Source organism: Rhinopithecus roxellana, chromosome 19 (genome assembly GCF_007565055.1).
Source record: "Rhinopithecus roxellana isolate Shanxi Qingling chromosome 19, ASM756505v1, whole genome shotgun sequence".
In the NCBI taxonomy this organism is placed as follows: domain Eukaryota; kingdom Metazoa; phylum Chordata; class Mammalia; order Primates; family Cercopithecidae; genus Rhinopithecus; species Rhinopithecus roxellana.
The window spans coordinates 12,631,109-12,775,287 of NC_044567.1; the positions used below are offsets into that span (position 1 = coordinate 12,631,109).

Below are 144,179 nucleotides of genomic sequence, written 5' to 3' on the forward strand. Positions count from 1 at the left end.
GTGAGATCTCATCTCTACTAAAAATATTTTTAAAATGTAGCAAGGTGTGATGGCATGTTCCTGTAGTATTAGCTACTTTAGAAGCTGAGGCAAGAGGGTTGCTTGAGCCTGGGAGATCAAGGCTGCAGTGAACAGTGATCATGCCACTGCAATCCAGCCTTGGCAACACAACGAGATGCCATCTCAAAATTAAAATAAAATAAAATAAAATAAAATAAAATAAAAAGGGATTTAGTGATTATTGAGGTTAAATACTTATCAGAACTCTATGGACAAGTTAATTCATTTATCTTATCCTGATTTTATTCTCCAAACAAAAGAGGGAGTTGAACAAGACCTTCCTTAAGATTCCCTTGTTACTTTTCTCTGTGATATTTTTGGTATAACTAAAATGGCAGAAATGTTGCCTTATGTCATTTGGCCATCTTAATAATTTGATTTACTAGAAATATAATTGTTAGTATCAATTTTAAACACTTCTGCATGAATATAAGTCCCCTGGGGGTCATACAATGTAAATGATTATGATATGAACACAGTTAAATATAAGTTATTAACTTAATTTTCCCTGACCTGGTGTTTTCAGTCATATAACAACGGCCCCCAACATTTGGGCACCAGGGACTGGTTTCATGGAAGACCATTTTTCCACAGAGAGGAGAGGGGTGGTTGTGGGTGATGGTTTCAGGATGATTCAAGCACATTACACTTATCCCTAGAGTCTCATAAGGAGCACGTAACCTAGATCCCTCGCCTGCACAGTTCACAATGGAGTTTACACTCCTATGAGAATTGAATGCTGCCCCAATCTGACAGGAAGCAGAGCTCAGGTGACAATACTCGCTCACCTGCCACTCACATTCTGCTGTATGGCCCAGTTCATAATAGGCCACAGGTCATGGACCAGTACTGGGGGTTGGAGACCCCTGTCCTATAACATTCAACATGACATCACTGTATTATTTCTTCCGTTTGTTTTTTACATAGTGACTTTAATCTGATATCTCTTAGGGTCCACCCAAAGACGCTATTACTATTGTTAGTATCATTATAGTTTTCAGTAGAGTATGCCAAACTAAAGACAACTACTTACTTTCTTCATGGCCAGTAATTGCATATGAATTTAAAAACCAGTGTTTCTCTGTATCTTTTCAATACAGTGTTCTTAACATAGATATGGATTTCCTTCATTCAGGCTCCTGGAAAAACTTAGTAGACTGGCAGCTTTCACTGCAAATAAGCAGGAAATAAGAAGATGGTGCATTTGATATTTTCAAAAGTGTTTCCTCTGTAAGTATTTGTAAACAAGCATGCCAACAAGTTTTTGCGAGCCTCTGTCTTGCTTATATGCTATGACAGCTAACAAAAATCAATGATTTGCTGTAGCCACCTGATAAACATCAACTTTACTGAAAACTAAATATCCCTCATTCACATATTGTATCAAATATCCCTCATTCACATACAGCAATTAAGTTTATGGCAGTCACAAAAAGTATATTAAGGTAGAGATTTGTTTCCACTATAAATGTCTTTTTTTCAATACTTTAAAAATATATTGAACATTGTTCATTGGGGCAGTAGCTACAACGCCTGCTCTAACATACACCCACACTCCCCTTTATGAATACTTCATTTATTCACTAAAAAGCTATTGTCAGACTGGAATCCATTCCATCCCTTTCTCTCATTCTCACTTTTTTTTTAGAACACTAAAAATGTTCTAGAGGGATATCAAAGAATATATCCCAGAGGAAGGCAGCACTAAATCCATTAAGGAGGCCTGGCATAGTATCTCATGCCTGTGATCCCAGCACTTTGGGAGACCAAGGTAGGATAATTGCTTGAGCTCATGAATCTGACAACACAGGGAGACCTTGTCTCTACTTTAAAAAGAAAAGGAAGAAAAATTGCTTCTACTCTTACTCCCAAAAGTGGGGAGCTGGCTTTAAGGGAAAGAACCAGTTTTGACATTGTACACGAGTGTGTAAGAAAAAAACAGCAAATCCATGGATGGAAAAAGTAAGTGAAATTATTATGAAGATGAAGAAATATTTGACTGAAATCTTCATTTCTCAATTGATTGCTATTTAGCTCCAGCATCAACCCACATAGCCAGGTGGTTGCTGTTCTAGGACAATTTTAGTTTAAACAGCTCTTGGTTCTCTAGCTCATGTATTCAGCACTTAGTACCTTCTATTATGTCTTAATATATAGATATACCAGAATGTTTGTGAAACAGTACACAGACCTATGGGCTAGGATAAGGGTTTCTGATAGAGTCCCAACCACTTTTCCTATTTCCCTTCAACAGTTTTTGTAATATGTGACCAAATAGATAAAAGGATGAAGAGCTGGCACATCACAGAGACAGTGGATCCTGCTCTGTGTTATACTTAAGTAGCAAGAGGTTCTTCTTGAGCTGTAATGGTGATCTTGCCATGTATTTCCAGATCCTCACAATTAATGTTTCAATAGCAGATAAAATTAGTCATCTATTTTATTGAATTGTGAGTGCATGTGTCATTCACAAAAATGAAACATGTTATATTGGAAAGCTGGATTTTTTTCAACGGATTTAGTTTCTTGGAAACTAAAGTTTATAACAAATGTTATAGATGAAGAAAAACATACAGCCATGCTCAGTCTTATGTTACTTTAAAAGTACAGTCTTGGCCGGTGGCTCACACCTGTAGTCCCAGCAGTTTGGGAGGCTGAGGCAGGCAGATCACTTGAGCCCAGAAGATCAAGACCAGTCTGGGCATCATAGTGGACCCTGTCTCTACAAAAATTAGCTAGGCATGGTGGTGCATACCTGAAGTCATAGCACTCTGGGAGGTTGAGGTGGGTGGATCGCTTGAGCTCAGGAGTTAGAGACCAGTCTGGGCAATATGGCAAAACACTGTCTCTAAAAAATATATAAAAATTAGCTGGGCATGGTGGCACACACCTGTAGTCCCAGCTACTTGGGAGGCTGAGGTAGGAGATCACTTGAGCCTGGGAGGTCGAGGCTGCAGTGAGCCAAGATTATGCCACTGCACTCTACCCTGGGTGACAGAGTGATATCCTGTTTCAATTTAAAAAAATTAAAAATACAATCCTGTTGTATTGTCTGACAATCCTATTTAATTGTCCTAATCTATTTAATCTCCTAGTCTCTGACATGAGTATTTGAACCTTTCCTGCTTGCATTGAAACCTCTAACAATATCCTTCACTCTGATCTGATTACCTTGCTTCTCATTGCACTGAAAAAAATGGAAGCAGAGAGAACAACTTCAGCCTTTAGTTCTCTCTCACCCAACGTGAAATCCACCTCTGCGTCTCTACCTGTGCGTGCTTTTCCCTTTCTGTGTCTGTAGCTTAGATGAGCTCTCACCACTCCCTCTACTTGTAGACGAGATCCCTTCTCATGTATTCAAGGACTCTGCATCTTTAATTATCCTTTCTCTCCTACATTATCTATTTTTTCCTTAGAGAGGGATCATTCCCATCTGTTCATAAACATACTGAACTACCTCCCACTAACAAAAGAAAGCAAAATACAAAGAAAGAAAGAAAAAAAGAAAGCTTCTAATGACCCTATATCTCCCTCCAGCTATTACTTCATTTGTCTTCCCTCCTTAGCATCAAGACTTTTCAAACGTTTTCTCTGCTTTCTCACCTCTCATTCTCATTCTCTATTGAACCGTCTTCAGTTAAGCATTTACCCCAGATATTCTTTCCAAAGTATTTGATGCTTGGTTCTGTCACTGACAATCCATCACCTCTCTCTTCCTTGGATCACATTCTTTATTTAGCTTTTAAGTAACCATTCTTCTCTCCCTTTTCCCTTATGTCTTGCAATCATTTGAATATTGTCCCCTCCAAGTCTTACGTTGACATTTGATCACCAATGTTGGTAGCGGGGCCTAATGCCTGGTATTTGGGTGATGGGGGCAGATTGCTCATGAAGAAAATAATGCCTTTCTATTTACCTATTCATGAGGAATCAGCCCCATGGGGAGTGAGTTCTCACTAAGTTCCCATGAGAGCTGGTTGTTAAAAAGAGCCTGGCACCTCCCTCTTGCTCTCTTGCTTTCTCTCTCACCGTGCGATCTCTGCATACGCCAACTCTCTTCCACCTTCTGCTATGAGTGGAAACAACCTGGGGTTCTCACCGAATGCAGATGGCAGCACTATGCTTCTTGCACAGCCTGCAGAACTGTGAGTCAAATGAACCTCTTTTCTTTGTAAATTGCTTAGCCTCAGGTATTTCTTTATAGCAGCACTAAATGAGCCAGGACATGCCTTAACCTCACAGTGTTACAGTGATTCTAGCTCTACCTCACAACCTAATTCCCTATCTCCATTTGATTCCTAGGAGGTGTCATTCAAGCCTATGTCATTATCTATCTATCTATCTGTCTGTCTATCTATCTATCTATCTATCTATCTATCTATCTATCTATCTATCTGTCTGTCTGTCTGTCTGTCTGTCTGTCTGTCTGTCTGTCTATCTGTCTGTCTATCTATCTATCTATCTTTCTATCTATCTATCTATCTATCTATCTATCTGTCTATCATCTACCTATCTACCTACCTACCTATACAGATGGTTTCCAAATGTGCATCTTATGGATCTTTCTTTCACAACTCTAAATTCACATATACAACTTTCTAGTCTTTGTCACCCTTTGAGTATAAAATGGATATCTGACACACAACCTGGCCAAAACTGAATCTTAATTTTTACTGTCCCCCGTCCCCTGCCCCCAGATTCTCAAATTCTTCTTCAGGACCTTTGCACTAGTTTAGAATTCTGTTTCTTCAGGCATCCACATGGCTTGCTTTCTCTATTCTGGTTATCTGGGTAAACGTTACTGAGAGGTCTCTATTGACTACCCTACCTAAAATGGCAACTTATCTTTGCACCGGTATGTTTCTTTATTTTTTATTTCATTCCCCTTAATGGTACCTGACATTAATTGCAGTCATGCATTGCTGAGCAATGGAGATATGTTCTCAGAAATCCATCATCAGGTGATTTTTGTCATTGTGAGAACCTCATAGAGTGTACTCGCTCAGAGCTATTAATAGATGATATAGCCTGCTACATACTCTGTGATATGGCCTGTTGCTCCTAGGTTACACACCTGTACAGCATGTTACTGTACTGAATACTGTAGGAGTTTGCAACACAATGATAAGTATTTGTGCATCTCAATATAGAAAAAAGCACATTAAAAATATGGTTTTATAACTGTATAGGACTACCATTGTATATGTGGTCCATTGGTAATGAAGCATCATTAGACTTAGCATGAGTAAATATATTTGTTTCTTTACTTTCTGACTCTTCCACTATGTATATATAAACATATGTATATTTATATTTTATACAATTATATATCATACATATATATATTTGAGATGGAGTCTCAAATGGCTGGAGGGCAGTGGCGCAGTCTCAGCTCATTGCAACCTCCGCCTCCCAGGTTCAAGAGATTCTCCTGTCTCAACCTCCTGAGTAGTTGGGATTACAGGCGTGCACCACCACGCCAAGCTAATTTTTTTGTACTTTTTAGTAGAGATGGGTTTCACCATGTTGGCCAGGTTGGTCTCAAACTCCTGACCTCAGGTGATCTACCCACCTTGGCCTCCCAAAGTGCTGGGATTACAGGTGTGAGCCAATGCACCCAGCTGCTCTCCCACTGTATTTTAAGTTTTGTGAGGGAAATACTTTTTTTTTTATTTAGTTCATTATTACCTCCAAAATGTCTATAAATGATCTGACACATGATATATATGAATGCACGAATTAACGAATTTTATAAAAATCGAGTACTTGTTGAAAATTGTTATCTCACTGACTGCATTAATTTAAGAAAGAAAGAAATATATAAAAAAGGAAGGAAGACAAAGAAAAAAGAAAGAAAGGAATAAAGAAGGAAGGAAAGAAAGAAGAGAAAGAAAAGAAAGACTACTAAAAGAGGCGTGATTTACATTGGGAATTATTGTTCATTGCAATGAACTGTATGTAAGAATATAGAAGATATGAATTCTTGTATCAGATCTACTACTTAATAATTATGTGATTGTAAGTAAGACACCTTCTTCTGAGCCTTTCATTGATAAAGTGGTTAGAAGAAGTACATGGGAGATTCATTTTTAAAATTCTGTGAGTTACATCTGTCACTTATTATACCTATAAATAAGACAGTATTAGAGCATCTTATGATGGTACAGATTGGAATACTAAAAATGTATACATTTCACAGACAACAAAAATAAAAATAAGCACCATATATTGGCCATTTACTCTGTGCTAGATTTTGTCTTAAGGGCTTTTACAACATGTCATGTTTCATTTCATTGTCAGAACAATTTTATAAGGTAAGTACTTTAACCCCTACGTACTTTAACCCCTATTTAACAAGAAACGGAGGCTTAGATGTTTGAGTTTTCCTAAAGCCACACCATTAGTAATCTATTAGTAATTAGATTACTTGACCTCCTAGATTTCAATGTGAATTAAATGAGAGAGTGAAATGGACACAGAAACGGACAGAGAACGAGAGACTAATATGTAGAGAGTAAGAATAAGAAGTAGAAAAAAATCAGAGAAAAGAGAGAAATCGATACATATAAGGTCAAGAAACAAAGAAACAGACAAAGACACAGAGAGATGGATGGAGAGACTTAAAACCAACACTAGCATGGCAGTATATTTGTGAGAGTGCATTAAGTTATCTTATACACTACTTCTTTCTTTCTCTTTCTCCCCTCCTCCTCCACCCAAATTCTACACACACACCCCAATGTACACCCACAGCCACTACTTATAATGACAGAATTATGGAGACTTTGTTGTTTCTAATATTTTTATCTTTAATTAAAAAGAAAAATCACAGCCTTAATCAAATAAGCACTGATGGTATAAGATGGTGGCCATTAAATGTCTGAGTTTGTTACAAAATATATTATTTAGTTCCTAGCAGACAGTACTCTATGGGAAGGTGGCCAATCCTACCTTTCTCTGTTCATCACATCTGGATACTGACATAAGTAGGATTTAGAAAACAGAAAAATCCTTTAAACAAATATCACAATTCTTTGAAATGCATACAAATTATGAGATTATAATATACATATGTATAAAGCAAATATTCACTCATGCCATTAAAATCATATTTATTAAGCTATACCTATATATCCATTAGCGTGATTACTTTAACACAATATTGCTAATCGATGCCCAAATTTTGGCTGCCTTCCCTTGCAGTAAATAGAGTGTTGAATTATCTATTAGATGCTCAATGGATGCCATCCAGATTTTCATGTCTATATTTGTAGATTGAGAATGGCAGTCTAAAGAAACTACAATTTTATCTTCTAAATATATAATCCATGTTGAAGTAACTGGGGGAAATCCAGTACATGGAATCTATACTTAGAACAATGTTGTTAGTTGCTTTTCAGTGTCTGCTATTTTCTGACTTGAATGGTGCCCATTATATTTTGTTTATCGGTATGATTAACCCCAAGCATTCTAAGTTATTTTTCCAAATATCATTCCATAGCAGTGGGGGATAAATTAAAACTTAATGGATTTACTTCATGGAAAAAACATGTGTTCTCTTGTGACCACAAGGTGGCACAATAGTGACCAAAAATACTCAGCCTCCTAATAGAATTGCAATTACCAGAGGTATTTACATAATTGTTATTATTAATATTGTTATCACTACAATTATGACATTTCATAATTAAATATCACCCCAACCTTTGGGGAAAAGGCAGAGTGCTTTTGTTTATTTTTTGTCTTCTTTCTGCCTGCAACATCATTAATATTTGTTTTTCCTCCGATCTCCAGTCCCACTAGGACAAGCAGGTCCGCAGAGTTATCATTTTACTTATTGTTCAAAGGTTTAAAACAAAGAGTAATAACTTAAATAATAAGTTACACTTTTGAAGAAGGATAAACACAACTTAATATTGTTCAATGGATCTAATGCTGCTCTCCATTCAGTCTTAGTTATTTCATGACCATGCTAACATTTATTTATAATATAAGAATAAAAATACCATTCCAGAAACTTCGGCTTACACTACAGATTCAGATTTCTCCATTGAAAATTGCTGCTTTTCTGCATCTCATGCCAGGCACAATATTGGAAGAGATCCCAGAATATCCCAGTGTGGCCCTGAATTTATTTCGTGATGGCTTTGTATTGAGGACAGGCCATCTCTCATCATGTTCAGGAGACTGGGAGACCACTGATGCCTGGGAATCTAGGTGTTGCAATGATGGTGAGCTATGCTCACTTGAAAGGTATACAAGAGAAACTACCTTTTCCCCAAGTTAAAATGAAATACAGGCTAGCCAGGTACAGGTTGCCATTCATCAAACAAATCACCCACGTGAAGATGCACTCCTTTTTATTATTACTATTATTGTTATTACTGTTATTATTGAGACAGAAACTCTCGCTGTTGGCCAGGCTGGAGTGCAGTGGCACAATCTCAGCTCACTGCAAGCTCTGCCTCCTGGGTTCATGCCACTCTCCTGCCTCAGCCTCCCTAGTAGCTAGGAATACAGTTGCCTGCCACCACGCCCGGCTAACCTTTTGTATTTTTAGTAGAGACGGGGTTTCACCGTGTTAGCCAGGATGGTCTCGATCTCCTGACCTCGTGATCCACCCACCTTGGCCTCCCAGAGTGCTGGGATTACAGGCGTGAGCCACCACGCCCGGCTAACCTTTTGTATTTTTAGTAGAGACGGGGTTTCACCGTGTTAGCCAGGATGGTCTCGATCTCCTGACCTCGTGATCCACCCGCCTCGGCCTCCCAGAGTGCTGCGATTACAGGCGTGAGCCACCACGCCGGACCCTGATGCACTCCTTTATAATAACATGAAGGGTTAGTAGCATCCATAAATGAGCATTTTCCCCCAACTTCCCTAGATTAAGAGTTCTGGGATTTTACAAAATAACATGTATGAGGATGCCTTTTATTAGTTTATGTCATGAGTGTAAGGTGTCCCCATTGGAACTTTAGTGTTCTACCACAGTTATTACATTTTTCATGATGCTACTTTCTTCCTGCTATTACAATTGTAAAAGCAATGTTTCATCTTTTTTTAAATCAATTTTTGTGGTGTTTTTAAACAGCTTCAATTTTCCTGTTTAAAATAGACTCAATTTTAGAAGAGGGCAGTAATAGCCGAACTGAAAACTAAATTCAACAAATATTACTTCAACTGACTTGTCAAATTATTATCATGGGATGTGTAAAATGTACATCACAGTGAGTTGTACATTAAAGATTTTTAAAGTTGCACAAAGTATTGTAAAATTGGAACTTTCCAGCTGAATTCAGATGATACAGTAATTATGAGAATAGAAAAGACTGCACTAAAATATGTATGTACCTAACCCTGTTCAGTCTGCTGTAACAGAATGCCATAAACTGGATGGCTTATCAACAACAGAAATTTAATTCTTAGAGTTCTGGAGACTTGACAGTCCAAGATCAAGGCAGATTCATGGTCTCGTGAGAGTCTGCTTTCTGGGTCAGAGGCAGCACCTTCTCACTGTGTTTCCACAGGGTAGAAGGGGTGAGCGGCCTCTCTCAGGCCTCTTCTAAAAGGGCACTAATTTTACTCATGAGGCCTCCACCCCCATGAGTTAATCACTTTCCGAAGGCCACACCTCTGGATACCATCGCCTTGGGGGCTTAGGATTTCAACATGAGAATTTGGAGGGGACAGAAACATTTAGACCATAGTAATATGCCAATGAAATAAAAGCATTGTAAGTCAACAACAAAAAAATTAGGGCTACAAGTAGAGCGAGGAAAAATCAGCACATTTTGTGGCTGTAAAGAACCACAAAGTAATTTAAAGAACATCCATGTCGTTAATGTTCAGAAACAGTGGAACAAGGAGGTTATTTTCCCCCAAACCCACAGCTCATGAATGGCAGCCCTGAGATGGAAATCAATTTCCCTTGGGTGCAGGAGAAGAATATGATCTCATACATCAACCTTCATATCAAGATGAAAACATAAGATATTTTTTACAATTGTGATAATCAGTAGAGCATTACTATCCTACTGCTAATAATGCTTTTGCTTTCAAATTCCTCTAAAATACCTTGATATTACTAATATATATGGAAGAAAACAGAGAATATTCATTTACTGAATAACTCCTATCTGCCAGATAGTTGGATGTGTCTGTCTATACATACATATATATATGTGTATATTAGCATACTCACATATATTTATAGGTATGCTCATATATATGTGTTTGTGTGTAAGGGTATCCTAATATACTCTTTGCAATTAGCCCATAATATAGTTTGAATGTTTATTTCCTCCAAAATGCATGTAGGAATTGAATTGCCATTGTAACAGTATTACGAGGTGAAACCTTAGAGAGGTGATGAGGCCATGGAGGCTCTGCCTTCATGAGTGGACTAACGCCTTTATCACAGGAGTGGATTTGTTGTAAAAGGGAGATTTTGTCACCTTTCCTCTCTCTCTATTGCCCTTTCTTGTGTTTCCACCTTCTCCCATGGGATGACACAACTAGGAGGCTATCCCTCAATCATAGACTTCCCAGCCGCCAGAACTGTGAGTCAATAAATTTCTGTTCATTACAAGTTAATCGGTTGGTGGTATTTTGTTATAAGCAGCACAACATGGACGGAGAAAGCCCACAGGTAAATATGATTAACTCCATTTACACTCACGAAGAAACTAAGGTTCAATGACAATTAGAAAACTACCCAAGTTCATACAGCTGCCAAGGGGCATGCCTTTAAAAAAGGAATCTGAATCCACTTCTGCCTGATTTAACCATGATCTTCCTACAAACGTATGTCATACTTTAGAGAAAAAAATGAATTGTTCTTCTCCCATCTCAAATGTGCTCAACACACCTCTTCGTTCCCATCATGAGGTGTGGTTCTGTCTTCTGAGCAGTTTTTAAAAAGCTCTCTGGGATCCACCAGCACATCACAGGCCAGTGAGGTTTTTCAAGTTCAGTGAGCAGCAGCTTAGTTGAGTAGTGATGTGTTATTTTGGGATGATAAGCCTGCTCCTCTCAGGACCCCTCCAATTTAACTGGAACATGTTGAACAGTTTGAGAATAACACATGTTATTATGATATGAAGCAGTTAAGTACTTTTAGAAATGGCTTTAATTTAATGCCCAGTAAGTAGATAATGCGGGAGGATTATCCTGTATTATATGCAGTTTGATTTTTCCTCTGTTTGGTGCTATTCACTAAGCCTTAGGTGTATCTGAGTAGAGTAGTATTTTATTCTCAAAACTGTATTTTACTGAATGCTCATGCCTCCCACAATGGAAAGGATGTATGATATAAATCATCCAAAGTAATTTTGGTCAGATAGTACAGAAACCATTTACACTTGGATTGGGAATAATTTATATTTCTTCTACTAAATCGTTGCATGATTTTTCCTTTTTAATTTTTTTTTTTTTTTGATTAGGTCAATGTTAAAAGTTAAGGAATGTAAATTATGAAACACCAAAAGAGATGAGTTTGCTGCTGGCAGTATTAATTGCCTACAGTGTATTAGCATTCATTATGTGCTAGGCATTCTTCTAAGGACTATATAAATATTTTCTCACTAACCCTTTTAACAATTGTAAGGTGGTACTGTTACTTTCTTTACTTCACAGTTGAGAAAACTTGGGCCCAGAGAGGTTAAGTAAATTGCCGAAAGTGACACAGTGAGAAAGTAGTAGAACTAGGCCGGGCGTGGTGGCTCACGCCTGTAATCTCAGCACTTTGGGAGGCCGTGGCAGGTGGATCACCCGAGGTCAGGAGTTCAAGACCACTCTGACCAACATGGCAAAACTCCATCTGTACCAAAAATACAAAAAAATTAGCTGGGTGTGGTGGCGCGCACCTGTAATCTCAGCTACTTGGGAGGCTGAGGCAGTAGAATTGCTTGAACCTGGGAGGTTGAGGTTGCAGTGAGCCAAGATCGCACCACTGCACTCTAGACTGGGTGACAGAGTGAGACTCCATCTCAAAAAAAAAAAAAAAAAAAAAGTAATAATAATTAATTTTTGAAAAAGAAAGTAGTAGAACTAGAATTCAAACTTAAGGCATTTGATCCTTAATTCTGCACCCTTAAATTTGTAGCTTAATACAGAAAGGAAATCTATAGCTAAGGAAACTGAGAATCAGAGATAGCAGCTTAGTTGCTCCAGGTGGCACAGTTAATAAGCAGCTATACTCAGCCCAAGTCTGTGTGATTCCCTCAGGTTGGGCTATTTTCTTCATAGCACTTGTTTCAAGAAGGGAGTACGTCCATTTAATGATAAAAATGAAAACAACAACAACAAAAAAAAACTCTGTTGTTCCAAAAAATAAAAATAAAAATAAAACAAACAAACAAACAAAAAACCCTGTTGCTCCTTGTGTTTGCTTATTCTTTTAGGCTGGCCCTGCCAAAAGACTAAATATTTCTGCTTCCAAGGTAAAAGGCTTGGTGGCAATAAATCAGTGCACATAGGTGTGCCTCACTGTACATTAGCATTTCCCTGAAACGGTGCAAGCTTTTTTTTTTTTTAATTCAATCATTGTTGTTTGTGCACATTTTGAAGAAGTTTATCTTCCTTTATCAAGGCTCTTAGCAGCTGCCTCCCACACTTGTTTCTTTTTTTTTTTTTTTTTTTTTTTTTTTTGAGATGGAGTCTCACCCAGGCTGGAGTGCAGTGGCGTAGTCTCGGCTCACTGCAGCCTCCGCTTCCTGGGTTCCAGCAATTCTCCTGCCTTAGCCTCCTGGGTGGCTGGAATTACAGGCGCATGCCACCACATCCACCTAATTTTGTATATTTTAGTAGAGATGGGGTTTCACAACCATGTTGGCCAGGCTGGTCTCAAACTCCTGACTTCAGGTAATCCATCTACCTCGGCCTCCCGAAGTGTTAGGATTATAGGCGTGAGCCGCTGTGCCTGGCCACTTCTTTAAATACTTAATGATCAATAGTACTTCTAGAAAATACTGGCTTGAAATGATCATTTGTACTGATTAAAAAATAGCAATATTTCCACCTTGGGCAGCATCAGGTCTGCTTGTTGCCCCAGGTTGGTCACTGGTAATTGTGTTTTCTTCCTCTGTCCCTCCATGTCTGTCACTCTTTAGGCAGATAACTCCCGCGTTGGAGGTTTCCTCCTACATAAAAAGGGATCTGATTAAATGAGCTGATGTCCTCCCGATACCCTAAAAATCTTTGGTTCTGGAATTAGCGGCTAGCAGAGGTTAGCTCTGTCCTTCCCCCGGCCCCTATGACTGGCCTCCCTTCCCTAGGCCAACTAGTGTCAGAAAGAATCAACCAGCAGCACACTAAATAATTGATCTTCAACATGTGCTTCTAATTCAAATAAAGAGCATTTAACCACAGTGAGTATCGCATGTGACTGAAGTATTTTATGTGGAAATTTGAAGATTTCTGATAACTTGCTGTAAAGAAGTTTTCACAGTGACTAAATCTCCAGCAGCCCTTTCTATCTCAAGTTCAAGTTACTTAGACAGTGATTAAAGACCTTTTATAGGCCCCTGTGGTAAATGATAGCATAGAGGAAAAAAAAAAAAAGCATTCGTTGGCTATGTAATTTAGCAAGACTTAATCTATCTGTTTGAGTTTTCATCCATCGGGCTTGCTGAAATACTTAAAATAATTAACCTGTTTCTCTGCAGCCTGAAGTGTCCCCAGAGTTTCCATTCCAGGCCTGAGATGAGTGATTATCCAGCACAGATTGCCTTATTTATTTGGAAGACTCTCCATCTCAGTCCAGCTGCTTTTTCTTGGGACAGCAGACAGACCCTGGACACGGTATCCTTTTACGTTACAGTATTTACAAAGTAGAATAAATCAGTGAGATCCAAGAGCAAAAGGCTATAGTTTATTGTATTCACTTTATTTTTGTTTTTTTCTACTGTCCCTGCTAGGTGCTCAGCAACTGAATCTATCGAATTTCAAAACATGTAGAGGTGTCGACGTAAGTCTCCAAACTCCGCACAGAGAATCCCAAACCACAAGTTTGGACATTTCCAAGGAAAGCAGCACAGGGTGGCAGGATGAGGCAAGAGGCTGCTTACTCCAAGCCAAATCTCATGACCCAACCGCATAGTCATAAGAGGAGTGCGTTCAGTTGCTTTAGGAAACCAAGAGCAGTGAAAGAAACACTTGGGAATTTACTGGTAGATAAGGTTTTTCTGATCAAAGAAAAGCTACAAAGTAATGCAGACCAAGGATGGTTTCTGGGCAGCATTATGATTATGTATTTTTAGGAAAATGCCCCTTCTAAGAGACCTTACTTGCTGTCTGCCCACAGATTTATCTGAACTGAATCTCGGTTACTAGTTTTTGCTTTCAAAGACCTCCTATCTAGGGGAACATTTGAAAAGAATTTACCAAGCACTTCCCTGCTGCATAATCTGTCAGTGTGTTCTGTGTTGACGCCAACTTGCATTTTACATGTGAAGCCAAAAGCTCTCTTCTCGGGAGCCTGGGTCATACTGCTCCTTTAAAAATGAAAGTGAGAGAGAGAGAGGCCACGCTGATTTTAGAATTGAGTCAGGGCTTTGTGATTTATAGAATACTGAGGGTGAATAGGCGTGGTTTCTAGATATCCACAGGCAAATCTTACCCTAAAAGACACAGGACTTTGCACACGCCTTGCAGAACATTCAGAACAGAAGAATCAAGGCTTGTAACCGACGAGACTCATAGATAGAATATATTAAACTGAGTAGAATCTGGTGCCTAATAATTTACATAAAAGTGGCCCAGAGAATCTACTCAGCACATGTCCTGGCCAACTCAGAAATTAGGAAATACAAATATTTAAAGAAAAATCTGGATTCCTCTGTGTGTATTTGAAATCCTCTCAAATATTCTAAATGGATGCAGTTTGGTCTTGGTAAGGGATAGAGGGCCTGAGATAGTATTAGCGGAGTTTTATTTTTTTGCCCAAGTTGTGCAGTGCCTGCTTCATCGAGGTTTCTGTGGATTTTAGACCATTCACCCTTAGTGAAAGTCCCAATAAAACACGGAATGTAATTATGTTGGGGGGAAGAAAGAAGCAAAAGAGCAGGAGGCCTGGTTAATCCTTTTATCAAGGTAGGAAAGAAAGAAAAGGAAAGAAAGAAAGAGAGAGAAAGAAAGGAAAGAAAGAAAGAGAAAGAAAGAAAAGAAAGAAAGAAAAAGAAAGGAAAGAGAAAGAAAGGGAGAGAGAGAAAGGAAAGAAAGAAAGAGAAAGAAAGAAAGAGAACGAAAGAAAAGAAAGCAAGCAAGCTATTTCCACAGTGATTGACTTCATCAACTGTCATGGACAAGCACAAGTTGGACCTAAGTTGTGCATCATTTTTTTTTCCTACCAGCCTTGTTTCCTGGATAATTTCCCTTAGATATATTGCTCACTGTGTCAATTATAAATCATATTTATTTTCACTCGTGAAAAAGACGTCTGGAGATATGCAATCTAAGGCTGCAGTCTTTCCTACTTTTCTAGTTTCCCTTGTGGGGGTGTCCTTGATTTGCATTCTTACAAGGTGGCTTCAAGAACATAAGCTACCAAGTTAGAAGTCCAGATGGAGAGAAGGGTGAGCAGGAAGAGGAACAGGGCATCTGCCAGCCAAGTCAGCTTAAAAGCTTTCATAAAAGCCGCACCCAAAGATTCCTGCTAACATCTCATGTGCCAGAACTATGCCAGTTAACCCTACCCTCCAGCAACCTGCATCGGGACTGGAAATACAGCTGTAATTTTTTTTTTTTTTTAACCTGAACACATTGTTTTCCAATTAGGAATTTGTCAGGGAAAAGAAGATGATTGGAGAGTCAATGAAATGGAAGTTTAAAATATCCAGCTTACTATGTTATTGTGGGGATTAAATCTATGCGTAAATCACTTGATAATACTCACTAATCTGGTGGCACATGAAAATAGTATTTCCTTCTCTCTCCCTAGTCTTACTTCTTCAGGGCCCTGTTCAGAAACCAGAGCACACAGTGGAGCAACACCTTGATGCCACAATTTGTTTTTTATCTAATTAGCTTCACTGAATAATTTCATTTTGGGGGAAAAAGTAGATGGCATAAGAAAAAATACTCACCCAACTTCTCGCTATTGGTAGGGCATTTGAAACTAGAATTGCCATTTTACATAGAACCTGCTTGTGATACTTACAGAAACAACCAACTTTTACTTCAGATATACCTGTTCTACAAGCTTTAAAAAAAAACAACACAAAAATGCTTTACAATGCTGCCTATGTTCTATTTATACGAAGCAGCATTCTTATTTTTGGTGCACTATACCCAGTGCTGACCGCATCAGCAAAGATAACTTATACCATTGAAAATATAGGTATATACACACTTTTTGCATTAAGATCTTTATTATTAAGTAACTCACTGGGGTTGTCAAGTATGTTATAAAATTACACAGATAATTAGAGATAAATATCACATAGAAATGCTGATTTTACATTCTCTTCTGAGTACAAGCATTTGATTATAGAGGCTCAGAGCACAACAAAATGTATTTCACGGGACATTGATGCCCCATTCTGATATTGACAAGGCAAACATTAGCAGTAGCGGACTCAACAAAGCAAAGCAAGGTGACATGAAACTAGATGTAGGTCAAAGGTAAAACAAGCTAAAAAATTTTTAAGTGTTTTTGTCTATTGTCATGGTGACTGTTTTCTACTTACAAGATTGCAGTACTCTAATTTAGCCAAGTAATTGCTGCTGTACAATCCAAATCTACAGCGTGCATAATTTTTTAAATGGAGTGTGCATTCCTCAAGCAGGACTAAAAATCATCTTACTTGGGTCTCTAATATTAAGCTTCAGAACTGTTTCGCAACTTTTGACCTGAACAAATCTCTTATCCATAAAACAACAGGAATAAAAGATTGCACATGTGCATTTAAAAAGTAACTGTATTACTCCCAGGCCAAAAAAAAAAAAAAAAAAAAAAAACGAGGGAAAAGGAAGGAGAAAGGGAAGGATGGGGGAGGAGGGAAGAAAAACAAAAAAAGAAAAAAAAAAAGAAAAGAAACAGAAAGGCACTCTATCTACCTATACCTATATATTTTACTTTTATTTATAATCTTGGACTATGTGATTTGGTTCATTCACTTGTGTGTTTTAATTTAAATTGAGAGAGAGAGAGAAAGAAAGATTTTCCAGAAAAAGCAAAAACTGGGTGTGTGTGTCTGTGTGTGTGTATTTAAATGAAATAAATAATAAAAACTGTGTCACATACTTATTGCCAGTGCAGCAACAATGTAAAACAGACACAAAACACAAAAAATTCTGAATGTACCTAATATTTCTTTGATTTATAAAGTTTAAAGTGACTCTACTCATAGGCCAGTGGGTGTGGGCTTAAAGTAATCATGATTAACATCTTTTAATATGAGAGTATACAACTTTATCTCATGTTATAAAATTTAAGAAATTTCATTGTACTCAGATTATCCACTTACTGTGCATTAAAATCACTTTAATTGAATTCTATCTCACAAAATCCTTCATTTAAATGGTTGTTCCAAGTTCAATAAAAGAGTTTCTTGCAATCCACAACTTGAGTAATTTGTGTCTTCTACGGTAACCAAGATAAGAAGCATACATAAAGGCTTCTGGGCACAAATAAGTATCTCCCTCCCCTCCCCACAAAAAGGTTCTATCCTTTATGTAGCAGCCAAAGTTGCAATCTTTCGGCACTAGCAAGCTAGCAACAGTTTCTCTCCAAGGCTCTGAGAATGTTTCTCGCTGCTAACCATCCCCTCACCTCATCTATATGATCCTGTCCTTTGGTCACATCCTGGAAGAAGGGGGAACATGAACATAGAACCTCCCCTTCTCAGAGAACCTAGCAAGGTCATGGTTGCCTTATTTCTGGTCTCCATTTGTTGGAGTCAACCAGAGACTTTAAGAGAGAAATGCTGCTCTAAATACTGTTAACTTTTCTTCTGCCTCATCAGTTAGAGAAAAAATCGCTTCTAGCTCTCATTGATCACTACCTGGACAAGTGGCAGTGGAATTGGTGGTGTGGACAATTTCTTACAGCCACTAGCTATGCTCGCTGAAACGAAGACTATCCAAGTGGCAAACCTAGTGACTTGAACTGGTGAGCTGATTTCACAGTTATATTTCTCAACATTACAGCTTACTGAATGCATCTTTTGCATATCTTGGTTAGATATCATACTTTTTATAGCAAATCTTCATTGTATTATCAATGTTGACATATTTAAAAATATATTATTTATGCTGCCTTACTTGTCTTTTCATTTTTATTTATTCTAGCCTCCTTCCTGCCTTCATATCCCCATATTTGAATACTACACCTCCAACTGAAGATACAAGTATATAAGATAATAAAAAAGATACATTTTAATCAATTAGGCTTCTTAATAGCATTCTTAATTCAAAATTGGCTAACAAGAAAAATTTTAATAATCGAGAACTATGGAATTTTTAGATTATCTTTTATCAAGTTTGACTTACTCTACTTACCCAGCATCATCATAAAACATAGCTAAAACACTTTCAAAAAAGCCATGTTTACAACGACTTGCCTACGGTGATTGGCTGGAAGATAAAATGATTAAGTGGTAGCCCTCATAATCACAATTTAGGACTACATTTGGGATTCTACAGAGATTCTGTTTAAAGTCAGGAGAGCTTTCTGATAAGGTGTTTCTCTATACTCATGTGTGGCAGAAGTGGTGGTTTCCTCAGGATTTTCACAGCTGCTGACAATGGCAACGGCACTAAATGACCTTCGTCTCGCCTTGGTGTCTGATGTGCAGGATCCTCGAACTGGTGGTGCCTTTTCTATGTGGAGCTGCTGGTCTTTCCAGTCCAATTGCTTGGCACTGCAAAACGGGGCATATACTTCCACACTTCCTTCAAACTGTAAGCAGTTCACTTTGTAATACTTCCTCTTAACTTCCAAGACATCATTAAACCTATGGCCCCAGAGAATTTCTCGGGGAACATAGGAGCTTCTAGATTGGTGGGATGTTCCAGTGGAATCACCAGTATAGATAAATGTCACCAAAATCTCAAAGTTATCTTTGGCTACTGCTTTGCGGTCAAGGGCATACAGAGGGCTCTCGTGGTCAATTTCATGGACAATAGTTACTGGGGTGACCAGGATGATTTGGTCATTGACTAATTTGAGGTCTTTAAATGCCATTGTCATCCTCCCTTCACTGTCTTCTGTGTAGCGGAGAAGTTGGGCTCTAACCGTTCCTTCTATCACGTGGTTTGGCCGAAAATCACCAATGCGCCACATGAGGCAAAGCTTCCCATCTCTCATGCCTATAAGTGCAAAGTAGCTGAAACGAATGGTTTGGGCTCTCTTTCGAGCAGTTGCCATTTTGGCCAAGGCGGCTCCAATGATAAAGGTATTTATGATGCAACTTAAGATGGACTGGAGGATCACCATGAGCACGGCCACAGAGCATTCTTCAGTAACACAGCGATAACCATATCCTATGGTGGTTTGGGTCTCAAGGGAGAACAAAAAGGCCCCTGTGAAAGAATGGACGTTGTCCACACAAGGTGTGATGTCTGGATCATTTAATAGATCGCCATGATGAAGGGCTATGAGCCAAAAGACAGAGCCAAATATCAACCATGAGAGAATGTAAGATAAAGAAAATATCACAAACATATGGCGCCACTTAGTGTCCACAAGAGTGGTGAAGATGTCAACCACATAGCTTCCCCATTCTCCAAAAATGTGCTTGAAGTAGACATTACAGCTGCCATCTTTGTGAAGCAATCGTCGTCTGGCTCTTCTCTTCTCAGCTATAATGTGCTCTGGTGGGTAGCCTGGGTATTTTGTGTCCACATTGACAATATGATACCTGCTGCCGTAATAGCTCATTCTTTGCTGTGCCCTTAGGGATCCAGGTGAATTTTGTGGTAGTAAGAATTCTAGATGTGTTGCTATTTCTTGGTTTGGGTTTTCAGTTAGAACCTAAACAACAACAGCAACAAAAACACACTTTTTAGCTTTTGATGTCCACCTTTATAGAAATTTGCCAAATTTGGAGCAGTGTCATACCATCTAAAATAGCTACTACTTCATCTGAACATTAGCGGTACAGTATTGATTACTCATTTCAGTTTAGAATTCAACCAGTCATTATAGAGGCAAAATATGCAATTAGAGAAAATAACATTTTTATATATGAATAAGGCTTGAGTAAACACTATGATTATCCCAAATGATGCCTCACTAACTTTTCTGACCTGATATAAAAAAAAAAAATCTGCTTTATTTTTGTAAACTCTTCTTGCATGAGGGTATTTAGAAAACAAAGTAATTGCTGATATGAAAAGGCAAAATACCATTCAGATATGTGTCTAGCAGTCATAAACTTCCTAACTGTTTAAATCAGGTTTTTCCTTAAGAGTTTCTACTTTCATATCATAATGTAACTTTCATAATCGCTACTGTTGTAATAGGTAATCCCTCACCTTCAGCACCTGGCGCGTCCTCTCTCTTCCACGGAGGCTCTTCTTCCTTGTGTACTTCCCAGGACAAACAGAACTGACAGGAGCACTACTTCACATTAAACCCATTTCCCCCTAGCTCCAGCTTTAGTCTTGAAAGAAAAGAAAAAAAAAATCCATCTTTCTTAACCTCAGTAGCTAAAACTACTCCCAGGTAAGCTTTCAGAAAGGTGTAAAATTGCCTCTGCCTTTGTCTCATAACATCCATCCTTTTTTTTTTTTCTTTTTTTTTTTTTTTTTTTTTTTTTGACACTGGCAGCTCTTCTCTTTCCTTCTGAATAGAGTCCCAAAAATTTGCCAAAGTTGCTAATCTCATTTCTCTCTTAAAGGGAGCACACTACAACTGAACCCTTCTCTCTGGCTTTTCAGTGTTTTCCTGATACTTTCACAGATGTCCTTAGGCAAAATAATTTTTCTCCTTCCAAATTCAGTCTTGAAAAGATCAAGGCAGAACATGCAGCTCTTAACATTTTTAGCATCCATGGTATAATAGGCCAATAGATGTCCCAGCTCAAGTCAAAGTGAAATTTAAAACTGCAACATCAAAATCATCTTGAGTTACTCCTATGCAAAACAAAAGAAATAGAAGTATTGTAGCCAATTTTAATAGCTTAGTAACTATTAGAATATGGGTTTTACAGTCTACCTGTGCTAGATGGGATGAAGGGAGTACAATGGGGAGACTTTAGGGAATCTTGCCTCTCTATTGCATAGAAAATGCACTATGAATAAATACTATTCCTGACATAAAGACCCCTTGGAACGAACCAGGGAAATTCATCACTAAATACGTGTTCAGCACCTTCTCTGCTGCAAAAGGACAGAAAGAGTTAACTTCCCTCCAGTGAAAAAGAATCAATTTTCTTTTCCTCCAGGGATCAGGCCCACTTTACAATAAACTCTTTGTTTAATGCACCACTTACAAGGATGGACTCCGCTTAAAGCCAGAAACTCCTGTAAGGCATGTATGGGTTTATCTCTGTCCTCTACCTGCCTGTCGGCCACTTCACTCAACCATCATCCAGATCAGTTTTGATCTGTTACATCCTCTCCTTTCTCAGCACTTCAACCAGGTTCGGGGGGAACCAATTGCATAATTCCCGGATGTGACCTAGGGCTGCGAAAATGCTTACTGGACAGTTCAATGTAAAATATTTCCACAACTTTTGTCCACAATAACAACCATGCTTTGGAGGTTTCCATCTGTCTGACTTGTCATTGAACAATATTTTACAAACAGAAGAAGCTGATGTATGGTTCTCAGTGTCCACTCTCTCAACTGGTCATAGGAGGCATGAAAATGGGATGAAGTATAATCAAAGGCCCATATGATTTCAAATTAAAAAGCAGATATGGAGATAGAATTATTTTCTTGTTAAATGTGTCCAACCTAGTTCCTTCAAGCGAACTACACACATGGTGGAAGTCTGAGAGTTAGAAAACACCGTTTCATAAATCAAGAGCTACTGTGTGACTCTGCTCTTTCCTGCTGCCAAAAAAATAAATAAATAAATAAATAAATAAATAAGTAAAAGGTTTTATTTGAAATGGCATTCAGTTGGCATCATTTTGAATTCCAGGGGTACCAGCAACTGTTATAAACAAGCCTCTTTCAAAACACCTTCCAAAGTGAATGAATTTTCAATTAATACAAGTTACAAGTGAACAAATTTGTGTGTGTGGAAAATGTACCATTGAATAATGTAACAATTTGAGAGATACAAGTTACAACTGAAAATTTGGCCCCAAACTCGTGTTTCCTGATGTGGTTTCATTACTGTGATCATTAACTTCAACTTAGCCAAAGACAAGCATTCAGATTCTGTTTAGGTCTATACACTTATCCTTTTCTTGAATCTCCAACTATATAAATAACACATTTTTAAAAAGACAGTTGTCTTTAGGCCAAATGATCAATTGTAACCAAATAAATCATATATAATCTGACCCATTTCTCAGCCTACCCAATGAGCAAAGAAGTCTATGGAGGCCTTTTGGTCATACTGACTAGATGAAATATTTATTAGTTTCCTATTTAGTATTTCATGTTAATTTGAGCTTTTTGCCAACTGTTTACCATTAAACAATAGAGGCTAGCATTTGTTGATTGACTGGAATTTTGTATTTACCATTTGTGTTTCTTAGGATTAAAACTCAGCCTTAAAAGTGCTTCGATGCTTGCGTAATTTTCTTGTCGCCATCAATGCCACCATGAGAAAGCATTTGCAGTGTTCCTACTTTTGTAATTTTTTGCATGCTGCTCCCTAGAAACCTATGGTGGCTATTGAAAGACTTTACCCTGGGCCTGGAAGCTGCCAGGTGGGTGGTGAATAACTCCTCCCTTCTTAGGCCCAGTCCCAAGGCTGAAGACCACTTGCACCACCAGCCTGCATCAGCAAGATAGCAGAAACAGGAAGAGAGGAGCCGGAAGACACGTACCTGCTGAAGATCGAGAGAGAGGCCGTCCTGGTACCGCATAGCAGTTATATCAGACTAAGACACTTCCTGTTTACAGGAGACTATATAAACCCCTGCTCCGTGCTTATTTGGTGCGGACGCCATTTTAGGCCTCAGCCCGTGTGCGCCCAGGCGCTCATTAAAACAGCGTGTGGCTCCATACCGCCTTGTGGTGTTTGTTGGCGCGCTCTTGGGGTTCGAACTGATACAACAGCCTTGCAGCTATTTCATTGGTTTAAAGGTTTTTTTTTTTTTAATTGCAAATGAAAATTACTATCAACTATCATTACAAAGCTGTAGAATATAAAGTTCAAAAGAAAACGCTGAATCAGGTAAGGTCTATTCTGCCATGTAATAATGACAAAGGTAGTAAAAGCATAGCCATTTCTTTGCTTAGAAATGACTTAGAGTTCTTTTATAGATGAGGCTAGAGAAGAGGCAGTGCCCTTAGGATGGTGAAGGGTTTCCTCAGAATACCATCAACGTTTATTAAATGCGCACAGACACTGAGGAAAGCAGCGAGTGACTCCCTGATTTACTTCATCCCATGGGGAGGACTGAGAGAGGGGAAGGTAGAAGGGACAGTAACCCCAACCCTGATAACCACTTTTCTCGTATCTTACTCCTTGTCTTAAGCTCAGATACAGAAACATTTCTTAAGCTACTGTGACTAGCAGGATCTGCTTTTAGGCCTCAGCTTTCTAAATCTTTGTGTGTATTTAAGGAGAAACTTAATAATTTAGCACATTTCAAGTAAGCTAAACACAACAAGGAACATTCTCAACATAACATGCACATCCTGCTTATTTGTCCCAGTTTCCAGTACACAAACGCGTCTCAATTAGACTCATCAATTTTGAAACAATTCCTCTGCCATTTTGCCACCTCCTCTCAAAGTCAGCAACCTACCAGGTAAACTCCTCCTGTAGATTGCTCTTCAAAGGTAAGCTCAGACCGAGGGTACCATACAGTGATTAAGACACTGGTGATAAAACTAGATCTTTCCTCTAGCATCTACTTAACATAATATATTAATAAGACTTATGTGCTTTGTATACTTGGAGATGCACCACAAAAAAGGTCTAAAATTTCTTCAAAAAATCCAGTTCTGAATGGCTGTGGTCTTTGAGGTAACAAGTGCCTTCTTTACCATGTAAAGGACCTGAGGTAGCTAACACATGAAGTCCTCAGTATTCAAGTTACTTTCCTGACAACTATAAGATGAGATAAGTTTTGGTGGAAATTTGAGAGCTGATGGGGTGGAGAATAGAAGAGATGGCCTAATTCTGTATGCAGGTCATTGCCTTTGAAGACAGGCTTAGGTGGAGCTCTGAGGGAGGGGGAGGAGACAGGGGAGGATGGGACCCAGGGTAGGTGAAGAGTAGGCCAGTAGAGGAAGGTGCAGTTGGATGGTACATTTGGGTGCTGAGAAGCAAAGAGAGAGAGAGGTATTAAGAGTTAGGACAATGCTGGGCCAAATTAGGCTATGTGGCTATTTTGCTCAAAACCTGTTTTACAACTTTTTGCCTTTGCCCTAGAATTATGCAGGAGCCTGAGACCTGGAATCCTCCTAAGATATTCAGACCTGCTTAAGTGGAGCTCTTCATTTGGCTACTGAACTCTTGCTTTACCCAGAACCTACCAGATAACTGTCCATACTTCTCCAAATACTCCCTGACTCTCTAACTTAAGTTCCTCCTTTGGTGACAAGTCAATGGCATTCTCAGGTTTCCTTCTCATCCCCAGAGCAAGTTGTCCTACACCTTTTCTTCCCTTTCTGTTCTCTTCTCCCTCTCAACTCTAACCTCTAATCCTAATCCACCATTTTGGTGAATGTGGATTTTACCCCTCTCCTGATATAACTCTACAGTTTCTCCTCCTGAATCAGTATAAGAAAACCTTGTGCCAGTTTGCTATAGAAAGGGGTTATAATATGTTATGAGCAAACAACTAAACTGAAAGCAGGAGCTGGGAAGAAATCCAGTGTAACAGCATCACTAGTAACATCTGGAGATCCTGTTTCTAGCCCAGTTTTTCCTTAAGTAGTATCTACATCCTGATTTTAAATCGTACCTCTCCCCAAATGTTGCTCTGTTTTATAAAGAAGTAGAAGAAATGTGGAATCTGGGATTACGTTTCTCCATGGTTCTGGATCTCAAGATTGCACCAAAACAATATAAATTGTAATTTAAAGTTATCTAGTTTAGAAATCAAATTCCCTTAATATTAGTTTGGTGCAAAACTTAAAACCACGATTATTTTGCACCAATCTAATGAATAGTCTAAAATAAAATGGTTTTCGGTATTGCAGAGAGGGCCTGAATTAGGAGGCAGACCCCAGTTCCAGGTCTGCCCTCAACTTCCTGAGCATCTTGTAGAAGTAACTTCTCTGAGCCTCATGGTACTCATTCATGAAATAAGGTTATGATACCTCTGTCACCACATTACTGTGAAGTTTGAATGAGATAATGAATGGGAAGCCACCTTTTAATGGGTCAGATGCACAGGAGTCATTCAATAATTATTGCTTGAATCTGAACCCTGTTGTCAAAGGTATTCAAACGAGGGGGCCTCCATCTTGGAATAGGAGCTGGGTAAAATGAAGCTGAGACCTACTGTGTTGCATCCCCAGGAGGTTAGGCATTCTTAGTCAACAGGATATTTACAGTTTAAAGAATCAGTTAATCATGTTTACTGAACAGACCTACTACCTAACAGACCCAGGAAATGTCCTGATGTCCTGATATCTTAAGAACAAAAGCATTCTTAAACTAAGAATCAGTTTCGCTTTAAAGATAATAATATAGATTCTTGCAGAAGACTGTAGTTACACAAAAATTAATAATCCTTTGTCAAAAGCTCTTGTAGTAAATCACATCTCCCCCATGAATTTTTTCCTTTGTTATCTTATATATATAAAAGCATTGCGCCCAAAGTGGGCATGTTCCTCTATCTGGTTTTTTGAATGCTCTGCCCTGTCTATACAGTACCTATTCTTTATTCTTTCATTCCTCTGTTTTCTATTTTTCTTTTCTTTGAGACGGAGTCTTGCTCTGTCTCCAGGCTGGAGCGCAGTGGCGTGATCTCGGCTCACTGCAACCTCCACCTCCCGGGTTCAAGTGATTCTCCTGCCTCAGCCTCCCGAGTAGCTGGGACTACAGGTGTGCACCACCACGCCCAGCTAAATTTTTTTTGGATTTTTAGTACAGACGGGGTTTCACCATGTTGGCCAGGATGGTCTTGATCTCTTGACCTCGTGATCCACCCTCCTTGGCCTCCCAAAGTGCTGGGATTACAGGCGTGAGCCACGACACCCAGCCCATTCCTTTGTTTTCTTAATAAACTTTTTTTCACTTTACTCTGTGGACTGGCCCCGAATTCTTTCCCGTACAAGATCCAAGAACCCTCACTTGGGGTCTGGATCAGGACCCTTTTCCAGTAACACCATGAGAGCTGAGTTTCATCCTCTGTAGAATATCAGAACACTTGCTTTCACTCTCTCAAAGGGTGCTCCACTGGCAGAACACTGGCAGAGAGCATGTGGTTCCCAGTATATATTTCTATCTAAGCTGAGAAATGGTGCCATTGTTTCCTACCACAAAGCAACCTGGGTTACTTTTCTGTCCTTCCACTAGTTCCTCAAAGCCCCAGAGATAAGGTGACTTTTATTTCTTTCCTCTCTCTTTTTTTTTTTTTTTTCTTTGAGATGGAGTCTTGCTCTGTCACCCAGGCACAGTGGTGCGATCTCGGCTCACTGAAAGCTCTGCCTCTGAGGTTCACGCCATTCTCCTGCCTCGTCCTCCCAAGTAGCTGGAACTACAGGTGCCCACCACCATGCCCAGCTAATTTTTTTTTCTTTTTTAGTAGAGACGGGGTTTCACGATGTTAGCCATGATGGTCTCTATCTCCTGACCTCATGATTCGCCCTCCTTGGCGTCCCAGAGTGCTGGGATTACAGGCATGAGCCACTGTGCCCGGCCTTTTTTTTGAAACAGGGTCTTACTCTGTCACCCAAGTTGGAGTGCAGTGGTGTGATCAGAGCTCACTGCAGCCTCAATCTCATGGGTTCAAGCCATCTTCCCACCTCAGCCTCCCAAGTAAATGGGACTGTAGATGTGTGCCACTATGCCTGGCTAATTTTTAATTTATTTTTAGAGACAGGGTCCCACTGTGTTGCCCAGGCTGGTCTTAAACTCCTGACCTCAAACAGTCCTCCAGCCTCAGCCTCCCAAAGTGTTGGATTACAGATGTGAGCCACTGTGCCCAGCCAACTTTCCTTTTTTTTTACAACCATCACTACATGGGAGATCCCCTGCTCCTTGTTGTCAACACACGTATCTGAACAGACACACAAACACACACCCATCTATCCAACTCAGTTTAAACATTTTATTACTATTTACTCCTTTGCTCTGTATTACTTTAGGAACGAGCCTAAAGGAGACAGGATTGACAAGATTGGCAAAGTTGACAGGTTAAAGAAATCCACAAGGTGTTTATCATGCTTATTTGTCTTAAATTGTGTGTACATGTTTTACTAAGAGGGTTCTGAAACTTTCTCTTATTCTTATCTTGAAAATCACCCTGCCCATCCCTGTCTTGGGTGGATGTTAACCCAAGTTGCTTAGATTTTTTACCTTGAGCTGGATCTGGGTTGGCAAGGAAGTCAGATAACATGGGATCTGATGTTCCTTTAAAAGACCACAGCTCAGTCTCTTTTCGTTGTGTAAGGAAAGCACTTCCCCCAACAGCCTCTACGTTCCCCATAGGAGTATTTGCTACTAATTATTTTCATTCTTGTTTTCTTTCCATTCATTAAAAAAAAAAAAAAAAAAAAAAAAAAAAAAAAAAAAAAAAAACTCGAGTTCCTACTATGTTCCGTCCACTTTTAGGCACTGGAAAACAGAATTGCAGCATCTTGGAGTTTATATTGGAGAAGCGGGTATCAACAAACATGAAAGCAATACAAAGGAAAAATTTCCGATAGTAATGACTATCATGGAGGACACAAAATAAAGTGCTACTATATGGAGAAGGGCCTGGAGCAAGGAGGGAGGTTATGATTGAACCGGGCCATCGGAGAAGGTTTGGTCCAGGGCCTGACATTCAAGTTCAGAGTGAGCTCTTCATTCCTAGCCTGAGGTTAAAATGCTCTCAACTCAGACCTTGCTCCCTATCTTGTTTTGTTTGTTTGAGGTACAGTCACTATCTGGTTGTTAAGGCTCTCACTATTTATAGGTATAATTTGGCTGCAGCCTCCCTCTTTCTAATCTAACTTTAAGACCTGGTTCTCGTAAGAAGTTATCATTACAGGAACGCATCTGCATTTTATCATTGCATGCAGGCTTTCCAGATCTCTCACCTGGCTTCACCTGGTTTACATAACAGCCTTTCAACTCATTTATTGCCTCTTTCATCCAGAGTGATCATTTCTAAACCTGAAATGTAAGTGTCTCTCCTCCTGCTACCATGGGTACAGTCCAAGCTCCAGAATGTGGTCTAACAGCAGAATAGTCAAAGGGCAGGAATATGAAGATCAAAGACTTGGATTCTCTTTTTTTTTTTTTTTTTTTTTGCCACATCTTAGCTGCATGGAATCACCATCTGTAAGCCTCATTGTATTTATTTAAATCAAGGGGACAATAGTCGATTTATCTCAAAATGTTTTTTTGAGGATTAAATGACATAAAATGAAAGTGCATAATAGCTAACACCTGGGAAGCTGTCTTTTATTTATAGTCATCCTTATCCCTTAACTTTAATAAATCTCTCTCCTCTGATAGCTTATCATACAGGCCTTATCTAGTCTGGGAGAGATGCATATCCAAGCTATAATCTGAAAGAGGAAGAGGAATTAACTCCGTAAGAAGAGGAAGCAAAAATGTTTTCCAGGCAGAGAAAATAGTATCTGCAAAGGCTCCATGACTCAAAGGTGCCTAGGACATGCTTTCCAAAGACCTAAATGTGGGCATGGGTTGAAATGGGGGAGAACTGAGGCTAGAAAGAGAAATAGAGCCAGAGCATAAAATACCTCATAGGTAAAGATTTGGGTCTTTCTCCCAAGTACAGTGAAAGCTATTGAAGTATTTGAACCAAGGGCACTGCATGATAACTTTTTTATTTGAAAAAAATCATGCTGGCTGTCCATTGGAAAATCAGTTGGGGAAATTTAAGAGCAGAAGGAGGGAGGTAAACCAGAAAGCTATTTCAACAATGAGGTAAGAGATGATCATGACTGGGATGAGGATGAGGCCAGGGAAGATATCAGAAGCCACCTCTCACACGGTGCTTTCTCACCCTTCATGTGCAGAAGTGCCACATGACCTAGGAGTGGCCAATCAGAACTTCACAAACTAGGCTGAATCTTGAGGAAATGACGCAAGAGTTGCTGACTCCTATTATTTAAGGAATGGCAGGCAATCAAGAGGCCAGTGGTGAAAGGGAGAGGCAAGTCACAGCTCCCTAAGAGGCAGTCTCTGAGACAAGATTTTTATTTTGCCTTGCCTCTTGTTTCTGCTCAAATCAGATTCTATCTTCTTATATTTGATGCTATAAGCTAAACTGTTATCTTTTCAATAATATTTTCTTCTGCTGGTGTTAACCAAGGATAATTTTTGTTGCTTGAAAAATAACAACAACAAAAATCAGTTAAAATTTAACTAAATGTACCTTTTGAAAAAGTATCCTGGCTGGGCGTGGTGGCTCACACCTGTAATCCCAGCACTTTGGGAGGCCAAGGTGGGTGGATCATCTGAGGTCAGGAGTATGAGACCAACCTGGCCAACATGGTGAAACCCTGTCTCTACTAAAAAAAAATACAAAAATTAGCCAGACATGGTGGCGGATGCTTGTAGTCCCAGCTGTTTGGAGAATGGCGTGAGACTGGGAGGCGGAGTTTGCAGTGAGCCAAGATCATGCCACTGCACTCCAGCCTGGGTGACAGAGCGAGACTCCGTCACACACAAAAGAAAAAAAAAAAGTATCCTGTATGCAAGCAAGCATATGGTCTCATGACTCTCCCTTAAATCATCATGCCAACTACCAGCAAGCCCTTTAGTTCACTTCTAAGTAGATATTAAATCTACTCAGTTCTCCTTGTTGTTGAAACCACTATGTCTTCAGTGGGCCACGGCAACAGTTACCTAAGAGATCTCTTATTTTTGCCCTTCCTACATGTCAATCTATTCTCTATTTTCTTTTGAGACAGTCTGCCCAGGCTGGAGTGCAGTGGCATAATCTTGGCTCACTGCAACCTCTGCCTAACAGATTCAAGGAATTCTCATATCTCAGCCTCCTGGGTAGCTGGGACAACAGGCACGTGCCACCACACTCAGTTAATTTTTTTGTATTTTTTTTTTTCAGTAGAGAAATGTCTAAGTAGCACAATGTTCACTAGGGGTTTCACTGTGTTGGCCAAGCTGGTCTTGAACTCGTGGCCTCAAGTGATCTACTGGTCTCAGCCTCCCAAAGTGCTGGGATTACAGGTGTGACCCACTACACCCAGCCCTCTTTTAAAACAAAGTCAAAACATGTCACTCTTTGCTTAAAACTCTCCAGTTTCATTCCATTGCAATTAATTTGCATAATCTGTATGGTAAGCAGATTGCTACATCTAAAATCTGGCCACCTCTCTAAAGTATTTCCTACTACTCTTCTCACCATTCTGTGACAGGTAGAGATCTTCACCGTATCTTCTACTTTCACTAACAAACACGGGTCAGAAAACTGCAGCCTGAGGGCCAAATCTGAGTATTGAGTTGTTTCTGTAAATGAAGTTTCATTGGAATACAGCCAGACCATTGTTTAAGGTCTCTGGCTACATATTGTTCCTGAAAATGTTCAGGAAATGCCACCCCAAAATATGCCACTTTGGTAGCTGATTACATTAAATTGGGGTTTCTGTGGGACAACAGATGCAGGCAGTCTTTCTCTGGGATCCCCTTATCTGCCTAGGGACAGATCCTCCAAAAAGAACTTCTCAGTTGTCATTGATACCCCTGCCATCCCCCAGTTTTATCAACCAGAGATTAATTCATATCCAGAAGGGGTAACTGGAAGTTCATGCCACACCCAGACAAACTTTGTCACAGACTGTCACCTCTTCGTCTATGGACCCCATCATCTTTCCCCCAAATCATTTATACCCCCCAATTTGTCTGCATCCCCACTCTCTTCTCTCTTATAAAGAGGGTATAATAAGCGTTTAAGTCTAACTGGTTTCTTGAGTATTCACTTTTCTTTCCTAGAAAATGCACTTGATAAATGCATATACACTTTCTCCTGTTAATCTATGATATAGTTTGGATATCTATCCCTGCCCAAATCTCATGAATCTCATGTTGAATTGTAATCCCTAATGCTGAAGGTGGGGATGCCATGGGGTGGGGTGGTTTGGATCATGCAGACAGATCTCTCATGGCTTGGTGCTGTCTTCATGACAGTGAGTGAGTTCTTGCAAAGTCTGGTGATACAAAAGTGTGTGGCATCTCTCTTCTCCCCAGACACTTCTCTCTCTCTTGCTTGCTTCTGCTTTCACCATGTGGAGTGCTTGCTCTCCCTTCACCTTCCTCCATGATTGTAAACTTTCTGAGGCAACCCCAGAAGCAGATGCAGGCACTATGCTTACTGTCCAGTCTGCATAACTGTGAGCCAATTAAACCTCTTTTCTTTATAAATTATGCAGTCTCAGGTATTTATAGCAATGCAAGAACAGCCTAACATAGAAAATTGGTACTGAGAGTGAGGCATTGCTACAAAGACACCTGAAAATGTGAAAGCAGCTTTGAAACTGAGTGACAGGCAGAGGTTGCAAGAGTTTGGAGGACTCGGAAGAAGGCAGAAAGATGAGGGAAAGTTTGGAATTGCTTAGTGTTACATGGTTGTGACTAAAATGCCAATGGTGATATGGAAAATGTCCAGGCTGACAAGGTCTCAGATGGAAATGAGAAACTTACTGGGAACTTTAGCAAAGGTGACTCATGCATATTATGCCTTAGCAAATAACTTGGCTGCATTGTGCCTCTACCCTAGGGATCTGTGGAAGTGTGAACTTTATAGCGATAATTTAGGTATCTGGTAGAAGAAATTTCTAAGCAGTAAATTGTTCAAGATGCAGCATGGCTGCTTCTAACTGCCTATTTTCAGATGCAAGAGCAAAGAAATGACCTAAATTTGGAACTTATATTTAAAAGGGAAGCAGAGTGTAAAAGTTTGGAAAATTTGCAGCCTGGCCACATGGCAGAAAAGAAAAGACTTTTTGGGGGAGACAAATTCAAGCAGGCTGTGGAGCAACCACTTGCTAGAGATATGTGCATAACTAAAAGGGAGCCAAGTGCTAATATTCAATGCAATGGGGAAAAGTCCTCAAAGGAATTTTAGAAATCTTCTAGAAAACCCCTCCCATCACAGGCCCAAAGGACTAGGAGAAAATAATGGTTTTGTGGACTGGGCCTAGGGCCCTGCTGCTTTGTGCAGACTTGGAATACTGCTGCCTGCATCCAGGTCACTCCAGCTCCAGCCTTAGCTCAAAGGGCCCCAGATACAGCTTGCTTGAGTTACTGCTTCAGAGAGTGCAAGTCATAAGTCTTGGTGGCTTCTATGTAGTGTTAAGACTGCAGGTTCACAGAATGCAAGAGTTATGAGGCTTGGTAGCCTCTTACTTGATTTCAGAGGATGTATGGGAAAGCTTGGGTGTCCAGACAGAAGCCTGCTGCAGGGGTGGAGCCTCCACAGAGAACCTATACTAGGGAAGTGCAGAGGGGAAACATGGGTTGGAGCCCCCACACACAGTCCCCACTGCGGCACTGCCTAGTGGAGATGTGAGAAAGGGTCACCATCCTCCAGACACCAGAAGAGTAGATCCACCAGCAACTTCCACCTTGTGCATGGAAAGGCTACATGCATTCAGCAACCTGTGACAGTAGTCTCAGGAACTAAACCCTGCAAAGCCACAGATGTGGAGCTGCCCGAGGCCTTATGAATCTACCCCTTGCACCAGTGTGCTCTGGATGTGGGCCATGGAGTCAAAGGGGATTATTTTGGAGCATTAAGATTTTATGACTGCCCTGCTAAGTTTTAAACTTGTGTGGGGCCTGTAGAGCCTTTATTTTGACTAATTTATTCCTTTTTGAATGGGAATGTTTATCCAGTGCCTGTTTGTACAATGCCCCTATTGTGTCTTGGAAGTAACTAACTTGTTTTTGATTTTACAGGGTCATAGGTGGAAGGGATTTGCCTCATCTCAAATAAGACTGTAAACTTTTGAGTTAATGCTAGAATAAGTTAAGACTTTTGGGAATTTTGGGGAAGGAATGATTGTATTTTGCAATGGGAGAAGGAAATAAAATTTGGGGTGGGCTAGGACAGAAGTATATAGTTTGGGTATTTGTCCCCACCCAAATCTCATGTTGAAATGTAGGGGGGACCTGGTGGGAGGTGTTTTGATCATGGGGTAGAATCTCTCATAGTGTGGTGCTGTCTTTACGATAGTGAGTTTTCATGAGATCTGGTCATTTAAAAGTCGTGGCACGTCCGTCCTCCACTCTATCTATCACTTGCTCCTGCTTTCACCATGTGATATGCCTGTTCCCCCTTCAATTTCCATCATTTTGTAAGCTTCCTGAAGCCTCCCCAGAAGCAGGTGCTGGCATTGTGCTTCCTGTAGAACCTGTAGAACTATGACCCAATTAAACCTCTTTTCTTTTTTTTCAGCATTTATTTGTTTATGTATTTTTATTTTTTTCTTTTTTAAAATTATACATTAAGTTCTGGGATACATGTACAGAACATGGAGGTTTGTTATGTAGGTATATACGTGTCATGGTGGTTTGCTGCACTCATGAAACCGTTATCTACATTAGGTATTTCTCCTAGTGCTAAACCTCCCCTAGCCTAGCCTCCAACCCCCGACAGGCCCTGGTGTGTGATGTTCTCCTCCCTGTGTTCATGTGTTCTCATTGTTTTCTTTAAAACAGGTTTAAATTACCTAGGTTTTAAATTACCCAGTCTCAGATATTTATAGCAATGTATGAATGGACTGATACAATCTGCCTCTTGTCAGCTTATTTTGTAGACTCAAGTTCTGAACAATCATAAGTTCTACTGAATTACTGAACTTGAGGCTAGAGGGAAAGTTTTGCCTCTGCTACATCACACAAACTTACAAAGTTGAGTAGCTGCATCAGAGGCCATGTGGTCCACAAAGCCTAAAATATTTACTACCTTAAATATTATCCTAGTTTATTTGAGTCTTTGCAGAAGAGTTTGCTATATCCTGCTCTAAAGCCCAAGGATGTTACTGCCACGGATTAACTTTTTTGTTGATTAGATTGTTCTGTGAAATAAGTTGTAAACTCCACGAGGGCCATGCTTGTCTATGTACCACTATATCCCTAACAGCTAAAGCAATATGTGATGTATAGGCACTTACTAATTATATTTTGAAGAAATAAATGAATAAATAATTGAATAATACAAAGATGATATTTATCCTCAAGGAAATTTCACCCCTCATAAGATAATTAGTACTCCTAAAACTACAAAAACATCAGTGCTGACAGTTCTCCAAACACCAATTGTCAATTCCTCCCATTTATCCTACGTGTTCCCTGTTGCAGATACCAGCTCATAAACAGAAAACAGAAAAGTTATACTATTGGTTTTCACTTATCATCTTCCTCAGGACTGATGATAGCTCTCAGTAAGAAATTTTATATTATTATTATTTTTTCAACTTTTAGATTTGGGGGTACATGTGGAAGTTTGTTATTCCGGTATATTGCGTGATGCTGAGGTTTGGGGTATGAATGATCCTTTCACCCAGGTACTGAGTATAGTGCCCAACAGTTTGTTTTCCAAACCTTGATGCCCTCCCCACTCTCCCCTCTAGCAGTCCTCTGTGTCTGTTGTTGCCATGTTTATGTTCATGAGTATCCAATGTTTAGCTTCCACGAAGTGGAAGTGAGAACATGCAGTATTTGGTTTTCTGCTCCTGTGTTAATTCACTTAGGATAATGGCCTTCAACTGCATAAACGTGGCTGCAAAGGACATGATTTTGTTCTTTTTTATGGCTGTGTAGTATTCCATAGCATATATTGACCACATTTTCTTTATCCAGTCCACAATTGATGGGCCCTTAGGTTGATTCTATGTCTTTACTATTGTGAATGGTGCCTTTATCAACATGTGAGTGCCTGAAACTTTTGGTGAATGATTTGTTTTCTTTTGAATATATACCCAGTAATAGGATTGCTGGGTTGAATAGTAGTTCTGTTTTAGGTTACTTGAGAAATCTCCAAACTGCTTTCCACAGTGGCTGAACTAATTTACATTCCCACCAACCATGTGTAAGCATTCCCTTTTCTCTGCAGCCTCACTAACATCTGTTGTTTTTAAACTCATTAATAATGGCTATTCTCACTGGTGTGAGATGGCATCTCATTGTGGTTTAGGTTTGCATTTCTCTGATGCTTAGTGATATTGAGGATTTTTTCATGTTTGTTGACTGCTTGTATGTCTTTTGAAAAGTGTCTGTTCATGTAAAAGCATTTAATTAAATTTGTTAAGTCTACAATTGAATTACTAGACATGTGACTCCCCTAATATTAATGCGTGTTGTCATATTGTCCCTTTAAAGATGTATTCAAATGTATACTTTTAAACTATTTCTGGAGGTAAGCTAGCCCTATGTGATAGTAGTCTATGAATCTGGTACGCCCTCCAATGCAGCAATTCCTTTCTCAGCAATTTTTTCTAAAGAAATTATTATGGATGAATACAAAGACATGACTACATTGGAGGGCTATTTGTAGTGACAAAATCTGGATGTGAATTAGCTGTTTTATAAATGAGAGGTTGATTTCATAGGTAACGGTACAATCGTATGATTATATATAGCCATTAAAAGTAATGGAGTAGAAGAATGACAGGAAAAAAATGTGGGCTTTTTAAATGAGAATAAAAACAAGGCTACAAAAAATCTCATACAATAAATTTTTTAAGTTTAAATATATTTTAAAATGGAGAAAAAACAATGATATACAACAAAATGTTAATTTTGATGTGATTATCTTTTTCTTCTTCTGTTGACATATTTAAATTTTCTAAAATTTAACAGTAAACATGCATGAATTTTGCTGAAAGAAAAACAGGTATTTTCAGTTAATACTTCAAAAAATATTAATTCTGCGGCTTTGTAAAGGGGAAACAAATCAATAGCAATCTAAACGCATTTATTGACTGTTTTAAAGGCAGCTATAAATAGCCCAGCGAGGCAGACAGTCATACAGACATTTAAAGTCAGACATTGATGCTGTAATTTTTGCTGGAACAATTTACAGAAACAAATATAGTGACATTTAATTCATCTAAGTAAAACCAGATCTCATTTAAAACAAGGAGGTGGGGGGAAGAGGGAATCAGATCACATTTGGCCACTGGAGACCAATTGGGGAAATCATGAAAACAGTGGATAACAAATCGGGGATGAAGCAGAGTTAGCATTAAATGGGCATCAAATGCATTTCCCCTTTTTGGTGCCTCCTTTTGTCTCTTTCCCATTCCAAACCATATTAAACTGTTAATACCTTTATTTCTTGGCTTTTATAACAATGTCTGTTTTAAGAATCTTTCTTTTATCTTAGTATTTTCAATAACTTTGGAAAGAAAATGTTAAAAATTGTGCTGTTTTGCAACTTTCCTACTTTAAGGTCTGTATTGCTAGATGTGCAAAACTCAAGTAAATGATCCTTTAAATGACTGAGTTCTGAGGAGGGCAATTACATATTCATGATGCAGGTTTGCCTAAATAGCTGTCCCTAGCTAGATATTCATAACCTCAAACTACATATTCATAACCTCCAACACCTCATGTAGATACCCCTACAAGCAGTATAGTATAGCAGTGTTTTTTCAAGTGTAGTCAACTATTTGCTTTCAAATTCTAGGGGAGCGTCTTAACACTTGTAGATTCTCGAGTTTCACCCCAATCCTGATTTGGTTGGTCCTTTATTGATTCTTACATGTTTTCGAGATTGAGACCTTAAGTTTCAAGAATTGAGACCTAGATTCCGACACATAAGAATTTGAGTTTAAATACCTGTTTGATTGCTAGTAAGACTGTGCACTTTTGTACCAACTAATCAACCTCTGAGCCTCTGTTTGCCCATCTGAAAATGCAGATCAGTGGATTGCTATGAGGATGAAAAGAAGCTGTGCTTCCAAACCTCCTTTCATACTAGGTAGTATTGTTTAGTTTTTAATCACAGTGCGTGTAGCTATGACTACAGTCTTAGCCAAACCAAATAACGAATGGAAAGTGGAATTATCTTATGCAGATTAATATCATCGTTCAAGTGTAGATCCAAATGGGGAAGAGAGTTAACTGGCATTTTTCCACGACCATTAATTATAAGATTGGCAATTTCCCAGACTTGTTTCAGAATTCTGTTTAGCATCTAATTGCCTTGACCTTCAGGGAGACATGACAGAACTGCCCAGAAGAACTACAAGTATTGCTAAGAATAGAAGTCATTTTGTACTAGTTACCTGCTTTGTGTTTTTCGAGAGAATGACAACACTCTTCATGGTGTTTCTAAATGCCAGGTTACCTATGACTAATCTTGAATAGCTCCCATATAGTTTTATATGGGAGCTGCTTTGGTTGAACCTAACTGTTCATTTCAAAACAAATGTAATTTATGGAAGGCATATGTGTCATGACTTTTGACCTTCTCAAAATTTGGTATTTATGGTATGCCAACAGAAATTCAACTCCTATCTCTCTGTTGCTCTTTTCCCATTTGTGAGAACTGCCTGCAAACTGTCCTCTTTGGCAATTTACAGGGAGTCTATTTATTAGTCTATTCAATCTGCTGGGAATCACTGAACTCACAGATGTGATTTACTCGTAGACCAGAAACTCCCTGGATAGTGTCTACAATTTCTTTGACCTTTAAGTGATTGAGTTTCTGTTTTAAGCTGTTGCAATGAAAACTCAGGACATCTTTATTGGAAAGAAAAATAAAGTAAGTGTTATTGGCTGATGGCTCAATTCCCATTTTCCCTGTGGATATAGATAAATTAAGAAGGCCTTAATATATAAGACAGAAGATCTTCCTAGGAAGATCCAGATAGATAGCGTCTTGAGATAATACCTTAAGCTTTATGTTGCTTGTCACATGAGATTAACTTTCTATTAGTGTGTGCCTTCTCAAGGCCTCTTAGCAGGGAAGCACTACCACTTACTACAGATAATAGAAGATTTAGAGAGCTGACAGCAGTTAGTGTATTTGATAGAATCTTGAATTTCCATGTATCTTTTTTTTTTTTGATACTTTCTCTTCCAATCACATTTTTTATTTCCATGATACTGCTACAGAAGAATAATGAATCATCCTGTCCTGATTTGGAAGGCTGGAATTTTATTATCTACGAATGCCTATACACATAGCAGCAACCCAAGTTAGTAATATTTTCCTTAAAAAGAGAAGAAAATACAGCTCTTTGAGAATATAGTCTTCTATGGTGGAATAATATCAAAGTGAGAAAGTTGCTGCTAGATCCAAAAGACAGGTCTAGGGTTGAGACTTTTCCCAGCATTTAAGGAACAAAGATGCTTCCCTGGTATTTGGGTTGGGTGGTTAATTCTTGATTTTCTAGGCAAATGAAGGAAGTTGGTGCCATAGATAAGCCATAAAAGGAAAGTAGTGATAAATCAATTTGCATTTGACTTGGAATAAATGATATGCTTTGAAAAGAATGCCCCATTAAAACTGAATTTTTGTTCCCTTGAAATCAAGCTATCAGATGAGAAAGATGTAACCAAGGAGAACATTCTGGGTTCTTGAGCAGAAGGAAGTTTAGGAATTTTAATTTTAATTCCTTGGGCTAATTCTTCCAGCAGATAATCTGCCTAAGAAAATTTGAGTGGTGCTTGCCTTGAACAAATAGGTTTCCTGCATCCACAACATAATTATTTCTTAGCCAAGAACGTGTACAGTATAGCTACATAGAGAAAGATTTCCAATATGTATTTAAAAATTAGTAATTTTCAAAAAACTAGCCAGGCGAGGTGGCAGGCGCCTGTAGTCCCAGCTACTCGGGAGGCTGAGGCAGGAGAATGGTGTAAAGCCAGGAGGCAGAGCTTGCAGTGAGCTGAGATCTGGCCACTGCACTCCAGCCTGGGCGACAGAGTGAGACTCCATCTCAAAAAAAAAAAAAAAAAAAATTCAGTAGTTTTAAATACTGATTTAATTAAATATTATTTATAACAATTTTACCTGTAGACCACATGGCCTTGTTTTATTTGAGGTTGATTAGAGAAGGGGACAGGAATGAGATGAATATTTTCTCTGATAATAAAATTACCTTTTGCTTCAACTTAACCAAAATGCTATTTGTACTCATAAATGATAAATAATATTTATGAAAAGATCATTCAACTGATGGGTTTGGGAGTACTGCAGAACTTTCAAACACAACTGGAAGGATTATACTATAAACCAACACTATTTTTTTTTCATTCATAGAGTTCAAGACAGGAGAAAGAAATACTGGCACTTTAGCTGAGAGTTATAAACATCATTGGCATTTGAACTCCCAAATCTCATGTAATTTTCCCCTGGAAACATAGACTGGATGCCCTCATTTAAAAAATTAGAAACTAGTCCTCAAAGACAGATTGTCAATAACTTGTGAATGTGCCCCTGCCAGCTCCCTTATCCAGAAACATTTATGAGAGAAGACATAATAGGCTGAAGGAATATTTGTCCTGTTATTCATATTTGGCTAAATATCACTAAAACTTTGTGAAAACCAAAAGAAGTACAAGGCCCTGCCCATCAACCGCTAGCCCTCCAGGATTCACACTTGGTTCTTGGGTGGTCCCAGAGGCACCTGGGTGTGGCAAGACACCATCTATGCTGTGTCATCAAGCAAAGCAGGTCTCCACTCCCTGTCCTGAGCAGGACCACTCTGATTTCTATTTTTCTCATTTGAATCAAAGAATGTTCTTTACATGAAAGCAACACATTGGGATTGGTGACCGTATTAGTTTTCACGCTGCTGATAAAGACATACCTGAGACTGGGTAACCTGTACATAGAAAAAGAGGTTTAATGGGCTCACAGTTCCACGTGGCTCTGGGGAGGACGTACAATCATGGTGGAAGGCGAAAGGCATTTCTTAGTTGGCAGCAGCAAGAGAGAGAATGAGAGCCAAGCAAAAAAGGGTTTCCCCTTATAAAACCATCAGATCTTGTGAGACTTATTCACTACCATGAGAACAGTATGGGGTAAACTGCCCCATGATTCAGTCTCCCATCTGGTCCCTCCCACACACATGGGAATTATGGGAGCTGCAACTGAAGATGAGATTTGGGTGGGGACACAGCCAAACCATATCAGTGACCTTGCCTGTCTGCGTACATACGTACCCCATTCCTTTCCCCAAAGAGATTTTACTACTAGTTTAATAGAACAACGCTAATCAAATCTCAGCTATCCAAGCAGTAATGGTCAAGAAGTCTAATAGTACAACCAAGCGTTCAGTGTGGTACAACTTTGAAGGTCCAGGCCGCAGGCAATCTATGATGCTAATCAAGGTTTTTCTGTGTGCTCCCAGCTTCTGCTTTTAGTGATACCTTCCCCGTAGCCCAGCCCCATCTCCTCTTTTTTGGGCTCAGTGCTGTGTCACTCTCCGATAATCCTAATAGCCATCTTAAAAAGCAGGTTGTATTACATCTTTTGTGTTTTGCAATTTAACAAGCTAAGTCTTAGGGAAACGAAGCCGTTTGCTAAATGTCATTGAGCTGGAAAGCAAAAAAACTAGCAATGCAACCCAGGTCTCTATAACTAGTGTGAGTGGTGCATAATGGCTAATGTCACACTCGGGCTCTCAGGTGTGCATATCTTTTGTATATACAGCTTGAACCATGTTTTCTAGAATTAAGGAGGTTATATCCTATTCCCTGCAACTCCAGACACCAGGGTTGTAGTGAACTATTTCAGCATCTGAGGTCATTTTTAATTTTTCCTGAGATACATCTACTCACTCTCCTTACAATATCAGCCCTTGATATACACACTGGGGGACACAAATACAAGTAGCAACTGACTGTAACAGACCTCCACCAGATCAAACCATTAAGAATCTAAAACATCAGCAAGGAAAGAGGTCAAAGGAAGCCGAGACTTGGGAGGGGTGCTCTGCGTGAGAGCTAATTGAGTGATGCCTTTTCATGCAGAAGAATGTTTCCAGTTGTGGGATTATGTGGCCACTGGGTAGACTGGAAGGAAGGCTTGTTGTCTTCAGACACCCTTTGGAATGAAGCCAAAGTGTTTTAACACAAAAGGAAAAACAATCCAGTGTGGGTGATGTCACAGGGCATCCTGAGGAAAGCAGCAAGCATAAGCTTCCTACTGCGTGGATCCAAAGTACACAGAATTATCTTGGTATTAATTCCTTCTGCAGCCAGAAGCTAGACTCTTATGGAAGAACTAGCTCTCATCATAAAGACTCGATGCTGAAAATGAGTGTGTGTGTGCGCGCGCATGCGTGCAAAGTGTGTAGGTGTGTAAGTCTAGGTCCTGATCAGAGAGTTAGAGATCAACATTCTAGTCTCCTCGCAGGCTCTAGGTTGTCTGTGAAATCACTGTGAAGAACCAAAGGTTGTTTTCACTGGGTAGACAGAAAATCGTCCTGTTCGCCTCAAGGACACTATCAAGCTGTGATCAGAAATTTGCCTTCTAATATAATAATGGTGATTATTAGATATGGGAAGGATGGGGGTACAGAAGAGTGACCCAAAACAAAAAGCACTGTATGTCAGTGGCAGCCCTGCATTAATGAAATGAAGAGACATTCACACTGTAACAGGTGATGATGGAGAGTCTATTTGTCATGTCAAATTTATGAAAAAAGAATGCCTGAGACTGGGAAGCGGAAAAGCACATTTCCATCTTCCTGTCTGGAGAAACATTACAGGATTGAAGTATGTATTGTCATCACAATGGAGAACTGTTTTAAGTAGAAGCAGTGCCTTCCCCTTTGAAGAGGTTATGTCTCCTAATAGTGTAGGTCTGGAGAGCCAGGTTTCCGGGTCCTTCAGCCTTGGGAGATCTTTGCTGATGGAATACAGCTGTCCCAGCTCCCTGCTAGCAGATTGTGGGGCTGGGGAGCCGAGAGGATCATCCCAGTGACTGGCAGCAGTTATTTAGGGAGAAGATAGTCAATCTTCAACTAAGTATTACTAGATCTGACACATGTGGATTAAAAAGCAATGTAATGGCCAGACTTCTAAGGTCGAAAGCCAAGAGTTTAGGATTGCCCACTGGAGTGTGGCATATTCTGTTCTTGGGACACATCCAGCTATGATTGTAAAAGGACAGAAATTCAGTTGAGCTGCTGGAACAGGGAGTAAAGAGGAGCAGGGCTTTAGTTAATCAGCTTAACAGACACCCAGTGAGAGAACAAGGGAAGAGAAAGGGGGGAAAACCCAGTGTTGGGGAAGTTAAGAAAAGGGATAATAGGCAGTATGTAGATATTTGTGTAGGTAAGAAGTCTGCATCAAATAGGTACAGCAAAAAAAGTAACTGGGATCCAGCTATGGAGCTGGGGTTTAGGACCTCCAAACTGAGAGAGGATAATCAGATAACAATTATCAGCCAGAGAGAAACATTTCTTATGTACCAGGCATTTTATGTCCATGAAATGTGTTTAATTCTCCCAGTTACCCTGAGAACAAGGGATCAACATTAGCCCCATTTTAAAGATGAAGAATTTAAGCTTAACTAGTTTGGGGTATTTATTCAGGGTCACAGGATAATAAACTTTGGGGAAAAAAACGTGAGAAATGTATCTCATTTAATTGCTAAAGTTTTAAGCCTTAGTAATAAAAGGAACTGTTGGACACGGAATCAGAGTAATGGTGGCTATTTGGACCTGAACTCTGGAAAAAATAGAATGTTCAGTCACTAGGACTGGAGCACAGGTTCAGAGCAGAACTCACTACAAGAAATGCTCACCAAGTCCCCTGAGATGAGTTTTAGATCCACTCACTTAGGAGTTCTAGGAATGACCCATCCCACGACCTAGAGCAGAGGGGCCTGCGTGTGGAATCAAATGCCCTCAGCTCTAGGGACTGGAGAAATTCACAAGCAGGGAAATTTAGGCAACTGATTATACTAAATAGTTATCAGTGTCAAGCTCAGAGGGCTAGCAAAAGTGGGCAAGGGGAAAGGGAGGGAGGAAGGTGAATGGTGTTAAAAATGTATCTTTCCCAGAAAATCAAGGCAAAGATTCAACAAAAATAGTTTTCTAGCCACAGAGAATTCCCAGTGGAAGTAGTGAATGCTGGTTTATTGGGAGATATTTCACATCTGAAATGTAGTGTTTGATTCCTGGTACCACTTTTGTTTAATAGAGGTCACTATAGTGTTGAAGAAGTGGAACAGAACCCTCCTTCAAAAGTGACAACGGTAGAAGAAGCCACTGGGACACAGCCACTTTAAGCAGATATTTTGATGTGGTCATTTATAGAGATCAAAATGCAAAATGACTGATTTGTCTTTACTAAACTATGCACACACAAAAGAATGTCCCTAGCCCTAACTTTCATCCTGACCCTCTCCTCATGTCAGCCCATCCCAACATAACTTCCCTGACCTCAACTGCGTGACTGACCTGCAGAGATTGGACTCACCAGACGGGCAAGGCCCGGGGTGGAATGTGGATGTCTGAAATCAGGAAAAAGAAAAAACAGAGAAAAAACTATTAAAGATAATATATACCTTCTTCTACAAAGCTATTATTGAACACCAACTACGTTCCCTGTACTGTAATCTAGATATGCTGAGATAGTCAAAACATGGCCCTGGCTCCAATTGGTTCACACCCTTAAATGCAGTAACAAATACTCTGTATTTGTGCAGGAGAGACAGGGGCCCTGCTCTATGATGCTACAAAGAATGGGGCTAGAATCTGCTTATGAATTTTATAGGGATGTAGATTTAATGTCTGTATCATGAAGAATATTTTTGTTGTTAGTACCTTACGACAGAAACAATCTACTGAGTATTAACTCTGAATTTGGATCAACTTGAAGAATTTCTGGAAGAGTTTCCTGAGTTTGCTAGATGGCTGAACTAGAAAACTCTGAAGTTCTCTTTTAACATTAATATTTAAATGTTTTATGTTATGCCATTTTCTTATTAACTGGTAAACAGCACTCCAATTTTATGAGATAAACAGTGGTGAAAGTCTTTCCAAGAAGACTGGAAATAAACAGTGTCAGACTTCACCTTCTCAATAAAGTCAAAAGACTTGAGTCTTCTAATTTTTAAAAAAAAATAATTGTGAGCCATATTTGTAACGCCAACAGGACAGATCATCCTGACCCATGTTTTGGTATTATCTGTGCCTTTGCTCATTGCACTGACTTCTTAATTTTATCTGACCTGTTTTCATTTTCATTTTGTAATTCTGCATATGGCTCAAAGAAAACAACACACTCAGACTGGATCAAGGATTTTCTGAGCAACAATTTAAAAAAAAATACAACTCAGCAGAATGGCTACAAGGGAAGTTTCTAAGGATAGATGTTTCTGTTTCTTACTCCTGTGTTTCAGGGTGCCCCTGAATCTCACTGCGATGTTGGGTGTGTTGCATCTTGAAGGTGACCCAAGCTCAGGTTTTGATGATATGGCTGCTGTTAGGGTCTTATCAGGTTCTTATCATGACTTGTGATTATAGATGTATTATTAAGTGATGCAAACAAAACGGTGCCTTTACTTTCATCAGTTAGATTAGATTTTTGAGTCAGTCTAGTTTGTTTGAATCTCATCTCCAACATTTACCTATGCGAACTCAGAGCAGTTATTTTACCTCTGTGTTCTCTGTCTTTTTAAAAGGGGTAATTATAAGAATTAAATCAGATAGCATTGTAAAATACTAGGTATCTCATAAATGTCAGTAGTTTTTGCCTGCAGCTTAAGCTCTCAAGCAAAATAAGAACTTCTACTTTTGGCTAGTTTGAGGCAGCTACTGTGACAATGGTAGAAGAAACCATTAGGAAAAAGCCACTTAGGAGATATTCTGATGTGGCCTCTTAATAAAGATCAAAATGAACATTGTTTGTCTCTATGAAAGTATGCACACACAAAAGAATGTCTCTGGCCATAACTGTCTTCTCGACCCCCATGACTCCTCGTGCCAGCCCATCCCAACATATCTTCCCTCACCTCATCCGCATGGCTGACCTGCAGAGATTGGGCTCACCAGACAGGAAAGGTCCAGGGTGGAATCTGGATGTCTGAAAGCTGAAGATTAAATATTGCAGGTCAGAAAACCATGGCAGAAGCAGGTCAGGGCTGGGATGAATTGTCAGCAGCACCTTTGAGATTACAACTGTATCCCACCTTCCTCATTACAAAATTTCAATTGGCTTGTATTTTCTTAACTTGAGAGCAAAACATGTATTCTTTGGAGTTGCACCACTTGGTATATTACTGGGAGCTTAGCTCTTAACCCCCTATCACTCTCTATATCAGTTTCTGTCCTCTCTAAAATGGAGCTAACAATAATTGTCTCCATTTACTTTGTGCTCCTTGTGTGCCAGGTACCATATCAAATGAAATTAAATAATATCTAAGATATAAATGCTAGTAAAGGCTTTTGAAAAGGAGGCAGAGAGAAGTTTAGTAATTTGGGGGAAGGTCACACTGCCAATGCCTAGACAATTTGGTCTCTACCTTGCAGATTGGAGACTTTCAGAACTTTCAATTTTTTAAAAAAAATCATTGTGAGCCATATTTGTCATGCCGACAGGACAGATGATCCTGACCCATGTTTTGGGTCTGTGCCTTTACTCATTGCATTGACTTCTTAATTTTAGCTGACCTGTTTTCATTTTAACTTTGTAATTCTGCATATGGCTCAATGATAACAAAGCACTCAGACTGGTTCAAGGATTTTCTGAGCAACAATTAAAAAAACCCACTCCATCTGAATTCTCAGGATTACTTCAAGATTCATGGGGAATTTTTTAAAAGGCGGGGGAGGGATTTTAAACAGAAAAGCTTAACATGTTTCATAAATAAGTCATTTACGGCTAAACCCATGGCCATGCGTCTATACTGTCTTAGAATTTTCACATAGATAAATTGCCTGCCTTCAACTTGTGCCACTTCTTCTAGTGAAATGGAAACCTGAAGGCATGGAAAATAGTAGGTGTTGTTTACTCCATAGCAACAGTCCAGATTACAAATTGAAAGAAAGCAATGAGTAGAAGAAAAACATTAAAAGTTCAAAAGCCACGTGCTTTTATACTTAGTCAGATTTCAATGCTTCAAGGGCTTAATATTTATTGAAGTTACCTTTTAGCAGTTGTTTTTCTAAAGAGGCTTTACGGCATTTCTGTCTGTATTTTTAGCTGTGAAGAGGTAATTAATCCCAAATTGATGACAATGTATTTTATTACACAGTTTCAAATTCCCGACGCTACTTTGCTGTCACTTTGCAACAGTGGAAGAGTGACAAAGACATAACAAAAAAGACGGCTTTATGAATGACTGTTTTCCACAGGAAATGAAAGATTCACCTCTTCCACGTTGCTCCACGTCAGTAAGTTGTGTCAGCTGGCTAAGTCATCATCCTTTTAGTCTCTGTCTGTCTCTGAATGTTACTTCCCTTAATGGATCTGCAAATGGCACTGACATTTTTAATCTGTTTGGCTCAGCGTTCCCCAGAGATTATATGAGAGAAAGAAAACCTATTCCCAGGCATAGACCATGCCTCCATAAAGCATGACTACTGAGCCAAAAAAAGCATCCTAAAGGTGCTTATTAACAGGGATACATACAAAAAGGATGAGCTGAAGAGAACAGATAAGCAATTAGTTCAGGCTTGGAACACTTTTAATCCACGACATGATCTTACCTTAGTGAAAGATGATGAAGTACAGATCTGAACCCCATGTCCTTTTCATCTTGTAAGAGCATCGTAGCTGAGCATCTCAGGGGCCCTTTTCTCTTGGCCCTGTTAGTACCCTTCTGAAGCTGTCAGCACCTACCGCCATGGAGATGAGAAACCCCACAGGAGAATCTCTCTCTTCTTTGCCTTTCCGGATACATTCACCACAGACAAAGGCCACTGAGTTCTCAGCCTCGCTCTAGTGAATCGACACTTTCTTTAACTGGTTCCCATGCCTACGCATAGTAGATAGTCTTGCCAATGGTGGCAGACAGAAAACAAGAATCAAGAATAGCCTTCTCCCATGGCCATTTACATCTTTGTTTTCTGATCAAACCTCTGGGAGCTTATATAATAATGAAAATCTTTTCATATCACAAAAGTGGCCACACATTACCCCTAAATTTCTTACTGTCCTGGAAGGCTGGATTTTCTCTTACTGACACCTCCAGGTCCTGTACAACCTCTTCCAAGTGTGTTGTTCTTAAGTGTAGGTGCTCTGTGATTGTGACAGCACAGATTTTTGTATGCAAATGTACACTTCGTCTGACTGTGTAACCCTATACCTATGGCAAACAGCATCTTGCCCCACATCATTTCATCTGGGTTTCAAGGAAGCGTGTGCCCCCAGAAAGACTATCAACAAGCTCAGTAGTGACTCCAAGGACAAAGTGTAGATGTTCTTTCAATATGCTGGTCTTGTTTTGCAGTTTGTTTGCTTGCTTCCTCTAAATTTCAGAGGAGGAAGTTTCCGGTTAAGAAGCATTACTGGCCAGGCGCAGTGGCTCATGCCTGTAATCCCAGCACTTTGGGAGGCTGAGGTGGGAGGATGGTTTCCTCTCAGGAGTTTAAGACCAACCTGGGCAATATAGTGAAACCACATCTCTACTAAAAATAAAAAATAAATTAGCTGGGCGTAATAGCATGTGCTTGTAGTCCCAGCTATCTGGGAGGCTGAGGTAGGAGGATCGCTTGAACCCAGGAGATCGAGGCTGCAAGTTTGCTAGGATGACACCACTGAACTCCAGCCTGGGTGACAGAGTGAGATCCTGTCTCAATAAATAAATAAATAAATATAAAAATAAAAATGAACCATTACTCAATAAATGGCACAGTAAATACTTGTGCTATTTACTCAGATGATGGAACTGGTAGAAAAGGAGTTTTGGAGTGAGGGAATCAATAATTGGTGTTTTATTGTGGAAAATTTGATATGCTTTCTGAAAACAAAATGAACATGTCAAGGAGACAATATATTAGTCTGCAGTTCAGGGGAGAATTTCAAATGGAAATGTAAGATTGGAAGTTATCAATGTACGTAGAGTATTTGCAACCATGAACATGGATGAAATAATACAAGAGTCAGAGTAGTTAGAAAGGAGAAGGATTCCAGTGACTAAGGCCTGGGACAGCCTAATTTAAGATTGGGAAAATGAGGAGGGTCTAACTAAGAAGACTGAGAAAAAGAATTGCTTGAAGTAGGAGGAAAAATTGTAACACGCGATATGAAGTAAAGAAAGTGTTATAAGCAAAAGGCAGTGTGGTCAGGCATGGTGTCTCACCCCTGTAATCCCAGCACTTTGGGAGACTGAGGCAGGAGGATTGTTTGAGCCCAGGAGTTCGCGACCAGCCTGGGCAAAATAGTGAGACGCTGTCTTGACAAAAAATATATATATTTATGTGTGTATATATAAATATATGTATATATAAATAAATATATAATATATATAATATATAAATATATATATAAGCTGGATGGTGGTGCACACATGCAGTCCCAGCTACTTGGGTGATTGAGGCGGGAGGATCATTTGAACCCAGGAGGTCAAGGCTGCAGTGAGCCCTGATCATGTCACTGCCCTCCAGCCATAGCAGCAGAGCGAGACCCTGTCTCAAAAGAAACCAAAACCAAACAAACAAACAAAAAAGCAGAAAAGGAAAAAGAAAAAGGCAGTGATCATCGGTGTTAGATACTAACAATAAGTCAAGATAAAGACAAAAATTGACCATTGGATTTCACAATGTGATGTCGCTAGGGACCTTGATGAAAAATGTCACAACAGAGTTTTGGAGATAAATGCCTGATTTGACTAGGGACAAGTAAAAACAGGGTGACAGGAAGTGTTGGAAGCATGTAGGAAGCCTACAGAGAGTTCCACTGTCAAATGGAGTAGAAAAATGTGGTGATGGATGGGAAGGGATGTGGAGGTCCAACTGGGGTTAATTTTTCAGGGAAATGGTTATTTGTTTTGTTTTAATTTTTCACATAAGATTTTTGCCAACTAATTTTTTAAATTAAGTAAATGTCCTGCAATTACTCTTGTGTGTCATTGCTATTAAAAATAGCTACTTTTACAGGTAGCGGTGGCTCACGCCTGTAATCCGAGCACTTTGAGAGGCCGAGGTGGGCAGATCATGAGGTCAGGAGTTCGAGACCAGCCCGGCCAATATGGTGAAACCCCATCTCTACTAAAAATGCAAAAATTAGGTGGGTGTGGTGGTGCACGCCTATAGTCCCAGCTACTCGGGAGGCTGAGGCAGAAGAATTGCTTGAATCCAGGAGGCAGAGGTTGCAGTGAGCCGAGATTGTGCCACTACACTCCAGTCTGGGCAACAGAGAGAGACTCCATCTCAAAACAAACAAACAAACAAAAACCCAAAAGATAAAAATCAAAACAAAAGTACATTTGGTGAACATGAAGAAGGCGTCCTGACTGGTTTCGTAGCTTCATTGTAAAATCATGGGGAGAGAATGGAATACTATTTTGAATCAGCCACTGGGGTCCTTTGTGTATGTGATGTTACTAACCACTGGTTTCAACTAATCAGATGAAAATGAATAATTCAATCAACTCTTTTCCATCTTTTTCTCTCTTTTTTTTCCCACATCATGTAAAATGCTTAATTTATTCTTAAATATTGCTTTTATAATCAGATAAAACAGCATAAACTATAGAAAATATAAATTCTGTGATAATACTTTTCAGTAAACATTAAAATGTACTAAAATCCACAGTTTAATTGTAATCTAATTCTAAACTACTTGTTCACTAAGAACATTGCTTGATGAACAGTGAATGCTTAATACTTAATTCTTTAAAAAAATGGATGAGTGGCTGATTAACATAGCACTAAGGAAATCTGCAAGTATTGGTAGCGGGAACCTGTAGTCCCAGCTACTCAGGAAACTGAGGCAGGAGAATTCTTTGAACTGGGGGGCGGAGGTTGCAGTGAGCTGAGATGGTGCCACTGCACTCCAGCCTGGGTGACAGAGCAAGACTCTGTCTCAAAAAAAAAAAAAAAAAAAAAAAAAAGAAAGAAATCTGCAATTATAATCATTTATCTCAAAAATGATAATTAGCATTAAGGCTATGATGTAGGTCTGAGTCGTTTACAAATCAAAAGCAAAAATGAAACACCAGATGGTTAAATTGAGTCTACTTAACCTAGCAGATTGATATATTAGTGATAGCTAGAGACAGATAGATATAGTTTTTATATACATATAGTTTTTATATAGCTTTTTTAGTACTATTGAGAAAGTACCTAAATTGTTCTTAACGGAATCATTTTAAATGCACAGAATATTCTAGACCTGGATTTCTCAACCTCAATATTTAGGGCCAGAAAATTCCTTGTTGTGGGGAGATGACCTGTGGTTATGGCATTTAGTTTAACAGCATCCCTAAACTCTTCCCACTAGATGCCAGTATGACCCCAAACCCTAGTAGTGACATCCAAAAATGTGAACAGACATTGCCAGATGTCCCTTGGTGAGCAAAATCACCCCAGGTTGAAAATCATTCTCTAGACTCAATGAACCAAGTAGACAAGTTTTATTCTTAGTTAGTAGAATGTATAATAGACTGTGGATTCACAAAATATATAAATAGCATTTCTTTCATAAAATACAGTAAAGGTGAATTATTTAAGGAGGGGGTAAATGTGTAAAATGTGAACAAAAGGAAGCAATGTTTGTACCACTGAATTTGTGCTGTAGCAAAGCTTATGAAAATATAAACATGTAAGTAGAAAGCTGCACTTCAGGAAAAATGGGTAGGGATAAAGCACATTTTCATGGAGGAAGGAGTGCAAATATTGGTTTTTCAGAGAATAGTGTTAAAATTGGTTTAATTTCTTATCTTTAAAGTGAGAGGTAACACAGTGGTTAAGAATTGCGATAAAGTGTCAGTCTGTCAATTACAATCCCGGGTCTCACTACTTTAACACTCTGTGTCTCAATCCCCTACTCTGTAAAAGGAAGGTAATAAAAATATCTTAGCTCTTAGCAGAAGTAAATGAATTCATATTTGCAAAGCACTTAAAACGGTACCAGGCAAAAATAAATGTCATCCAAGTGTTTGTTAAGTTTGATTGGGTGAATATAAAGAGAGATGTACATCGTTAGTTCGGTGAGTGAGAGTAATGTTTTCCGGGTGGTAAAAAAACAAACAGAAAATGAAAAGTACCAGAGGAATTTACATGGCTGAAGAAATGGGCAGAGAAGTATCAGGTAAGTTGAAAGATCTGCAAATGAAAGGTATTGATCTTGGAGAAAAACTGTACCACGATTCTTCTGACAGTATAATAATCAAACTAATTCCGTAATTTGAAATAGTGAAAACAGTTGTCTGACTTACATGGAATATCACATAGGCACTAGGAAATGAACACAATTTTTAATTTTTACCGATTTTTCTTATCCAACTGAAATTTTTAAGTTGTTCTGTACAGCCTCAGCCCCTGCTGAAATCCTGCCTTCGGACAGACCCAGACAAACTTCACAGGTGCCATTTTTGCTGGCCTGAGGGCTTCCTGTTATTCTAACTGCCTGGTTACCATAGGATATAGAGGAAGTGTCTGAAGTTCTCACTGCTAAATGGACTTTCCTCCTGTAGATCTCTCACACGACTTATGATTCTAAAGTTATTTGAATCCCTCTGATGTATTTTCCTTTCTTTGACCAAACTGTGCTGCAGTGGAATTGATGATCCTACTAGATTTCAAAATCTGAAATCATAAATAAATCAGTGATGGGTTGGCTAACATGTAGTCCTTCCTCTCAAATTAGTGATCCTCATATAATTTGAAAACTTAGCAGTGAGGCTTAATAAGGATTTTGGTTTAGGTCACTTTTTTGTGTGAATTTGAGTGAATTATCTTTTCTTCTCCTTGTATCTACTCCCAAACACACATAGCACCAGGCAAAGACCCTCTGAGGACTGCCAAAATGACTGAGTGAAGTAATGCCATCAGAAGATTCAACTCACAGTATGAATCATGAGAAGGGCATTAACACCCAAGTGTTTATTGCCCCAGTTCCTCCACAGCACCCCTCAAGATGGCTGTCTGTCTCTACTTGAATGTTTTCATGGACTAAGACCTCATTCACTCTCAAAAGCATTCTATTCCTATTTTATGATGACTCGACATTACCCATGAGGAAGTCCTTCCTTAAACGCAGATAAAAATGTGTCTCCTTATAGCTTTCACTGGATCTTCCTGTCCTCATGCTGTCCCCTGAAGCTCTGCAAAGCAAGTCTTGTACTATTCCAGGAGCCTGTTCCTCACATAAACAAACACTTTGTGGTTGCTTCTTTACTTTCTAACCTAGTCTTCATTTCTTGCAGTGAAAAATCTCTAATTCTATTATTTTCCTTAATATCTATAGTGATTATTGAATCTGTCACTTCTGACAGAGAAAAGGGTGGGGACAAATGTGAAAATCATGGGTCAGAAGAACAACTGGCATCAGTCAATACTGCTATGATATATGGTCAACTTATTCATAAGGAGTGGAGTGCTGGTGCATTTTAACTGCCTCTCTGGAGGAAATCAAAGGACTGATTTGTAGAGTTTTCCATTTCAGTGGTGTAAATACTCCACGCATGGCTGCTGTCAAGTCACTGATAATGAGGCTTCAGAATGTGGATTTGGTAAGAGGTGTAAACAGTTAGCTCTTGTAAGGTAGTAGGAGCTGGCTCAGGCACTTAGAATTTGCTCAACACCTGGTTATTCTTTGAATGTCTTTAAAAAACGTTGTATATTTTAATCCATAATTATTGAGGTGCTGTTTGACCAGCCCCATATCAGGCCAGATTCTGTTCAAAATTCCACTTCAAAGCTTCCATTCCACTCGAAATTCAACTTCAAAGCTATGAGTGGAGGAAATGCATAAAGTCATAGAAAAAGCCTCTAGCTTCTAGTATTTGAGTCAGAAAAAGATTAATCTTTGATGACAGTGCTAGAAATAAAATTGGGCAAAGTTCACATATCAGTGTACATTATTATTAAATTAAATATGTACATTTATATGTACACACACACATATAAATGCAATTATTATATATCACTAGGCCATAAAGGTTTTTTTTAAATCAAAGGGAAAAGAAATAAACTGCTATCTTGTTCAGAGGCATACTGCAAAAATGATTTGTCTTAACATTTTAAATTATTTTCCTAAACTCAGTAAGCATTTAAGTCCTTATGATAAATTAAGAAAATTTTATGAATATTCAAGTTAGAACTGTACTCATGAATAAAATTATTTTTATGTTTAGCCTTTTCCAGTCTTGACTGACTCCTAAATTCTTCAAAGCATGAATATGTTTGCTTTTGTTCTCCAGTGAATCCATTCTGCAGTAGTTAACTTGTTGAGTCACATTTCCCCAAGGGTGCAATTTACACCCTTACTCTATTCATACTGAACCAAACTTGTTGAGACAAACTGTGTTAGCACCTAATGAGAGTTAGCAGGAAAATTTTTTTTAAATTATTACTTGGCTGGGTCATGGGATCTAAAATGGGGAGAAGTATGAGATAGAGATGGAGTGGTCAGCAGCATCTGGTAAATCATGTTAAAGTATTTGGATTATTCTAGGAAAGCATTAAAGAGCCCTGATCAGGAGACTAACACAATCTGATCAGCATAAAGATAAAACATTGAAGATCTGTATTTAAGATACTGGCTGCAGTGGTGAGAACAGATTGGCCAGATAAGTGATGGGGAGGTCATGATGGAGGATATTTCATGACCTAGGGAACAATTCAAGAGGGACTTGGGAGTCACAATCAACAATAATTAGAAATCCATAATGGAGAAAAACGAAGAAAATGGAGGTGAAGGAGCAGAGTAGAAGGATGGGAAAGAGTCAAGGTTCTTTCCAAGCAAAGAATGGATACAGATGCAATCAAGTCTATGGATGGTAGACAAGAAGTTTGTGATTTTATTTTCCCTGTTAAATAGGGGTAGTGGGTAAAGGAGACAGGAGTAGATATTTGAAGACAATGGAAAATATTTGAAATAGTCACTGTAGAAAAATTGAAAACTATGCTACATGGGGCTGCAATGAAGGCCTGTTCTTAGTCACATTTCCTCGAGAATCTAATAGAATATGTATGTTTTTAAAAAGCATTCCTGGTGCTCCTGATAGAGCTCCTATTTCTCCATCTTCCTGCTCCTGACCTGCTCCTCTGATTTCTACTGAAACCCACCAAACAATATAAACACTTTTTAATTTAAAAATTTTTAATAAGGTAACTCATTCCATTCTTGGTTGCTAGTTAGATCCCTAGATGGCCTTTCTAACAAAAACAGTGACATTCTCACAAAATACTTGCTCCAAAAATGTTTGCTAGAGACTTCCCAGGACAATTCCTGACATCAGCAGGGAGACAGGAGCACATGGGTCATGCCATTGACGTGTCCTTTGTGTGGATCCCCGTAATGTAGTCAACGAACAAACCTCCCAGTGAGGTCATGTCTCGTTTGGGGTTGAATGGCTAATTCTGTATCTGTGATCACATTAACAAAAATGCACATAAAATGCCCAGGAATTTTTCCTTTGTGTGATTCTGAAATTAAACTTACACAATGTCATGTCTGCAAAATGAACATTTCACCATGGAGATTTCTTTGACTGTAATAGGGTTCAAAAGAGAATAGAGAAAATTTAATGTATTAGGACATGTTACTTCTTCAGTTGGCTGTGTCACATACCTTTCTGCACTTCTGAAGTATCACATTTTAAATGTAGGTTGGTCTACACTCTAAAAAATAAAGTTTATATCCAAAAACCCTGACCAAGTTACTAGCTGTAACTTGCTTTACCAGTAGAAACTGTTGAGAACACTGAGGCAAAAAGTGTAATACCCATTCATGCTCGTTCTGAGATGCTTGATTCCCAATAAAGGAGAAGGTTGCTATCACCTAATTATGAAGACAATGCCTTCATTATTTGCCCCACGTAATGTACATATTGTCACATCAATAGTACAAAAGATTGTTAATTTAGAAATATAAGCACCTATTATGATATAATAATCATAACGATAGTTATTATTTATTGAATAAGCATTACATATTGGAACTTTGGTAACTGTCTTACAGAAATTATGCTTTAATCCTCAAACAACCTTAGAAGGTAGGTGCTAATGTCACCATAACAATTTTTAAATAAACAAATTAAAACTTAAATAAGTTCATAATACTTTTCCAAGCTTACAAGATGAATAAAAGGTATTGGCAGAATTTCAATGGAAACAATCTAATATCAGAGACCACACATTTCTCAGTGAATAAGAGCAAAATGGACCTAAGAAAATAGAGCCAATCTGAACTATCCACAGGTAAATGTCATATGACCTCTAAGTAGTTCCACAAAGAAAACAACCACCTCAATCAGACTGTATGCAGGACACTCACAAGCAGTGAGGCTTTTGCTGAAATGAACTGGAAAGAGGATTGGGTAATGTAAAATGCCATATTATCACAGATTTGAGCTAGATCAAAGGGATCTTGACCCAAGTTTGAACCAGCTTCAACACTTTTTTTGATACCACATTTGATATCCAGTGGCCCTAAATGATTTCCTGAATTCGTACAGGGCTAATCTTGCCATTTAAAAGATTCTGTATGGAGATCCTAATAAAGATTGTGGGAATCAACAACGACCATCTGAACCAGAACAAGCAGAGGTTATTTATCCGAAGTTTGCAAGGAAGTCAGGTACTATCACTTTCGTTTGCCAGAGACTCACAGGCAAGCAGAAGAGTGCACAATCTTTATAGCAGAAAAAAAGGGAAAAGCTTCAAGTTTGTCCTGATCAAAAGTTGTTGGCCTGGGGAAACTGGAGGTAGGCTATGTGGAAGCCGGACATCCTCTCTGAATGGTTTGGGGAGCACATTTCCTTTCTCTGGTTGGTTCTAGGTTAGAAGTGAAGGCAAACATAAGGAAAGCTGGGAGTCACTGACCAAGTTCTGACCATTTTGGGCCAGTGGCTACAAAGGTTATGATTGGGCTTCCTGGGCTGGTTCCTGCAGGGACTATGGTAAGAGTTGTTTTGTCTTACATGGTCTGGCCAGTATTTATTTGTATATTCAGCCTCTGAAGATAAAAAAAAACATAGTATGGTGGTAAATGCTATGTGGGACAGCAGCTTTGCACAAATACATTTCTTAAGCCTATAGCTCACACCAATACTTACAAATTGAGCTATTTGTGAATTAAACAAACAAAAGTAAATTACTCAGAGGCTCACATAAGTTGAATCAAGAAAATAATATCTAATTGCTCTTTTTTTTAGGGAAGCTTGGTTTTCTTAGACGTCTATTAGCCAACATATTAAAGGTTGGTTGATTTAATTATAATTGAATCTGTCTGATCTTAATAAAACCCACTGTGACAAATGCTCAGTGATGACTGGTGATGATTTTCTGTGGACAAATTATACGGCCTTGCAATATAGGATTTGGAGAGCAAGAGTTTCTGCCATTTCTGAGGACTGGTTAACTCTAGCCAGTAAGATGTGTTGTGTACTTGGAAACATGGTTTGCCTACAGTGCATTTACTTTCAAGTGTAATTCTATGTAGTGCCCTAAATTGTTTTAAACCTGCGGGGGATAATGGTATAATAAATTTCAGCCCTATCAAATCTACCACCTCAAATTTGTTTAATCACAAAACATTAAGAAAATATATTTTATCATTCCCCCCACCTTTCACCTCATTAATAAGTGCAATGGATGGTTATGATAATTTACATACCTCACCTGCCCATCGTTTCATTCTAGATGATATCTGTAGATAAAATACATACTTTTACTAATTGTTAGCAGTTCAAGTTTTTTCAACTTTTACAATTTCTCAAATTTCTAATTGCAACACTAACTACTGTTTTCATCATGTAGATGTTTTCTCTTATAGAAAGATTCAATTGATATTCCCACCTTTCCAACTTCCCTTACCCTCCAAAGCTTGAAACTATTGCTATTCCTGCCATGAAAATAAAGACCTAAAGACAGTCTTGGCCAAAATAGTTGAGACAGCTATTCCATGGAGACAATTCTTGAAGGTTACTTTTATTTTCACTTTGAGTTTTTCCAAAGCCTTAAGTAAATGCAAATGTCACAATTGTTATTTCTCTTTAGGCTATGAATTCTGGAAAATATAAAGGAAGCTTCAGAACACAGGGCTGTCTGGGGCGCAAAAGACATTATGGAAGAAAACCTGAGTCATGAGACGTTGCGTCAATACCAAGTCCCAATTTAAACCAAGTTTATAGGATAAATATTTTTGACAATGCTTCATGTCTTTCACCTTTCCCTAATCCATGGTTAATTCTTCCCCTTATTTGCTCTTTTTATTTGATTTTTCCTTACTCCTTGTGAAACACGTTCTATTTTGTTTGTTATCTGTACTAAGATCGCCTGCTTGCTGACACCTAACCATATTCCAGTAGTTACGGCAAATTACAGAACAATCGGTCATGCCTCTTGAAAAGAATGGAAGATTTAAATAATAAGTAGTAAAAAAAAGTGCTTCCATGTGGCATTATTTTAACTCCCCATAATGGCCACAAAAAACTAAAAGCACAGTAAAAGAAAGAATTATTAGTAAGAAAATGAAAACAAAGTCATCCTTCATTTCACTATGTTTCTCTACTCTTTTCTAAGAAAAGCATGGAATCTCCTAGAGTCTCTCATTTTCTGGTCATCACTATCTATTATGGGTTAGATTGTGTCCCACAAAAAGAAATTTTGAAGTTCTAACTCCTAGTACCTGCAAATGAGACCTGATTTGGAAATAGGGTCTTTGCAGATGTAATCAAGTTAAGATAAAGTCATTAGACTGGGTCCCAATCCAATATGACTGGCGTCCTTACGGGAGATCTGGACACAGACACACACACAGAGAAGTTCATGTGAAGATGAAGGCAGACTTTGGAATTGCACTGCTACAGGGAAGGAATGCCTGGCACTAGCGGAAGCTAAAAGTGAAAAGGGGACCTTCTCCCTTAGAGGCTTCAGAGGGAGCCAGGCCCTCCCAACACTATACCTTGGCTCAGACTTCTAGCCTCTTGAACTGTGAGAAAATACATTTCTGTTGTTTACAATACTTTGTCATAGCAGCCTTAAACAAATAATACTGTAGAGCATCCACACTTGCATCCAAAAGTTTATTTCACCTCTTTTAGATTTTCTTCCACTTCTTCCTTTCTAAGGAATCTTTTACTAACTTTCGACCTTTGCAAATTGATGGATGTGTGGGTTATTTTTACGTGTCAGCTTGACTGGTGAAGAGTTGGCCAGATAGCTGGTAAAACATTACTTCTGGGTGTGTCTTGAGGATGTCTGGCATTTGAGATTAGCATTTGAGTCAGTAGACTGAGTAAAGAAGAATGCTCTCGCTAATGTGAGGGGCATCATGCAATCTGTTGAGGATCTGATGGAACAAAATGGTGGAGAAAGGGCAAAGTTTTTTTTCTTTTTCTGGAGATGGGGCATCCATCTTCTGCCCTTAGCCATCAGAGCTTCAGGTTTTTGGACCTTTGGACTTCACATAAAATTTATACCATTGGCTCCCATAATTCTCAGACCTTAATCAGACTGAATTTCAGCACATTTTTTTTAGTTCTCCAGTTGCAGATGGCATATTGTGGGACTTCTTAGCCTACATAATTGAATAAGTCAATTTCCATTATGAATCTCCTCTTATCCATCCATCCATCGATCTATCTATCTATCTATCTATCTATCTATCTATCTATCTATCTATCATCTTATCATCTATCTATCTATTGGTTTTGTTTCTCTAGAGAACCTTGACTAATACAATGGACTAGTACATATTTCAATTATTTCGAACTGTAAAACCAACTGCCTCTTACATAACTCATGCTCTGAGTTGTTTTTCAGAAATGTCATTCTTAGGTTGTAAAACATCCCATGGTCAGGAAGTGATAAAAATCTTAAAATGTTGTTCTTTGACTTCACATGGTATCTACAGATCACTGCATGCATATTTTCTTGGAGGAAGGTAAACTTGCATATATGGTTTATTCCATAATTGTAAATATACAGGCTAAAAGTAGAAAACACTTACATAAAAGATGTGATTTGAGTCATTTTGATCCTATATGGAAACTAAGATTCATAAAACAATAAAAACAAAATGAAAAGCAAAATTAGGAACTTAGTATGGTTCATCCCAATGTGCTTTTAGGTAGATGTTTTAGGAGTCTGTTATTTATAATGCAAAACAAATTTTAGACTTTTGGTGTTGTGTAACATTCATTTTTCTCTCTTATGAATGAGGCTTAGCTTATACAATGCAAATAACCACAACCCCCTTCCAACCCAATAAATTACAGCTCTCACCCAAGCTGTCACAGGACATGGAATGTTAACATTCACTTACATAGATTGATGAACTCCACACTCCTCAATTAAATGTAAATATTGCCCTGGAAATAAGTAAGGGAGAGGTGACTCTTAATAAAGTAGATCAGGATGATTCAAAGGTATGTGCTCAATTCAAGCAAAGCAGCCCCTGAGTGTCTAATGAAACCTTACCTAGGTAATAGCAAGAAACTAAAGGCTTATCTGGGACAATAGCAGAAAACTATATTCTGCAACCAGTAGAACAGATGCAATAGAAACATCAGAGGAGGGGTGTGTGTGTGTGTGTGTGTGTGTGTGTGTGTATGTGTACTAGGACAAAGTGGGGTGCTGAGTGGAAGGAGCACTCCAAACAAATACTGCATGTTTACTTGTTTGCAGCAAATCCTATCAGGGAGAAAATCCCATTATTTATCAATCCTAAGCCTAAATGTTGATGCTTTGACCCTTGTAAATGTGTACTATTCCATAGGGCTCTCCTGAACTGTGTTGGAGGAGGGTAGCTGGTTGCTAGCAAATTTATGATGTATAAGACATGATTCTAGTCCACAGGAAGTTAGTAAGCTATTTAGAAGGCAAGATATAACAAACAGGAAATTATCTTATCACTTAAATTGTGTTTTGACTTCAATTTTATTTTAGTTAACGGTCAAATGAGTGGGAAATGGTCACAGATGATGGTGAAATGAGTAGGAGAGGAAGTAGACAGCATGAATGAGTTCTGAGGAGGACCTACTCGTGATTGGTGTAATTCTTCTGGAAAGGTGTCATGTAAAGAGTAAATTGGGCTATCACTTTGAAAGACATGCTTGGATGGATAAAAGTCAAGTAGGGGAGAACTTATATTCTCCAGATGGGAGAAAGAAACAAGGCATTTTTGTAAAGTGGGAAGGCTGGAGTCATATAAGAGAAGTGGAGGCAGAGAAGGCCAAAATATCAACCTGGGTCAAAACTGGGAAAACATTCACCAGTTAGGCTAAGGATTTTGAATCTTTGTTTCGTAGCCACACATGTCCTAAATAATACTCCTGAGCAATATTTTTGTTAGATTTCTGGCAATTGAGCTAGACAAAATGGTTGACACTTTCATTTTTCAGGTGATCTAAGTGGTTTAGCAGGATTGTGCACTATTTCATATATCCCTGCTAACCCGGGTAGATAAATCAAAAACGACTGAAGAGAAACTGTAGAGCCTAATCATTCAAAATGATACTCTGGGGTTTTTAAATGTCTATCATATGAACTTACTAAATGCACCCAATGAATTGGCAACACATTCAGTAAGTAGGACTCTGTGCCAGAATGAGGTTCATAATTCAGGCTAGAAAAGAAAAGTACCTGGGAAAATAATGTCCAAGTGTTTCCATTGACCTCAATTACCCAAATAATGTGTGCAATGTTATCCAGCCAAAATGTAACAAAGGTGATCTGTTTTCTACTAGCTAAAGGTTTGTGGGATGACAGTGTTTGTAGGTCAGCTTTTCTCCTTATCTGAGAGTTTTCAAGCCTGCAGAATTTTCTTTAAAGGGAAAAACAAAAAACCCAGAACAATTACCCCCATTCAATTACAAAATCACCGCCATCAGCCCTTCCATCCCTGTCCCTTAGGACAGAAGCAGAAACAGCAGGTTCTGCCTAGATCCCAGTTGCCCTATTTTACCAGCACAAATACTTTGGCAGGAAGGTAAGTAAGTGATTAAATCTGGGGTGGAGGCTAAAAAAATTAATGCTTGGGCAAATGATTTAACAGTGTCCTTGAGGTGCAGTGAAACAGCTGAGGCTGGATGGAAGTGGACTACACTAGTTTCCCCATCAAGATCCCCTCTTTTAAAGCAACAGTGCATAATTTAAGCTTGGACCCGCAGTGGTGGAAGCACTTATTGCCAGGGTTACAAAGTGTTAGCAGGATCTGCCTTTATCTTGAGTGTGATATAATTAGAGATTCTAAACAGAGTTAGTCAGAGCTGTGTGTTCTCTGTAAATACTGGAGTAACTAACTTTTAATCTTTTTATGTACATATAAATTTGATAAACAGAGATGTGGTAACCTTTTGAAAAAATGTCCCATGCGGTTGTAAGTCTAGTTTATAGCTAAATATTTTCCCTCCTTCCTAGCAAGTTAAGATTATTTAATAGAGTGCCCTTGGGTTATAGACTACAGCAACTATGGAAACCCTGTAGTTTTACGCTTCAGTAACTGCAGGCATTATGTTTTTTTTCACTGCCTCCCTCAAGTCACAAATTCCACCTTTGGGAACTATTAAAACATACAAACAAACAAACATTTTAAATGGCTTTGGGTGATGGTTTTCAACTTCAGGAATCTGGAAATGCTGAGAGTTAAATAAAAGTAAACATACTGCTTCTCTTCTAGTAATTAAAACTCATATGCAAATTATGCAAGACTCTTAAATAATTAAAAAATAAAAACTTACAGGGCCAACCGAAGTGGCTTAGACCCCAAAATTTCTGCTGTAGAACAGTCCCCAGAAAAAGAGTGAAATAATTGAGGATAGCGTGGGCCTAAGCATATGGCACGGCACCTGGCACAGAGTTGATATATAACAGCAACTGTATGAATTGAAACCATTTATAGGTTCAGGAAAAGGACATGTAGGGATAAGAAGAAGAAATTGGCTTGACTTGTCTGTTCGTACCCCTGTGTTCCATATAGCAACGTAGGACCAAAGTAGCTGGTTACAACATGAGAAAAGCAAAAGAAAGGAAATGTTCATATGTTCTGGTGGAAATGAGACTAAAAACCTTTTCTCATTAAGTTTTAAAATCGACTTTGACTTTTTAAAAGTCAATTTTAAATTCAATTCAATTTTAAATTGAATTGACTTTTTAAACTGACGACTTTTGTATTACCAAGCCATATGAGACTTATGTATTTGAAGTCATTTAAGTCATAGGACTAAAACTGGCCACTGGGCGAAACTATTGTGGTACAATGGTCAGAATCACATAAATAAACGGGTCATGCCACCTCCTTAATTTTTTTCCTAAGGTTCCTCGTTAGAAAAAAAAAAAAATCACTTGACTTGACTTTATTTGATTTCTTTTCAATGGCAGCCACTAAGCATTTTGAACATAGCCAAAGTGTACCATAAATTACCCAAAAGAGGTCACTTTTCTTTCCATAGAGGACAAAATTTAATGAATAATTTGGAATTAACCCTGGTGACAAGCTTTAATCCCCTGAGAATGTTACCATTTCTAAAGTGCCTGTTATGAGTTAGTTGTTTTCAATTTCATTGCCCCAATATCCCTAAGACAGGGGTCCTCAACCCCCAGGGCAGGGACCAGTACCAGTCCATGGCCTGTTAGGGACCGGGTCGCACAGCAGGAGGTGAACAGCACAGCTGGCAAGCGAGCATTACCGCCTGAGCTCCTCCTCCTGTCATATCAGCAGCAGCGTTAGATTCTCATAGAAGCACGAACCCTATTGTGAACTGCACATCCGAGGGATCTAGGTTGTGCGCTCCTTACGAGAATCTAACTAATGCCTGATGATCTGAGATGGAACAGTTTCATCCCCCCTCTCTCCTCCAACCATGAAAAAATTGTCTTCTACAAAACCAGTCCCTGGTTCCAAAAGGGTTGGAAACCGATGCCCGAAGAGCTCTTTATCACAGCTATCATTGATCCAACTTGAAAAGAAAATAGAAGTTTTGTAGTGGTAAGGTGCCTTGGCCTAGACCACTGGTTTTCAAATTTTTTCTTTTTCTTTCATTTTTTTCTTTCTTTTTATTTATTTATTTTTTTTTGAGACAGAGTCTTGCTCTATCGCCTAGGCTGGAGTGCAGTGGCGTGGCGTGATCTCAGCTTCACTGCAACCTCCGCCTCCAGGGTTCAAGCGATTCACCTGTTTTAGTGTTTGACATTTCCTTTTACATAATCCCAGCTGTTACACTAAAGATCAGATCATACATTGTCATATTTTCGTTATTCTTCTTTTGTTCATTGTTGGTACTTTTCTGATTTGATTCCTCATGAAAATAACAAATAACATTTGTGGTAGCACTTTGGAACTTAAACAAGCCTTTTACATCAATTGTCACATTTTGTTATTTATTTATTTGTTTGTTTATTTTGAGACAGAGTCTCACTCTGTCATCCAGGCTGGAGTGCAGTGGCACAGTCTCGGCTCACCACAACCTCTGCCTCCCAGGTTCAAGCGATTCTTCTGTCTCAGCCTCCCGAGTAGCTGGGATTACAAGCGCCTGCCACCACATCCGGCTAATTTTATTTTTGTATTTTTAGTACAGACAGGGTTTCACCATGTTGGCCAGGCTGATCTCAAACTCTTGACCTCAAATGATCCCCCGACCTTGGCCTCCCAAAGTGCTGGGATTTTAGGTGTGAGCTACCGTGCCTGGCCTCCTTAAGATTTTTCTATGACAGAAATAAAAGAGGAAAGAGGACTCTGTAGTGGCTGGATAGTAAATGAAAGAAAAACAGATGCTGGAATTGAAACCCTGGAATGTGAGTTTCCCTATCTGTCACATACTAACATAACGCTTAATTTACCTGAGTCTTAGTATTCCTATTGCCATAATAAGAATTCTACTACTACTTTCTCTCACTACTCTCACAGAGTTGTTTTAAAGATAATGTCTGTAATCCCAGCATTTTGGGAGGCTGAGGCAGGTGGATCACCTGAGGTTGGGAGTTCGAGATCAGCCTGACCAACATGGAAAAACCCTGTCTCCACTAAAAATACAAAAAAAAAAAAAAAAAAAAAAAAAAAAAATTAGCCAGGTGTGGTGGCGGGTGGCTGTAATCCCAGCTACTCAGGAGGCTGAGACAGGAGAATCGCTTGAACCCAGGAGGCAGAGGTTGTGGTGAGCCAAGACTGCGCCATTGCACTCCAGCCTGGATGACAGAGTAAGACTCTGTCTCAAAATAAACAAACAAACAAACAAACAAACAAACAAATAAATAAATAAATAAATAAATAACAAAATGTGACAATTGATGTAAAAGGCTTGTTTGAGTTCCGAAGTGCTACCACAAATATTGTTTGTTATTTTCATCAGGAATCAAATCAGAAATTGTACCAAGAGTGCACAAAACAATAACAAAAAGATGCCAGTGTATGATCTGATCTTTAGTTTAAAAGCTGCAGTTACGTAAAAGGAAATGCCAAACACTAAAACGAGGTTTATAAGGCCCTTCAGAAGCCCAGTCATCCTCAACGTGAATGCACTAATCGTTTCTAGGATAGGAAAACTGACAAATTTTTTCCCAACTTAAATAGTAAACATCCTATTTCTTCAAGAGGCATTCTTTCATGGATGTTGAAAAAAAAGGATGAATAAATAGCCTTTTTTATAAAATAATTTCTTGATCAGTAAACAATCTTAACAGCTTTTTGTCTTAAGCAGTGCAGTTTTCTTTTATTCACAGAACACTGAAAATATTTTACCTTTAAAAATACAATTTTCTTGGGCTCACCTCTGGCTTTTGTTTGATACATTTTCTGAAAATATGCATTTGACTTCATTAGTAATATGTGTTCTGAACCAATGGAATACAGAATTTACTATGCAATAAATGGCAAGCAAAATGTTTTAGTGGATGATTTCAGACCATTGTTACTCTTCATTAACTAATTATAAGAAAAAATAAAAATTAAGATTGCTTCTACTTTCTCACAAAAATTCTCAAGTATTTCCATATCAAGAGCAATATTTCTAACAAATCAATATTTGTATAATATTTATATTATTTTGAATTAATTAAGTAAAGACTTTTTAAACTAAAGAAACCTGTCAAGGCCTATTGGGCTCTAATTTTATTGACATTTTCCCCATCAAATAAATGGTGTCACAGTTCAATATTTGGTATAAAAGGCAACGAACTTCCATCTGTCATTAGGACCATAAAGAATGGTTGCCTTTTTCCCCATCACTAAAACATCACTTTCCTTAGATTTGGTATTTCTGTTGGTAAAGTTCTGTTTGTGTTTATTGATTTTGATGGAAATAACAAATTCTTATGCTGGAACATCTAGTGTGCTACCCATTGAATAAAGTGAAGATCTTCTCTGTGGTTTGCTTTTTTTATTCCTGACATGCTTTGATAGAGAAAGAAGAAGTTAGTGGTTGATGTGTGAAATGGAATACTTCAATAAAATCAATCATCAGAGGCATAGAGCAGAATCGAGGTGGTAGGGTTTCCTTCGCCTTTATTATTTCAATGCCTGAGCATTTCTCAGAATTTAACTTGGAGTTATGTACAAAGGTGTCTTGACTAGTGGGTATGTAATCCAAAGAATGTGTTAATATAACTTAGCATCCCCAATGATAACACAGATATGAATTTATGGGGAATTGAGGTTCCTTTTTTTTTTTTCTCATACCATTGCTTTTTTATTTGCATACGTTTAAGGGATGTAGGTGCAGTTTTTAAAAATTATTATTTTACTTTAAGTTCTAGGGTACATGTGCACAACGTGCAAGTTTGTTACATATGTATACATGTGCCATGTTGGTGTGCTGCACCCGTTAACTTGTCATTTACATTAGGTATATCTCCTAATGCTATCGCTCCCCGCTCACCCTACCCCCTGGCAGACCCCGCTGTGTGATGTTCCCCACCCTGCGTCCATGTGTTCTCATTGTTCAGGAATTGGGGTTCTTTAGAGGACATACACTACTGGTTAAAAGTCCATGCCTTTACTACAATGACTACCTAGTTCAAATCTAGCTATGTCGTTTACTGACTGTGTGACTTCAGAACATCATGACCTCTCGGTGCTTCTGTTTCTTTATCGTAAAAATAAAGCCTGTTATGAAGACTCAATCAATATTTTTAAAGCATTTAGAACGGTGCATGGCACATGTTTAGAACCCTGTGTTGTGAAATTAAAAAATAAATGGAAAATGTCATGTCTGCTGTAAAATGACACGTTCCTTTGTTATTGGCAGGCGAGCATTGTGTAAGTGTCTCCCTGTAGTTGCATATGGTCCACGAAAGATTCAGAAATACTTTCTTTTTATGACTTTGATGACAGAACATTTGAGATGTGGAAATAAACCCTTTAGCAAGATGATGATGTCACCTGTCATTGACACTATACATATGATACAGAGAAAACATGGAGTCTTTGAAATACACAAAATCTACTCAACTAAGTAGCCTTGAAGGAAGATAAACTGAGGCAGAAGATTATGATGAAAGCGTTGGCCAAACACAATCTAAGAAAGAAATAGAACAAAAATTTATAGACGATGGTGCCAATAAGCAAGTAGTTTTCACAATATAGGTTTGGTATAAACATCTGAGGGTCTATTTCCTATCTTTAAATTTTATTATTATTATTAGTGATCAAGGAATTTTACTAGTGTTTCTTAATGTATCTCTGTCATTCTCCTCAGCTTAAAGGAGAGATAAGCTACATGAAAGCAGGGCAAACACCTGTGGAAAGTGGTTGGTGGATTAGCAAAATCAGCATAATTCCATGAGCAAAAGGATTGGCTTTGGTGTAGGGGACCTGGTTGCTATCCATTCAGCACCACCGCTCTACCAAAGAAAATGAAGCAAACACCAGGGAATCTTATAGAATCCAAACTTATTAAAATGTCTACCATGAATGGATTCCTTTGTGTTTTGCTTTTAAAAAGAGAGGTAATCAAACATCAGATAGTCGACACGAGACTCTGAAAAATTATTAAAAGTTTAACGCTTCCAAAACTCGTTTGTGTGTATTAATCTCATTTTATGTGTGTTAAAGAAGCAAGCCATTCTATCACAACACGCATCAGGTGGATTACGACTCTCTCCTACCACTTAGTGTACTCTTTGATGGCAGGGACTATGTCTCTATCACTTGTTTCATATTCTGAATGGACATGTCAGAGGTGGTATATTTGGATTGTACCAATTTAACTAACTGAGACTACATGTCTCAGAATTCCATTCCCTTCAGTTATAATATATGTCTCTTTACATATTTAATATATATAATATATATAATCCCAGCTACTCGAGAAGCTGAGGCAAGAGAATTGCTTGAACCTGGGAGGTGGAGGTTGCAGTGAGCTGAGATGATGCCACTGCACCCTAGCCTGGACAATAAGGCAAGATTCCATCTCAATAATAGATATACATATTCTCCAAGCAGTTCTGCTTCTGTAATCAAACCTTGACTGTTCAAACTTATTAACTGTTTGTTGAGGGAATGTATAAATGAATGAGGGAAATATCTTTATTTTATAGATGAAGAAACTGGTGACGGAGAATTACTTTCAGATAATAATAAATGTATAATAATAGGAAGACAGCAACTCCTGACTTTGGGCCCAGTGTTCTTTCTGCTGATCCACAAATGCCTCTTTTAGTCTATCTTACTTATCCCCCAGTATATAGAAGAACCGAGTCTTTGTAGGTGAATTTCTACTACCATCTTAGGCACTCCATCCAGGCGTGAAAAGATGTTCTGGCCACCGACTCCATAAAGACAGTGGCAGCAAGTTAATACCAAAGTATAAAGCACAGGGAATGGGCAACTTCAAAAGAGGGGAGAGCCTTGACAAGCAATTACCATGTTTTTGGTGTTAGTTGTAGTTCCATTTCTTGGAAATACCCACCTTACCTCTGAACCAAGGGTCTTTGATAAGTAGGAAAACACTAATTAGCTTCTTTTATCTCTTCTGTGCTCTCCACATGTTCAATTAAATTCTTCTCTCTAGAATCAGTCCCAGGTAACTGGGAAAGAGTTCAGTATTAGAACTATAGTTTTAAGTAATTTGGGGGCCTAGAAATGGACACTAAAAACATTCTCCCATCTAAGTCACTCTCTAGGTCATACTCACTTTTGTATTCCATTTCGCCCCCTGCCACTCTGCTTTTATCTTCACACCAAAAACCCTACACTCTGAACACTGAACTTCTCACATTTCCCCAAGTCTGTTAGGCTCTTTATAATTAGGCAGACAACTTTTCTTCCTTCTAGCTAAAACCTAAGTACTGTATTACTTCCACAATAAAACTTCCCTTGATTTCCCAGGCACAGTTATTTTTTCTGTCAGTGTCCTCCTTTGCTAGGCTTTGATTTTCCCAATGTCATGGAGCTGATTGACTAATTTTTACATGCCTAGTGGCCAATAGAACAAGTCATACTCCACCTCTACCTAGAAGAAAGGAAAGAACATTGCTCAATTCATGAAGCCAAAGTGTAAAAGACAGCAACCTTCTGTTTACTGAGTGGCAGCATGGTCACTGAATGCTACTATTTTGGTGTCTAAAATAACCAGGTCCACAATATTGTATTAATGGTATAGCAATTATCATGGTATTACTTTGTGAATAATTAATACAGACACTTATTTTACAGAAACACACACACACACATACAGAGCATAGTGACTCTGAACAACTAACGTCTTGAGGACACAATTTTGGACTTCTCCTTCTCACCTGTTAACTCTGCTAACTCTGTACCCCTGTGTTTCTGATGCACAAGCTGCCCCAACAGAGCACAACTAAATTCCATACACAACTCGAGAAACAGTACCCACTGCTTACAACAGCAAAAACAGGGATGAGCTAACTCAATAGTGCAGAAACACACAAACAGTATTCTGCCTACAGCAATATAATTGCATAAAACATTGTCCTGATTTCTATTGTACTTGATTCCTGTGTGTGGAAAGTGCATGCTTGCTTCTGTTTGGTTTTGCTTGGGTCTGTGATTTGCTTTGTTTAGTTTTTTCTCTGTGAATGTTTCTTTAGCTTTTAACCTCCAAGTGCAAATGGCCTAATCTTATCTTCAGCTCAATATTGTTATCTAATACAGTTAAATAAAATTTTAGTCATGAGGAAATGAAACCACCTCCTATTCCCATAAAGCCTAAATTTCAATGTGTGTAAATCATAAGTCTTAGATAATTTGTTCACATTAGCCACACCACATACTCCTTGGGCGTGAGGTTGAACCACCCACAAATTCGCTCAATTCTGATCCAAATGGAAGGGCAAGTTGAAAAATAAAGAGGGTTCTTGATATGACAGTCCTGGTGCATAATTCATCATCTTTAATACTCTGGCACTTTCCCAAATTTTGGTTGCAAGTCTGGGAAGGATTTTGCTTTCTCAATAAAATAAATAAATAGAACTCAATAACAGATGGCAAGAACACTAACAGGTCAGCTAAGAACCGAATTCATTCATCAGATATGGCTAAGTGTGTCTTGCGCTTGCCTACTGGTGAGAGCTATTAAGTCCTAGTTTAGCAGACCCCATGTGCTGTCTTCAGTATAGGAAAACCTTGAATCAGAGATCTAGCGAACAATTTTGTGGTCCAGCCATTAGGCCAGGTACCTTGTTTTGTGAGCGTACTTTAGATTATTTTCCCAAAGTAGAGACAGAATGTCCTGAATTACCCATTGTTCGGCTCAGCCTCACATGAGATGAAGAGAACGCATAGTTGTGAAAAGACTGGCCAAGTTTGTGGGTGAGTAGATATTTTTCTGGGGCAGAGCCAACTAACTAATCAAGTAGTAACCAAACCCAGGAATTTTCCCTCACAAAATTCATCCTTTAATAGGACTTCTCAAAATTTTCCATTAGAAAAAATAAACCTTTCAAAGCAGAAGAGAAATGAGTACATTACCCCTATTACTACCGCAAATCTGGGGGTATTTGAGGATATAAGACAAATGACTGTGCCTGAGCTCAAAATATTCCACAGTCTTATGATATTTTTTATTTTAGTCTTAAATATAAATATATATTTATTGTTGGATGTATAACCATACCTACATTATGAAAATATTTTTAAAGTGTTTATCAGTAAAATTACTTAGTTCTTTTACTCCCCATCCAAATTATTGAGTGAAATTAATGCTTCTAAAAGGTATACGATGTTATTCTCATGGTTTCTCAGAGATCTTGGTATGTTGCTACTACTGTAAACATAGTTATTCAGAGGCAGGACTCAGACATATGAACTACATGGAAACATGGAGGAAATTATATAACAGCCAAACTATATGATATGGATAGTGATTTTAATGGAAGAGGAAGCAATGTCACAGTGTCTCAAAAATAACTTACTCTTTACCTCAATTTAAAAAATCATTTTCTCTTTAACCAAGTTGTATTACAAAAAAGCCATAGCATTAAAAATACTGTATTGCCAGATGTGGTAGCTCACACCTGTAATCCCAGCTCTTTGGGAAGCCGAAGTGGGTGGGTTACTTGAGGCTAGGAGTTTAAGACCAGCCTGGCCAACATGGTGAAACCGCATTTCTACTAAAAATACCAAAATTAGCCGGGCATGGTGGTGGGTGCCTGTAATCCCAGCTACCTAGGAAGCTGAGGCAAAAGAATTGCTTGAACCTGGGAGACGGAGGTTGCAGTGAGCCGAGATCATGCCACTGCACTCTAGCCTGGGCAATAGAGTAAGACTCCATCTAAAATATATATAAATAAATAATAAAACAAAAATGCTGTACTAAATTAATGGATGCTTCTATATGCAAATGATGGTATTTTTAGGCAACTCCATTTTATGAAATTTAATATTATATGATTACTAAAGTATGATTCTTAATTTCTTTTACAGAAATGGAAGCTTGAAACATATAATGTCTAATAACTGGATGGCAAAAGACAATCAGGATGAAGTTGGATTCTGTTATCGTGATGTTTAATTTTATGTGTCAACTTAGCTAGGCTATGGTACCCAGTTGTTTGATCAAACATCCGTCTGGATATTGCTAGGAAGATACATATTAGATGTGAGGAACATTTCTCATCTGTAGACTTTCAGAAAAGCAGATTATTATCCTCCATCACGTAGATGGGTGTTATCTAATCGGTTGCAACCCTTAAGAGCAAAAACCAAGGTTTCCTGGGAAAGGAGTTCTGCTTCAAAAGTGTAACATACCAATTCCGTCCAAGTTTCCTATTCTGGCATACTCTGCAGATTTGAACTCAGTACTGCAATGTCAACTCATACTGGAATTTCTACCAGCCCGCTCTACAGATTTCATACTTCCCAGCCATCATAATTGCTTTAGCCAATTCCTTAAGATCTCTCTGTGTTTTTCTCCCTCTCGCTCTCCTGTATCCTGTTTCTTCTGTTTCTCTAGAGATCCTTGACTAATAACCAAACGTTAGAAGAAGAAAAAGACCATTTTAAGAGAACTGTCAGAGTGAGTTTCTGACAGTGGAAAATCTTGTAATAGAGTTCATAGTGAAAATAGTATCTCAGTGTCTAAAAGTTCTTAATTCCACAAGCACACCCAGGACAATATTAACCTGCCTCAAACCTGGCTATCACCCTCTTGCCTTCCTGGAAAAAAGTTCAATTGGTTGGTGTGCTAATTGTACTTTAGGTTATGATGGTGCTGGACCATTGCATGGTTCTTAATTATTTACAGACATGCCTTTTTCTGCCAGGCTGGGGGCAGGGACCAGGTCTTTGTTATCTTTGTCCCCAGACTGTCCAGTACAGTGGCACTTAATAAATGTTTATTGATTGCATGAGAACATGGCTCTGATTTAAAATGGAATATAATAAAAAATTAAAATTTACCAAAATAAGAAGTGTTTTTGGTCATGTTTGCTAGAACACACATTTTTCTTTAAAAAAAAAAAAAATAACTGAATATTTGTTTCTCACTTAAAAGGAGAACAAATCTTATAAAATACAATCTGAAGCCATGTAACCATTTGGAGTCTTTAAAGCTATTTTTGTATAAGGAAAATAAAATTAGGAATGGAGGTGATCTTTCCGGAACATGATAAGGTAAAAATCACCTTGTTTATGCAGAGTTGTTGGATAGATCTAATTTGGGACTGTTTCTTCCCTGGATGATTGACTTTTTAAAATTTTCTTATACACCTGTCAGCAGTTTCAGATCTAGTTTTAGGAGGGGGAGAATGCGGAGCCATGGTAGTTGGTAAAAGTTGCATTTAATAGTGAGAAGCCTCTATTAGAATGTTATGTTTTGCATCCAAATCCTTGATTTCAGAGTAGAACTTACTGGAGCAAGGTGAGGGAAAAAATCTGATCCTATCTTTTTCATTTAAAAGCAGCTATACAAAAAATAAAGTCATCCACCCCTTGTGTTTAACAGAGTGAAAGAACTGCAAAGCCTAGAGTCCATAGGGCCTAAAGCATGACGATGAAAAGAATTCTCCTCCTGGTCTGCAGAGGCTAACCAGCTAAGAAAGCAAAATATAACTATCTTTGTACAGGAAAGCATTCTTCATGCAGTGCATTTCAGAGTACCTCATGTAATGCATTTCAGATAAACCATCATTTTGTTTTTCTGAAGCTGGGCCCTTTGGGCCTAAAAAATTTAACCAAGAATCAGCTATTTGAGTTTACTTTCACTTCCCATAGACATCTCAGAAGATGAGTCCTTATTACCGTGGTTTCCAGCAAAGGGACCATTTGACGATGCCAAAGCTGATGGATGGACTCACTAAAATTCAAGGAAAACAAAACAAAACAAAATACACCTAATAAGGAAAGAGGCATTTGGAGAAAGACTTTTAATTCTGTTTACTGTCCATGAAATCTACTTTTACTTAGATTTCTTAATTGCCTGTCTCTTGACAACATCCGGTTTGAGCTACAGAGGGCCTGGCTTCTGTGTTGAGATTTGTGTTTCCCTTACAAGTTTCATGTTGGTGAGCATGTTCTTAGCCTCAGCACAGCCTTGATGTTCAGAAACCTTTCTCTTTACTCCATTGGGTGCGCTGGAGGAGCTTGTCTTCATTTGCTCTCATGCTTATGCTAATTGTGTTCATTCTCACATCTATATTTTGTTCACTTCTATCATCAGCCTGTCATCCACAATACTCCTAACTGTCTCTCCACCTGTCTAAATCTACACTTCCCATGGTCTTTTCTAACCTCCAAAACCTTCCCTGACACTTGTAGCTTGCAGAATCGTATCTGTCTTGGTAAAAATTATGGCACATCTAAATGACCTCACGGATTCCTTGCTACTCTCACTCCTGCAATTTTGCTTCAGCCACACTGGCCTCTGCTATTTTGTTAACTTGCCAGGCACACCTCAGCTTTAGGGCTGTTCCATCTGCCTGAACTGCTCTTCTCCAGGGATTCTACATGGCTCACTTCCTTGCCACCTCCAGGTCTTTGGCTAAATATCACCCCCTTACTGAAGACTTCTTTGACAGTTCCATTTATAAATGGAAAATGGTGGGAGGTAGCTTTGAAAATGGCTCCCAATGATCTTCTTCTGCTGGAACTCAAATTCTTGTACAAGGACAAGTGGTGGGTTTTACTAATTTAACAAAGAGAATACCTGGATTGTTTTGGTGCCAAATATTGACTTTCAATGTCCTTTACATATTTTGCCTCAAATTATACATTTTTTTCATTTCTAATTTTCAATTAATTTATATCCAAGTCTTAACTTGTACTCACCACTAAGCTATATAATAGAAGAAACATGTATTTTTCAATATCCTCGAAGACTCTTGTTCTCTCCCAAGTTGAAATTCTTGTTGAGAAAAACATATCAAAATCGAATATTGAATTCCCCTTCCAATGCAGTCTTTTCTTCCAGTTTCAAACGTTATCAGGGTCTTGTTGTGTATGAGACTAATAATCTTAGATTTATCACAATTATCATGTTCTAAAAATAAACTTAAGCAGGATTACATCTCTTAGTTACTCAAGCGCTCGCGCGCTCTCTCTTTCTCTCTCTTTCTCTCTCGCTTTTGACTTGAATTGAACTCTGGACCTCGTTCACTTTTAAATTCTTTTTGGCTGAATTTCAGGAATTCCTTGAATGTATTCTGCAAAACAGCTGTGGTTTGAGTACTTCATGTTCCTTTATTGGTTAAAATCTGACATAAAGAGTGGCTGGTCTACATTGCCCATACTAAAGTAACAAAGGTGCATTCATGTATTTTTTTTTATTCTTAAGAATCTGGCTCTCACTAGCCATAGGAGTAATATTTAGCAGAAATACTCCAGTACTCTTTTTTCTAAAGACCTTTCAGTCCATATAATACGCATGATCACAATTCATCTAGGCTTATAGAAAAGTTATTATTTACTACCTAAATATACCAACAAGGGAAACTGTTCAATTATATATGTTAGAGAATCCAGAGAGCAAAGTTTTACAAGCTCACACTTTTCTGAATAAATACTCAAAATAAAATTTTAAGATTTTAATTGATAAGAGGAAAAAAGCTTTAGATGGATTAAGGTGAAAACAAAAGGAGAAAATTCTTCACTTTCAATTTATGTTAAAATAAATCCAGAAAAAATTGATCTTTTATTTCCTTTCAATGATTATACACAACTCTAAAAACAAGTCAATGTATATTTTCTCTGAGCGTTTTAAGGGAGGGGGCATAAAATACATATTTTTCAATATTTGCAGTTTATGTTCATAAGTGCATAAAGATGCAATAATCTGGTTCTGAAGGACATTACAGAATACTCCATATGGTATGAATATAATAAAGCCACTTTTAGACATTTACAAATAGCAGGCAAGGGCTGTTTAACAGACTCCGTAAACACCAATGTGAGACTACTTTGACCAAAGCTTCAAAATAATTTGAGGACACACTGTTCGATTCCTACTTAAAGCACTTGGATAAAAAATTAAATTATCTTCATTGCATTTAATTGATCACTAATATTTACATTTGCTGGAAACAGAGCGTTGCTGCTCTCCAAACACAGACGCCAGCAAGAGCAAAACATAGACTGAATGACGCTGTATCCATAGCAATAATAGCACTTACCTTTATTCACTGTTCCCACAGAGAATCTATGAGCTAGGTGCTCTCAGCTGGGCAATGGTAAGAATGCTCTTTAGTTAATAACAAAGGAAAGAAAAGCTCCAGACACCAAGAACCTGGGTTAACCATTGACACTGGTTTGTTCCTACAGTTCCTCCCTGGGATCTACATAGGTAGCCCCTGGCATCTTATCAAGCAAGCCATAGCCAGTCAGCTGTGGCAGCGATTACCTCACCACCTCTGTACCGCTGGAGGAGGTACAGTGTGAAGGTCACCCAAGTATATCCTGACCAAGTTTTTACTTGATCAGGGATACAAAAGAAGATTTGCTGGGCCAGAAATATGCTCAACAATGCCAGTAAGTGACTCAGATATTTACAAACAGGATTGTTGAGAGATGACCTATGGAAATGCCCATGCTAGTTTTCAGACTCTGTTGGAACAGTACAAATAAATCCTTTCATCAGAACTGTTTGTCTACATCTTAGCAGCTGAGGATTGGGATTGCATGCTGATGAAAAGTGAGACAGAATAATGACAGGTAGTTAAGCATCCATTCATTCTTTTATTTACCAAACCTTTAATGGTTATTTAGCCTGTGCTGCACAGTTCCAAAGAACTGAAGTTCACAGCTGATTAGCCCTCTGACTAATCAACATGGATGGCAGAAATTGGGGTTGGAAAGTCTTCCTTTCCTCAATGCCAGGAATCAGAGACTGAGATGGTGAATGTAATGCACGCTGTGGTATAGGTTTTGCCTGGCAGTAAGTCCTAATGGGTTAAATAAAATGGTGAGGTGGTCATGTGGTCAGTGCTCTCCAGGAGGTAGAAAAGTGAGTGATCAAGGAAGAGGTAGGTTTATAATGCTACAATCAAGAGAAAGAGCCAGAAAATGTGAAAAGCAGCCACAGGGAACTAAAGAAATAACAACCCAAAGCTCTTCAGAACCTGGGGAAGTTGTGTCCAGGAATGCTCAATAGTTGTGCTAACAAGGAATTAGTTTTTCCCTTACTCCACAGAGCAGTGGCAGCCCGGGGATCTAGGGAACCATGTCAGGCTTGGTTAACTGCAAATTTAAGAGGACTTTTCTAGGTTCTTGCTGTTTGAGGGCTGTTCGAGTTTTGTTTCCATTTTTAAAAGCATAAACACTTGAGGAAGTGGACTTCTATGTTGGCACCACTGCTTACTAGCTGTGTGACACTGAGAAACTGCTTAACCTTTCTGCTACTCCATTTTCTCATCTGTCAAATGGGGATGATAATAGCAACAACGACAACACCTATCACAGATAGATAATTCATGTTCCAAACTCTTAGCTGTCACTAAAGTATTCACATTCTGATAGGAAGACCTGTTTTGCAACTTGTTACACAATATTTGCAGAAGAGTTTGAACACCCCAAGGGACCTATCTTTTCATTCATCAATAAATGTCAGGTAAGCATTGAATACAGAGGTTGCCTTTTCTGTTAAAAAAAAAAAAAAAAATTGAAGACTAAACAAATGCCTACATTTCCATGACAATTGCAGCAACTCTCATTGTGGTGTATCCATGATGTTGTTATTCAATATTATCACTTAACACTGCTCGATTACTGCCTTGTTTGAAAGCACAGCACACTTTGTTAGAGTTCTATCCCAAAAGACTTTTTTAAGAAACCACAGACATTGACACGACTCCCTCTGCTCTGCAAAGACAATTTCAGGAAAGGTGATTTTGTGTGGGTGAGCGTTTGGATTGATCTGAGAAGATGAGGCATCTAAACGCAGCGTAAAAACAGACCATGGAGAAGAGCAAGACAGGAGGCAAGATGGGGAAACTGGATGGATTCCCAACTCCAACTGAGTCAGATCGTCATTGCGTGGCTTCATTCCTTTGTTTGAAGTAAATTCCCAGACTATCAGACACGCCCATACTCACATGTAAGTAGAAAAACACGTTCTAAAGCCAGATAAATAAAAATGATGTGTGGATTGGCTTTTCTGTTATATGTCTATGCCTCCTCAGTCTACCTTAACTGAAAATTAACTTCATTGAAGTTCAGCTTTTGTGAACTTTAATCCTCCCCCAAACAGAAAGAGAAACTGAGGTAAAGTGAAGTTGCATGTTCAAGATTTGTCAAATTACAAGAATTTGTTACTTGAATGTAGAAGTCTAAGTAATAAATAATTGTCTTTTTCAATAATCTGTAATATATTGCTGTTCTGAGATTTCAGTATTGGCCTAAGAGGAAGTTAATTGTGCAAAGGGGTTACTTATTAGAGAGAACACTCTAGCTCCGGCATTGGAAGACTGTGGCTTGCTTCCAGTTTTTGTAAGGACTCCAAGGTAAGAATGGTTTTCACAATTATAAATTGTGGGGGGAAAATTAAAAGAAGAATGATATTTGTGACATGAAAATGATATGAAATTCACATTTCTGTGTCTATAAATCATGTTTATTGGTACATAGGCCTATCCTTTTTTTTTTTTTTTTTTTTTTTTACTTACTGTCAATGAAGGCTTCATATTACACAACAGAATTCAGTGACCTTCAAGATCTCAACAGAGACTGTGGTCCTTAAAGCCTAAAATATTTTATGTCTGGCCCTTTACAGAAAAAAAAAAAAAAAAAAAAAGAAAAAAAATCTAGCTAAGCCATAAAATCCACTCTTCTCCAAAGGAAGGTTCCTCTTTTCTGATTAATGATTTTCCTCTCACCGTTAAGTCCAAGTCAACTGCATTTCTATGACTTAAAATCCTATCTTTCCTTCAATATTCCTTTTACTAACTCTTTCCTTGCCTACTATAAATATCAATAAATAATTTCAAAAATAATAATAAAGAATAATTCTCTTTAAAGGCACTATGTTTTTCATTCTATATATTTTAGCTTTTAGTTGCCCATCTTATTTCCTTTACTAAATTCTAAATATTAATGGGTAGGAAATTACGAAATCTCATTCATCTTTTTTTTTTTAATTTTTAATTTTTGTGTGTTTTCAGTTGAGGTTTTCCTATGTTGTCCAGGCTAGTCTTGAACTCCTGGACTCAGGCAATCCTCCCGCTTCAGCCTCCGGAGTAGCTGGGACTATAGGCATGCGTCATCGTGCTTGACTCCCGCATTCATCTTTGAGTCCAACCAAGAGACTAACAGAAAGCTAGAATTCAGTACTAATACTAAAACTAAGCAACGAATGCTTTTCTGAATTAAGCAAACAAGCATATTAGGAAAATAAACCTGTTTGTCTTTTAGAGGTTTCTTCACCTTTTTCTTCAGTTTACTGTCTTAATGAGCTTCCCTGTCACTGTTCATTGTCCATCTCTCCTGAGTCCCAAGACCCTCCTGCTGCCCAGATACCACAGCCTTACTAGGTTGTGCCCGAGTTGTCCTCTTGCTTCATAATCCCAGTTCTCAAAATGTTCCTCTGAAGTGTCTCGATCACTTGAAGAGCTCTGTGTGTTTTACTGTTTCAAACTCTCCAGACCATATGGAATCAGAGGCAGAAGGAAAAGGGGGAAAAGAGCCAACCTGAATTTTCTTCCTCAAGGAGCAATTTTCCGAAGATTGAAATGAAAATTCCCATTCAGCATTTTCCTAAGACGATGTACTGTACTTCAACAATTATTTAAATAAAATGGATGAAATTGGCTGTATCATTTGAAATAATCTGATACATTGAATCATGCTACATTATCTCTCCCAGAGTGGGGAAAATGGAAAAAATACCTTAAAAAAATCTTTCCTGGATGTTTAAGTTATATAGGTTTATTGTAGATACTATGAATAAGAGTGCAAAGAGGGCAGTAAAAAACAATCACAAGTCTCAATTTTCTTTCGTCAAATTATTTCCAGTCATTGTCTCTACTGTTTTAAGATAAAGTTGAGATTCAGTCAGATTTACAATTTTGAATCTTGCTTTTTAACCTTAGTCAAGGAGCTCTTGTCTGAATGCAAAGGAATGCATTTCCAACCATGGAATTCCCAACATGCAGGAGCTTTGAGTGAAGCAGATTTTTAGAGCATGTGTACTGGCTTTTTAGTACTCTCCAATCACAGCCACATTGACTGATACGATCTACGCTATGTTATGGGGATTACTTGAAACCATACCTTGAGAGAGCTTTATAAACTATCGTGTATCCGCCAGATGTGACCCAGCATTTGAAGGGCATCCCCAAGCATTATGTAAGTTCTATTCTTCTGCAAGAAGTGCTTATAAATTGAAAAGTTATCCTTCTCGAAAAAAGAAAAAAAAAATGCTTTCCATGGGAATAGGAATTGTGTCGAAGGTAACTGATTTCATTTCAAAACATGCCCTCATTTTAAAGGCTAGTTTGCTCTTAATAATTCTTTTGCGTTCCAAGGAGAGATTTCAGATAATTACTTGGATACTTCAAGCCCCAAACTCATAACTAGTTTCATTACCACATTGACTATTTTATTAGGAGATATTTAAAGGAGATTAATCTGCCTTTATCACGTCCTCAGTTCTTCATTTTTCATAGAAGGCATAATCCTTTTCTTCCCAACTTGTGCTCTTTCAAACCTCAGGAATGAATTGCAAAAATGAATATTCTTATTGCCTCACTCCCTTCCAAGATAGCTTTTTCTAATGCTTTTCTTCCCCCTAAAATAAGAATTAAAAGTGATATTTCTTTTGACAGCTGGTAACTAATCCCACCTTAGCAGGAAGGAGAACAGGAAGCCAGCAAAGGAATTTTCCATTCCCGTCTCTTTTAATTTTCCCCCACATCAGGTATTTTTCAAAATCTAGACATTTCCAATGAGTCTGTATATCTTCTTGTTTTGTCTACCAGAGTCACGTGTTCTTCAACTTCTCCACTGATGAGAAACCTGACTGAGTTTATGTTTGTATTTGGAGGAGGGAGAAATTGAGAATTTTTGAATCTCCAAAGGGAATATAATTGAAATGTGATGCCTTTGCTTATGCAAACAGACTTTTTTCCTTTTGTAAAGATAAAGTTCACACAGCTAGTCCATCAAACCACAAATCAGAATGTCTCATGTTGTAACAAGAGCTACAGCTTTGATTCCTACAATAAGTCTCTTTTGGTCTGCCTGGCTGCCTTTCTCTATTCCTTTCCCATCTCTCTCCCTCCTTTTTTTCCTCCCTCCCATCCTTCCTTCATTCCTTCCTTTTTTTCTTCTGTTTAATTTAAGGACTCTGTATTTTACTATGCTCCAAGCCCTCCAAAATGCATACAAGGTGCAGAAGATAAAGGAAAAATAATTAACTCAAATTTGTTTTTCCAAGGAGCAATTCAGTTCAGCATTTTCAAAAAGAAAACAATATATTCAATGTTTTAATGAGGATTTTTTAAATGATGAGATTAGTTTTCTAAAGCTAATGGCTTGCACAAAATGTGACCGAAAGGTATTTATGTAACTTGATGTCATTTCCAATGAAACAATGTATCTAAGATGATGTCTACTGTAACATGTTCAGTTACATATACTAATAACATCTCTCTAAAACTGAAGCAGACTTTTTCTGAAATGTGTATCTGACCCATATATGGCATAAATTTGCCTGGAAGACAGTAGGTGAGAGGGGAGGGGTGGAAAAGTGAGGAGTAAGTTAGAAGGAATAAGTTAATGAGTGCTGGAAGTAGCTGGTAGAGGGAGAGCTAAGCAGAAGGAAACGGAATAAAATGTCCTTATGTTATTTAATAGCTGACAAAAGCCTGTAATCCCAGCACTTTGGGAGGCCGAGACGGGCGGATCACAAGGTCAGGAGATCAAGACCATCTGGCTAACACGGTGAAACCTCGTCTCTACTAAAAAATACAAAAAACTAGCCGGGCGAGGTGGCGGGCGCCTGTAGTCCCAGCTACTCGGGAGGCTGAGGCAGGAGAATGGCGTAAACCCGGGAGGCGGAGCTTGCAGTGAGCTGAGATCCGGCCACCGCACTTCAGCCTGGGCGACAGAGCGAGACTCCGTCTCAAAAAGAAAAAAAAAAAAAAAGAGGAGAAACAGGGAGTCACAGACAGTTCTGAATTTTCTTTATCAGAGTATGCGGGGGTACTTATTCTGAAGATTTTTCACTTCTTCAAAAGGAAATTCTTCAGTGGCATCAATTAGGTAGAAGCAGCCAAGCATAGGGGCAACATCACTAGAGAAAAATCAGAAAATGGAATTCTCCTGCGAACAGAACTAACCAGATGTTTGACCCTTGTCAAGACACTATTTCTTTGGATCTTAGTTTTCTAGTGTGCAAAATAAAACGGTTGGATGCCCTCTATTATCTCTTCTAGATGTACAATTGTTTTCTTTCTTTTCTGCATATTACAATAAAATGAAACTACATAAATAAGGACATAAATTTTGTCTTATTTTTCTTCCACACGGAATACTCAAAGTTTGGCACAGGGCTCAGCCCCATAACATGTGATCAATAAGTATATATCTAAGGAATGAATGAATCTATGTAAGATGCTGTATTTATACAAAGGCAAAAAGACTGATACATTGTTTCTTTTTAAGAAAGATTAATGTAGCCATTTGAATATTTAGTATAGGTGGTTGAATTGGATTCATGTAGACATAGTCTATTTGACAACAAAAAAATATAGTCACACTTATATAGTCTTATAATTTTATATGCTATTGCCCAAATGTAAGTGTTCTCATTAATTATTACTCTTCAAAATGGAACCGTTGGGTATACTTTTGCATATCTTCATCTCATTGTCATCTACACAGGTTGCTAATATTACATTGATTAAAATATAGATCTAGGTAGGCTAGAATGAAAAGAGTTACTGTTCATATTTTACAAGCTCAGAAATCCTGAATTTGGTTGTGGATTTGTATTGTGCTGCATGGAGATAAAATAGAACTTCAATTTTCTTTTTTTCCTTCTTTTTTTTTTTAGCCCCCGACAAATTGACTGGCTATATTTATAATGCTCAGTTGTTTCAATAGCTTGTAAACCACAATCCAGCTTAGGAAAGAACATACTTCATGTTTTAACTATTTGCTTTGATTTGTGCATGAGACAAAAAAAATGAATGAGCCAAATTTAACAAAATTGTATAGACAAATGACTGCATACAATTATTCTAGAGAATTTATTTTGCATTTATGATGCCCTTTATCCTAATCTCTGCATTTCAAAAAACATAATACACTCTCTGTCACACACATGCACACACACATACACACACACACACCCCACACACTACTATTTCAGATATATACATATTAAGGATTGGTAGAAAGATAAGAGGTTAGGTGCAGGTATGTTTAATTCACATTAAAACATTAAAATCTTTGCAAGTGTGTTTATATAATGCTAAAATAACAAGATGGCAAATTAAAATATTTTTATTTAGCATTTGATTTACATGTTATCAAATATGTAAATATTTAGTACTCCGTAAACTAAGCACCTGGGTGATAAATTATTTACTTGTAATAAAGATGCTTTAATTTTATATCAAATGGGCTATATATTATCTAATCCCAAGCCTAAACCACTACCATTTAAAAATTTAATGAAAATGAATTGGATATGAAAACAGTTCAATCTATGTTATAGAATAAAACTATAATAGACAAAAATAGCACCCTCAAAGATTATGTTTAATAGTATCCCAAATAGGAAAATAAAATACGTGAGTTTCAGTGATTTACAAAAGAGGTCTTTTAAAGTAAATTTAGAACAAATAAAATCAACGGTTTATCCACAAAGTATTTTAAAAAGGTCAGTGTTAGAGATCATTACATTTCTAATACTGAATTTAGAATGGGGTTTAAATGAATTTGTTTTCTCCTCTTATGCAAATTGATATCTCTGTGGAGGGAGGGGTGACAGAAAAAAACACACAACAGTGTATGCATGTGTGTGTGATGTGTGTATGTGTCTGCTTTTACTGAAAAACTAAGAAACTAATGAAATAACACTCCAGTTGTTTAAATGAATAGAATGTTCTCGAGCAGGTAAAATGTTAGGCTTTATTGAAAGTGAGAAATACGACTGTTAGCCCTGCATTTCTGATTCCTGAGCCCACCAATTTTTCTTTGCCTGCCCACAGAGCCGAAAGCCATATAGTATCCCAGCAGAACAGAACATGTAAGGTTAACCTTCTCCTTCCACTTGAACCAATTTTCGCAAAATGGAATCTAGTGGAAACACACACACACACACACACACACGGCTCCCCAAACGCACATTGAAAAGTAATCCATTTTTCACTCATCAGATAACAACACTTAATGACTTGGGTAACTCAGCTTCACTTTCCTATGGCCTTAATGAAAAGGCCAGTTCATTCCATTAGGAAATCAGTGAGATGAATCGTAATGAAAAACTGTGAAATTCTGCCAGGATTTAGCAAAGGCCATGAATAGCCCAGCTTAAAAGTTGAATTTCTTGTTTTCCTTCCTGTGTGGCTCTCTTTGAAAAGACAAGAAAATGGTACATTTGGGCTTCGGAAAATCCATCACAGAGTATGAGGCACTGCCAACTGGTTAGGTTCATCCTAGGTAAATAAAAACCATGGGGGCATTAGGAATACAATGACCAGAGGACAAATTTGAAAAAAAAAGACAAAGCAGCATGTTGAGATTTTCTTGCTACTGTAGTGAGGGTAGAGAAGAGATCCTATTTCATAGAAAATAGCACTTGCAGTGCTCAGAGTCCTGGCACATTAAAGTGTTTGGTGTCTCGTGTGCTTGTCACCCATGTGTGACAGCATACTACTCACAGTAAGTTATGCTGTTAGTTCCACTATAACGTGACATAGTGGTCCTCAAAATTACCATACTATGCATCATCTTCAGTAAAAATCACAGGACTTTCAACAAAACAGAATTGGGAGCATAACACTCAACCATGTTACCAGAAGTACATTTTTTAAAAAGATAAGAACCTTGGCTAAGCATGGTGGCTCACCCCTGTAATCCCAGCACTTTGAGAGGCCGAGGTGGGAGGATCACTTGAGGTCGGGAGTTTGAGACCAGCCTGGGCAACATAGGGAGACTCTACAAAACATAAAAAATTTAGCTGGGCATGATGGTGCCTGTGGTCCCAGCTGCTCGAGAGGATGAAGCGGGAGGATCCCTTGAGCCCAGGAGTTTGAGGCTACAGTGAGCTAAGATCTTATCACTGTACTCCAGCTTGGGGAACACAGTGAGACTCTTCCTCTTAAAAAATTAAAAATAAAAAAAATGATAAATAATAAAAAACAAGAACCTAATGAAAAGGGTAGCATAGTTTTGCACATGGTCATTGTTAAGAAATGCATAGATACTATAATAAATATGACATTTTGCCTTGAAAAAACTGAAGTTTACTCATGGAAGTGGGCACTAGAAGAAACGTTTGCTGTTTTTGAGTTATCGTGAAGTTGTCTGAAATCTGATGGAAACTTGTAACACCAGGATGGGTGAGCTTATACCGCACTGTGAACTGAGGTGGCTGGGAGATGATTGATTTTCTGCGTATATTCCAACATAGATCAATTGAGCTGGGTGCAGATTTTATTGCATTTACTCTCAGAGGCAAAATTTCACATTGGCAAATAGAAAGTTGGCTCAAATTTTATGCTATGCTCAAGCAGACACATGTTCAAATTGTTCCCTCCTGTATCAAGTGGATTGGAAGTAATTTGCATTTTAAAAACAAGTCTTATAGTATAATTGACTCTATTCTTGGATTATAACTATTTAATGCCTAAACAGTCAAATGAAGAGTGAAACTTTTTTTTTTTTTTTTTTTTTTTAACTCCATGGAGATTGTCAGAAACCTGTTTGGTGTTTTGCAGACATACAAACAATTCTACTTTTATATTTTTCACCTTTCCACAGTAATACTGTATATATGGTAGCCAAAGAAGTTGTTCAAGAGTTTCTTTTATTCTTATACATGGAGTGCCTTACTGACTAGATTATGTTATCCTTCCAACTCATCTTCCATCTTTTATCCTAGACTTCAATTTTTAATTGTGCTATTTGTTTCAGATCTCAGTTATACCATTCTAGAGCATATCAGTTCACCAGTGTTACACTCCAGGAAATTTATCTTAGCCTTGAAACATTCTTTCCTTTTTGTTCATCTAAAGTTAGATTTTGTTGTTGTGGTGGTGGTTCTTGTGTTGTGGGCTTTTTTCCCTCAATTCTGTGGCACCAGTTCACTTACATAAAACACCCAAAGTAAATGCTTTTCAATATATCTCATCTGGTTTTTCAGCCATGTGCAGATTTACAATCTTCTCTGTCTAGGAATCTCACTTTTCCTAAAGTATTTTACAAGGATCCAATGTATATATAAAACAACAGGAACACCCACACCACGCTTGGCCTCTTTTCCATCATGTTTTTAATGCTAACCAAAGAAAACAACCTATATAACACGCACACACGTATGTACAAGGCAGATCTTCTTGTAAACATCCCTTCCATGATTAAATTGATTCCTGAGGAATTGGCTAAGATTACCAGTACCAAAGGTCATTTTCAAAACTTCCTGTGTCCCTGAAAATGTTTTGTGTTAATAATATGCATTAGTTTTATAGCCACTTAAGAATATCTCTTTTATGTCAAAGCAGAAACAGAGAGCCAAGATGAAAACAAGGAGAAAATCCCAACACCTCTATAGAATCAAACGAACATCGACTTTTGAAAATAAAAGCAGAGTTTTGAAAGACCCACTAACAGATTCAGTCTCTTGATATTTTATCTCAAGGCCTACAGACAGAAAGCAACGGGAAGCTGTCCCATTCAGGGACAGAACCCATGAATTGATCTGGACAGGATGATAGATGAGGAACAGGGGAGAAAGTCAGGGCTAGGATCTCTCTCTCACACACACACAGACACACACAAAAACAGAGGAAACAAATTCTCAATGTTCATAAACTTCCCAAACAAGATAACTTTGCCATTTCTAAAAAAGAAAATAAGGCTGGGGACGGTGGCTCACGCCTCTAATCCTAGCACTTTGGGAGGCTGAGACTGGCGGATCACCTGAGGTCGGGAGTTCAAGATCAGTCTGACCAACATGAAGAAACCTTGTCTCTATTAGAAATACAAAATTAGCCAGGCGTGGTGGTGCATGCCTGTAATCCCAGCTACTCAGGAGGCTGAGGCAGGAGAATCGCTTGAACCCAGGAGGAGGAGGATGCAGTGAGCCAAGATCGCGCCACTGCACTCCAGCCTGGGCAAAAAGAGTGACACTATCTCTCAAACAAAAAAAAAAAAAAAAAAAAAAAGAAAGAAAGAAAAGAAAAAGAAAAAGCTTTAGAGAACTTTTAAAACTTCACAACATTTAGGAATTTTTTTAAAAAAGTATAAATCAGTAAATATCTATCTATCAACCACCCCTGGTCCTTCCTGGGGAACTTTGCTTGTCCTGCCAAATGAGTATAGTATGTGAATGCGATATTTGCTTTCTAGAATTGAAAGGAAATCGGTACATGTTTCATACAGGGAGACAAGATTTCATTGATGTCTTACCTCTATTCTTTGAAGACAAATGTTTCCATTCCCTTTATGAAAGCAATATATTTTGCTTTGTCAGAATGACATAATTCAGTTTCATAAACCATAGGTGGCTAGAGAGTCACTTTTCTTTTTTTCTTGAATACTAGAAATTAAGTTTGATTGTTGAGTAACTATCCCAAATCTCCCAAGATTGCTCATGGGCTTTCTAAAGTTTTAGGCAGACAAGCGAAATTTTTTTTTTAAATCAGATTCTTTTTAAAATGGGAACTCAAATTACCAATGCCCAGCCCTTATTGGGTTACTGTTGTCATATGCTACATGAGACACTTTGTCTCATATGATTGTAATTACCAACATAACCAAGCTATTAGAGTACTGCATCATGGCCAGCCTATAATACTGCCTAAAGTGATTTATCAAAAAACAAAACAAAACAAAACAAAAAACAAGAAAGAAAGAAAGAAAGAGAGAGAGAGAGAGAGAGAGAGAGAGAGAAAGAAAGAAAGAGAAAGAAAGAAAGAAGAAAGAAAGAAAGAAAGAAAGAAAGAAAGAAAGAAAGAAAGAAAGAAAGAAAGAAAGAAAGAAAGAAAGAAAGAAAGAAAGAAAGAAAGAAAGAAAGGAAGAAAGAAAGAAAAAGAGCTACAGATAAATGAGCTATAGGGATTCCAGAGGCAGAAACTTTGAATTGTACTGTGTATTCGATTTGGTAGCCTGGTCTGAAGCCCACTGATTTGGTCCAGCTCAGATATCAGTATTTGAGGGACAGCAAAAAACAGTGTAATCAGCCCAAAGTAGTCATGTCTCCTCAGTTCTAAGCTTGTGACAGGTGACATGTGTATAGATCCTTGGGACAAAAGGGGTAAGAAATGAGAAGAGCCTCGTGGTGAGAAAAGCCAGCTGAAACTCCTAAATATAAATGCAAGTTGTTTGAGTAAAAAAACGGGAGAGAAAAAGAAATAGCATACAACTGTTGGCGGTATTGATATTCAGTAGTGCTTATTTCTACTTTGATAATTTCTTTTTTATTTGTTTAATTAGACATGCATGTTGTGGCTAAGCACTAATTTTCCCACTCCTCATGCTCAGCTTCAGGTAGGGATGCATCTAATCCACAAGCTCTATCTCTACTGAGTTATTGGTTGGATACTGTGACCTCAAATGATTTGCTTATTGCTACTACCTAAAATCTGCTGATGCTCCACCTGCAGCTGGGCACGGTGGCTCACACCTGTAATCCCAGCACTTTGAGAGGCCAACGTGAGAGGATTGCCATAGCTCAGGAGTTCAGGACCAGCATAGGCAACACAGCAAGACCTCATCTCTACTATTTTTTTTCTTTTTTCTTTTTTTTTTTTTTGAGACAGGATCTCTGTTGGTCAGGCTAAAGTGCAGAGACACGATCATAGCTCACAGCTCACTGAAGCCTGAGCCTCTGAGGCTCAGGTGATCCTCCCAGCTCAGCCTCCCACCTACTAAAAATTTTCAAAATGAGCTGGGCATGGTAGCACATTACCTGTAGCCCCAGCTCCTCAAAAGGCTGATGCTGGAGGATCACTTGAGCCTGGGAGATTGAGGTTACAGTGAGCTATGATCACATCACAGCACTTCAACCTGGGTGACAGAGCGAGCCTCTCTTGCAAAAAAAAAAAAAAAGAAAAGAATAAATTTCCAGTCTATTTTTTTCTATTTTTTTCACCAAATTTTGGGTCAGTGCCTAGTGCCTCACTTCCAATTAGGTCGGTCCCTTAGCCAGCCTATCACTGACTTTCTGTACTTTCATGTGGACCTGGTGGGAGAAAACAAAATTTCAGCGTGGTTGGGGAACACAGATTTTGAGTGCCCAATACCTAGCCAGTCATTTAAATAGATCAATATATTCACTGAGATGAAAACCAATGTATTAATGAATTTATTTGTCAAAACCAAACTGGTGAATCATCTGAACATGCTTGTGTTTATGAAAGCACCCAAATCCATGCATCGTGATAAAACAGGAAACAAACTGCTACTATTTCCCACAAATTAATCAGAAATTGACAAAACAGCTTCACTAATATCCATTTTCCTTGCCTGTCTCTGTGGAGAAGACAATGTGTAGAGGAAACCAGGCATTTCACCTCTGGGGTCACATAATTATGTGTGATGATGGTTCATTCTACCTGATACATGGGCTGAACTTTCCCATCATCCAGTCAGTTGAACTAGGACAAAACTAAAATATGAAAATAATGGTGTACTTTTTTTGTGTAAAATATAAACATAACTCTTGTGGGGATTTTTTATGACATAAAAGGTAATCTGGATAATGTTATTAAATATCAATCAGCTGACACTTCTGCGTTTTAGAGGGTATCTAAATAAGATGGTTGCCATGGGAAAGCAGTAGGTCCTTATTAAATTAAATAAAATTGAACTGGATAAGATTGACATGATGTCACAAATTGATTACATACTTTGAAAACACCTGACTTAAAAATGGAGCGATCTAGCCTGTGGTCTTATCTTTGCCACTTACTAATCTGACCTTGAAATGTCATTTAACTTCCCTTAGTCTCAATTTTTCATGTGTAAATTTAAGATGATTAAGTCAAACCTAAGATTCATTTCAGCCTAGAAACTCTATGATTTTTGGATAGGTCTCTGTTCTGTTCCTATCATTTATTTGCAATTTGTCTATAGGATTAAGTTAGAAATTTAGACACCTCCCCTCTTTCCTTTGTCTTTTTTAAAACATGCAACCCAATTATCTATCATACGATTCCTAGTTTTTGGATTTGAATGAAATAAGCAAGTTATTTTACCTTAAACATGACTATAAATTTTACTTCTGATTTCAGTAATATTGCTGGTCTGTGATATTCAGTAATATTGCTGGCAGAGCCCTGCCTCTGACGATGGAGCTACAAATCTGCACCTTCAGGCACAGAATTTTTCTCTCCAACAAATAGTGATGAAGTGAGTTCAGAATGTTTTGGGTTTGAGTACAAGCAGTTTTACATAGAGTATGTAATCTATATATGGAGCCTGCCCCTTATTTCCTCCCAGGGTAGAATTGGATGATGATGGTGGTATTCAGAGCTATGGAAAATGAGTGTTGCTATAAAAAAAAAAAAAAAAAAAATAGAGGAGGAAACTGTCATAGAAATGCATCTTCCCTGGCACCTGGATCATGCTTATTTTTGTTCATAATCCTTTTGTTGGGTTTATCAGTGGACAAAGAAAAGTTGTTTCAAACAACCAGATGGCAAATTATAAGCTCAGTGAAACCTGAGAGTCATCTGAATGAGTGCCACATGCACCAAAGAGGCGGTGCCAAAAACAGACTGAAATTCCTCAAACCACATCTATGTGTTAGACAGGGGTTATGTGTGTATATGTATATATACATATATAGTTGGATTAGTCTTCCATCCAACTTCCAAAAAGCAGTGCTTGCTCTGTCTATACAAGGTATTAGTATCTCTGTACTTCAAGCCAGTCTCAGTGGGACTCAAAGATGAATAGGACAGAGTCACTAAACCACAGAATTGCTACAAAGTGCCACCTTTATCTTCTTTATTGCCTTTATTGGTAAGATGAGGTATTCACTCTCTAGAAAGCAGAGTACTCTTCCCCAGTTGATAATTCTAACAATTACACTCATTCTTCCTAATAATGTTAAGTGTAACATGGATTCACCATCAAGCCTAATAAAATAAGGAAAATAATAATAATCCTGTCATTTTTTCTTTTGTCACCTTAGTTAAATGACCATTCAGAAGTAATGAACCTTCTCATAATATCTTTGGGTTGTCTTTGTCCTGGGTATTTCTTAAGGAAAAGCTTATTTCATGACAAGGAAATAGAAACTAGGTTTGTTCTGCAGGTCTTTATTTTTTCCTAAAATAGATACAAAAACAGTACTGCCATTTAGTTAAAAGAGAGTCAGTGGGAGAAAATTCCACAAGGAAACTATCATGTCGAGCTATGAATAGCAGCTATCTCCTATGTAGCATTTGCTAAGTGTCAGGCAGTCTGCTACGGGCCTTGCGTGTGTTATCTTGCTTAATCCTTCTAACCCTCCTTGCAAGTAAATACAAAGTCATCACTCCCATTTTACAAATACAAATATTAGCCCGAAAAAGTTAACCTCAAAGGCACACAGCTTGTAAGGGTGCCAGGTTCTCTTCATCAGCGTTCTCCCTCCCACTCCCATCCTTTTGCATATGGTACCTAGGGCAGACTAGAAATGACCTGGTCGGTGTCTTTAATCTAAGCAAGACATGTACTCTGGAATCAAAATTATTTTTTTAGGTGTTCTGTAAAGAGGAAAATGCACATTGGCAGAGCCCAGCTATTGACTGAATGTTAGATGTTGCAATTATTTTGAAAGGAAGTAGGAAGGAGCAGGAGCCAAACTTCCTTTAAGTCTCATCTTCACCATGAGTGGACCAACGCGTTGTGTTAGTCATTTTTCTTCCTTCAACTCTCACCATTTCTTAAAAACCTTTCTTTTCCTCTGAGTGTTGGAACAGGGCTTACGTTGTCACCGAAGTAATCTGCAGCGTTGGTCGCAAGAAAACACCAATCTCTCTTGAAATAAGCAGGCTTACTGGAGGTCACACAGGGCACTTGATTAATTTCCTGGAACGACCTTGAGCCCTTGAAACTGATACTGATTTGGAAGTGCCTGGATGTTCTGAACACCCAAACCACAGTATCATTGTAAAAAAGGAAAGTCAATCAAGAACTGGTTCTATGGGATTACCCTAATGGCACTTTCATTTGACACTATAAAGAACAGGTTGAAATTTAAGAACTTGAGAAGATCTCAGTAAAGACAAAGAATTATGAGGTTGGAAAGGGATGCTCATTCTCACTTCAAAATCTGCAGGAAAAGTTGCCCAGCTTCGTTTGTTCCTTAACTATATTTTAATGATAACAATCCTGTATGGTGACTTCCCCCTGAGGGTTACTTCCAGTCAAACAATGTCAATTATAAATTTTAAATCTCACGAGACTGTTTACTTTAGCATTCAATTACCCAAGCTATGTTACTTAATGTTATTTTATTTTTTTTTTTTTTTTTTTTTTTTTTTTTTTTTTTTTTTTTTTTTTTTTTATTATACTTTAAGTTCTAGGGTACATGTGCATAACGTGCAGGTTTGTTACATATGTATACTTATGCCATGTTGGTGTGCTGCACCCATCAACTCGTCAGCACCCATCAATTCATCATTTATATCATGTATAACTCCCCAATGCAATCCCTCCCTCCTCCCCCCTCCCCCCTCCCCATGATAGACCCCAGTGTGTGATGTTCCCCTTCCCGAGTCCAAGTGATCTCATTGTTCAGTTCCCACCTATGAGTGAGAACATGCGGTGTTTGGTTTTCTCTTCTTGTGATAGTTTGCTAAGAATGATGGTTTCCAGCTGCATCCATGTCCCTACAAAGGACGCAAACTCATCCTTTTTTATGGCTGCATAGTATTCCATGGTGTATATGTGCCACATTTTCTTAATCCAGTCTGTCACAGATGGACATTTGGGTTGATTCCAAGTCTTTGCTATTGTGAATAGTGCCGCAATAAACATACGTGTACATGTGTCTTTGTAGTAGACTAATTTATAATCCTTTGGGTATATACCCAGTAGTGGGATGGCTGGGTCATATGGTACATCTAGTTCTAGATCCTTGAGGAATTGCCATACTGTTTTCCATAATGGTTGAACTAGTTTACAATCCCACCAACAGTGTAAAAGTGTTCCTATTTCTCCACATCCTCTCCAACACCTGTTGTTTCCTGACTTCTTAATGATTGCCATTCTAACTGGTGTGAGATGGTATCTCATTGTGGTTTTGATTTGCATTTCTCTGATGGCCAGTGATGATGAGCATTTTTTCATGTGTCTGTTGGCTGTATGAATATCTTCTTTTGAGAAATGTCTGTTCATATCCTTTCCCCACTTTTTGATGGGGTTGTTTGTTTTTTTCTCGTATATTTGTTTGAGTTCTTTGTAGATTCTGGATATTAGCCCTTTGTCAGATGAGTAGGTTGCAAAAATTTTCTCCCATTCTGTAGGTTGCCTGTTCACTCTGATGGTAGTTTCTTTTGCTGTGCAAAAGCTCTTTAGTTTAATGAGATCCCATTTGTCAATTATGGCTTTTGCTGCCGTTGCTTTTGGTGTTTTAGACATGAAGTCCTTGCCCATGCCTATGTCCTGAATGGTACTACCTAGATTTTCTTCTAGGGTTTTTATGGTATTAGGTCTAACATTTAAGTCTCTAATCCATCTTGAATTAATCTTCGTATAAGGGGTAAGGAAAGGATCCAGTTTCAGCTTTCTACTTATGGCTAGCCAATTTTCCCAGCACCATTTATTAAATAGGGAATCCTTTCCCCATTTCTTGTTTCTCTCAGGTTTGTCAAAGATCAGATGGCTGTAGATGTGCGGTATTATTTCTGAGGACTCTGTTCTGTTCCATTGGTCTATAGCTCTGTTTTGGTACCAGTACCATGCTGTTTTGGTTACCGTAGCCTTGTAGTATAGTTTGAAGTCAGGTAGCGTGACGCCTCCAGCTTTGTCCTTTTGACTTAGGATTGTCTTGGCAATGCGGGCTCTTTTTTGGTTCCATATGAACTTTAAAGCAGTTTTTTCCAATTCTGTGAAGAAAGTCATTGGTAGCTTGATGGGGATGGCATTGAATCTATAAATAACCTTGGGGAGTATGGCCATTTTCACGATATTGATTCTTCCTATCCATGAGCATGGTATGTTCTTCCATTTGTTTGTGTCCTCTTTGATTTCACTGAGCAGTGGTTTGTAGTTCTCCTTGAAGAGGTCCTTTACATCCCTTGTAAGCTGGATTCCTAGGTATTTTATTCTCTTTGAAGCAATTGTGAATGGAAGTTCATTCCTGATTTGGCTCTCTGCTTGTCTGTTGCTGGTGTATAAGAATGCTTGTGATTTTTGCACATTAATTTTGTATCCTGAGACTTTGCTGAAGTTGCTTATCAGCTTAAGGAGATTTTGGGCTGAGACGATGGGGTTTTCTAAATATACAATCATGTCATCTGCAAACAGGGACAATTTGACTTCTTCTTTTCCTAACTGGATACCCTTGATTTCTTTCTCTTGCCTGATTGCCCTAGCCAGAACTTCCAACACTATGTTGAATAGGAGTGGTGAGAGAGGGCATCCCTGTCTTGTGCCAGTTTTCAAAGGGAATTTTTCCAGTTTTTGCCCATTCAGTATGATATTAGCTGTGGGTTTGTCATAAATGGCTCTTATTATTTTGAGGTACGTTCCATCAATACCGAATTTATTGAGCGTTTTTAGCATGAAGGGCTGTTGAATTTTGTCAAAAGCCTTTTCTGCATCTATTGAGACAATCATGTGGTTCTTGTCTTTGGTTCTGTTTATATGCTGGATTACGTTTATTGATTTGCGAATGTTGAACCAGCCTTGCATCCCAGGGATGAAGCCCACTTGATCATGGTGGATAAGCTTTTTGATGTGCTGCTGAATCCGGTTTGCCAGTATTTTATTGAGGATTTTTGCGTCAATGTTCATCAGGGATATTGGTCTAAAATTCTCTTTTTTTGTTGTGTCTCTGCCAGGCTTTGGTATCAGGATGATGTTGGCCTCATTAAATGAGTTAGGGAGGATTCCCTCTTTTTCTATTGATTGGAATAGTTTCAGAAGGAATGGTACCAGCTCCTCCTTGTACCTCTGGTAGAATTCAGCTGTGAATCCATCTGGTCCTGGACTTTTTTTGGTGGGTAGGCTATTAATTGTTGCCTCAATTTCAGAGCCTGCTATTGGTCTATTCAGGGATTCAACTTCTTCCTGGTTTAGCCTTGGGAGAGTGTAAGTGTCCAGGAAATTATCCATTTCTTCTAGATTTTCTAGTTGATTTGCGTAGAGGCGTTTATAGTATTCTCTGATGGTAGTTTGTATTTCTGTGGGGTCAGTGGTGATATCCCCTTTATCATTTTTTATTGCATCTATTTGATTCCTCTCTCTTTTTTTCTTTATTAGCCTTGCTAGCGGTCTGTCAATTTTGTTGATCTTTTCAAAAAACCAACTCCTGGATTCATTGATTTTTTGGAGGGTTTTTTGTGTCTCTATCTCCTTCAGTTCTGCTCTGATCTTAGTTATTTCTTGCCTTCTGCTAGCTTTTGAATGTGATTGCTCTTGCCTCTCTAGTTCTTTTAATTGTGATGTTAGAGTGTCAATTTTAGATCTTTCCTGCTTTCTCTTGTGGGCATTTAGTGCTATAAATTTCCCTCTACACACTGCTTTAAATGTGTCCCAGAGATTCTGGTATGTTGTATCTTTGTTCTCATTGGTTTCAAAGAACATCTTTATTTCCGCTTTCATTTCGTTATGTACCCAGTAGTCATTCAGGAGCAGGTTGTTCAGTTTCCATGTAGTTGAGCGGTTTTGATTGAGTTTCTTAGTCCTGAGTTCTAGTTTGATTGCACTGTGGTCTGAGAGACAGTTTGTTATAATTTCTGTTCTTTTACATTTGCTGAGGAGTACTTTACTTCCAATTATGTGGTCAATTTTGGAATAAGTGCGATGTGGTGCTGAGAAGAATGTATATTCTGTTGATTTGGGGTGGAGAGTTCTATAGATGTCTATTAGGTCCGCTTGGTGCAGAGATGAGTTCAATTCCTGGATATCCTTGTTAACTTTCTGTCTCGTTGATCTGTCTAATGTTGACAGCGGAGTGTTGAAGTCCCCCATTATTATTGTATGGGAGTCTAAGTCTCTTTGTAAGTCTCTAAGGACTTGCTTTATGAATCTGGGTGCTCCTGTATTGGGTGCATATATATTTAGGAGAGTTAGCTCTTCCTGTTGAATTGATCCCTTTACCATTATGTAATGGCCTTCTTTGTCTCTTTTGATCTTTGATGGTTTAAAGTCTGTTTTATCAGAGACTAGGATTGCAACCCCTGCTTTTTTTTGTTCTCCATTTGCTTGGTAGATCTTCCTCCATCCCTTTATTTTGAGCCTATGTATGTCTCTGCCTGTGAGATGGGTCTCCTGAATACAGCAGACTGATGGGTCTTGACTCTTTATCCAGTTTGCCAGTCTGTGTCTTTTAATTGGAGCATTTAGTCCATTAACATTTAAGGTTAATATTGTTATGTGTGAACTTGATCCTGCCATTATGATATTAACTGGTTATTTTGCTCGTTAGTTGATGCAGTTTCTTCCTAGCCTCGATGGTCTTTACATTTTGCCAAGTTTTTGCGATGGCTGGTACCGGTTGTTCCTTTCCATGTTTAGGGCTTCCTTCAGGGTCTCTTGTAAGGCAGGCCTGGTGGTGACAAAATCTCTAAGCATTTGCTTATCTGTAAAGGATTTTATTTCTCCTTCACTGATGAAACTTAGTTTGGCTGGATATGAAATTCTGGGTTTAAAATTCTTTTCTTTAAGAACGTTGAATATTGGCCCCCACTCTCTTCTGGCTTGTAGAGTTTCTGCCGAGAGATCTGCTGTTAGTCTGATGGGCTTCCCTTTGTGGGTGACCCGACCTTTCTCTCTGGCTGCCCTTAAGATTTTTTCCTTCATTTCAACTTTGGTGAATCTGGCAATTATGTGTCTTGGAGTTGCTCTTCTGGAGGAGTATCTTTGTGGCGTTCTCTGTATTTCCTGAATTTGAATGTTGGCCTGCCCTACTAGGTTGGGGAAGTTCTCCTGGATGATATCCTGAAGAGTGTTTTCCAACTTGGTTCCATTTTCCCCCTCACTTTCAGGCACCCCAATCAGACGTAGATTTGGTCTTTTTACGTAATCCCATACTTCTTGCAGGCTTTGCTCATTTCTTTTTCTTCTTTTTTCTTTTGGTTTCTCTTCTCGCTTCATTTCATTCATTTGATCTTCAATCGCTGATACTCTTTCTTCCAGTTGATCGAGTCGGTTACTGAAGCTTGTGCATTTGTCACGTATTTCTCGTGTCATGGTTTTCATCTCTGTCATTTCATTTATGATCTTCTCTGCATTAATGAGTCTAGCTGTCAATTCTTCCACTCTTTTTTCAAGATTTTTAGTTTCTTTGCGCTGGGTACGTAATTCCTCCTTTAGCTCTGATAAGTTTGATGGACTGAAGCCTTCTTCTCTCCTCTCGTCAAAGTCATTCTCTGACCAGCTTTGATCTGTTGCTGGTGATGGGCTGCGCTCCTTTGCAGGGGGAGATGCGCTCTTATTTTTTGAATTTCCAGCTTTTCTGCCCTGCTTCTTCCCCATCTTTGTGGTTTTATCTGTCTCTGGTCTTTGATGGTGGTGACGAACTGATGGGGTTTTGGTATAGGTGTCCTTCCTGTTTGATAGTTTTCCTTCTGACAGTCAGAAGGACTCTCTGTTGGTCTGTTGGAGATTGCTTGAGGTCCACTCCAGACCCTGTTTGCCTGGGTATCAGCAGCAGAGGTTGCCGAAGATAGAATATTGCTGAACAGCGAGTGTACCTGTCTGATTCTTCCTTTGGAAGTGTCCTCTCAGGGGTGTACTCCACCCTGTGAGGTGTGGGGTGTCAGACTGCCCCTAGTGGGGGATTTCTCCCAGCTAGGCTACTCAGAGGTCAGGGACACACCTGAGCAGGCAGTCTGTCCGTTCTCAGATCTCAACCTCCGCGTTGGGAGATCCGCGGCTCTCCCCAAAGCTGTCAGACAGAGTCGTTCGCGTCTGCACCGGCTCCCGCTACTTCCCCTGTTGGTCTTCAGCTGTGCGCTGTCCCCAGAGGTGGAGACTACAGAGACAGGCAGGCTTCCTTGAGCTGCTGTGAGCTCCACCCAGTTCGAGCTTCCCAGCGGCTTTGTTTACCTACTTAAGCCTCAGCAATGGCGGGCGCCCCTCCCCCAGCCTCGCTGCTGCCTTGCGGATAGATCGCGGCAGACTGCTGTGTTAGCAGTGAGGGAGGCTTCGTGGGCGTGGGACCCTCCCAGCCAGGTGTGGGATATATTCTCCTGGAATGCCTGTATGCTTACAGCGCAGTATTGGGGTGGGAGTTACCCGATTTTCCAGGTGTTGTGTGTCTCAGTTCCCCTGGCTAGGAAAACGGATCCCCTTCCCCCTTGCGCTTCCAGGTGAGGCGATGCCTCGCCCTGCTTCAGCTCTCGCTGGTCAGGCTGCAGCAGCTGACCAGCACCGATTGTCTGGCACTCCCTAGTGAGATGACCCCAGTACCTCAGTTGAAAATGCAGAAATCACCGGTCTTCTGTGTCGCTCGCGCTGGGAGTTGGAGACTGGAGTTGTTCCTATTCGGCCATCTTGCTCCGCCCCCATGTTATTTTATTTATTTATTTATTTATTTATTTATTTATTGAGATGGAGTCTTGCTCTGTTGCCCAGGCTGGAGTGCAGTGGCGAGATCTCGGCTCACTGCACGCTCCGCCTCCCGGGTTCACGCCATTCTCCTGCCTCAGCCTCCCGAGTAGCTGGGACTATAGGCGCCCACCACCACGCCTGGCTAATTTTTCGTATTTTCAGTAGAGACGGGGTTTCACCTTGTTAGCCAGGATGGTCTCGATCTCCTGACCTCGTGATCCACCTGCCTCAGCCTTCCAAAGTGCTGGGATTACAGGCGTGAGCCACCGCACCCGGCTGTGTCATTGTACTAATGGGTAAAATGACCAAATTTCATGAGGAAAAAATAGATCAGGATATATGGTCCAGGCAAATATGTTTCTGATTTATGAACTCCTTTCCAAATAAACCACATTTAATTATCCCTTTGATGGATTGCTTTTATTAAAAAAACACCTGAGGGAATATAGGCAAGCTGCCATAGAAAACCTGATTTCATGGTAATGGGGCATCTTTCCGAAGCATGAAACAAAAATAACTGTCACCATTTTGAAAAACCTTAAAGGCTTAGTAACCTCAATATTCTACTATTTTTATTTATTTTTAAAATTTCTAGTTTATTTATTTATTTTTTTCAAGACAGAGTTTTGCTCTTGTTGTCCAGGCTGGGGTGCAATGGCGCAATCTCAGCTCACTGCAACCTCCGCCTCCTGGGTTCAAGCGATTCTCCTGCCTCAGCCTCCTGAATAGCTAGGATTACAGGCATGTGCCACCAGGTCTGGCTAATTTTGTATTTTTTAGTAAAGATGGAGTTTCACCATGTTGGTTAGGCTGGTCTTGAACTCTTTTTTTTTTTTTTTTGAGACGGAGTCTCGCTCCGTCGCCGGGGCTGGAGTGCAGTGGCCGGATCTCAGCTCACTGCAAGCTCCGCCTCCCGGGTTTACGCCATTCTCCTGCCTCAGCCTCCCGTAGCTGGGACTACAGGCGCCCGCCACCTCGCCCGGCTAGTTTTTTGTATTTTTTAGTAGAGACGAGGTTTCACAGTGTTAGCCAGGATGGTCTCGATCTCCTGACCTCGTGATCCGCCCGTCTCGGCCTCCCAAAGTGCTGGGATTACAGGCTTGAGCCACCGCGCCCGGCCAGCTGGTCTTGAACTCTTGATCTCAGGTGATCCACCCGTCTCAGCCTTCCAAAGTGCTGGGATTACAGGGATAAACCACCATGCCCAGCTATTACCCTACTATTTTTTAAAGGAAGAAAGAAAAGAAGAAAAGAAGCAAGGGAGGAAGGAAAGAAGGAAGGAAGGAGAGAAGGAAGGAAGGAAGGAAGGAAGGAAGGAAGGAAGGAAGGAAGGAAGGAAGGAAGGAAGGAAGGAAGGAAGGAAGGAAGGAAGGAAGAGGAAGGAAGGAAGGAAGGAAGGGAGGGAAAGAAGGAAAGAAAAAAGTTACTTATCACCTTGAAAGTTAGAAATACATTAACATTTACATTTCAAGTGAAAGTAACTGAGTTAAAAGATGTGATAATATTTTTAACATTACCTACTAGTTATAATATTTTGAAACTCATGCAAGTTTGCTTTGAAAACACAAAGGATTCTCATGTATTAACCTATTAACACAGATAAGTCCACTTCCAATTTTTTTTTTTTTTAATTCTGTCTAGATAATCTATTTTCTACTATTCAGGATCATCAGTGTGGAATGTTAGAGAGCCAGAGAACTAGAATTCAGAATTAGAGTTAGAATTTTGTCACATCTAGTAGGCATAATCCAGTGTAATCCAGTTTCACTCCAAATTCGTTTCAGTTTTGTCCTCTACTTTCTTGCAGTACTTTGGTCCATGCATTTCAGGAAGGTGGGCTTTTTACAAATCATCAGGAGGGAGAAAAAGCCTGGAGGACCAAGAGAACAAAATCTGCTCTATCCTAGAAAAACTACCTCTTTCTCTTTTTCTTTCTTGTCTTTGTCTTCTCCTGGCCCAGTGATCTCTTCTAAATTTCCTAAAAGTCTGGCTGAGGTCTAGATAGAATTTCAAAACACATACACACAACGGCGGCCAGTGAGGTGGGAATCTCCACACCTTAAACCTTACAAGAATCATTTATAATAAGAATAGATACAGACTTGAGTGAAAGTTTGTTGTTACACTGTTGAGTCATTTCCAGAAGTCAGACTTTATTTCTTCTTACTTCTACATCACTGAATTAATTTAATCTACCTGAGACCAGAACTCATGAAGATTCGAAGTCTATAGTCTCATACCACCTACTGTTCCCCAGTTTTACATTTATAAGGCACAGCTGCTCCACCCTGCTCCAGTCTCAGTTGAAATGAAAGGTTCGTCATAGGGGCTAGAACACATCTGTAGTATGAAAATATTTGGGCAAAATTTGTATTGTGTATCTCTTACATATGGATTAGTTTGTTTGCCTAATTGAAAAAGTCTAAAGCCTGGAATCATTAAATATACTGAACCAGTCACTTACTAGAGACCCGTGCATCTTTCATAAACTCACTCCTGCTCCTTCCCAGGCAAAACGTGCTTCCAGAGCACATTGTTCGGGCTCAAGTATCACATTTGTAAGTACAAATTCTGATGATTTCTTTGCATATCTCTCTTCCCCCATCATACTATGAACTCCTCAAGGTCCTCTCTTTATCATCTTGGTATCTACCACCCACACTCCTGTCTCTCTAAGCCTTCATGGTGACTGAGAGGAAACAGGTGCTCAATATGTATTTCTTAAATATATACAAAAACAAATGAAGAAAGGACCTTTGGTTGCCCTTCCTGTGAGTTAATGCCTGTTCTTAAGACAAACTTGGGCGTATGTTATTTCGCAACTATAGCTGGCCCTCTGTATCCATGGGTTGTGCATGCAGATTCAACCAACCTCAGAGCAAAAATATTAAAACAAAATAAAATGAAAACAAAAATACAACAAAATACTACAAATAAAAAACAACACAGTATAACATCTATTTATATAGCATGTCCATTGTAAGTAATCCAGAGATGATTTAAAAAAAAAAAAAACGTGGGAGGATGTGTGTAGGCTATACGTAAGTAATGTGCCATTTTATGAGTGACTTGGATCCTGAAATTTTAAAGTCACCAAGAGCCCTGGAACCAATCTTCCACAGATACCAAGAGATGACTATATCCTTTCTCAGAAAGTGGGCAGGCACTGTGAGATAGAAATTTCTTCCTCAGTCTGATTTTGTCTAATCTTTTTACTATGCCATGAAGGCAAAGCTATAAGCTTCTCATTTGCTGAAGGCAAGCCTGCTTTTTGACTGCATTTTGCAGCCTGCCCTCTGCTCTTCAATTACTCTTATCACACAAAAACACAACGTCATACTTCGGTATGGTTACATCACTGCAAGAGAATCCACATTTTTCCAGTCTATTAAAAATGACATTTATTATTTATTGATTCTATTCAAGATTAATACGCTTTGAAGGCCTACTGTGTTGCTCTCGGGACTCAGAAAAATAAAATGACATCTCAGTGGTTGGTTGTTGCAATTAGATACCTTCCAAGACTTTCAAAAGAATTAAATGAAGACCCACTTTTCTTTAGAATTCTGGCTGATATATCTTAAATAAAGTTTCCTATTACAGCCATGATTTTGTGGTAGGATTAAAATGATCAAACTAGATAGTCTGAATTTCAGAAATCAATCACTCCTGTTTGTGCAAGAATTCCAAGGAAGGAAAAATGCTGCAGAGGTCAGAGGGCTCATGGTAAGAGAGAAAAGTCCACGGACCCAGTTTCAAAGATCCAGCCCCACTATAAGTGTGATATTCAGCAACAAGACACCTGCATCTGGAAAAGAAAGAGGTTTTTAGAGAGTCAGCTGAAAAAGAGTAGCAAAGCCCCAAAATGAAATTGCCTTTGCACCTCTAAGTCTTAAGTAGTAACTGAGAGTTTATAAGTGTCACTGACAACATTGAGTGGAGGGATATTATGAAGTTGCATTTTTCAATTTTCTCCAGTTGCAAAAGAAAATGTAACAGCTGAATCATAAGTCAGGGCTACAGTACTGCCAACAGAGTATGAAAGCAATCTAAAGGGTTTTGCTTCTGTGCATGACCCAGCAATTCCAATAGTGAGAAGTTAGAATGGTAAATTTCCTAACAGTTGAAGCCTCTGTCAGAGTAAAGGCAACACCTGACTGATGCATTATCTTCCTACTGAGGCTCTGCATTTAAGAAAAAAATTCAAGTATTCGCTCAGGTAAGTGAGTCTCTCAGACTGAGAGAGAGGCATACATCTCAGGACTTTTAACTCCAGAAATATTTTTAAAAGTAAAAAACACTTTTAGAGGTTTAAGAGAGGTGGGCTACCTGAGCTCTGTTTTTTACCAGCACAACAACGTCACTAGATCTTCTGCGATATTAAGATGAAAATACATTAAGACAAAAGATATTATTATCTGAGAGGCATTGGAAGAATCACAGACTCCATCAATTGGTGACTAGTAATGTTAAATTTACCACCACCACCAACAGAAACAAACAAAATGGTTTCATAGACCTCTCTTACTCGGGTTGGTGTATTATTCTCTGACTACTTAAATGCTAATACATTCATCTTTTTAAAATCTCTCCTGTAAAGTTCATCTGTAATAGAAGAGATAAATGTAACACGGTGAGCCTTCAGCATTCATGGTAAACGCTAAGGGTTGATACTGATTAGAAACTTACCAAAAATTATGGGAAGAGTCTCTTGATGAAATAAAACTTGAGCTTTTAATTCAATTAAATTTAGCTTGTAAATTAAGAATAATTGGGACTTGCTTTAAGGTCATGTTTCTGTTGATTTAACAAATGACATAGAAGCTCTTATTTTTCAAATACATTTTCCCTCCTGGGTCTCTAGCTCTTTGAGGATTAACTGTTTAAAATGATCTAATCTTCCTACTTGCAGACAGAGACCTAGCTCTAATAATATGATTAATTAGTTTCTCTATCAGATAATAACATGAAAAATATTAGATTCAGGGAATAAACTCCAAAGTCTAATACTTTAAAGATATAATCAGATATATACTATATAAAATAATCCTGTCATTAGATGTACCTCTCATTTTAAAACATAATAAAACTTGTAGTTTAAAAACCTAAAATCAGCCCTATGAAACATGTTAGAAGCTTGGAAGTTGCTGCCACAAGTCAAAGTGAAACCGCCTTTGCAAAAAATCATCAGTGAGGAAATGATGTCAGTGAAACAGATCAGACCTAACTGACCCCATCTTCCTTCTAACCTTGAAACTGTCTTTGTTCATTCCGGGGTGTAGGCCGAACTAGCCTTGTGAAGGAATTTGTAGTTTAAACTCTGAAATAAAATGGATAACAGTCCTTTCCTGAAAAACCCCTTCTTGCCTGGGGACCAGTCTGCCTTTGTAGGACTAACAAATTAGCTACAAGATTAGAAATGATGGTTTAGGGGCCATGCAGCCTCTGACTGCAAGAATCTGAACCTCCCCAAAATTGCTCCTGGGAATAACGTCACTATAGTAAAGTCTAAGATCAGTGTTTGAGCTATTTACAGACCCTGCATTCTGATGTAGCATATGACACCACCCAGATGACACCACCCGGACTCATAATACAGCCCAACCAGTTCTGCAATCCCACCCAGGAATGTAAGCCAGCAAGAAGAACTCACTTCGACCTCCTACGAGTTTACCTTCAACGCAACCAACCAGTACTCCCAACAAACTATCCTTAAAAACTCTGATCGGGGAGACTGATTTGAGTAATAATAAAACTCCGATCTCCTGCGTAGCTGACTCTGCTTGAATTACTCTTCCTCCATTGCAGTTCCACTGTCCTGATAAGCCGGCCCTGTCCAGGCAGTAGGCAAAGTGAACCCTTGATTACAGAAGGATGAAGAAACTGAAGAATCAACAACTCTTAGATCGATCAGAGAAGCAAGGGCACAGGGCAAACCACTGCCTTCAAAATTGGATAAGTCAAGAGGTGAATTAAAAAAAAAAAAAAAATCACAGCTTAGTAGAACAGAAACCTCCAAGGGAATCAGTTTTGAGTAGGAAAACCTGAAGTGCAATTGATGCATTTCTGGAGGTCAGTGTAAACAAGTCCAAAAGATAAAACTCCACGGAGATCCAGTCCTGGAGTGGGTGGTTGAGGGGAGGAGAGACACACTTTTGAGTTTTGCCTCTGGGAGTTACACCAAGTTCTCACGGTAAATATTGGCAAAAAAATTTTAAAAATTAAAAATCCCCTCATGCTTCTGGCATGGGAAGGGGAAAGGAGGCATTTTGACATCACTGGAGAGCATTCTTGTCTTCTTAATAAGATCTCTCATCAGGAGAAACTAGTTAACTAGTTAACTCCTATACTGGGAGAAAATTTTTGCCAAAGACATATCTGATAAAGGACTATTATTCAATATATACAAAGAACTCTTAAATCTCAACAATCAGAAAACAAACAATCTGATTGAAAAAATAAGCCAAAGACTTAACAGTCACCTTATCAAAGAAGATATACAGATGGCAAATAAGCATATGAAAAACACTCCATATCGTATGTCATCAGAGAAATGCAAATTTAAAAAATTTGATGCCACTCTATACTTATTAGAATGATCAAAACCCAGAATACTGACATTAAATGCTGGGGAAAATGTGGAGCAACAGGAACTCTGATTTATTGCTGGTGCCAACACAAAATGGTACAGCCATTTTGGAAGACAGATCAGTGGTTTCTTATAAAACTAAACATACTCTTACCATATAATCCTGCAATTGAGCCCCTCGGTATTTATCCAAAGGGGATGAAAACTTATGTCACATAAAAATCTGTACTCAGGCCGGGCGCGGTGGCTCAAGCCTGTAATCCCAGCACTTTGGGAGGCCGAGACGGGCGGATCACGAGGTCAGGAGATCGAGACCATCCTGGCTAACACGGTGAAACCCCGTCTCTACTAAAAAATACAAAAAACTAGCCAGGCGAGGTGGCGGGCACCTGTAGACCCAGCTACTCGGGAGGCTGAGGCAGGAGAATGGTGTAAACCCGGGAGGCGGAGCTTGCAGTGAGCTGAGATCCGGCCACTGCACTCCAGCCTGGGCGACAGAGCGAGACTCCGTCTCAAAAAAAAAAAAAAAAAAAAAAAAAAAAAAAAAAAAAATCTGTACTCAAATGTTTATAGTAGCTTTATTGATAATTTATAAAAATTCAAAGCAACCAAGATGTCCTTCAGTAGGTGAATGGATAAAGAATGGTATATGTAGACAATAAAATATTATTAAGCACCAGAAACAAATGGGCTTTCAAATCATACTAAGAGGTAGAGGAAACTTAAATGCATATTACTAAGTAAAAGAAACCCATCTGAAAATTCTATGTACTGCATGACTCCAACTATATGAGATTTTGGAAATCAGAAAAAAGATCAGTGTTTTCCAGGAGTTAGGGGAAGGGAAGTATGAACAGGCAAAGCACCGGGTATTTTTAAGGCAGTGAAACAACTCTGTATGATACTATTATGATGGATAGATGCCATTATAAATTTGTCCAAACCCATACAATGTATAACACTAAGTGTGAATGCTAATGTAAAACTATGGACTTTGATAGTGATATGTCAGTCTAGGTTCATCAGTTACAGCAAAGGTACCCCTTTGGTGGGGATGTTTGATAACACAAGATGCTATGAATGTTTGAGGGCAGGAGATATGCAGGAAATCTGTGTACCTCCCACTTAATTTTGCTACAAACCTAAAATGGTTCTAAAAACTAAAGACTATTCAAAAAACACAAAAACAACAAAAACCAATCATTCATGATGGCTTCTTCACTCAAAGGACAACAGCAAAAATGTAAAATGTTAGGGTTACATGTGAATGTTAAATGCATAGGTTGTCAGAGATACTTTCAAGTGTCATTTCTTCTCTATGAGCCTCAGTTTCCTCACGTTTTCAATGTAGAACTTGGTTCCAAATGATCTTTAATTGTGATATAGCTCAACCTGAAGCAATTAATTACAAAAATGAATACTCAGAAACAAACCGTGTTAATAGTTATTCCAAATACAATCATACAGGCACTAAACTTCAGACAGAAGCATCTAGACCAAAGCTGATAGCATTAATTTAATACAGTAGATAGAAAAGGAAATCTCGTTTGGTATTATACCAAAAACTTTAAGTTTTTTACTTAGCTACTCACAGTCTTAAACTTTCTTGCTTCAGCCCTTTCTTTAAGTTTCTCTTGTTATCTCTGGCTCAGAAAAGCTCTTTCCCTACTCTGGTTAATCTCTCTTATCCCCTTTTATCAGAATCTTGGTCTGATGTCCAATCCAGTTGGTCTCTTAGGACACCTAGATATCTGTGAAATTCTAAAGCTGATATTATGCTGACACAATGTTCAACAAATGTTCTCTCCTTCAGCCAAACCACATGATCACCAAATATTTGGGGAGAAACACACGAGATAGATGCATTCAAGGAAACAATATGAAAGCATCCATTACTTAATCTTTGTCTTGCCCTGGAGATTCACACCCTGTTTGCCAACACAGGCAGCCTCTGAGCTTCAAGTTGACTTACAAGTTGACAATGTGGATTTTACGGAGTCCAAGATTCAGAAACAATCACAGACGATGCCTTTCACATCTCGATACCCCTTAACGTTCAAACACATAACGCACATTGCTATTTTACAATCCTATAAAACTCTTATCCATCTTTTTGTGCCTCACACAGGTTCCATCAGCAACTCATCTTGAAGTCTTGGCCAGAGATCATAATTATTAATCATATGCCAACTCTTTGCTCTTATCATACTTTTATTTTACACCTGCAATATTGTAATATAATTACATTTATACATGTTTGTGTCTCCTCACAGACTGGAAGAACCCCGATGATAAGACCTATGGCTGAGTCTTTGTCTAAATCCTTCATAGAACCTATTAGAGTGTCTGGCAAATAGGAGGTCCAGATAAAATATTTTTAGAGCTATTAAATGCATTAAAATGTGAATTAAGCAACAGATCCCTCTACTTAGAAGAACCTTCAAAGGCTAAGAGGTAATTTGCCTTTAATCCCTCCAGCAATGTTGTGTTATCCATCTAGCATTAACATTGAGCACCTCTATGTGTTACTAGTTCTTTTAGTGATGTAGAAAACCACAAAAATTTATTGAAAAATGGAAAACTGAGTCAGAAAAATGCAGATACACATTATGTCCCAGGATGTGAAGAATGCTCATTATAACACATGTCAACTCTCAGGTTATTCCATAAGTGTCATTCACTTCTGATCCAAGTTTAAGTAACAGTAATCCAAAATTAAGTAACCAAATTTAAGTATGAGAAAGTGACAACATGACTGTAAAATTCAAATAAGAGAATGGATCTATTAGGATGTCTAAGAAAAAAATGAGGAATTAGAGTCATGCAAGTGAGTTGAATTATTGGGTGCTAAAATATTATAAACTCGTAACAATTAAGTCAATGATGAAGAAGCCAGATTATACCAGCAGATACCTCTAAGACACTAGGTTTCCCTGAAGCAAATTCTAAAAAGTGGAATAGCAAAACACTTGATAAAGAGCACACCACACACTGAGAAACGAATGTATATTCAATAACAATTACTGCAGTAGTTGCCTAGCTATTAATTATTATTATTATTATTATTATTATTTTTTTTTTTGAGACAAGAGTCTCCCTTTGTTGCCCAGACTAGAGTGCAGTGGTGTGATCTTGACTCACTGCAACCTCTACCTCCCAGATTGTTCAAGCGGTTCTAGAGCCTCAGCCTCTGGAGTAGCTGGGATTACAAGCACATGCGACCATGCCTGGCTAATGTTTTGTATTTTTAGTAGAGACAGGGTTTCACCATGTTGCCCAAACTGGTCTTGAACACTTGAGCTAAGGTAATCCACCTGCCTTGGCCTCCCAAAGTGCTAGGATTATAGGCATGAGCTACCATGTCCATCCAGTAATTGCCTATCAGTTTAGACACTGTCTCTGTACTATATATCAAAATAACATCCAAAGAAATTTTTCAAATTAAACCATAATAAAGTTCAAATAAAATAGAGATAAAAGTGTATTTGATAACCAGATAGGTAATGACCATTTAAGTGAGGATGGAAATGTGCCTTCACTATCATTATCATACATAGTATTTATTGAACATTTTCTGTGTGCTGGGTAATGTGTACAGTGATTTCTTTACATGCTGTTCTCATTGGGTTCTCAAAGCAAGAACGTGATGTCGATATTCTTAGTGACTCCATTTTAGCAACGTGGAAGTTGAGGCACAGGGAGTTTTAGACTTGCGAAAGGTTACACGGCCAGGAAGTGCAAGGATTACGGTACGAACCTGGACTGTCTGATTCTAGAAATTGCGCTTTTAAATTTTTACCATCTAAAATACGTACAGTGGAAATAAAATTGGAGAGGAAAAGACAAAATGATAAGAGAAAAACAGACAGACAAATGGGCCAAGATAGAAATGAAAATATTAAAATAGAACTATGAAAGGAAAATAAATGTAAAAAATGTTGAACTTTTGTAACCTGCCACGTGCACACAAACCTAATACATTCAGATATCTTTTTTAAAGAAACATAAAATTCATGCCGTCTTTTTGTTGTTTGTTTTCCTTTACAAATGATTGTACTTAGAACTAGGAAGATCTTAGGGAGGGATTACTTAGGCATTGCCAAACTGCGTTCCAGAAATGACACACCAATTTACATGCCCAAGTGGCAAAAGAAGAAAAAGGCTTAAAAATATTTATAGCTTTTGACCTAGAAATTCCACTTCTAGGAAACTATTCTAAGGATAATTTTGGAAATGCAGACAAAGTTTTAACCATACAGATGTTTGCTGAAATTTTTTATTAGAATAGAGAAATGTGAGGAATCATCTAAATCCCCAGCAATAAGAAAATGGCTGAGTACATTACACTTATACTATAGCCAAGAGGTTGGCAAACTATGGTCTGTGGGCCAAAGTCCAGACCACTGAATATTTATCTATTTTTCCCTGCTTTTGTGAATAAAGTTTTATGCAAACACAGCCCTGTTCTTTCATTTACATATGGTCTATGGTTGCTTTCGTGATTCAAGGCGAGAGTTGACTAGTTGCTGCAGAGATTGTATAGCTTGCAAAGACTAAGTTATTATCTGGACTTCTACAGTAAAATGTTGCCGATCTCTGTTGTCGCCAGCCAGTTATATTGTTTCTATTTTTTAGAAAAAGTTTAATGGCGAGGATTAAATGTGAAACCTGTAACCTTAAATTAAATAGAAACCTATTTATTCTGATCTATTAACACAATGATTACTTTGTGATAATGATGCCAATAATAATAAAGGTGTGGTACAAAAACATTGGTATTTCACAATAGCCAATTTTACAAGGTAGTGGGTTTATATTATGATTATAAACTTACTTAAGCTCAAATATCTTTTCTGGTATTTTTTTTCTAAGTACTAATAATTCTGACAATGTGTATCATATCTTTTCGCCTCTACACAACCAGTACTGCACAAACATTCATCTGTGATAACTTATGAAATTTAAATATCCAAAGGCCAGCAAAGCTACTGCCAATATGATGTCATTTATTTTATTAAGGACAACTTTTTTGCCCAGCTGACTTCCTGATCCAATGACCATCCTTTTTCGTGGTGCATCAAATTCTGAAATTAGCTGACTGACCTATTGGGTAACCATTGCCTGGAAAATTAGGTCCCTGTACCACTATGCTTGTTTTTGGGATCTTGAGAAATTACAAAGATGACGGTAGACCGTCCCTAGTTGCTCCACCTTTTAAAACAAACAATGCCTTCCAGCTCATAAATCAGCAGGAAGGAGCTGACAGGACAGAGATCTGTGTTCACTTCTCTAAGTTGTTTTTGTCTGGTTCAGAAATCATTAGCACCTGATAGTAGTTTCAACGTTCACCCAGTGGGAAGGGAAGGGGTAATTCCCAGGCCAGCTTTCTGTCAGATAGGAGACAATTCTATGCAGACAATACTTTGAAGATAAAAAGACTTGCAAACTTCCTTTTTTTTTTTTTTTTTTTTTTTTTTTTTTACTTTTTAAATATGAGACAGGATCTTGCTATGTTGCCCAGGCTGGTCTTGAATTCTTGGGCTCATGCAATCCTCCCAACTCCTTAACCTCTCAATTAGCTGGGATTACAGGCACTTGCCACCATGCCCGGCTCTGTGGCTTGCAAACGTTCAAATACTATGCACCAGTGCCTTAACAGAATTGCTAATGTAGTTGTCATAGTAGTTCCATAGTAGAAACAACAGCAAAACCTTCAAGAACAATAATTAATTACTAATTACTTTTTAAAAATTGGAGAAAATAGTATTGTACCAAAGAGTAAAGAAGACAAACTAGAATTTCCATTAAAGAATTGCCTCTTTCAGGAGGTGCCTATATTATTCACAATTGCTTCCTAATAACTGAACTAGGAAACGGGAAATCAAAATTGGCTCTGAATTCAACTATTTCTGTAATATTACGAAATACAGCCATCATATTTGGGAATAGATATTACATTTTATTTGTTTAGGGGATTGGATATGAACAATACTGAATGTTTAACTTCTGGTTTGTTTACTTGTTTATTTATTTATTTTAAATAAGCCTACGGTCTATTCTTCCTTTAAATGTTTTTTGTGTACTTAACGTGTTACAAATACAGAGTATTTGTAATACTCTGTAATTTACAAATTGTAAATACTCTGTATTCGTAATATGTATGGCGAATCCAGAAAGTAAGAAATTACAACCTTATTTGTTAGGAAATTCAAAGTCCAGAGAGAGGTAACAAGTAACAACAGGAAAAGGAGGACAATAAGTGAAAACTTGGCTGTATAACCAAAAGCTAAGAGGAGAGGTGGGGAAAAGTTCACAGGTAACTTAAGGTGGTTCTTCAGGACAAAAGAAGAATTCTTTGGGTAGTCAGGGTAAGAGAGGTCCTTTCAGGTAGAAAGAAGCCATGTGAAAAAGCAAAAAGCAGGAAATGGCTCCGAGTAACCAGATTCCGTGGGAACTGTGAGAGACTTCAAAGAAAGCCTGGAGGTATATGAAATGTAGGATTGCAAAGAGCTCTATGTGCTGAGATAAGGAGACTGGATTTATCCTCCAGGCAGTGGAAAGCCGATTACGTTTTTTTCTAACATTTTGGAAGTATCAATCAGGCAACACTGGAGTGGATGGATTAAAAGTTCGGAGGAGAATCAGTGGCAGAGGCTGGTAGGATGTCATGGCAATAATAGAGAAGAGAGATGATAAAGCTTATTAATGTGATGAGCAGAAGAGCAATTATGTGAAATATTTAGAATAGCAGTGGCCAATAGAATTCTAACGAAAGCCACATATGTAAGTTTTAATTTGCTGTTAACCACATTGAGAAAGTAAAACCAAGTGTATGCAATTAATTTTAATAATGCATTCTATTTAACCTAATAGATAAAAAAAATACTGTCCTTGTAACATGTAATTGATACAAAAATCATCAGTGAGATATTGTACATCCTTTTTAAGTACTAAGTTTTCAAAATCCAGTGTATACTTTAAACTTAGAGCACATCTCAGTTTTGGCTAGCCACATTTCAAATGCTCAATCACCACATGTTAGTGACTGCCATTTTGGACAGTGCAGATTTAGAAAACAGAATCTGGGAGACACATGGGTCAATTGGATAAATGATGAAAATAAAAGAATAATATTTGCCATTCATTGAGTACTAAATATGAGACAGGATAATAATCATATATTATTTCATTTACACTCATACAATCCTGTCAGGTAGAATTTTTTTGACACCATAACAGGCTTAAAGAGATTAACTAGATGAAAATCACATAACTTGTAGTGACAAAAGTTGAACAAAGGTCTGTGGAATGGGATAGCTCAGACTCTTCACCACCAGGCAATACTGCCTTTGAATACTTGTAAAAGTGGAAAGAGGAATTGAGGTTGATTCTGATCACGCTAGCATGAAAAAGCTGATTGACAGATAATCATACCACTTATGGCTATTGCTGTTAAGCGAGAAATCACAGGTATAAAAGAGGAAGATAGCTGTTTTTAAAGTTGTTGACTGAAAAATATTATTTTCCCCTACTGTTTGTTTCTTGGCTATTGTGCCAAACTAGAGTATAAAACTAGAGTATAAAACTAGAGTATAAAACTAGAGTATAAAACTAGAGTATAAAACTAGAGTATAAAACTAGAGTATAAAACTAGAGTATAAAATCTCCGAGTACAGATATTATTGTCTGTTTGTTATTGTTGTATAACCAGTGCCTAGAATAGTGGCAAGCATTGGTATGCAAAAAATATTAAATAAATAAATGGGTGTATGGATAGATGGATGGATAAATTAATATCCAGAAGATACCACTAATGAGAAAATTGGTGAAAATTTCAGGTAGGAAATAAAGATTTAGGAATGACCATATTTAGGAGATAGTTAAACATGGGATATTGACTAAGAGCTCACATAAAAAACATAAATACTGAGAAGAAAAGGGAACCATGGTGGATGTTAACCCAAGGGGGTTTTGGAGAAAAATGAAAATGGAGAAGGAAACCAGGAAATGCAATTCAGAGAAGTAGAGTAAATAAAGGAAATAATCATATTGAGAAACTCAAGAGAGGTGAGAATTTCAGAAGGGAATATGCTTCAATGTCCAATAAAGAACTGATGTCAACTCTATAGAGATTGTGGTGAGTCCACTGGGTTTGGCAAGATGAAGTTCATTGGCTGCTTCATAAGGCTTGTTTTGCTGGAAAAGAAAGAACAAGAAACAGGTCGCTCCCGGTTGAAGAACTAACTGCAGTCTGACAATTGAGAAAATGAATAAAGATACTTGACTGTGCATTGCTTATTATAATGACTGATTGGAAGCAAAACAATTTCAAAAATAAGAGATTGGTTAAATAAAGTACACCCTTATTAGTAAAGCAGACATAATTCTTGTAAGCTTCTATTCGGGTATACAAAGAAGTTGCTTTATTTTTCAACCCAATTTTTTTCTTTTACAATAAGAAAGCAATCCATTCTGGAAATTCCCCTTCCTCACCCTTGCAGTCATTTCTAAGTTACTGAATTCTTCAGTAAAATAGGGTGATGGGAAAGAGAGAGGAGAAGGATAAGGCAACTGGTCATTGGTTGGCATCTGTGGGTATATGATCCATGTGTTTATTATTCAGTCTTACTCTTGGCTGTGGTTGTCTCTTCTCCCTCTGTTATTGAGATGTCCACATGCTTGTCCAGTCCTGAATGCTGCCACTGCAGATTTCTCATGTGATGTGCCCTTGGCTCAGGTTCCCTTCATTTTGGCCAACACATTTGTGTTCATCTTACACCCACGTCCCTTACAAAAGCACAGAAAAGTTTGACCCTTCTCCCAGACCAGTCTACACCCACAGATGTCCTGGGACTGCACCAGACTCTCTCTGCCTCACTTTTATTGCTGCTCAACTCTTACGATGGTGGTGTTGGGAATTTGGGAATGCCACGCCCAATTGCTCTCTATTCTCAGATCACATCATTTAGGGATTCTCTATCTTCCCTACCCCTTAGGTTGAGTATGAAAGGGGCATAACACAAGCCTGCTTATTTCCAACTCTCAGTCCCTTGCTTATAAGATCCTAGTTATGGGCTGGGTGCGGTGGTTCATGCCCGTAATCCCAGAACTTTGGGAGGCCAAGGCAGGCAGATCACTTGAGGTTGGGAATTCGAGACCAACCTGACCAACATGGAGAAACCCTGTCTCTACTAAAAAAAAAAAAAAAAAAAAAAAAAAAAAAAAAAAAAAAAAATACAAATAGTCAGGCATCGTGGTGCATGCCTGTAATCCCAGCTACTTGGGAGGCTGAGGCAGGAGAATCACTTGAACCCAGGAGGCGGAGTTTGCGGTGAGCCGAGATCGCACCATTACACTCCAGCCTAGGCAACAAGAGCAAAACTCCATCTCAAAAAAAAAAAAAAGAAAAAAAAATCCTAGTTATGGTTCCATGAACACTACCCACAGTTATGGCATAAAATTTTCAACACTAGATTCCTGAACTACTCATAAACGCAACATTTCCTTTCTGCTATCTCTAGTTCCTCTACTTTGAGTTATGAAAGTGTCTTTTTTAAATGCTGCCTATGTTTCTTCAGTAACACATTTAGGTTAAGAATATTAAGTCTGGTATATATGGAGAGACTGAGAAGGAGGTGGTGATGAGCAGGTGCAAGGGTATGAGATGGTGTCAGGGAGGGTGTACAGGAGGAAACATATTAGTTCATGCTTCAAAATATTATTCAGCTACAGCATGGAATACAATTTACCCACTAGCAATGGCATCATAGATTGAAATGCAACGTAACTCAACTATCTTCCAACCATTAAAAATGTAATATTTATATTATAAAATAACGTGAACAGTATAGATCCATTTTATGCTTCCAAAGTACCTTTATGCATAGAGGTATCCTATAAATATATAAAAGTTGATAACAATGATCATCTCTAGTTATTAATATATGGTAGTGCCTTCTGACTTCTCTGTATTCCTGTATCTCTCTCTTCTATGACTATTCTATTTTTTAATTTTATGTAAGGAGCATGTTTTCCTTTGCAACAAAAACATCCTCAGTTTTCATTTTTTTCAAAGCTGTGGAAGGCAGAAGAGTGATAGGTAGTAGCTGGAAGGAGATGCAAGGTCAAATGAGGGTTTGTTTGGAATTGCAGAAATTTGTTCATGTTTATAACTGAAAGGAAGGAGCCAGTAGAGAAGGAAAGGCTGAAGATATGGAGAAAAAGGGGGTCATTGTTGGGGCAAGGTCTTAAAGAAAAACAGAGGGTATGCAATGTGGGATCAAGAGTACAACTGGAAGGATGGCTATTATCCCGAAAAGAAACACTTCTTTCTTTAAGAGAGAGAAAAACAGATGTATTTGTATCCCTAAACATTTATAGGAGAGCAGAAACAGTACCAGGGAGAGCATAACGAAGCCATGTGAGAGTTCATCCTCCTGGGGATGAGGATGGGCCTCTCTAAAAAGGGTTTGAGACAAATAGCTTGCCAGAGCTTCTATGAGAATAGAAGAGCTCACTGAAGACAAGGAAATCTTTGCCCTAATTGCCCAATCATACTGAATGAGCAGTTGAAGTAGGACCTATACTTTTTAAAGGCACCAAGCCACACATTTGTAAAATTTTCTCGGACTGTGCTCAAATATCTGAGTAGAGGAGCAGAGATAGATTCAGACTCCAAATTTTCAGGGCAGAGGTACTCAAATAAATGGGGTGAAAGGGTTTGAGTTTGTCAGGATGCTTCATAAATTTAGTAATAGCCAAATAATATATTTGAAGCCCTTGAAAAATGAAAAGCCAAGAGGCAGCTCAAAATTATTTTTGTCTTCTGTTTCAGTCACTGAGGTCACCTCTCTTTAGAATCATGAAAGTGTCCAATAAATAACCAGCTCCTTTTTCTAAACAATCTTCTCCCCTGGGAAGCACAAAAGCAGATTCTTGCTTTTCAAAGAAAACAATCATCTTTTCTAGGAATTTTGGACCTCAGAGTAATCCATAAAATAGTTATTGCAATGCATTGGCTTCTTATTATTCTTAGGATTCTTTCTCTCAGCATCAAAGGAAGAAACCTCCAGATCAGGTTATGACCTTGCTAATCAGAAAGAACAATGTCTTCCTTTGCAGTTGATGCTTATAAGTCTTCCACCACACTTTCCTGTGGCCTATTGTAATTTTCACATACCATAATCTCTCAGTGATCCTGCCTTTCTAATAGGGGTTTCAGTTTTATCTTCTCAGAGAGAACAACACAATCTAAGAGCTATCTAATCCTTTAGCTTTTGCATTTTTCCCTTCTTAGCACTGGAGTTATTCCAGAAAACAGCTCTAGTCAAAAGGACTATTTACATCTATCATCGGACATTATTATTGAGGAAAAACAACTGCATGCAGATATTGCAGTGCCTTTCGTGTGCATAGAAATGATCATGATGAAAAAGCACTGTTTCAAAGATATGAATGGACGTGAAGAAACCTGTAAACCCAGGTTTAAATTCAGGAGCCGTCTTTACTTTCTCTTATTAATGGTAAGCCCTATTGAAAAATTGGGAACAATACTATACATCACTTATTATTTACACAATTCTTTCCCCAAGTATTCAATGATTTTCTACTGCCTGTCTCTATCAATCAAACTTTAGTCTGCATGCAGAATGTGGATGATTCACTGGCCCCTGTTTCTAACCTCTCAGGCTATTTTTCAAACCCTTGGAGCTAGCTAAGCAGCTTTGCTCATGATTCCTCATACAGGTCTCAAGTAATGCTGCTCAACACCTTTACTCTTGCTGATGGCTCTCCCTACCCACTCTCCACTTACCCTCTTACTCAATGCAAGAACACCTTCTCTAGGGACCTCTGCAATTAGCCATCTTCTGTGATTACTGGTATCTCTGGACAATTTGAACACAGAACCCTCTGGGACCCTTTTAAAAATACACATTCCCGGCCGGGCGCGGTGGCTCAAGCCTGTAATCCCAGCACTTTGGGAGGCCGAGACGGGCGGATCACGAGGTCAGGAGATCGAGACCATCCTGGCTAACACGGTGAAACCCCGTCTCTACTAAAAATACAAAAACTAGCCGGGCAAGGTGGCGGGCGCCTGTAGTCCCAGCTACTCGGGAGGCTGAGGCAGGAGAATGGCGTAAACCCGGGAGGCGGAGCTTGCAGTGAGCTGAGATCTGGCCACTGCACTCCAGTCCGGGCGACAGAGCGAGACTCCGCCTCAAAAAAAAAAAAAAAAAAAAAAAAACATTCCCAAATGGTGGTTACCAGAGGCTCGGGCTGATAAGATGAATAGAGAGGTGCTAGTCAAAGGCTACAACATTTCAATTAGGAGGAATAAGTTCAAGACATGTATTGTACAACATGGTGTCTATAGTAAATAACAATATGTTGTATTCCTGAAAATTGCTAAGAGTATATTGCGTTTTCAAACTCCCAAAAATGACATGTGAAGTCATGCATGTTAGTTAGCTCAACTGAGTCATTCCACAATGTATACATATTTCAAAAAACTTGTTGTTCATGATAAATACATGCATTTTTTTACCTCTCTAGTAGAATAAACAAATAAAATGAAAAAATAAAAAAGTAAAATGAAACAACCTAGTAACCATACATTAAAAAAAAAAAAAAAAAAAATTCCCAGAATCTCATGACTGGCACATCCAAGTCTATAGTCCAGTGTGCTTCCTCAACTTCAATGTGCTTATGAATCATACAGGAAAATTACTAAATATGCGATTCTGATTCACTAGGTCTTTGACGGGGCTGGCAATCCAACACTTTGAACAAGTTTCCAGGCAATGCCAACTGCTGTTGGTCCTCAGTTCACACTGAATAGCAAGGGGATAGTGTAAGACTAGGGAAGTTGTACTACTATTTTTTTTCCAAACAATTTTGATGCAACCAGCCTAGGAACAATTAATCAATATGCATTTAGGAACTACCACTCCCTACTCTTCTGGCTGTTAGCATGTGCTCACCTGCTCCATTGCAGTTATTTATCTATATATAGGTTTGACTTGTATCCTCCACTGTCCTGCAAATTAGTGAAAAGTGCAAGGATATTTGATCCCCCTTCAGACTCCTCCATTGAGCAGAATGTCCACAGAGTCAATGGCCAATTAATAATATATGTTTAAAAAAATGAATGCTGCTACTGCTTGGTATTAAATTATTGGACAGAAAGTGACTTCAGGCCAGGCTCCGTGGCTCACGCCTGTAATCCCAGCACTTTTGGAGGCCAAGGCGAGCAGATCGCCTGAGTTCAGGAGTTCGAAACCAGCCTGACCAATATGGTGAAACCCCGTCTCTACTAAAAATACAAAAATTAGCCAGGTGTGGTGGTGGGCACCTGTAATCCCAGCTACTTGGGAGGCTGAGGCAGGAGAATTGCTTGAACCCGGGATGTGGAGGTTGCAGTGAGCCGAGATTGTGCCACTGTGCTCCAGCCTGGGCAACAGAGCAAGACTCTGTCTGGAAAAAAAAAAAAAAAAAAAAAAAAAAAGAAGAAAGAAAGTGACTTCAAAGAGGCTGCCATAATAAATGCTAAATGCAGAGTGAAAATGAGAAATGATTTTAAATTTGAGATTTTATGTGAATTTTAACATACGCAGCTTCCATTAAGTAGGAAGGATGTCCACAGAGTCGATGGCCAATTGAAAGGATACATATTAAAATCCATGGCTTGGCCTCTCTGGTGACACTTCCCCATGTTACTCTGCCATATTTATTATTCATCTGGCCTTGGATTTGTCTTAATTACAAGGTGCCTTGTTTCCTTCTTCTCACACCTGATTTCAGGATGCTGAGGTCAAATCCTCCGCTTTTCAAGTTCCCTGCATTACACTGTACCTTGTTTTGAACACCTGAAATGCATAAAATCTAGGGTTAACATGGATTTTATGTTGTCCTTTGGGGCAGGAAAATATAAAACCTGAGCTCCAGGAATTGCATATTTCCTGTTTTTATTGGTCATAAAGCTTTCATAGTGGGGCAGGTGGCACAAACAGAGACAAAATCGACTAAATCCTAGCAAGTCGCTTTCCCAGATGAGGGCTAGCCTCTCCTTCCATATGAAACCTTATTAAGACACCTGCACAGAAAACCCACTGCAGTGCTCAAGCCCATTTTAAGTATGCAATTCAATGGTTTTCAGTAAAGTACCTAGTGGTGGTGCATCTGTCTCACCATAATCCAGATTTATAATGTTTCAATCATCACAATAAGATCCCTCAGGCCCCTTCATAGTTAATGCCTGTTTCCACCTCAATTCCAGGTAACCACTCATCTATTTTCTGCCTCTATAGATTTGTATTTTCAGGACTTGGCACACAAGTGGAATCATACTATTATATAATATTTCGTACCTGGCTTATTTCACTTAGCATAATGCATTCAAGGTTCACCCACATCATAGCCCGAATCAGTGCTTTATCTTATTATTGCTGAATAGTATTTCATTGTATGAAAATACCACATTTTATTTCTCCCTTCACTAGTTAATGCACATTTGAGTTGGCTCCACTTTTTGTCTATTATGAATAATGCTGCTATGAACATGCATGTATGTTTTTTTGTGGACATATGTTTTCATTTCTTGGGTAGAATTTCATTTCTGGGTTGTATGATAAATTTGTTTCACTGATTAAGAAACTGCCAAAGTGTTTTCCAAAATGGCTGTACTATTTTACATTTCTCTCAACTGGTGTGTGAGGCCTTCTGTTTCTCTGCATCCTCAACAATTGTCATTGTTCTACTTTTTTGTTATCACCATCCTTGTAGATGTGAGACAGAACCTCATTGTGGCTTAAACTTGCATTTCCCTAATGACTAAGATATTGGGCTTTTTTTTTTTTATGTGCTTACTGATTATTTGTATATCTTTTTTGGTGAAAAGTTTCAATAGAGTTACTTTCTTCTTAATGTAAAATTGTCATAATGCTTCTTATTTCAACTGATTTCTTTTATATGTGGATGACAACGTAAAACATGCAAAGACCAACCATTCTCCAAATAGAAAAGGGCTGAATATGCCGGGCACTGCGGCTCACGCCTGTAATCCCAGCACTTTGGGAGGCTGAGGTGGGTGGATCACCTGAGGTCAGGAGTTCAAGAGCAGCCTGGCCAACACGGTGAAACCCCGTCTCCACTAAAAATACAAAAAACTAGCCGGCCGTGGTGGTGCACGCCTGTAATTCCAGCTACTAGGGAGGCTGAGATAGGAGAACCAATTGAACTGGGGAGGTGGAGGTTGCAGTGAGCCGAGATTGTGCCATTGTACTCCAGCCTGGGTGACAAGAGCAAAATTCTGTCTCAAAAAAAAAAAAAAACAAAAACAAAAAGATGAATAATATTAATAGTAGATATAACAATAAATACATTTTAGGAAATGTATGCTTCATGTTATAGTATGAAATAAAAATGTTTTATTAACCCAAAACCTTTCCATTAATTAACTTGAATTTCAATTGACGCAGTTCAGTTTTTTTTTTTTTTTCTTTTTCTTAACTCTCTTTGCCACCCCTCAGTCCTACCCTCTCTAAACCTAAATACCATGGTAAGCTATTACAGCATTGGGAACAGATGGTGAAGGTTTCCATAAAAGAGAAAGGGAAACAGACCTGTCTGAAGTAAGGTAAGTAAACAGAGCACATGAATGGTGAGAACTAAAATAGAGTGTTAAGTACAAATTAAAACTAGAAAGCATGATTACTCAACTTGCTTTGGGAAAAAAAATCTTTTTAGAAAATGGCTAATAGAAAGTGTGCATAAATCAAAAAATTTTAAGAAGTCTTTGGAACATGGCCATACAACTTTATTGGGGACAATAAGTAAAACATTCAGCAACAGTAAAACAGAGTAGAAGAAATTATCTAGATAATTTAGTAACAATTCAAACTTTTATAAGGGAATGCTTTTTGTCTTATTTTGTCTTTATGAAAATAAAAAAAAAAACTGTTGGTGTAAATTAAACAAGAGGATAATTATTATTCGCTTTTCCAGTTCTATTTTATGGATAGTCACAAATATTAAAAGGAAGCCAGATTTTCTTCTTCTTTGAGTTTCTTCTATTAATGAAAAGAGAAAATACGGAGTAATCGCTATTGTTACCGACAACACAGGTTATTGCCTTGAACTGAAGCCGAAGACTCTTAGTTTGCTTATTGCTGTTGTTAATGTTGTGGCTTTTGTTCTTTGTTTATTTGTTTTTCTGATTTAATATCCATATTTTGGAAAAAATACATAAGACTTTAATTTCCATGTCCTCTTCACAAAATAGAATAGAAAGTGTAAAGCCTTCTCTTTGTGATGGAAGAATGTTTTTTCAGTCTTTGAATTCATGTGTTGTCTTTGGAAGGAACTTCTGTTACTCTTCTAATCACCAATTTAGAGAATCACAGGCTTTGTGGAGTGACTATATATAAATGTCATGTGTGAACAGCATTAAACAATGGTTATTATTAATAACACCTTACCTTTGTGGGGTTTCCAATGTATAATACTTTCATATACATTGCCTCACATAATACTATATACCTCACAGTATAATTAGGGGACTTATTATATCCACTTACAGATTTAAAAATTGAGACTCACAGAACTTAACTAGCCAAAGAAATACAACCAGCAAGCAAGGATGCCCAAGCCTTAAACTCTGCTTCATCTGATTCCAAATGCTGCACACTTTCGAGATATAACTTTCAGTTTACAGCTAGAAGAGTTCTTCAGAAGAAGCGTTAGGATAATAACACAATATTAATTACTTATTTTAATAATTTACATTTGCATAAATAAGTAATTACATTTCTAAGAGGTACAAATAGAGAAACATTTTTACAGATGTTTCTTTTCATTAAAATCTTAGTGGTGAACAGAATATTTTGAAGCAAAAAATCTAGAAAGACAGAATAAGAGTTAGTATTTGTATCTCCCAAGAACCGACCTGCCTTACTCCAATTCCTTTGTTTATATCCACATTTTATTTCTCTCTGGGAACATGTAAATGAAAAGTGACTACAAGCATACAGGAAATGCAGATGAATAACTGAACCAGGAAACCCAGACATGGTGTATAGGCCTTGAAATTCCACTGTTTGGCTTATTTAGTTTGTCTTATTGGAGGCAGTGTTCTCAATTCCATTCTTGGCCACACCACTTTCACCTATGAGTGAGACCCACATGAACAGAGAGACCACAGAACAAAGCAAATTTCTTGGGCAGAAGCCACCTTCACCAGACTCTAGTAGGACCAGTTCTAACTAATTACTTTAGAATTCTTCCCCCTGGCAGCAGACAAGGGAAGTGAGGAAGGACTGGATACAACTGGAAAATAGTCTGGCTGGCTTTAGAATATGAGACCAAGGTCAACCTTTCCTACCCTTTGGGGTAAAGCCCACCCAGTCAATTTTCAGGCGAGATGATGGAGAGTCCACTTCACCCCTTGAGCCATGGAGATGGTGGCAGTGTGGCAGAACAGGAGGAGCTCAAGCAGCCTCAACCTTATGAACCTCGTGACTCCTTACTTAACTTCAGCCTTGCCTTAGAAGGTTGTTGTAAAGATCAAATGGGAATATTCTTTGTGCAGTGACAGGCACACTCTCATTAAATGTGGGGTCTCTTCCTTTTCTATATGAAAACCAGGTGTAGCATAAAACCTCAAGTATGGTACATTTGAAAGAGAATAAGAAAGGAGGAAAAGAAAGGAGATAGAAGAGGCAGTTACAATGATATGAAAGTTGGTGTTTCAGGTAACTCATTGATAAATATACGTGATATATATATATATATATATACACACACACACACACATATATATTCACACATAACACACACACACACAAACATTTGGTATAAAATTTAGGGGTAGTATCAAGGCTGGCATAAGCACATGATTTAGTTCTTGCTAATATTCTTACTTCATCTTCTAACACTCACTCTCCTTGTCTGAATACCTTGCCTTTTCTTGGAAGAGGATATTACTTAGGACAGCAAGTTCAAAGATTTTTCTGTCCAGAAAATTCTGCTGTCACTTACCCACATAATCTTACTCTCACTAAATCTACATCTGATTGTATATCATGCAGCTTCTTTGACCACCTATTTAAAATAGAAATTCCTGATTTCACTGGCAGTGTCTTTTTCTTCTCCTTGTTGCATGCTTTCCAATGCACTTACAATGACCTGATAAAATATATTTACATTAAAACATATATATATATATATATATATATATGTCTATTTGTTTATTATGTCTCCACTCCCATCTTCTCCACGTTACCCTAATATTCCAGGACTGGAGAAAGAACATTGTCTTGTTTATTTCTGTATCTATAGACCCTAGAATAATGCCTTGCACATAGTAGTCGCTCAATAAATACTTGCTAGGTGCATGAACAAATATTTACTTCTTCATTTCAGACTCTAAACTAGGAAAAGTGTGCATTTCAACAAGCCTAAACCATACAATGTAATGAAATATAAGTTAATTCCACATATGTAATGCATCTTGCAAGCCTTACTTAAAAGTAATTTCATGAAGTTATGTAAATATGTACGAGGGAGTGCAATGCCTTATCATTGGCCATGAAATCCTGGTAGAAAACTAACATTGTGTTTCCATGCTGAAGGCCTTCCTGTGTGGTCACCAGCTTCTATGTTATCAGTTCATAGGAGTCTACACCTTTTTCCTTTGAGTCACTTCCTATGAGCTGCACATTTGATTACGGTAATTAAAGAAAACGTCTTCCTATGTGAAATAAGGTGTAAGAAAACAATCAAAAAAGTAAAATGGTGAGAACATTTCTCTGAGCAAAAGCAATTTCCCCTTTGAAAGTGTTCTCCATTATGGTCTCTGTGGAGGCATCTATTTTCAGTTTATTACTTCTCAGTGATGAAGAACAAACTCATCTCAGGGAACTAAAATACCAAGATAAGTCACAAAGGTCACAATTGGTAGTCCTTGTCAATCAAAATTCATAAGGTACAATTTCATTAAAATAAACTCACAACACTAACTTCCAGAGAGCTAGTAAGTTTCTTTAGGAAGAAGACTGCTCCTCTTGTATTGTATGATACTAACAGCATAACATAGTAAAAAGACATCGTCCAGAATAACATAAAAAAGACATCTTCCAAGGTTCTTCTTTGCAGAATTTAGTTTATAAGATCCTGAGGATTCTACATCCAGTATCTTCAGAAACTTAACGCAATTTCCAAATGGTTCTTTTTACTTAGAATTATGTTCGATCATTTAACACACAGTTGGAACCTTTGTTATGTACATTACACTGTGCACTGTTAACATTTTAATTATAGTGTTAAAAATCAAGAACCTTTGCGTACAAATCACTGTGTCAGGTGCGGCTAAAAAAACAATGATGATCAAGGTATGGTTTCCTACTTCAAAGGGTACCCAACTTAAGTGGTATGGACCATCAAAATATGTATTATTTAGATAACAAGAAAGCGTAATAATACTACCAAGAAGTGGATGATAAAAGGAAATGAATGTCTCAGACACAATTGGCTAGAAAAACAGGGAGAAGAGGAGGAGATGTCATTTTCAGGCTATGGCAGGTAAATGGCTTGTCTTGGTCACCATCCCAATTGACGGTGGAGGGAAAAAAATTTCTTTTGCCCTTTGATCCCAGTTGGCTCACATTAGCAAAACCATAAACTACCCTAGTTACTATCTCTAGATAGCTTTCTCATCTGAGCACGTATTGCTTTGGGCACACAAATGATACTATTTAGCAGTAGATGCATATGTGATAAATTACTTTCATAAACTTTCATACGAGAGAACTTAGCTGTTCTCTACCTTTTTCGTCCATCAATAAGGATAGTACCTGTAAATGGAATGCATTACCAGATTCTGAAAGAAGCTAATCTTTGTGCTTGGTGAGTGTTGACTCTTTGCTTGCTCAAAGGGATTAAACATGAAAGTATCTCAAGAAGTAATGATATGCAAAAGTATGTTTCCATCCCCATTTTGGGGGGAGAAAAATAGTAGAGAAGCATCAGTCACACTTTGTGTCTTTGTGAGAGACAAAGAGTGTAAAATCTGATTTCCCAGCATCTAAACATCCTTTGAATATGAAGCGAAATGATAAGCAAGAGAAGCATATCATTTATCATCTAAACCTGAATACATTTTGGAATAAAGGGAGCACTATTAATCATTACTACTGAACAACGGACTAAAATCATGGCTATTGCTGCACACCAGGACTTGTGGTTACTTAAAAGATAGGTAGAGGTTGATATGGTTTGGCTCTGTGTCCTGACCCAAATTTCACCTTGACTTGTAATAATCCCCCCATGTCATGGGTGGGATCAGGTGTGGATAATTGAATCATGGGGGCAGTTTCCCCCATGAGGTTCTCATGATAATGAGTTCTCAGGAGAGCTGATGGTTTTATAAGGGGCTTTTCCCCTTTATCTGGCACTTCTTTCTCCTGCCACCATGTGAAGAAGGACGTGCTTGTTTCCCCTTCCGCCATGATTGCAAGTTTCCTAAGGCCTCCCCAGTCATGCTGAACTGTGAGTCAATTAAAACTCTTTTTTTTTGGTGGGGGGGGACAGAGTCTTGCTCTGTCGCCCAGGCTGGAGTGCAGTGGCCAGATCTCAGCTCACTGCAAGCTCCGCCTCCCTGATTTATGCCATTCTCCTGCCTCAGCCTCCCCGAGTAGCTGGGACTACAGGCGCCCGCTGCCTCGCCCGGCTAGTTTTTTGTATTTTTTAGTAGAGACGAGGTTTCACTGGGTTAGCCAGGATGGTCTCGATCTCCTGACCTCATGATCCGCCCATCTCGGCCTCCCAAAGTGCTGGGATTACAGGCTGGAGCCACCGTGCCCAGCCTAAAACTCTTTTCTTTATAAATCACCCAGCCTCAGGTATGTCCTTATAGCAGTGTGAGAATAGACTAATACAGAGGTGGAATTATACCTTGTACTATAAAACAAAAGGAGCATCCAGTATATTTTGCCTTTTCCTCTGGTGATACGATTTGGCTGTTTCCCCACCCAAATTTCATTTTGAATTGTAGCTCCCATAATTCCCATGTGTTGTGGAAGGGAGCTGGTGGGAGATAACGGAATCATGGAGGCAGTTTCCCCCATAATATTCTGGTGGTAGTGAGTAAATCTCATGAGATCTGATGGCTTTATAAGGGGAAACCCCTTTCACTTGGCTCTCATTCTCTCTTGTCTGCCGCCATGTAAGATGTGTCTTGCACCTTCTGCCATGATTGTGAGGCCTCTCCAGTCATGTGGAACTGTGAGTCCATCAAACCTCTTTTTCTTTATAAATTACCCAGTCTCAGGTATGTCTGTGTCAGCAGCATGAAAACGGCCTAATACATCTGGGAACCTAGACCCTGGACATATTAACAGCTCAACTAATCTGAAGCTGTGGCCTGCATTTGAAACTGAAGAAAAAAGGAAGAGAAGTGAAGGTATAGAGTCAGGATTTTTTTCCCTGTAATCTGGAGATTCCCAGTGGCATAACAACGGATATTTAGAGACAGTGGATACTGGCAGAGCAGCAGCCAGTGTCCGGGGTGAAGGCACAAGAGACAGCAATATCAAAGGTTTGTTTGTGAACAGTGATACCATGAAGTCCACTGGGGACTCCTTGGCTGCACCTTTACTTCCTTGATTTCTCCTTGAGTCTGGTTCTCCAGCTTGAATCTGAGCGCTATTATAGATCTGATCAGCAATCCCTTTTCTGCTTAAGTTAACCAGAGTGGGTTTGTTGGTTTCTGTTCCAAACAAGAATTCTGAGTAGAACTAGTATGTTAGATTCCATAGATGATGATGAAGATGATGATTTTTCTCTTGATCATTCTAAATTGAGTGCCTCACTTATTAACTGGGGATTGCACTGACAATATAATAGCATTTCTCTAATGATATCTTTTGATTTTTAAATACTTTACTAAAAATAAGTAAGAATTTTGTAACCTAAATCCTTTCCCTTTCTAGTCTTCTAAAAAAAGAAATCAATAGGGGCATTATGAAAGAAAGAGCCTGAGATATTTTAAGAAGTCACATACTGCTCAGTTGAAATAAAATATTCAAGGCTTTTGAGGCCCTTGTCAAATTATTTACCTTCATTTTTAGATGTAGCAGCTGAAGTACTGAAATAAACAAATATTCATTTGGAAGATTACAGATGGCGAATATTAACTGCTGTGTATATCAAATTTTTAATGGAGCTTTATAATTATAGTTAATGGATTTCATAATTGCTAGGGGCCTAGGGAAATGGAAAAATGTAAAGGATGCTAGAAAGCCAAAGAAGATAAATATTTGTTAGGATGGAGATATATAACACACTCATTGAAGTTTTCTAATTTAGGAGAATATGAAAGGAGAGCATGTGGTCCTTGTCTATGAATTGGAGATCCCATAATAATAATGCAAAATCCACAATTTTCTACCAGAAGACAATTACCAGAAGACCTCAGTTGGGCTAGTTAGAATCAGAACTTCTATTAATTTGGTTTACGAGTCCGTGAATTACTGGGAACCACCTGATATTGCTGCAAAATGCGTGAGGGGAGCTGGAGCAGTATGAGTGGCCTCTTTTTAAAGAGAATGGAAAGGGAATAGCCCTAGAGCCCTGTAATTAGATTTGATCTGCTTTAGGACACATTCTGCTTATTCGGATAACAGTTTGGGACCCAATTCAACTTCTTGAGAATGGCTATTAAAGATGGGAGACCTAGCAGCTGCCAAGCTATGATCCAAGGTTAATTACCAAGCATTCTTTCCATCACATGTCATGTCCAGCACAAGGGGAAAAACCTAAACTATAAGACAATATTGCTTTGAGACCCAGGGTGGAAAATTAGGATATAATGAGCATTTGGTACCACTTGTTCCTTCCCAATTCATTGAAGCTACATAAGTAGAACTTTTTTTTTTCCTGAGAGATTATTAAGAGTGTAGAATTGGGTTGGCTAATGAAAATGGGCTAAAAAGAAGCGGAAAAAATAATTTGCTTACTCAAGTATCCCTCTAGTTAACTTAAACTCTATTTGAAACAATACATTACCTTACCACATACATTTTTTGACATAATTAATAGTCATAAAATTTAAATAGAGGACTTGCAACATCCTCCTGAGATTGTCTCGGAGGTGACTCGCTGTACAGAGCAAAATACAAAGAATAAAGATGGCTGACTAGACACAGCTAGGAAGAACTTCTCCCATCTAGAGCCATCAGACTACCAAGCAGACCAGCATACTCCAAATAGAGATTCTTCTGAAAGAATGTGCTGAGAGTGGATGAAGAGACATTGCAGACACAGGAGCTGATGAAGGAGGAAGTTGGGAACGCTGTGTGCAATTGATGAACACCAGAACTCATTCCTGACCCTGAGCCACTCCTAAGGATAGTAGTGAGTGAAATAACTGCAGTGCAACCTACTCTTGCCACAGATCTCCCGTGTCCTAGCTGCAGATCTTATTACCCCTGTGGACATATAAGTTGACAGGGAGATCTGCCTGGAGAGTCGGCAGAGACAGAGCCTGAGTCTATGCAGAGCCCAAGGAGTTTGGTGTAGGGAGAGCTGCAAAGGAAATCAGCGATAGGTTCCTATCTCCGAAGGGTCTCTATACTCCCCCAGCTGGCTCTGACCTTTGCTAACAGTCAGGCCTGCAGACAGCAGGGTTGTGGAACCAGAGTGAGTAAGATCTATGTGCCCCCTTGTCTGCCAGTCCCTCCCGGAGTCCTACCTGGAGGCTCCTTTGGGAGTGGAGTCCCAGTGCAGCCTCCACTGCTCTGCTGGAGCACATTTGCAAGTGACCACTGCCATAGCACTTTTACCAGCAGCCCCCAGCCATCTGCTGGCATGCTTTTTTTTCCAGTTAGCTCCTGCTGTCACACTGGAGCACTTTCATTGGCAGCCCCCAAGGGAATGCTTTTGTCAGTAGCCTGGGAGCACCTTGGGCCCCCCAGCACAGCTACTGCTTGATTTTGAGGAGCCAGAGGAGAAAGCTATCAGCCCAGTCCCAGCCCCCTGGATTTAGAGAATGTAATCGAGGAATGCGGAACTGAGCCTTGGCCCTCTGAAGGCATCTAGAAATGAAGCCAATCTACCATTCCTCAAGGGAAATGAAGAACGTAAAAACAAAGAGCCCCATCCAAAGGAGAGCAACTTAAAAGAATAAAGTTATGTTAGTCCTCACAGATGAGAAAGACCAGCACAAGAACTCAAGCAACTCTAAAAGCCAGAGTGTCTTCTTATCTCCAAACAACTACACTAGTTCCCCAGCAATGGTCTTTAACCAGATTGAAATGGCTGAAATGACAGATACAGAATTCAGAATCTAGACAGCAAAGAAACTCAGTAAGATACAGAAGAAGGTTGAAACCTCATTCAAGGGCAACAGTAAAACAATCCAAGAGTTGAAAGATAAAACATAAGACCAGGCGCGGTGGCTCAAGCCTGTAATCCCAGCACTTTGGGAGGCCGAGACGGGCAGATCACGAGGTCAGGAGATCGAGACCATCCTGGCTAACACAGTGAAACCCCGTCTCTACTAAAGAATACAAAAAACTAGTCGGGCGAGGTGACAGGCGCCTGTAATCCCAGCTACTCAGGAGGCTGAGGCAGGAGAATGGCGTAAACCCAGGAGGCGGAGCTTGCAGTGAGCTGAGGTCCGGCCACTGCGCTCCAGCCTGGGCGAGAGAGCGAGACTCCGTCTCAAAAAAAAAAAAAAAAAAAAGAAAGAAAGATAAAACAGCCATCTTAAGGAAGAACAAAACAACTTCTGGATTTGAACAATTTACTATAAGAATTTCAGAATTCAATTGGAAGCATTAACAACAGAATAGGCCAAGCTAAGGGAAAAATCTCAGAGCTTAAAGACCATTCCTTTGAATCAACACAGGCAGACAAGAATAAAGAGAAAAGAATCAGAAAAAGGAAAGAAAAAACACCCTGATTTAAGAAATGTGAGAGACTGTGTAAAGAGATCAAACATATGGACTCATTTGGCATTCATGAAAGAGAAGGAGAAAGAGTAAGCAACTTAGAAAATGCATTGAGTATATGGTCCATGAAAATGTTCTCAATATCACTAAAGAGGTCAACATGCAAATTCAAAAAATTCAGAAAGCTTTTGTGAGATACTATACAAGACAACCATCCCTGAGGCACATGGTCATCAGATTCACCAAGGTCAACACAGAAGAAAAAATCTTAAAGGCAGCTAGGCAGAAGGGGCATGCCACTTACAAAGAGAACCCAGTCAGGCTAACAGTGGATCTTTCAGCAGAAACCTTACAAGCCAGGAGAGATTGGGGGCCTATTTTCAGCATCTATAAGGAACAGAAATTTAAACCAAGGATTTCATATTCTGCCAATCTAAGCTTCATAAGTGAAGGAGAAATAAAATCCTTTCAGACAAGCAAATGTTAAAGGAATCCATTACCACTAGAACTGCCTGAAAAGAGGTCCTTAAAGGAGTGCTAAGCAATGAAAGAAATGAAATGAAAGGTACCAGCCACCACAAAACACATAAGTACATAGCCCATGGACACTATAAAGCAACCGCACAATCAGATCTACTTAACAACCAGCTAACAACACAATGACAGAATCAAATTCTCACTTATCAGTATTAACTCTGAATGTAAATGGGACAATGCCCCATTTTAAGTGGGACATGAACACTTAAAAGGCCTAGAGTGGCAAGTTGAAAAAAGAAGCAAAACCTTTCTGTCTGCTGTCTTCAAGAGACTCGTCTCAGATGTAATGACACTGATAAGCTCAAAGGAAAAGATTTCAGAAATATATATCATGCAAATTGAAAAAAAGAGCAAGAGTTGCTATTTTTATATCAGATATAACAGACTTTAAACCAACAATGATCAAAAAGGACAAAGAAGAACATTATATAATGATAAAGGGTTTGATTCAACAAAGTAACTATCCTACATATATATGCACTCAACATTGTAACACCCAGATTTATAAAACAATTTCCTGGAGACCTATGGAGAGACTTAGATAACCACACAATAATAATGGGAGACTTCAACATTCCACTGACAGGATTAAACAAATTATCGAGGCAGATAATTAATAAAGCTATTCTGGACTTAAACTCAACACTTGAAAAATTGGACCTAATAGACACAGAACACTCTACCAAACCACAAGAGAATATACATTCTTCTTATCTGCACATCACAGATACTCCTGCTTGGCTGTAAAGCAAATCTCAAAGGTTCAAAAAAAAAAAAAAAATAGAAATCATACCAAACATACTCTTGGACCACAGTGCAATAAAACAGAAATCAATAACAAGAAGGTATCTCGAAACCATACAATTACATGGAAATTAAACAAGCTGCTCCTGAATGACTTAGGATAAAGACTAAAACTAAGATAGAAATCAAAAAGTTCTTTGAAACTAATGAAAACAGAGACAACACACCAAACTCTTTGGTAGATAGCTAAAGCAGTATTAAGAGGAAAGCTTACAGTGCTCAATGCTTACATCAAGAAGTTAGAAGGATCTCAAATTAACCAACCTAACATTGCACCTGGAAGTACTGGAAAAGCTAGAGCAAACTAACTCCACAGCTAGCAGAAGAAAAGAAATCACCAAAATCAGAGAAGAACTGAGCAAAACTGAGATGAGAAAATTCATACATGAGAAAAATCAACAAAACCAAAAGTTTGTTCTTTGAAAGAATAAACAAGATTAATAGACCATCCCTAGATTAACAAAGAAGAGAGATTCAAATAAGCATAATCAGAAATGACAAAGTGATATTACCACTTCTCCACAGAAATGCAAAAAAAAAAAAAAAACCTCAGAGACTATTATGAACTTCTCTATGCAGACAAACTAAAAAGCCTAGAAGAAATGAATAAATTCCTGGAAACACACAATCTCCCAAGATTTAACCAGGAAGAAATTAAAATCCTGATCAATAACAAGTTCCAAAATTGAATCAGTAATAAAAACCTACCAGACAAAAAAATCCCTGGACTAGATGGATGCACAGCTGAATTCTACCAGACATATAAATAAGAGCTAGTACCAATTCTACTGAAACTATTAAAAAATAATAATAATAATGAGAAGAAATATCCCGCTAACTCATTCTATAAAGCCAGCATCATTCTGACATCAAAGCCTAGCATAGATGCAACAAAAATGAAAAGTTCAGGCCAATGTCTCTGATAAACAAAGATGTAAAAATTCTCAACAAAATACTAACAAACCAAATCCAGCAGTACCTCAAAAAGTTAATTCACCATGATCAATTAAGCTTTATTCCTGGGATGCAGTACTGATTCAAGATATGCAAATCCTTATAGATGCTGGATATTAGACCTTTGTCAGATGCATAGTTTGCAAAAATTTTCTCCCATTCTGTAGGTTATCTGTTCACTCTTTTGATAGTTTCCTTTACTGTGCAGCAACTCTTTAACTTTAATTAGATCCTATTTGTCCATTCTTGTTTGTGTTACAATTGCTTTTGGTGCCTTTATCATGAAATGTTTGCCATTCCTATGTCTAGGGGGATGTTGCCTAGATTTTATCCCAGGGTTTTTAAAGTTTTGAATTTTACATTTAAGTCTTTAATCTATCTTAAGTTTTGTATATGGTTTGAGGAAGGGGCCCAATTTCTGCATATGGCTAACCAGTCATCCCAGCACCATTTATTGAATAGGGAATCCTTCCCCCATTGCTTGTTTCTGTCAGATTTTTTGAAGATCGGATAGTTGTAGGAGTGCGGCCTTATTTCTTAATTTTCTATTCTGTTCCATTGGTCTATGTGTCTGTTTTTGTACCAGTACCATGCTTTTTTGGTTACTGTAGCCCTGAAGTCTAATATCCAGCATGTGTAAGGAACTTAAACATATTGTCATGAAAAAAAAAAAAAAAAAAAAACCTTAGAAAGTGGGCAAAGGACAAAGTGACTGAACACTTTTCAAAAGAAGACAGACATGTGACCAACAAACATATGAAAAAAAGCTCAACATCACTGGTCATTAGAGAAATGCATATCAAAACCACAATGAGATACCATCTCACACCAGTCAGAATGGCGATTAGTAATAACAGATGTTGACAAAGTTGTGAAGAAAAAGGAATCCTTATATACTGTTGGTGGGAGTGTAAATTAGTTCAGTCATGGTAGAAAGCCGTGTGGCGATTCCTCAAAGAGCTAAAAACAGAACTACCATTCGACCCAACAGTCCCATGCCTGGGTCTATATCCAGAGGAATATAAATCATTCTACCATAAAGACACATACACATGTATGTTCATTGCAGCACTGTTTGCAACAGCAAAGACATGGAATCAACCTAAATGCCCATAGAACTATAAACAGACATATTAGTATAAAACTTTATTCCAAAGAATGATGGAGTATAAATGGGTCAAACTCTGTCTTCACCTGAGTGCCAACATACAACGGGAGAACAATTCTTATTCTGCTTCCAATCATCTGTGTCTGCCTGCAAAAGGGGAGGTTGCTTTGTTTGGTTTGTTTAGTTTTGAATTAGTAGAGTTTTTGTTTTGTTGTTTTGTTTTTTGACACAAGGAAATATACCTCTATTTCTCTTCTCAGTGTTATTGTTCTAATTCTCTCCAGCTCCAGGTAGACAAAGCGTGTATTACAAAAGACAACTGGAACCAATGACATGCTCTAGATAAAAAAAAAAAAAAAAAAAAAAAAAAAAAAAAAAAAAAAGATGGTATCTCTTTTAGATTGAGGCAACAGGGCAAGATTAAAGATTGGAATTAACTAGCACATTAGGCAACACCAATCAGAAATTGTTTCTCTATCTCTAAATAAGTTCTAGTTGGAATTCATTTTTGCAGTAGACAGAAATAAAAAATTGCCACATTGAACCTATAGCTTCAGAAATCTGGCTGATTTATCCACTTAGTCAAGGAAATCATGAAAGACATTGCAATGTGAGAAATCACCATGTCTATTCATTGATGTTCAGCAGCCTGGGAAATAATTATATACTTACCTCAGAAAATAAAGCTGCCTGAGGCCAGGCACGGTGGCTCACACCTGTAATCCCAGCACTTTGGGAGGCCAAGGTGGGCGGATCAGGAAGTCAGGAGGTCGAGAGCATCCTGGCTAACACAGTGAAACCTCATCTCCACTAAAACTACGAAAAATTAGCCAGGCGAGGTGGCGAACGCCTGTAATCCCAGCTACTCGGGAAGCTGAGGCAGGAGAATGGCGTGAACCCGGGAGGCGGAGCTTGCAGTGAGCCGAGATGGCGCCACTGCACTCCAGCCTGAGCAACTGAGCGAGACTCCGTCTCAAATAAAAAAATAAAAATAAAAACAAAAAAAGGTTGCCTGGACTCTGCTGAGACCTGCCAGTCCTTTCCCGTTGCACATCATTACAGAGGGCATTGGAGCCCTGTGCTGCTGTATGGAACAGTAGTTGTTTAAATATGCAATATTTCCTTTGCAATCTTTGTGTAACATTTGTGCATTCCTCACCCCTTTCTCCAATGTTCTCAACTTGTACATACAGATTACTATAAACTGCATTATGAAATCAGATGAGGTTATGCCCTCCAGAGAGTACAAAATAATTCCTTTTACAGATAACCTTGGAGAGTTTCTTTATAAATTTATAAGATTTACTTCACATGATATAAAGTAATACAGATGATTTTTTTTCTCTCACAAAAGAAAATAGTATTAAAACCAGAAAGAGTATATTTGTTGTTTTCTGTAACTGCAATGTTTTCTGCCTTCATATCGGATATCTAATTAAAATACACAACTCTGAAGAGCTCATTTTAAATACTACTATCTGCTGAAAGCAATGAAATAGGCAGCTCAAGCTGGAAACCCTTTAGTGCTTTTAAGTTTGTTCAATGTGGGGTCAAGTGGATGCTAAAGACCTTGATTTCAGCAAACTGATTATTTCTGTCAAGGATTACACTTCTTGTCTGGCTCATAGCTCTCTTTCCTGGGGACAATTATGGCAGACTGATTATTTTCTGACTGAAAAGTTTAGGTTTTTATTGTGGCCCATGTAAGATTCTATTACTATCTTAGGTGACAAAAGGATGATGAGGTTTCCACTGGATAAATTCACTACTCTGTGGTCATATATTTTATGTAGTATTACCAAAAAAGGATACAACAAAGGTATATCCTTCAAAATAAAAACTATTTTAAAAGGAAATTTTAAATTGATCCCTAAAAACCTGTTGTTTTAGGACATGAATCAGCTTAGATTGTTATAGAATAGATTAACCTAGATTGTTCTGTGAAATTTTTACCTTGGACACTCATTTTTACATAACCTCAGAAGTCAGCCAGCTCAACTTCTTTATTTTACATGTGAAAAAAAAAAAAACCAGTGTCAGGAAGGTAAACCACCTCACTCAGAGTCAAAGAGAAAATCTAAACTGCATTTGCATCATCCTTTATCCACATGGTTGTTACCAAAATTCAAAGGAGAAGTAAGATGAGAATACACGGTAAGAGAAAGTTCATGAATACATTTCACGGGCAGATCGATCTTCTGACTGGTTATTCGGTAGAATTTCTCAACATACAATTAGCTACTGTTAACCGCATTCTAATTCCTCAGTTCCCTAATTTAGGGAGAAGAAACTGAAAATACACGATTTCTCAATTCAATTTTGGTGGAAGACCTGTAGTAAATAAAACTAAACTATAAAACATAATAAAGATGACATCAAGCTCTCTGGCATAAATACTTGCAGGTAGCTCTTTGCGTGCCATTTAAAGAATCTTAGAATGAGATATGAAATTAGAGAAAAACGTTTTATGAGAAAATATTTATCAGGAAGGTGTTAATAGGAAGGCAAGTTATGAGAATCTGCACCCAAAAAGACTCTGATTTAAGAAATGGATGTATGAATATTTTTTCAGGAAAGGATTTTTGTTATCTACTGTAACTACAGGATTAGCACACAGCAGTTTCAAATCAGCCTATGGCTATGATTTTTCTAGGCAAATCGTAATTAAATTATAAAGCATTTAATATTAAAACTTGATGGACAAAATTGATGTGAGGAAATTAATCCAGAGCTTCATTAAAGTCAAGATAGATCACATATATCTTATGTCCTTTAGCAACCCTATCTGTCAGTCAGTCACAGATGACTAAAATCATTCAGCTACAGATATTTGGAGCTGGCAGAGACTCAGAGATTAGTCTGGATGGTTTGAACTTATTCAGTGCAAAGAAACAAGGAAAGTGGCATATCTATCAACGGAGCTGCCGTTGAACAGGGCTTGGGAATTACTGCACTGCTAGGAAACCAGGCAACTTTATAAAAGAGAATTAATTATGCCATGATTCATAGTCACTAGCTGTACTATAAATACTTTTATGGAAGTGTTTTTCTTTTCCTTTTTCCTTCCCATTTTTTTTTCCCCAGAAAGGCTGTGTGGATGAGTATTGCTTCCAGGATTCACGTATTAACATCTAAATATCATAGAATGTTAGAGCTGGAGGAGTCTTTAGAGTTTGCCCAAGGTCCTTCACCAGCATTTTACAGGTGAGGAAACTGGAGCCCAGAAAGATTAAGAAGATTTCTGGAGGTCATAGAGTTAGTTCCTGGCAGGCTGCAAGCTGAATCCCTAAATCCCAGAGCAGACCGCATTCCACTACACCTTGTCATTTTCCAGTGTGGGCAAGAGAAGCGCCCTGGACAGGGCACTGTTTCCTACAATTAGACCTCAGCCCCAGAGCCGTCTAACGCTGGAGAACCTGAAGAATTTTCTTCGCAAAGTTCACTGGTATTTCTGATGATTAATTTAATGAGAAGGTATTTTTAGCTTTTCTCCTCTCCCATGTGCATTCTTCCAACTTGCTTTCAAAGCTGCCAGCTTCAAGCTTACAGGACAGAATAACGTTAATATGTTTCTTTTAATTTAAGAAAATCATTTCAGTAATCCTTTAGAGAAGTCCTTAAATGCATAAAGCATTGTGAATGCAGATATGAATAAAATGGAATTCCTCTTTCTAAGTAGCTTACAGGCTATTGTAGAATAGAGAATAGTAGGTTTCATCAAGGAAGGTGGTAGCAGAGACATGTGAGAAGCTAGAATAAATAAGCACACTGTCAGACCTTATTAAGAATCAGACGGATTTAACCTCAAGGTATTGCTTGCCTACTTCCTAGCTATGAGAGAATGAGCAATTTACTTAAATGTGTTTTGCCTCAATAGCTTCTTCCGTAAAGTGGGGGTAACTAATAGCTACCCTCTAAGGTTGTCATGGAGATTTCATGAGGCAATGTATGTTCTTGCAAAGGGCACACGGTAAAAACGCAATGTGTGGTTGTCATTATTAATATATATATTTTTTGAGACAGAGTCTCACTCTGTCACTCAGGCTGGAGTGCAATGGCACGATCTCCGCTCACTGCAGCCTCTACCTCCTGGGTTCAAGTGATTCTCCTGCCTCAGCCTCCTGAGTAGCTAGGATTACAGCCACGCACCACCACTTTCAGCTAATTTTTTTGTATTTGTAGTAGAGACAGGGTTTCACCATGTTGGTCGGGCTGGTCTCGAACTCCTGACCTTGTGATCTGCCTGCCTTAGACTCCCAATGTTATTATTAATATCAATTGCACATACCTAGAATGCAAAATTAACTGGGTAAAGCCCAAGCTGAGACTGTGGAGCAGAGTAGATGAGGAAGTTACTGACAGGAAGACACAATAGAGGAGGTGACCTTGAGAAATGGTTAGGATGCCAATAGGTAGAGATGTAGGGGAAACACATTCCAAACAAATTTAAAACACATGTCTAGCACCGAGTCAGGACTAGTATGGACACTTTGATCTTAGGACATAAGAGGAACAGAAATCAATGAGGCTAAAAAGGGAGACTAGGACCAAGATCCAAACCCATAGAAAGTCTTTTTGTGTCTAGGAACTTTTGCATAGTTATGAAATTATCTCTTTTATTGTTTTGACATTAGAGCTATCTAATCAAATTCCAATTATCTAACATTCCCCTTATGTACACAGAGATAGCAAAGCCTTAGCCCTTGCTTCCTCATCCCTAATCATGACTGCTCTGACCTAAGATGCCTTAAGATTTACCTAATGCCTGTTGACTTAGGAGCCCAGGATTAAAAAGGATGCTACAAAATGTCACAGTCAAGAACTGCCTGAGGTCACATGATGAATAAATGTAATGTGGTATCCTGGATGGGATCCTGGGACAGAAAAAGGACATTAGGGATGTCCAAAGACATCCGAATAAACCACAGACTTCAGTTAACATTAAACTATTAATATTGATTCATTAATTGTGGCAAACTTACCATACTAACGTCAGCTATTAAAAATAGGATAACTGAGTGTATAGCTTATAGGAAGCCTTTGTGTTATTTTCACGATTTTTTTCTGTAAATCAAAATTTATTCTAAATTTAAAAGTTTACTTTATAAAAGGATGTAGCCCTCAGCCTCCCGGGTGGCTGGGATTACAGGTGCTCGCCACCATGCCTGTTTCTAACTTTTGTATTTTTTTTTTTTTTTAATAGAGATGGGGTTTTTACCATGTTGACCAGGCTGCTCTCGAACTCCTGACCTGGTGTTCGAGATCCGCCCACCTCGGCCTCCCAAAGTGCTGAGATTACAGGCGTGAGCCACTGTGCCCGGAGAATCGTTTGAACCCGGGAGGCGGAGGCTGCAGTGAGCCGAGATCATACCACTGCACTCAAGCCTGGGAACAGAGCTAGACTGTGTCTCAAAAAAAATTAATAAAAATAAATAAATAAAAAGGATGTAACATTTGAAAGGGGAAAAATTGTTCCTGGGCAGACTTATATTATCTTCCTTAACTTGCTGGTCTGGTGTATGCTTACCAAAGAAAACCTAAACTACTCTTTCAACTGTTCCTTTTGAAATGACAGATGTTTTAACACGGAAAAAACATAAAAATATTTTTCAACATAACTCATCTTAGCAAGTTATTTGAATAATCCCCTCATACTTTTTTCTTTCAGAAGATTCTTCAATTTAACTGCTCTTAATTACATCCAGTTGCACCGGCCCCTAACAAGTTGCTTTAAACAGCCCTTTCAGTCAACAGAGCTGCAGAGAAAAACCTTGGTTGATACAGGTCACTAGGATGCAGGTGCAAGTCATAGATATGAGATTCGTATGCATGGGCCAGTAGAACAGCTTTGGGGCTCCTTGGTTGTGGGTCGCAGAGCACAGAGAAAGGCGAGGTGGGAGAATCATCTCAGTTTTATTAGGTAAGTGGTTCTCAACTAGGGGCAATTGCCTGAACCTTAGGAATAGCTGGTAAGGTCTGGAGATACTGGGTGGGGGCAAGAGAGGAAACTGCCACAGATATTTAGTAGATAGAGGCCAGAGATACCGCCAAAGTCTCTCCAGTGCTCAAGCCAGCACAATCCCCAAAGAATTCATATCTAGCCCAATATGTAAATAGTGCCAAAGTTGAAAATCTTTACATTAGATAGAGAAGAGAAAATCATGCATTTGCTTCCATTTTCTTTTCTTTTTTTTTTTCTTTTGAGACAGAGTCTCACTCTGTCACCCAGGCTGGAGTTCAGTGTTGCGATCTCAGCTCACTGCAATCCCTGCCTCCAGGGTTCAAACAATTCTCCTGCCTCAGCCTCCCGAATAGCTGGGATTACAGGCGCCCACCACCATGCGCGGCTGATTTTTATATTTTTAGTAGAGACAGGGTTTCACCATGTTGGCCAGGCTGGTCTGGAACTCCTGACCTCAGGTGATCCACCCGCCTCGGCCTCCCACACTGCTGATGTTTATAGCTGTGAGCGACTGTGCCTGGCCTTGCTTCCATTTTCTATCCCCCAAAGAAATCAATGACTATCTGAATTTATAAGCAATTCATATTCTTGCAAAATCCTAGGAAAGATGGCTACTCAGCCATTGTTACTATGAACCTCTTGTTAGGGAAAATGCTTGTAGAAGATTGACCTTGGGTCAGGTCTCACATCCTCCTGGTCCATCTTTTACTAGGACCATGGGCAGCCAGGCAGCAGCAGTGTGATCTGACAGCCCCTTATTTAAGCCGAAACAAGTATCTTTCACTTCTGCCATGGGCCCTCTCTCACATCCACACAGTGAAATGATTATAAAAACATTCCCAGCACCAACACACATGAATCCTGGATGTTCTAGGGAGTTGTTGCCCCACGGGCCAACACTTGAACATTGGAGATGGAAGCTAGTGAATCGATACCCTTTTCTTCTTTCAGATGGGCAATTCTAAGCTACATTACACCCAGTTGCTTAGAGGAACACTGTAGGGCCAGGCAATGGAACTATTGTGCCCAATGGAGATTAACTTAAGAATGTTCCTATTAACTGACTTCTCTGTCATCCTTGACTCAGTTTCCCCAGTTCTCCACTCCTTGTATCTGAGGTTGCCTCCAAAAATGAGCTGCCCACACACAGCCCTTGCCCCCGGCTTTGCTTTCTGAGAAACTTAGGCTGAGAACTTGTTCTTTAAGATATTCATCAACTATGTTCCCCTTGAGTAGTAGATTTGGATTACTACAGGTTTCTCAGACTCTCTCAGCCCTGGTTGCAAGTAATAATAATAATAATAAATATTAACAATAACAAAAGTAGTTATTTATAGTAGTCTTCCTTACAGAAAAAGAAACTGAGCTTCATACTGTTTGAAACTTGCCCTAGGAGCGAGCCAGGATTTGATCCCACTCGGCCTGAGCTCAAAATTCTTACCACACACAATGGTTAGTTTTCCCAGAAGCAATACAATGTCTGGGTAGAATGCCTAAGAACAAAATATTTTATTCTAAAAAAACAACTTTATTACTATATCCTGACCCACTTGACTTTCATGGATATAATGCAAAGTCTAATGGAAAGGATATTTATCATCGTGTTGGAATTCCAAGTGTGGCATGTCTATATATATACATAGTTATTGATTATAATCATAGGACAGCAAAGTGGGTAGAAGACAGGTCAATATAGAAAACACTGCACATATGTCTAACGACTGTGTGTATATGTGTGTGTGCATGTTTATAAAAGTGTGTGTACATGTGTGTATATTTGTATGTGTCTGTGTGAGAGACAGAGACAGGGAGGTTTGAACCTCAAGCTCTGAAGCCTAAAGATAAATTATAATTAGTTTTTGTAGCTCACTGCTTTATATTTTCAGAGCTGTCACACTTCATTTGTGAGAACACTCCAGAGTTTTCTCCAGCTGCTGATTCCAAACCAGCTTCATAGTGAGTGAGATTGTACAGACAGGGAAGTGGCTTTGCCTTTACAAAATTATGAAATACTAATACCCTTCATAATATAATGGTGGTTATCTACAAATAGTGGTGCTCTTTAATTCGTGTGTGTGTGTGTGTGTGTGTGTGTGTGTGTGTGAGCATATGATGAAATAGCCACAGTTAAGGCTGCCAGGGCACTAGTGCTTGAATCAGGAAATCTAAATGTAACTTTTTTTAATCGTTTAATATAGCCCTAAATAATAATGAGTGGAGTTAGTTGTAGCGGTAGTAGCAGTAATTACAATAAACACATACTTTATGTGTCATTTTGCTAAATGCAGTATTTACATTACTTCATTTAAATTATCTCAACCACCTCATGTAGCAAATACTATTATTATCACTATTTATCAGATGAGTTATTAATTAAGTGTAGAGAAGTTAACTTATCTGAAGAGGCATGGCCAACATATAGGATACGCAGGACCCAAATCAGAAGTCTCAGTGTCCCTAACTGTCATTCTGCAACTCTACAGAACCCTCTGAGCCTCCATTGTCTTAGCCATGAAATGGAGCTGGTAATGCTTTCTCCATGCAGGTGTTCTTGTAGTAAGAATATTTATTTTATGGAAGGTGGAGAGGGGAAAAGTGGTGCCAGGAGCTTAACTAGAAACTATTCCATGGAACCCACAACTCAGTCTGCCATTTTGGGACATCATTTTTAGCAGCCAAAAATGTTTGTACAACATATATTTGAAGCATAGTCGATTATGCTCAAATTAACAACTGCCTTTATACTTGGGAAAAACTACTCCTTACGATGACCAAAAAGTCCCTGTGTGTTCTGGCTCCTGCTTTTCTCTCTACTCCATCTCCTCGTTCACTCCATCCAGGCATCTTAGCCTTTCTGATTTTTCTAAAGTATCCCAACCTTAGTCAGAGCTCCAGAACTTTACCATTCACAGCTGTTGGATCTGGGAAGACTTTCAGCAAGGTCAGACAGGTTGAAAATGTAGACATGGAGTTTGTTCTGTTGGCCCCCTCAGGTGACCAAGCCCACATAAGTCGTACACAATACTTCTTCCGGAAAACCTCTTTAGTCTGGTTAATTACCATGTGAGACCTGGGCAAGAAGGGTTGCTCTCCTGAGCCTAAAAGTGTAGAAAGCCTCACTCTGTCCTCCCATCAGCTTCAGTCCCTTCTACAGGGCTAGGAATCTACAGGGTGAAAGGAGCATATGCCCTCCTGGTATCCACAACCTCTCCCCTTTAGACCAAAAGGACTAAGATTTTTCTCCTTAAATGTTCCTGAACCTGCTTCCAGGACCTACACAGGCCTCTTCTTTTTCCCTAAATCTGACCTTCAGATGCTGAAGAGTCACACCACAGGTGTATGCACCCTCTGGGCTCCAGAGGTTACCAAGGAGTGGCTGAGAATAGAATGTGGACAGAGTTTCAATGTCTGGACTAGGATATCTAGTCCATATCCTAGAACCTTGGAGGCTTCTTACATGGTAGGAAGGACCCCGGGATGAGAAGAGATTGGGGAACAGGCCTAGAGATGGGGTTAGCTCTCCTTTATGCTGCCATGTGCCAACAAAAGATTTCAAGGAAGGCAAGAATTCTAAATTCAAAGCAGGCTTTCCAGGCTGTTATGAAGGCAACGTGTCAAGGTGGGAGAATAGAAAACATTGTATTAACAGTTTGTTAGCTAGATTTATAACTTTTAACTATTTAGATGAGGGTGTGTGGGTCACCATTTGTACTGTCACTATGAGGCCCAAAGATGTTTAGGGGAGGGTCTGGGTTCTGTTTAAATGCTGTGAAGGCCTTCCCTCAATCTTTAAACAAAAGGTTCCCCTTTTTTATTAGACTTTAAGTTCTAGGGTACATGTGCATAACGTGCAGGTTTGTTACATATGTATACTTGTGCCATGTTGGTGTGCTGCACCCATCAACTCGTCAGCACCCATCAATTCGTCATTTATATCAGGTATGACTTCCAATGCAATTCCTCTCCCCTCCCCCCTCCCCATGATAGGCCACGATGTGTGATGTTCCCCTTCCCGAGTCCAAGTGATCTCATTGTTCAGTTCCCACCTTTGAGTGAGAACATGCGGTGTTTGGTTTTCTGTTCTTGTGATAGTTTGCTAAGAATGATGGTTTCCAGCTGCATCCATGTCCCTACAAAGGACGCAAACTCATCCTTTTTTATGGCTGCATAATATTCCATGGTGTATGTGTGCCACATTTTCTTAATCCAGTCTGTCACAGATGGACATTTGGGTTGATTCCAAGTCTTTGCTATTGTGAATAGTGCCACAATAAACAAACGTGTGCATATGTCTTTATAGCAGCATGATTTATAATCCTTTGGGTATATACCCAGTAGTGGGATGGCTGGGTCATATGGTACATCTAGTTCTAGATCCTTGAGGAATCGCCATACTGTTTTCCATAATGGTTGAACTAGTTTACAGTCCCACCAACAGTGTAAAAGTGTTCCTATTTCTCCACATCCTCTCCAGCACCTGTTGTTTCCTGACTTTTTAATGATTGCTATTCTAACTGGTGTGAGATGGCATCTCATTGTGGTTTTGATTTGCATCTCTCTGATGGCCAGTGATGATAAGCATTTTTTTTCATGTGTCTGTTGGCTGTATGAATGTCTTCTTTTGAGAAATGTCTGTTCATATCCTTTGCCCACTTTTTGATGGGGTTGTTTTTTTCTTGTAAATTTGTTTGAGTTCTTTGTAGATTCTGGATATTAGCCCTTTGTCAGATGAGTAGATTGCAAAAATTTTCTCCCATTCTGTAGGTTGCCTGTTCACTCTGATGGTAGTTTCTTTTGCTGTGCAGAAGCTCTTTAGTTTAATTAGATCCCATTTGTCAATTTTGGCTTTTGCTGCCGTTGCTTTTGGTGTTTTAGACATGAAGTCCTTGCCCATGCCTATGCCCTGAATGGTACTACCTAGGTTTTCTTCTAGGGTTTTTATGGTATTAGGTCTAACATTTAAGTCTCTAATCCATCTTGAATTAATTTTCGTATAAGGAGTAAGGAAAGGATTCAGTTTCAGCTTTCTACTTATGGCTAGCCAATTTTCCCAGCACCATTTATTAAATAGGGAATCCTTTCCCCATTTCTT

General features: G+C 38.6%; 1 protein-coding gene across 2 annotated transcripts; it reads right to left on the reverse strand.

The window, feature by feature from the left end:
* Positions 1–16,416: 16,416 nt before the first annotated feature.
* Positions 16,417–75,475, reverse strand: KCNJ16 (potassium inwardly rectifying channel subfamily J member 16). Of its 2 annotated transcripts, none has more exons than XM_010353123.2 (2): positions 75,428–75,475; positions 16,417–20,032 (listed from the first exon to the last, which is right to left on the reverse strand). In XM_010353123.2, the coding sequence occupies exon 2, from the start codon at positions 19,937–19,939 to the stop codon at positions 18,683–18,685; it is 1,257 nt and encodes a 418-aa protein (XP_010351425.1). In that variant the 5' UTR covers positions 19,940–20,032; positions 75,428–75,475; the 3' UTR covers positions 16,417–18,682. The 2 variants fall into 2 exon arrangements, with proteins under 2 accessions (XP_010351425.1, XP_010351426.1); XM_010353124.2 differs by lacking the exon at positions 75,428–75,475 and adding an exon at positions 20,536–20,613.
* Between the last annotated feature and the right edge of the window lie 68,704 nt (positions 75,476–144,179).

Coding starts and splice junctions, on each gene's coding strand:
- KCNJ16 (XM_010353123.2), bottom strand. CDS start 19,939: ATGAGCTATTACGGCAGCAGGTATCATATTGTCAATGTGGACACAAAA.